We start from the raw sequence: 140,619 nt of genomic DNA on the forward strand, positions 1-140,619 counted from the left end.
CAATAAATTATAAAACACACTTAATGAATTCCTGAATTGTAGGGAGTACAGATAGTACAGGAGTGTAGTAGATTAGTAGTATTTATAGTTGGAAACTGGGTGCCTGAGGGTAAGGCGACCACTAGGTCTTGGAAGAGATGGGGAACATGGCAGCCTGGCAGTGGATGGGAGAGTCTTGTTGCGTTTTCCGGATTCCCAGAGTAGGAATGGGACTGGAAAAGGGACTTCCAGGAAAACGGAAGACTGACCATGCATGTGAGAGCATGGTTGAGTGTGCCAGGGGTTCCAGAGGAATCACATCACCTCAGGTGCAGTACAGTGTATGCCTGTTACATGTGAAAACTGAAAATGAAATGAAGCAGTTGACATGTTAAATCAACATCTTAAGTTTATGAGGAAAAGTTTGAGTAAACATTATAACTCACCGCAAGGAGATAAAAGCATTTTGTGCAAAAGCAGAATTTGGCTCCTGCTTATGCTTTCCATTTTTGACCTTGTGAAAACGAGCTTCAGCTCAGCTGTGTGGAGTGGCCTTGTGACATTATAGCCAGCCTAATCCGCCCACCACTTCGCTTTCTTGTCTCTCACTTGAAAGCAGCCTTTGGTGCCACAGGGTCAGAAATTAGCACTGAATACCTTTATAAAACCTAAGGCATGACATTGTCTGAAATCTTTTCTTCCTCAAAGTGTAATCTTTCAGATCTTATTTTTGTGCTAGCATTTATATTTTTCAAATGGTTTTATTTATGTACATTTAGTGACTGGAAATTAATTTGTGAATTTCACTTCCAACGGAAGTGATACAGTACAGTAATAATGCCAACAGCAGTCGACAGTACAGATTAAATTTTCAGATGGAAGTGAAGTGTATTTTACTTTTATAAGCAAGCACAGGTCAATGCCCTTTTAAAACACTTTAAATCTTGCATAGTTTTTCACATGCTGAGTGTATCACATGCATTAGCATTATTTGGACTGGCTCTCCTTTGAACCACATGGACATTGTATTTCCATGACAGGAGGAAAGGAATCTGTCACCTTTGATGATGTGTTACTGTGTTATATGGGAGATTGGGAAAGCTGTGTATAGTGGTACACAACAATACCATAAAATTACACAGCTTACCAAAGTGGATGGTGCATCTAGATTTGAAATCACCTCCCCTTCAATTTATAAGTAACCAGAGGTGTGCACAGAAATGTGAAATTAACTGATAATGTGGGTTTATACACACATAAATTGCAAAAGCATGAAACTGTCACTATTAAGTTCAGAATATTGCAATTATTTTTTAATTTCAATAGGCACAAGTTTAATTATAAAAATAATTTAGCTTGAAAACATTTGATATTTTTGAAGCTTCAATTCAGTTCAAATCTGAACGCCCCAGCTGAGGGGACAGAAGCACCTGTGTGAGGTTAGCAGGGACCAAAAATAACACAGAAAGGGTGAAAAATAAACAAAAAGACAAAAATGAAAGGTGTACCACAGTGACCTCCAAGCTGGGCTTACTCTATTTAGTGGGCTCCAGTCTGGTAGAACAGGGCGCGTAAGGCAAGAACAAAACAAAGACATAGTGCGTGAAAAAAAGTGTGTGTGTGCCTGCCCCGGTGAGAATACGTGATGGGACAGGCAAAATGAAAAAGAACACCTTACGCGGTGCAATCCCCCTCTGGGACTGTCGGTGTAAAACTCCCCCTTCCGGGGGTGTCACTGCTCGTCCCTTCGGGGGGTGTCCAGTGTGCCTTTATAGGACCTGCACAGCGGAAGCTCATCATCTAAAAGTCAGGACAGCTGGGCCTACACTGGGCACGCCCCCACGTAATATCACACAATCTTTCTGTATTTAAAACAGAATGTATCCTTGCCTCTGCCCTCTTTGTCTGCTTCTTCCTGAGGATTAACTTTCAAACAGAATTCACCTCTTATATGGGCTAACTTTATCAAAAAGGGTCTACCACCGTCATGAAGAAAATATAATTTCTTGGTCATCTTCATATCCTTAATTTTTTGTGTGCAGAGCTGGTAGCTATGCAACAGAACAAGAGCTGCACAGAGAGTGAAGGACAAGAGGGGAGAGGGGAAGTGCTCGGGATTCATTTCCTAATGTCTTGAGCACTGGGCAGCAGAAGAAGAGGGAGGTGTTTTAATGAAGAAAGCCTTTTACTAGCAGCTCAGCCCACCAGGGTAGATAAGGAAATATACTGTCTGCTCTTTTATTATTCACCTGCCAGAATGGCCATGGGATAACTATTCAAGCAGCCAAATTCAATGACTTCCTGACAATATTACAAGTGAAAATTGAAGCAAATTCCCCTTATTATTCTTAGGAACAAAACTGATCAAGTCTACATCTTGGGCTTTAGCGCTACAACCATTTCATTCAGTGTTCATTTTCCTGGTGGCCTCTTCCCTCATCTCACTGGGGGACTGCCATCCAGCATTTGGAATGTGTGCAATACTGCATTAATGTAGGGTTAAAGATTAGACTGAATTAGGCCCAAGTCTGAAAGGAGGGAGGACCTAGCAAGCAATGAACACAAGGATATGTTGTGCGTGAAAAAGAACATGAAGGTAAAGACCATAGCATGAGATGCAATTGTTTTTTTTATTCCTAAGAATTCCTATGTGTCTGTGATGGATGGAACTTCAGCTATACTTACATAACAGTTATATTATTATGCCTTGTATTATTAAAAAGCTTTGAGAATGCTCTGGATTAAGAAGGTGTTATATAAGAATAAAATTTGATTGATTGGTTATTACTATTATCAAGGATTCAGTATGTGGAGAACGTGCTTAAGAAATTCCTCTTTAGTTGGAGATGAACCAGCAACTTCATCTATTTTAACAACTAATGTTTGCCAGACAAATAGAGACACAATCAGTATCCTTGAACCACTAAATTATTAAGAACCACATGGACTAGATGGACTGAATGGCTGCCTGTTGTATTGCTTCAGGGGTATTAAGCAATTGTAATTCAATGCATTTCAATGGGAGGTCGAACAGAGGTGCAAGGATTATGTTGCAGTAACATGTTATTGAAAGCAAAACAGTTGAGACTGTGTTGTTTTCCTGTGAAAATTAAAAGTACAATGGCAATATCTGAATCAGCATATGGGTATACAAGAGTTAATTAAGAGGTGTCCCATGCCCCCCTAATTGAGTGAGACACTTTAAGAAGGGCTTTGAATACTGTAGTGTTTTAGGCCTTTTTAGAAGACCTGGAATTTTCAACTTTATCAACTTTGGATCAAGCTGAAACTTAGTCAAAACCTCTTCCTTCTCTGCAGTTAATTAGACACACCTGCCTTCATCGACTGATTGGACAGGAAAGGGATCAGTTGGTTGGCCCTGTGCTTAATTAGGACATTCCTCAGGAGTAGCAGCAGTCATTACAACAGCAGGTGCGTGCAGAGGGGCTGTGCTATGTCTAAGTGCCTATAGTTTAGGGTGAGAAGGTGTTAGAGGATACCTGGCTTGTAGAAAGTTATGATAGACGTTGAATAAACACTCCTGTAATGTGCTTTAACATCAGCAGTCCCCTATGTCCTGTTTAGGTTTGAGATGTTGAAAAGATATAATGAGGTGCAGGTTTCTCTGAAATGAGACTGGTGGTACATCCTAAGAGACTGGAGAGGTTCTATGCATCACAGAAGCCTATATTCTACATAAATGGAATCCCAGAATGCAAGTGCTGTAATCAGAAACATTTCGTAACAGCAACCCCACAAGGAAATTGCCCTGCATCCTAAATAAAAAATACAACAGAAACTAAACTTCCTTACAACACGGATGCCCAAAAGTGAATGGGAATGTAACCATTCCCATGTTCTTATTCAGAGTGTAGACTGGGACCTAAGAACCTGGAATGGTGGGTTCAAATATAAACTGTGACAGGGATTCCCCAATTGTCAGGACGTATTTAGCTCTGCACCTGTGCATCTCCATGGTTAGGTGTGTTTGAGTTGTGGCCTCCAGACGACTGTATAATATATAGTTCAGGTGGGGAGCTGTGTCAGCATGCGTAGGCTGTGAAGGAACAATTAAGGTTTATTCCTTGCTGAGAAGAGAAGAAAGAAAACACAACGTTTAGGCTTTTCTTACACCCGAAGAAGGCTCCACAGCCAAAACGTTGTGTTCTCTTTCTTCTCTTTTCAGCATGGAATAAACCTATCACTTGTTCCTATATAATATATATTGTTATTATTATGGAGACTAAGTATCTCTGATACCTTGCCTCTGTATTGAACATGAAAAAGGAAAAAGGTGTCCTGACTCCATGTTCAGAAGAAGACATAGACAGTACCTTGGTTGCATTTATTCAGTGCAGGTTGGACTGGTAAGCTAAGATGACTAAGAATTGCGATATTAAATAGAGGATTGTAAAGATTTTCTCTTTACCTTTTCACTGTTTTTTCTGATGGAAAATCAGGAACAGAAAATCAAGGAAACAAAATAGCTGCATAATATTACTGATTCACATAGGGAGAGAATCCTAATTAGACAATGGAAAAAGACTTCAGATGTTTACAGCTAATAAAGTGAAGTTCATCTATGCCTTTAACCAAATATCAATTTTGCAAGAGCAAAGGAAAATATTAAATATATATTTAAGGTGAATTAAAGAACTTCTCTAATGTGGCTAATTACTTTTCTCTCTGTGAAGTCTAGTGTAAATTACAGCCAAAGCAATAAGTAAGACGTTAATGAAATAACCATGGTTCACACATTACATTACTCACTTTAAAATGCAAAATATATTCTAGCACACAACACACAGAATTGCAGTGAAAATGGTATTAATATTACTTGTCACATGCAGAAAACATCAGATCTCATCTGCAGCTGACAACAGGATGTTTTCGCCCTGTTGTTAAATGTGAGGACATTCACAGCATGAATCTCAAAAGGAGAAAAACAAGAACTTGATTGCACAATGAATTCTAAAAACTTGATTTGAATCACTGAATATATGACTTTTAAAAGGTTTATGTAAAATGATTTACATCCACATGATGATATAATGTGATGTAGTTACTGTACATAATCCAGATTAAAATTAATTTTTTTTAAAAATGAGTTCTTATTTTTTCCTTTTAAATATGTTTTCCATGTGCTGCTCTCCAAAACAATTTTGTACCCAAAATAAGAAATTCAAATTGTAAAATATTTAAAAGCAATTTTTTGAACAAGTAAAATTGCAGCCTATATTAACACAAAAAAAAATCTCAAAATCCCCAGATATCATGGAAAATAACCACAGGATCCTCACAGGAATGATATTGCCATGAAACATAAAAAGGAGTATTTAAAGAGTCTTGGATTGTTTTGTCTGCCTCACATGGATTTACTCTGGGTAAATGATCATTCTCCATATGGCCACATGGGTTTCACAGGGTGCTGTTGTTTCCTCTGACAGCATGGAGTAAATAAAGTTTATTTAATATTGCTATTGATAATTTATTTGTGAAGCAGACAGCCTTGCTCAGGCACTTTCTAGGTCTTACAAATGTAGAATACAATGAGGAATTGATTCGGGAAAAAATGTACATCTCTCCAGTTTTGAATGACAGTCAGACTTTAAATAACTAGAATGCCCTTTTCTATATAAGAACTTAATATATGCACTCTATTTTGTCAAAAAAAGAAATATGTACAGTAGCAGTCATAATACATAGTTCAGATAATTATAGTGTATTTACAGGTATTACTCATAGTCTAACAGTCGTATTACAGTAGATACACAAAATGTGCTTTAGCTCATGTTCCACAAGGATGCTAATAAAACAAGGGATAAATGTCATTAATAACAGCAGCTATAGAATAATTGAAATATTTTCTCCACTTTTCAACTATTCCTTAAATTATTTTAATTTCAACACTTATCTACTAATACAGTATACTATTAATAGTGTTTGGTTACAGAATGTGATACAATATAGCAGACTGGGTCACAACATTAGAAGCATGACGTGTGGAGGCCCAAAGGCCATGCTCTAGATATCATGTTGCATCACCAGTCATCTGCACATTGAAAAATTGAACCTCTTTCTGTTTAAATGTGCATTTCAATGGTCTTGAGGTGTTTAAGTGCAACATGTATATAATCACTGTCTCCAATCCCTGAATAACGTGAAACTTTTCTGATCTGTCATTGCCAGTCATGATTGAATGGGATGCTGATATAAAGAATGTCAACAATCATTATTATAACAGCCACAACCTAATGAATGGTGGTTGATGTGGTGTATTGAATGAGCCACATCTAGTCACCTTTGACCCTGTGAAATAACAGCGAAGTTCAGAAAGCCAATGTTGCCAGCCAGTTCATATGAGGGGCTATGGCATAAAAGTGGATATGACCACCGGGGTCGACAGTAGCTTCCTGATATTGAATATTGATATTCCTGAAGTAAATAAAAATTGAGATGACTTTATTTTACATATAAACAACACAAATTATATCACATGAATAAAGTAATCCTCACCAGGACTTATATATGTTGCATATATTTAATATTCTCTACATTTTGCATTTGAACACAATTATGAGTGTAGTGGCTGGGGACGGAAATTGCTGTGTTTTAATGCCTGTTGAGGGCAGACGTAGGAACATTCTTCTTTTGATTTTTGTGAAAGCCAACATTAAAGAGAATAGGTTTGCTAAAATGTGACAAAGAACAGCTTTTAAGATGAATAGCCTTTCCCTCCCAGAGCCTTTCTTCAATCCCACTCAGAGTGAGAGAAACATGCACAGATCCCTGAACATGACTCCATCTGTAAGCAGAAATCGGCACTACAAACACGAAGGCCCTTCTGAAAGATAACTTCATTTTCATTTCTCTATATTTGATGTTACAAAGTAGCCATTGTGTACAAAGAAACACTCCAAAAATCAGGGACCTGTGCTTATGATATCCCTGTCGTGGAGAAGCAAGAGGAAAGATGCTATAGTTCATTATTAAATCAAATTATCATTCTCAAAAATAAAAGGACATTAATTGTCATAATACTGTACAAGTATGACCATCTTTGTGATAAAAATGCAAGGATTCCAGAGTAATTAAACTGGTAAAGTGTTTCTTATTTGCAATACACATTGAAACCAATCATCCACATGAACATTTTGAGCTAGATTGAGTAATTTTTTGACTGAGACTTGGGTTCTTCAAGCTAAGCCAACTGTGCATCACTGAACATGGACAAGCATGACTGAGTAGAGTATCTTAGAGCCTGTCAGCAAGAATCACACCACTCCTCCATTCATGCTACTGTAACTCTTGCACTGTGTGACTGCAGGATAGAGTTATAATAAGAAGCAGAAGATGCTGAACAGTGCATATTTGAAGAAGAGTCTGCATTGTTCTTAATTCCCTTGTGTCACGATCATAAACCCCTCTTCTTAAGGACGCTCCAGCCCTTCCCTTTTTTCTACTCATCTCCCGCACCTGCCTCCGGTTCCTGCCCCCCGTGCTATATAAACCAGACGTTCCTGCCTATTGGGGTTCAGCTTTGGAAGATGGACGCCCGGAAGCCCGCCTACCCGCGAATCCAGGAGCGACTCGACTGCATCGGCTTCACAACGGCGTTCTGACCATCTGGGTCCGGGATCAGGGAGCGTCTGGTCCTGTTACCCCCTTTTTATTCCCCCGACCCTCCTCCAGATCCCACTCCGGTTTTTAACTCCGTTTGTTTGTCAGGATGGATTACCCAGTCTTGGACATTTTCTACACATTCGGCTTTGCCTCGGATTTCCTCGGACTGTTTGCCTCGGACACACCCCCCTGAACACCAGCGCACCATGGACACGCCCCCTGTTTTCCTTCCAGCCCCTAGCATGTCTCTTTCCCCCTGTTTTCTTCAGTCCCCCCAGATCGTGTTGTCTGCATAGGGTCCTGAAAGAACGCTTCGTGACACCTTGAGCTTCTATCAGAGTCATAGTATTATGGGGTGATTTAGAAATTTAAGAGAAAAACAATGAGATTCACAATGTGAATGCAGCTGCGTCAACGGTGCTAAGATGAGCTCACACCTAATAAATAAGAGGTAGAGAATATTTTCATAGGGAGTCTGAGGTTCAGCATGCAGAGAACAAATTCTGTCTCAGCAGAGAATGTGTCTGCCTGGAGTTGTGTATATGCTATATATTGTATATTGTTGGGTTCGATGGGAATTTCAAAAGGTTAATACACCTCTCAGAATTTCTTATTTTTAGTAATTTTGTCCTGAGTGAAATCTTTTATTTGATAAAAAAACAGGTTCCCCCTTTACTCTATAGTATTTACACCACATTTTCAGAGATAAGATCTGCTTATTCGTTCTGCAAAAGGCAACGTCCAGGTACTAACCATTAACAGAAGCTCAGGTGGAGGTCAAATTCTAATCTTGCACTTCCATTCCCCTACACATACAGTTTACAATTCCTGGCTGAACACAGCACTGTGCGCATCTTTTCTAGCATTTGGTATTTCACTTTGTTGCAGATGGATCTGTTTGACACTTGGTGTTGCTGGGAACTTATCTTCATCACTTTCATTTCCTACAAGCCAGACTGGAGTCCACTTCTCACTTTCAACCTCAGCCTTCCACTGAAAACATCTCCTTCTACCATGCCATCTGTGCTTTCCTTTCAGTTCTCCTGATGTCATCAAGCCTTCCAGAAACTCCAAAAAAACTGCAGCATTTTTTTTCTCCCTTTTTTGCTTCCCTTCTCTCTGTTCCTGACCGTGCTTGCTCCATTCTCCTCCCTTTTCCCTTTTCCTCTCCATTCCTGGTGGAGTGTCCTCCCACCACGCCTACTGCCCAAGCTCAGATCTGTTGCATCATCTCTCCCCTCTCCCCAGTTGTCCCTGCAGGAGCCCCTGGTCACTGACGAAACACAAGAAGAACGTTCAACCTCCATTCAGATAGCAGCCCAGGGCTAGAATTAAACCCAGGGCTCCAGCACTGCAATACTAACCACTGTGTCACCCTCTTGTTAAACAGAACTGTTTAAATCAGTGTGGTTTAAATGAGTGCTTGAGATTTGATCCTGAATGAAATCTAAATGATTGTAGCTTTTCAGGACCAGTGAGACAGATTCTAAGCAAAACTAAAAGAATACGGTTCTGTATCACAAATCCTTTTTACCCCATTCAACTTGAAAATGAGTCTCCTATTGTGTAGTAAATCATTGGACACTTTGGTCATTCAAATTTTGATATTCACCTAACTGGATATTAAAGACAAACATTGTTCATCTGTAGCCCATGCAGTGAGCCTGTAGTTCAATCCCAGCTTGGAACAATACATAATCAACTGAATTACTCTGTACAACCTATGTGATTCCAAGTGGTTATTTTCATTTCTTCAATTTTTTCCATCTAAAAAGTAATTTTAATGTACAAAAAGCAAGCTTAAATTGAAGTGATTGAAAGATCAGTTATAAAGCAAATAAAATATTTAACTCTGATCAATATTAGATGAAACTAAGACAGTGGAGAGAAGAAGCACAATGAAGTGGGATAAATGTAGCAATTTCTTGAGAGTTATTAGGCGCACACCTTTTAAAAAACTGGAGAAAAATGAGCTTGAAATAGTAAATATCTGGGACAGCATAATATGAACAGTTTTGACCATGGAAGGCAGGGACAGTGTTCACATGTGAATGACCTTAACAAACATGTACTTGGTTTAAAAAGTTAATAAACAACATATCTAAAATGAAAAAATAATATCTTTCTTCCCTAGAAATACAATTGTTACAACATAGCAATATGTATTGTTTTTCATATTGTACTGCGTCTTCTTTGAAATATGATTAACATGCTCTTCTACATAAACAAACAATAGCCTGAATTGAGAATTGTTAATGAAAATAGGATTAAGTGTTTTGTAGCATGTACTGTATATTTCTTGGCCTTCTCAATTAAATGTCTTTATACATTGCTATGGAATGAAATACAAGATAGTGATTTGCAGAATGATTATACAAAAAGTGTTATTTCTATATTGATGCTACCCTGCTAAAATATTTTGCATATATTCTGAAAAACATGTTTTGAGTGTGATCAAATAAACTTCAATACACATTGATGTTAGAATGATGTTAGAATGCATTGGCCTGCACTGGCACTCACAACTGCCCTGTGTAAAGTTTGGGTTACACGTTTTCAATTGCTGTGAGTCTCCTTAATTTATTAATCCCAGCGTTTATTTTACTCTCAAATAATATTCAGTACAACCACTCATTCTAACATTTACAGAATCATTTTTACAAGCATGTAATTAGAAATCAGTTTATAAAACATTTGTTATGTTTTTACTGAAAGTAGTACTACAAACGTAGGTTTCTAGACAGCACTTAAAGCAACACGTCACACATTATTAATGTACAGTATGCACCAGGGGCAGTTTACCTACTGTGGAATAAAAAACATTATTATGGTTTTAAAAATAAAATAACAGAAATAATCACCCAACCTAGATTGTATTATATCGATTGAGAGATGGAGGAAAGATGGTATTCCACAGAAGTACTGCACTGTACAAAAAACTTGTTTTGGCTAAATTAATTTGGTCTTTGCGAAGATTCACAAAGCACTTGTTTGTTTCCCCTGCGTTTTAGTTCTGGAGTTCTTTTTTTATCGAAATGAACATCTAAATATAGCATATAAATGGGGCACAATCATTGGATGAAAAAGTTAGAAATGTACTCCTGCTTTCCTGTAAAGAACGCTATCATGCTGTTAGAATCTGAACTGTAGCCGTGCGCTACACAAACTGCACAGGTCCCAGTAATGTTAGGGGAAATTCGACCCTCGGTAGTACAGCAGCCGTTCTACCGTGTCTCTGCGCCTTAGACCGGCTTGGAAGGTAAAGCATGTAGCGAGCGTAGTGCAGCGAGCATCGCCGTGCAAGTGCAATGCTACCTCGTGCAGCTTTGGCAGGCTCGAAGTCAGGCACGAGTAGGATAACGTGGATTTCGCAAACAAAAAAGTCTGTAATCTTTTCTAGTTCATCGATCTGAGGAAACCAAAATATTTTCTAAGAATCGTCGTCTTCAAAAACATGAAATCATTTTCTCCAGATGTTTATTTACCGTGTATACAAGAAAAACTACCTACATAAATCAGTATTAATAACCCTACCTATTTCATTGAGGAAATTACAACATTTTTTTCTAAAAAAGAGCGCGCTGGAGGTGAAAATACATATAGTTATAAAACGAACTCTCGAATTATCCAAAAGAGGAGGTGTGTCTGAAGTCTTTGGGTTTTAAATTGGATATGAAGGGTCAGGGAAAAACATTAAGACAGAACATTACTCCATACCTCAACATCCCAATCTACTCAACTATACACAATCTAATGTTAAAAGAATATCGCAAATCTTTGACGAATATTACTTTATACTTAGTACTTTGTAGTACTTTTTAAGACGTCATGAAATAAAATTAAATCTTGTTTTCAATCAGAGACCACTGCCACGGTCCCTCTACAGTATATGGAAGTATATTTATTTGATGTGAATGCAGAGCAGAGGGTGCCTCGTGTTAACACTGGAAATCATTTAAAATTGACAGGTGTCACTATATAATAATAATAATAATAATAATAATAATAATAATAATAATAATAATAATTGCTTACACTTATATATCGCTTTTCTGGACTCTCCACTCAAAGCGCTTTACAGGTAGTGGGGATTCCCACCATCACCACCAGTGTGCAGCCCCACCTGGAGACAACCTAAAGGGTCTAAAGGACTGGAGACCAACAATACCGCAGTAAAGGAGATAAATCTTCTTTCACTTTTCAGTCTGTAAGTTTTTTTTTTCAGTTTTCTTGTGCCTTGTGAATTGTCCCATTTTATTAGTTTACATGCTGATTGCCTGCCCGTTTTCTATCAAATTATATGCGGTAACGTTGCGTGAAGTGAGTGTTTGTATTATACTGTAAAATAACTGGGGTACAGTAGAGTTCTGAAGTTTATGGATAGGCACAAAAACGAATCACTTGTCGGCTACCATAAGAAATAGGTGACAATGATTTTGGTTAAGAAATTCAGTAGATTTAAAGCTTCTGTATTGTGTAAGCAATTTCTTAAATTCGTGTGGTCTCATAAATTGGGTAGATAAACTGCAGGTCTCTCAAGAGCATTTTGCTTAACTAAAATTCGAAAACCAGGGACAACCCAATCGGACTCAAATGAATGAGGACTGGAAGGGAAATTAAAAAAGTAGATATTTCACATTTACTTCGAAAATGAATGACACAATATACTGTATGTAATTAGCCAGTTGAAATCAATTCGTACACTGAAACGATGGGTAATGTGGTGAATCTTATTTTCAATTAAAGCTTTAATGACAAGTCTTACCTCTCAATATGTACTATTAAGTCTAAAAATCGAGCTTTCTTTTGTGAGAAACATACGCTGACACTGAAAGCATTTACTGATTATGTTTTACTGAGTTCCAGGCCTTGCAGGATGAAGACGAAAACATGTTGCGCTGTCATTCCGCGGTATGGGAAGACACGAGGCGCAGCTTAGTTTTTTGTTTGTTGTCCGAAAAATTACATGATTTAGCTTTCACTGAAAACTCAAAGCGCATGTCCCTGGTATAATTATATTTTACGAAATGAACAAACCACAGATTAAAGCAAGGAGACTGAGCAATGTATTCATCCTCGGTCTCTCTGCGCGTCACTTGATGCTTTCAAAGTTGCTTTTGTAACTTTTATGCGTTTATTAGTACATTATACAGCATATTTGTGCAGCATGGTATGAAAGTTAGGGACATGTAGAGATCGATTGAGTTCTATGATACATTTTTATTTGGTTTTCCTTAAGCCTTTCCTTAGCTATAAAAAGTGAAGTACTTATTTTTAAAGAGTTTACAGAATAGTTTACTGCAGTATGCGATATATACAGTACGAGGTATAGGAATTTTTGTTCAAAGCTATTTTGGTAGATAAATTATATATATGTAAATTAGACATAACTGAATAAAGGTAAAATACAGGTACAAAAAGTAATCTTTAAATGTTGACCTGCTTTCCACGAAAGTTTGCTCGGTGTCCGGGACCAGCTGCTGATGCTGATGGAGCTGTCCGTAGCCAAGGTGCTGAAACAGATCACCGCTCTTCTCTCTAGTTGAATGTCGACTGACTGAAGATAGGAGTGATCTGGATGAGAACAAGTTATATTGTGTCAACAACAACCGCAGCAATAACAATACGATGAAGAATGTAAAGTCACACCGATGATACAGGAGAAATAACCGTAAAAATAAGCACATTGCACTTAATACAGAGCACTGCACGACTAGAGTGCAATGTTCTCTATATCGTGTTGTTAAATAAGGAAGTGACTGAAATAATCTGTTCTTCACACTACTTTGCTGACAGCTGGGATTGTCCACAAGCCGTCACCAAGCGTGTCACCGTTATTAAAGCAGCTCCACCGTACCATTCCAATTAAGACTTGTGACTTACCATCGCTACAGGTGGATTCCACAGCAATTCTTCTGTGTTTTTTATTTCTCCATCTTTTTATTTCTCTCAATCCCCACATACTGTATGGTGAATAAATTACTGCATAACGTGAAACCCCGGTGATGGTGGCTATTGGTTTCCTACTTTAATTTTGCTGGTGCTTCGGAGACAGAACTGTTTTTATATAAAATTCGAGGAGAGGGGGAAGGGAAGTCCTCAGGGAGGAGGGCTTTAAACTAACCAATTGGGCCTTCGATCTCATTACACATCTGTGGATGACATCATGGTTCGACTGCTTTCCCGGAACCAAGCCGATAACAGGAATGTGACAGAAGTCTTTTAACGTCGCAGCACAAAAAGTTAAAAAGCAAATAATAATAATAATAATAATAATAATAATAATACACCGGTTATATAAAACATTGAATAAACTAAAAACGATTTATAAAGCTGAACCAAAATAAGCAGTGAAGCGGGAAGGTCTGTGGATGATTTAAAATTTAGGTACAGCTGTGGCTGATTATATTCTGAATATTTAGCGTCCGTTAGCTTTTACTATCAGGTAAATTCATACAAACCCAAATTCACGCTTTGTTCAGGAAAAAAAAAAGAGGTAGCAGTGAAATAAAGTTTATAGTGAAATAAATATAGTAATTGATAAAATAGATAATATTCTTAAAAATTAACTTAGGTGCTGTTTAAAATAAACCAATAAAAAGCTAAAAAAAATCACAAAGCGCAAACATAGAGAAATCATAACTTCATATATGGGTTTATTCATGTATCAAAATAATGTACGTTAACGAACGCGACGAAAGTATTTTTAATCCTTCATATACGTAGTTAAGTCAATTGTGTAGGTTCTCATATAAAATGACGATCTGGAGAGCACCTATTTATACAAAGGGGCCTTTCTAGAGCAATCTTAGTGAAGTACCTTGTTTCAAGGGTGAAACAGCCCATCCCATCCAAGATTTGAAATAATGAACCTACACGATGTGGAGTCCGGAACTCTAACCACTGTGCTATATTACGGGGAAAAAATGAAAATAGCAGCAGAACTATTAAAACCCAATCTTTTAATTTAGTTAGATAAGATATTGGCAATTATATTTACAATATAAAGTACTTTGGATCGCATGATGCACATTCTACTTCTTGGACGTCTACGTCACTGTACTCAAATAGATAAGTAACTTTCTCCCCTATTGCTTTATCCCTGTTTTATCTTAAAGGAGTTCATGCCTGATTTATTGTATAATTGTATTTGTATTTGTAAAAACGTTTTCAAAACAATTTATATACTGTATGTACATATAAAAATGCAACAATTTTCAAGAATTCTATCTAAAGAATCAGGCTTATATGTTATAAATTTACAACACAAGGAGGTGTTGTCAAGAAAATGTAATGACAAAAAGCAGAAGAAGAAAAGGCAGATGGCAAACATGATGGAATCTCAGGAATAGTATCTGAAAATTACCAGTTTAAGAGACTGTAGTAAAACAAGCAAACTCTTTATGAAATTAAGTGAAATAATCATGTAGAACCATTGCATTTCCACTAACAGCTCCCCAGAGGTGGAAGGAAGCGGTATTGTCCTGTATTGTGTGATTAGTGCAGGAAAAAAACAAAATTTCTGAGTTCTGCAAATGTTTTGAATTTGCAAGGGAACATTCCCACTCAAACAAATTTGACTGGGAGGAAACCCTCTGGTCAGATGAGTCTAAATTCAACATTGTTGGCCATAGAAGAAGACCATATGTCCAATGACAAAAAGGTGGTCAAACAACACAAGTTTGGACAAAAGTGAAATATGATTATGGGTGTGTACATATTTGGGCTGCATATCTTTCAGAGGTGTCGGTAACTGAATTCAAATGGAAGATTCCCCCACCAAGGCAAATTCATTCGAATTCTAACTTCCATTAAAGGATTAATAGGCTGGGGCTTTGCTTTTTAGCATGACAATGGACTGAAAAAATGCCACGGTAAATGGTAAAGAGTAATTCAGTTGAAAATGAACAATCTGGAGATGTCTAGAGAGGCTTGAAATGACGTTCATCATTTGCTTATTGATGTGATTTACCTGGAAAAAGAAATGTTGTAGTTGCCATGACATTAAAACAATTTATTGTTGCTAATGTGTAAGAAAATCCTGTTTTGCTGCAGGTAATGTAGAGCTTTTGTACAATAAAACCCTTCTGATTTTTCTCTATTTGATTTTCATTAGAATTCTCTTTGGTATCCTGGTGTTTGCATTCAAAAGCACAACACAGCACAGCAGTAAACTGCATAACATTTTTATTGAATTCACTTTTAAATGGAATTTATATTTAAATAATAAAATTACCAGTAATTAATTCACCTAAAAGAAAGTCTTCCCTCTTAGAAACATAAAATATTTTACCATAATACCAGAGAACAATCTAGAAAATGAATGGTAAAACCATAAACTGATTGGGTAAATTTTAATAAGATACATTTTAATTGGGTGTACAATGTAGATGTTTCAATAAGTGGATCTTTGATAGTAGTAGAAAGATTACCTTTAAAGGACTACTTAAAAGCTTTCAGTGAATTATTCATTAACATTGTTTTCTTTGACAGTGCTAAATCCTTTGTGTGGATTTGTAATAATGTGGCAAGAGTAGTAAGTCAGGTTTTGGAACAGACTCTGGCAAAGGAGAGTACAGAAATAACCACTGAAAGATGCAGCTGGGGATCAAAACACCATTTGGATTGACTTCACTCAGTCCGACAGCATTCACAAACACAAAGTCACTGAGTCACAAACTCACCCTGAGTTTCTGCAGGAGCAGGGGGTAGCTCTGTTGTCCTTTTCTTGGACCAGTGTGTCTTCACCAAGAGCTCGCCCTTTTCTTCAGTTTCATACACTCTTTGTAATTGGTTCTGAAGTATCCTCCAGCATCCTGTTTTTTTTTTTCTTGGATTAACTGTTCCTGTGTGGTTTTTAGGTCAGCTAGTGTTTACTTCAATTGTGACTGTGTCTCACAGAACTTCATCTCTCTTTGAGTCCCAACTGCCTCTCTATTATTTAGTCCTTTGCTTGACTCAGCTGCTGCTGGACTACAGCAAATCAAGAAGGCTTCTGTACTGCTCACACTCTGCCTGTATTGTTTTCTCTGCCTCTTTTAGCTTCATTTTCAGATTTAGTACTTCAATGGCCTTCTGGCCGAGACATCTTGTGCTTTAAGTTTTAATGCAACCACTTTTTCTGCTCAGTGTCTAGGAGTATCTGTGGGAAAAAGACATGAAGTGTCTCCATCATCTGGGTTTGCCACTAGATCAGCTGACACTCTGCAACATCCTTTGTGATCTGAACAGCATTTAATTTCTGTTTGCACTCTTTAATTACTTCCCAATTTTTCTCTGTTTTCAATCTTTCATAAGGCCTATACCAAACAAATCCTCTCCTCTTTCCTCCAGTTTTCTTGTGTCGCTGGTCAGGTGCTACGATGGCAGCGGCTCATTCCCCACAGAATTCTGAAGAATGTGATAAGAATCTCTGTCTTGTCTGAACCTACTGCCCTCTAATAAACATCGTTCTGTGAAGTTAATGACAGTTTTTCATTCCAACTTCTAGTGATTTTGCAATGTCCCTATTTATTATGGACTTTGTGCACAGTTATAGTAGTTCAGCAGCACTTCATTTAGGTAAGTTCCACACTGAGCAGGGTTCACTTCATGAGGTTCTCTATGCTTGTTTGACCATTAAGAGCCACATCAATCTTCTTCCTGAGGTCCAAGCTCAGCTGTTTTTATTGTGCATTGTGAAAAGTGGAGAATTGTGGACAGTCCATGTTTTATAAACCCCTCACCAATTGTCTTCTATCTATTCTGCACTGTTATGATGGATATTGCAGTGGCTGTTGATGTTTCCAAATTAAGGACGCAACAAAAATCGATTCCATGTTTGAGAGAAGAAAAATAAAAATATTTTTCCTTGAGAAAGAATGCTGTTAACATGTGGATTGTGTTCGCATTGTTTCACTATGGATGAGTATGTACTGCAAATATGACCAAGAGCTGGGCAACTAATTTATGGCCCTTTCATTCTGCTCCATTGCAGTACTTTCATCCAATAATCTTCTTAATTGCTAAATTCATCCAGCTAATTAGAAATTCTATTATTAAGGAGTGGATTTCAGCAAAATTATGTAAGGGAGTAAATTGAAGGGTGCCCAGAAAGCATAGCCTTGTCAAATTAGAAACCAACAGTGAAAAAAAGTGGTGATGGTATGGTGTTTTGGGGCATGTTATAGGCAAGTGGTGTTGTGTCAGTTTGTTAGCTACCCACAAGGTTCAATGTCATCCAGTAATAATCTCACAGTGATAGATCTTCTGAACTTATTTTGACTATAGCAATGTTTTTAAAGTGAGTCCTTTTGGGCCGTGCTTCTGTATACCACAAGCACTAACATGAACTCTCAGCACTGTCACAGAGCTCTGAGCAGCACAGCCTTATGAATCCTTGTGGCATTACCTGCAAAGGACCACCTCCATACCCCAGTTGTGGACCCAATTAGCCCTTTCAGAAGCAGATGTGGGAGAGTAATAAGAACATTAAAGTGCAGTGATAATGTGAAGGTCATTGAAAGTTCCTTTTTCCTCAGTAGTGGCATGTGTTTTGATCTGAGCCTATTCTTTAGGACTGACAGCAGAATTGATTTATTAGTCATTGTTTTTATTTGGTAACTTAGTGTTGTAGAGTGGTAATTCAGTACATTACACTGTTGTAATCAGTTTGCAGTCTCAAGTAAGCTGTTGTTAATTTGATTTTCAATTAGAAACTGTGCTCATTTAGGAATGCATTTCAGTCTTAAAGAATTGTCATACACAGGAAGGTTGAAGGAAGCTACAGTAATCATTTCAATCTTGAGCAGATGAGATTTCAATTGATCCTGATACAAGTATTGACAATTCTGAAAGGTATACGCATATGAACCCAACAGACTACTTACGTGTATTTAGGAGTGAAAACAGGAGACTCTTTTTTTTTTTACCAGTTGTGGCACTGTAGCATGCTGTTAAGTCAAAGAGTTGATGTTGATTCCCTGGGATCTTTAAAGCATGGCTAGGTAAGATTATTGGGTAAGTATGAAATTAGGAACCAAATGAGCACTATGGGTCTAATAGATGAGTCAAGATCGGGTCATGCAAAAAGAAGTATAATTCAATAAATCTTTTTTATTAATTCATGAAAAACACAAAAAAATGAAGAATCTTCAAACCACTGGTTGTTCCTTAAGCATAGATACTTTGTCAGGCAAAAACTTTTAAAGGATATAAAACACAGCTCTACCTACTTATTCTCTAGTGTTTTACAACGTGCAAGCTCATTATAATCCTGCTAGTGATGGTAACTGTGTCCTGTCATGCAATTGCATTCAGGACATTTCAGTTAATACCAGTAGGTGCACAATTCCAGGTTGAAACACTGTACCTGGGATGTCGTTGGTTCGTGAAGCCACTTTTGCCATGTGAGTTTTGCTAACTAATGCTGAATTCTGTTGTTTGAAAACCACATTGATTACCTGATCCTCATATCCATGGTCAGTGTAATGAGATTTCTGATGATTTCAAAGTCCTGATGAAAGTATGCTAATCATAACTTCATGAATTAATATATACAGTAAATTTCACTAAACCAGTGAAAACCAGATGAGCAAAGTGTGTTATCTTTTGATATACTCTCAGAAGGTGAAAATGAAACTGCAAACAACTATGCAAACAATTATGAACTTGGTTCTGCAAGTAACTTATATATATGTGAAACATATACTGTATATAGATTGAATATATGTAAATAACATAAAATGATTATATATAAAAAGGCGTTTTAGTGCGGAAGTTCTTAGTGTTTAAAGATATACACTGTGTGAAGTGAAATTTGTCAACAGATGTAAATCAGTTTTTTTCTTAGTTAAATTGTGCACACTGTCTTATCCTGTACATTACAGAGAAGAAAACATTATTACTAAATAGATATTGAAATGTCATCTTTTCAGTTTCATCCTCTTTGAGCGTTAATAACTCTACAGCTACACAGAAGTAGCACTCTCAAAATAAACACCAATTTGCAAGTCAGCAACCATCATAAATGAACTATCAACACTTTTATGCTTTCATGGAAAATGCTGTGCTCCTTTTTCAGTCTATGTACAGTATAATGTTGTGATCTACACTAATTCAGGTGTTTCAGACTAATTGTTCTGATAATAAATAGAATCATATTGCTTTTTTGTGATGTAAAATGTCTGTTTTTGTATGCAAAACTAGCTTTATAATAGGCGTCCAAATAAAAATGAAGCCATAAAAACTGAATTTCAGAAATCCAAAAATATTTTTTATCACAAAAAAGTCTAAGTGTTCACCAGTTATTATGAGCTTTTATCCCTGTTCCATTGTGAACTACTACTGTTAATAAAAGAAATTATATGACTTTGTCTGGTGTGCATTTGATATGTATCAATTAACTTTACAACATTGAACATTTGCACCAAGACAAAACTTAACTTTGAAAACAACGTGATTTATTTTTTCTTTCTTTTGTGAGCCGGAAGCAGGGGCAAAAGAGGGCGTCGCCCCCTCAACTGAACTGTCCCGCCCCCTCAGTTTTGGACGAAAGGATTTTTGAACATTTTCGCTGACTTAACCTGCGTCCTAAAACATAGTTATACTTTGTCAATGATCGGATAACTATACTAACCCCGAATTCACACCAGAAGCGACAGCCTCGTTTCTGGTTGGATGGTGGGTGGACCACTTGATTAGAGCGCGGATTGTAATCCTAAACGTCACCCGTTAGCTAATGGTGCTGTCGAGATTGCTAGCGTTATAAACATGGGCATTAGAAAACGGGTGCATTCATAAATTGCGGCTCCTCCAAAATGAAAGCGACTAGCGTGCAAGTCCCTGAAGGAGCACATGATGGAGGGGACATTTGGTCAACACGAAGAGGACGTTAAGAGGAGTTTAAACGGCTATTTTTTAGCACTCTCGACTCTGTTGTTGGAGAGATGGCTGCATGTTTCGGCGAACGTAACAGCAAACTATTGGAGGCTTTGAGCGCCTAAGATCCGGGCAAGCAAAACTTTCTGGATGTTCGGAAAAGTTAAACCGAAGACGGATATGGTAGAGGCTCAGTTTGCTGTTGCTCACCAGTTTCTGACAACTCGGCTAACGGGCTCTAACGGCAAAAAACTGACCCTGGAAAAACTTATTCTAAGCTACTCCAGCGTTTCCGGACGATGCCCGCGTGCGAGAGCTCATTCTGGACTTTGAAGAAGAGTTTCTGAACACAGACGAAGCCTGATGCACAGACGGAAAGCCCAGCTGATTCAGTTGGTCTTCGAAATGGACCTATCCAGCAAATTTCGTTGAGAATGAAAGGGAAAAATTGCTCAGGAGGTTTAACTCGACGAAGAGAAGACTCCACTTTTATCGACTAAGGGTAAGCTACAATTAATTCTTTCATGAGTGGTTTTCTGACACGGCTAGTTTGGGATTATGCCGGTATTTTGTTTGATTAGTGTTCGCCTGTTTTGGTGTATTTTTACTTTAGTCGCTGCACTGATTTTGCAGGTGGGTTGAAATGGTGTGGAATTATTTTGGCTTGACAATTGTCTAGTGTGCTAAGGGTTATGTTGTGTGCATGAATCGTTTGTTTGTGTTTGTTACTATAAGCTATGGTGTAAAGTGAGTGTTGAGGTAGGCCACCTGTTCTACTGCAAGTCGTTACCTTCTATCACGAAGCACTAATCAGTCGCATGGTTGCGCGAATTCACTTGGGTGGCTGCAACGGCTCCGTTTCAACCGAAATAACACCGCCCCCCTCAGAATTTAAAACGGGCCCCCAACAGATTTTTCCCAGGCGCCGGTGGTCTAACATTTCAGCCCACCTATTGCGAAAATCCTACCAAGCGCTATTGCGTAAGCAGTTACGTAATTGCTCTCGTGTTTAGCGGCACGCCCATAAATTAACGCAACTTCTGCGTCTATATTTTGATCCAAGCTTAGTATTTTATGTTTTTCATCGTTAGTGTGGTTTTTCTTCAACTTTTATTCCATCTGTGATGTTAATTAAACTTTTCTTCAAGCGTATTATACGAAACCAGCTTGGCGATTTGGATAACAAACCAAAACAACATTTATTATAGTCTTAGACGAATGACTAGCTACAAGCACGCATTTTAACGCATTCATATTTCATTATTAATGTTCACACACACATGAAGAGGCTACTTAATCTCTACCATTGCGTGCAGAAGTTCTTACTTTTAGGAACTTATTTGCAGTAGATGGGCACATTCAAAATGTGCCCAATATTACAGTCAACCTATATATGTAACAATGTGTGGCAAACATAAACCTGCTTGTCTTGTTACTGTACCTCTGGACTTTGACTCGTGTTTTGTTCGTTACTTTCTCCAGAGTTCAGCCTTGTTTTTCTTATGGTTTTGACCAAAGCCTGGTTTTCGGCTTTGCTTCTGATTTAGTTTTTTTAGCTTGTTTACATTGGAGTGTTGCTGTCTCTCAGTGGCTAACTGAACCTACCTTAAAATCCCTTCACAGTCATGAGCACCGTAGACAAAGACCCTGTGCTGTCTCTCCACCATAGAAACTGGAGCACGGCATCCTGAATTACGCAACCTAGTGTCCTAGGCACAGAGATGTTCTCTTTTAAGTTTTGATTGAATTTCTCAACATTCCCGTTGGTATTGAGATGTGGTGTGAATGTCCTAATTCCCTTTAGTCAATGAGAAGGATGAAATTTGTTGACTAAATTCATTTTCTTCAGGAAATCGTTGTTTCTCAGGTATTCTTGAGCAGAATATAAATACTACCATGTCAAACTTCAGGAAAGTCTCCAAAAACTGTGCAGCATTAGTTTAAGAGACTGTGGGTTACTCAGAATTGTTTTCTTTCTATGTATATGCTTGTGGTGCAGCAGTGTTCTCAAGATTATCTATTATTTCGGCATCTGCCTTGGTACCCTGAGAGATTTTAATCCTCTCTTCCACTTCATTGTCTTTCAGTCTAGTATTTGGTTCTGGTGGTTTCTACTTTTCGTAAACAGCCTTCAGTTTTCATTGATTGAAGAAGCCTTCAAATTCTTCTTCTGAACCTCAACAAACATAAATCCATGCATGCATCCATCTATTTTCTTACCGCTTTATCCAATACTGTATTGCAGAGGAGCCGGAGCTGATCCCAGCAAGCACCAGGTGCAGTCCAAGTCAATTAATCAGACCAGGAGACAATCTGTTTTTATTAGGGGGCTCCCTGCTCCTTGGAGATTCCATGCTCTTCGATCTCGTCACCCGCCTCCTGTCGCTGAGACAGTGTATTCTTCTCACATGAGCCAGTGAAGAGTGTGTAGAGATGCAAAAAATGTTTTCAGAACCAGTATCTTGAATTAGTACTTGAACTTCTAATCTTATCTTCTAAATCTAGAAATAATGAATGTTCAAACAATATAGAAGGGAAACAGTTAATTGTATAGCTTAATGAACAATTAATTTGCTAAGTAAATTAGCGAACAGCAATTCTGTACTATTATCCGTGTCTGCGTGTTACGCCTTGCTCCGCTATACGCTATCCACAGTGGGCTGTCGCTGCTGCCGTGGCCGGTGGCCATGCCTCTGCTCTGGTCCGAGTGCCGTGGAGGCAGCTTATAGAGAGCACCTGCTGTCATCAGATCGGTCACTACTACAAACACTCCGAGTATTTAAACCCTGCGCAGTCTCTCCTCGGCAAACCAGCACTGACTCTTCACTTCACTCCTGAGCCTCCTCGGTGTCCCAGTGGAGCCCTTCCTGTTCCTGGGAACTTTGCCCATGGCTGATGGCTGTGCTATCCAGAGGATTCCGGTAGCTCGGAGTGGACCGGAGGTCAGTTGTTATGCGGGAACCTCATCTTGGCAGATGCCTCCCTCGCCTGTTCCGGACGTCACCTGGGAATCAGGTTCCTGAGGACAGAGAAATGGAAATGAATATAACATATTTAACACAACAGTGCAGGACATTTAAAGTTAAAGTAAGTGTGTGTGTGTGTGTGTGTGTGTGTGTGTGTGTGTGTGTGTGTGTGTGTGTGTGTGTGTGTGTGTGTGTGTGTGTGTGTGTGTGTGTGTGTGTGTGTGTGTGTGTGTGTGTGTTGTTTTGCTTACTGTTTAAACCTAACTAAAGCCTAGGGCAACTACTCTGGTGATGTCTGTGATGACACAAAACTTAGCAAGACCTCAGTTATGTCCATGTAGTTATTAAAATACTCTATTGCTATATAATACCTACAGAATTTGTCACTAAGACTACTATGGACATTTCTATAAGGCAATATGTAATCCAAAGTGCTCCACCTCATGCATGCACTGGAGCTGGGCAGAGTTAAGAGTCATGTGACATCACAATGGCTTGGGTTTGTTGCTGGGATTCTAAGGTTGCTACGGAAACAGTTACTATAAAGATTGAGAGAAATGGCAGAGAATGGATTTGTCCATGTATAACAGGTATAATTAAGAGACAATCTTAAATGAGTAGGTTTTGTCATCATCATTTTCTTGCTCTTCTATTTCTTTGTGTGTTTCTGCTACTGTATATTTGCTATTCTGTATATTCAGAATGATTCTCTGATGTTTGTACTCCTGTTACTATTTACTATTCTGGAAAATTCAGTATAAGAATTACTTTTTGAGTTGGATTAGAGAAGTGTTTGTTGAAGCTGTGTTCTGGTCAACGTGTTTGAGTATAAATGAGCAAATGAAAATGACCAAAAGCAGGAGTGAAGGAGCATATAAAGTGCTTCTTTATCTAGTATAGGATTCAGTCTTTGTATCTACGAACAAACAACCATACAGCAGCCACATTGCACCTTTATACATTGTATCGCAAAGACTGCTGAATTTACACGACCTATTACTAATGAAGCATCAGCAATTAAGTAATAAATCATAAGTAAGGACTGAGAAGTTTGTCATGATGGGAACATAGATTGAGCAAAGTAAGGGAAATCTTGGAGGAAAACTTTCACACCTAAAACGGAGACCTTTCAATTGGACACTGACCCAAAGTACAAGGCCAAAGCTATGCTGGAGTGGTTTAATAATAAGAAACTGATTGTCCTCAAGTGGCCCATCCAAAATCAAAGTGACTTGAATCCTGTTGTGAATCTGTGGAAAAACTTGAAAACTATAATCCATAAGCAATCGCTGAGCAACTTGAGAGAGCTTGAGAAAATCTGTCAAAAAGAATGGGGAAAACAACTACGCTGAGATGGTGTGAGAATCCAATAAGACTTTAATTGTTAGTCAATTGGCTTTAATTGTTAAGAAAGGTGCTTCCACAAAAATTTTAGCTTGTATTAGTTTTAAAAATGTATATGTGTCTTTGTGTGATTTCACAAAATGGGAGACCATAGGAAGGGTCTAATCATTCATATGGAACTTTTGCAAGGCACCGAACATATGTAGAAAGAAATTCAGGGGAACTTAAAACATTATTCATCTCTTCAAAACAAAACTTGTTTAACTGGCAATTTTTCAGCAGCTTTTTGTCTTTAGGACATCCTTTCTTGTCAGGCGTAACAGAAGCACATACAATACGCAAGTTGTGTGCATTTGGTCGCTTTTGCCATGTATTTTTCAACTTATATTTTATTTCCTGGTTTCACTAACTTTATTTTGAGTTTTAATAGTTATAGTCACTATATAACTGTACATGTTTAGTAAATACTAAGTTGAATGGCTAGCATGAAACCAACAGTATTAAGTTACTGAAACCTCGCCTAAACAAGAGGTTCAAGTAGGGAGAAGAAAAGAAACAACATCTGGAATAAACCTTTACCTCTGTTTTCCTGTGAATAGAAACATAAATGAAACCAGCTGCATCCGATCCCTGTGCTGCAAATGCCTGTACTTACTGTCTCTCTGCATTGCCCTTCAGCCACCCCTCAGCACTTTAAACTAAGAATGTCCCCTCCGAGAGACTATTGTTCTTTTACAGTTCTCTTTCCATGTTTGGCCACCACCTATAGGAGGTGCCGTCCTTCTGATGTGACATTAAACCAAGGCTCCAACTACTTGGTCATCAAAGATCCCATGACTGTAGGGGTGTTAACTCTGATTTCTTGGGAAAACTTCCTTTCCATTTTGCTTGACTCAGGCCTTAATTTGCCCTAATTGCACTGCTCCACCTGATGTGGATTACAAGGAGATGTAATGGATTCTGGAAAATTTTAAAACATGATTCATACAAGGTAAAGTACTCGGTAACCCTTTAATAGATTAATACATGATTACATGTTTTTTATTTGGATGTAATGAACTTATCATAAATTGCAATGTAAAGGTTTTGCCTCTTGAAAGAGGTTGAATGCAGGGAATCAATTATTATATAATTGTATATGTTTAATAATACATTATATTTTTTTTTTGACTGAAATATTTTGAAAATGTCATTACCCTTCATTACAATGAAATTGATTTGGATTGAATCTAGCAGTGTACCTAGGGTTATTGTCACAGAAAAACAAATCCCTCACACACAAGAGGTTGTCTTGAGTGTCTTGCATGTGCTGAAAACAGTATTTGTAACACTCGTAAACCCCTCCTCTTAAGGACGCTCCAGCCCTTCCTAGTTTTGTACTTATCTCCTGGACCTGCCTCCTTTTCCTGCCCCCAGTCCTATAAATGCCAGACGTTCCTGCCAATCTGGGCTCAGCTTTGGAAGATGGACGCCCGGAAGCCTGCCTACCTGCGAGTCCAGGTGCCACTCGACAGCATCACCTTCACAACGGCATCCTGACCATCTGGGTCCAGGACTGGGAGCGTCTGGTCCTGTTACCCCCCTTTTATTCCCCTGACCCTTTGCTGGATCCTGTTCTGGCTTTTAACTCTGTTTGTTTGTGTCTGGATGGATCTCCTGGTTTTGGACATTGGATCATTCTTGGATTTGCCTCAGACTCCCCTGGACTTGTTTGCCTCGGACACACCCCCCTGAACACCAGCGTACCTTGGACATGCCCCCTGTTTTCCTTCCAGCCCCCTTGCATGCTTTTTCCCCTGTGTTTTCCTCACTCCTCTCCGGATTGTGCTTTCTGCATAGGGTCCTGAAAGAACACTTCTTGATAGAATTAACCTGGTTCATGAGAGGAACAGCTCTTAACATTATGCCACAAGACTGTTTTACTTCATGCAGTGCACAGTCTTTTTGTTTCCACAGGGCTGATTGTTCTTCAAGCTGAAGTATGATCTTAACACTCTTCTTTATTTTTCTATATGTTCTTAAAGTAAAAATTAGTGAAAAATAAATTAATCCATTAACAGCCTTGTTTGTACTGTTTGTCTACTTCTTTAATTTCATTTGTAATTACCTAGGAGATGCATAATAACAACCAATAGCTCTTATATGGAATATGTCATCTTGTCCGCTCTGATCTTGTTTACCGAGTACAACAACCATGCTTTAGAAAATTACATGTTTTATGATCTCATATTTCAATTAAAGTTGAAATTACCTCTGGAATGCTACTTGTTCTGTATAGTAGGAGCACAGTAACATTTATTGTAAGTACTTTAAGTTCTTCCATTGGAAGGACATTGGATTTTTTTCTTTATCCCCTTAGGGACCCTATTATTTAGCAGAGATCAGAGAGCACTCTGGGCTCAAATGTGGTAGCAATCACAGCTTGGATATCATGATTAAAGTTGGAGTCCTCACATGAAAAGCCCAAGGCAAAAGGTCTAGTAATAAGAAAATGCAGTTTTGAGTAAATATATCCAGTTTTCCAGATTAAGGTAATCATCTGTATACAGTACATTATACTTTTCCATTTAAATAAGGAATGTTTTCTTTTCCTTAATTTATTTTACAAGCTTAGACTTTCATCTTTAACATGAGTATCCTTCTGTGCCTGTGCGGACTTCTCAACATTGGCAGACTGTATCTACCTGTATAAACTAGGACTAAACCAATTTTTCATTACAATGCACATATATCTGGCGCCTCTCAGATAGAATTTAGTTGACCACAGCCACTCAACACTTTGTTGTATTCACACAGCAGTGAAAGCTAACATTTATACAAATACAATTAATCTTTAATGCATATTTTTATGTCTTTAGTCATTGAAGAATTTAAGACAATTTTTTCTAGTTGTTGTATTATAAGAATAAGCATTTATATTAAAAAAAGAATATAACTTTTTTTCCCTATAATTCAATAGAGTTATCTAAGCACTCTATGGCAAACTGTTGCAAAGGCATATATTTGACTGCTTGTTAATAATACTTGCAGGCCTGTGATTGTCTTGGACCCGGAATGATAATCGCTGTTAAGCAATTTATTTCACCCTAACACACCCATGGGCACTATTAGACCTGTTGGATTTGATTTTTACATGTTTCGTTTACAACTCCAGCTCTGTTCTCTAACATCTTCAAGTGATTTTCAGTTATACCCAAGGCACTATTAATTACTGTTTTAGACCTTATGAAAGCATTGTGAAAACGGACCACACAGTCCATCAGAGCTCAGATTGTTATTGCTTTTTTTTTTTTACTTATTAGACAAAATATTGGATAAAACTGATATTGGGTATAGTAGTAGCACAAGTGGCAAGTTTTTTTCCATTTTTCTGATCATTTAGTCTAATTTCTTGGTTAGAGTAACATTTTCAAATCCAATGACTGGAGCACTTCATGGATAGTTGACTTAATTGCCAATTTGCATTCACTCACTACTTAGACATTGTTTGGGCCCTATGTGAACTTTAGAACAAAATTATTAGGCTACTTTACATGCTGCATGTATTCTAGGTACGAATTGTTGACAAAGCTTTTATTTCTTCACCCCATGTCGCCTGGTTAATATTCGTTTACTTGCAGTGTATTTTGTAAACTGCTTAGAAGTATTGCCAAACTTGCCTTATTTAGTTTACTTTGGCAACTTTGAATCAGTCCTGTTCAACATGAATGAACACGTTATGTTCCTCATATTGTCATTTTTTTACAAGGACAGACAAGATTAAATGTATTTAGTAGTACAAAGCTTTGAAAGAAACAGCAGTATTCCTTAGTTTACTTCACCCATTTTGAGTCAAGACTGCTCAACATGAATGAACATATTATCACTACTTTTGTGTAGGGGCAGATGAAATGAAATTCAATTCCATCAAACGGCGAGTGGAGAAAGAAAACTTAATTAAAAAATCTTTGCTGATGTGTAGTTAGCCACTGGAAAAGAAGCATCAACAACAGAAAGCATTTTGACTGCGAGCTGTGTAACCAGCGATTAATGTCATGCGAGAATTTCCCATTGCCCTGTTTATAGCAGTAGACTCTCAAATGCTCACACACTTGAAGTCCACACTTGCGCTACGACACAGAAGAGTGGACTTGGAGGAATAGCTTGGGGTTTAGTGTGGCATTTGGGACCAGGCCATACTTGGTCTTTACTTGAACATGCTTTAATGATATGCTAAGGATTTTTGAAATAAATATCTAATGTATATGTGTGTAAACGAGGAAAACCTGGTAGAGACACTAGTGATTATTAGTTATTGCATATTAACTAATAAGAATGCTCATGATTTGTGTTACTGAAATGACTTACAAAGGCTGCATTTGTTTCTTTTCTTAACTTGGGACAAATTACACAGAAAAGTACACTCATCTTTTGTACTCTAGCTTTTTAAAGAACAAATCATTCGATACAAAAATATAATTTGGAAAATAAAGAGAGCCCTAGACAACTTTAAATGAGAATGGATTTCTTTCTTTGATTAAAATGATCAGTGAACACTAGAAATGATCTCTCCGTGGAATAAATTGACCAGTTTTACATGGATTTGTAAATGTACATATTTAATATACAGTATGGAACTGAAATAATGGGAAAAACACTTTTTGAATCCTAAAAACTGAATGCATAAATAGTACAAAAACTACAGATGACAAAAATATTTGCATGGAAAAAGAAATTGTTTTAAAACGGGTCTTCTAAAATCACATTTTCTGAATCCCTTATTTGGTTAAAACCAAGCTCTCATTACTAATTTGAAACCTCAAATCAACCAATAAGTGTACTCAGAAGACAACATGATTGACAACATGAGAATATGGTTAATTGCATTTTTGTGATCGTCATTATCCTAATTCCCTTCTGGAATATATATTGACTGTACTTTAAGGGACATTTTTGCTTAAAAAAAAAAGTAGAACAGGTCATGAACTTTATTTTAAGGTACTGAAATTGACCTAATATAGTAAATTTCCATTTAGTTCATTTGGCTTGTTATTTTGCGTCAGTCTAATGTTTTTGGCCTCCAAGCCCTTATTTATCTCAGTGGCTCTTATTTATAAATAGACATCCTGGATCCTCCTTTCCAGGATATTTATTTGTTTAAATTGGTATGCATGCATTTAATTAAGTTTAAGTATTATTTCAAAAAAGCTTACCATTTATTTTCACATTAATGTCATGCTATTGTCAATTATTCTATTTGAAATGTTTTCATTTAACATTTTCTGCATGGGCTCATTTGCTCACAGCTCAGTCTTAATCATGATCCAGATCCTGTGGACTTCATCTTGGAGAATGATTCCGGCAGGATTAATTTATTTTTAGAACTGGCAATTTATTTCTCCAAATCACAGGTCAGGACTAGCTTAGTCATGTTGAGTTCTTGATGGGTCTTTCCAGCTTTAAATGCTACAAGAAAATTCAAAATATGATGCTTGTCACTTTATAGGAAATTGGCTTTAACATTTTGCCAATGTTATGTGGAAGCAATAAATTCACTACACACAGGCACAGCACAGACTCTCTAATATCACTCAAACTAATTTTATCACACTCCCATTTTCCTGTAAAACAAGGTGTTTTTCCAGACACGCAGACATCATTATTGATTATTAGTTTTGAAAACAGTATTAACCTATGGTGGAAGGTTTCAGGTTTCATCTTGTCGAAGTGTGAATTTGCAACCTTCTTACATGAACTACTTCAAATTCTATCAAGTATGAAGATTTCTAGTTAAATTTTTCAAAATCAGTGCTTCCTGCAAAAAGCAGTCCTACATCTCTCCATCACATTCCAAACAAAAATTTTCCATTTGTACCATATTTGCAAATCAGCTCAGGCTGGTAATTCAGACACATTTCCAGCTGCTGTACCGAAGAAACATGCTCTGCGCAGTACTTTGGTTATCCAGTGTCTCTCTGTCTTGATCAGTGTGTTCCATAAGACTTCTCCTGGCCCTTCTGTCTGCAACAAAGACAGGGCTGGGGAAGAAGAGACCCTGAACACGATACCTCTAGTGGCAAGGATTTTTATATGCTCTCCCTGGCTTATCATGGGGAGGAAAGCAGATATGAACGATTCTGAGGCTACTTGCAGACTGTCTGTGTGCAGATTGATAGATGTTGTGTTGTTTTGGCTTTCCTTCCTCTCTCCTGTTTCCTCTCTGTCCCTCTGTTTCAGGTCCAGTTGTCACCAGCTCAACATCTCCACACGTCTTCCATGTAATCTCTGACAGTGTGGCAGTTGGAGGGTGATTAGGCAGATAAAGTGCCGCTCAATCTGTGAAGAGTGTTGCCTGCTGTACAGTTTGTGTTAGGGTGGTAGAAAGACCTTAAAAGAAGAGAGAAATAGATGCAAAATAGAAAAAAAACCATTATATCCAACAAATGCACTATTATGTGCAGAACTGAACTAAACATAACGCCCAAGCCCCTGCCATAGTCCCATTTCCTTCACTCCATGAGACTTGCTGTACAATCGATCATTTTGTTGTCACTGAACTTCTGAACTTCAACATTAGTGAGAGGATTAGTGACTAGACCTGTTAAATGGTAATGTGTTTTTTGCTTCAAGAAATTGTCCAACTGTCTGATAGACCAAAATTGTCTTGGATCATTATAAAACCATTCTTGCAAATGTTTTTTTTCTTTCATTATCTCATTCTCTAAAAACAAGCTTAAAGTGGTTCACTGAGCTGTAGAGATAAAACTAAACACAATTCATATTTTTACATTGAACTCTGGAAAGACCAAGAGCTATGTTGTTCTGTGGTGAGCTATTGTAAGAGGACAGAAGCCTTGTCCATAGAAACCTCTGGGGGACTGACCTGCTGCCCCCAGTCACCTGACCAGTTGCCACCCTTGTGTTTTGCTCCTGGCTACATCGGAAATCTCTGTACAGACCTACATATCATTTGTGCTCTTTCAGTTCCCAATACATGGTCCTGTGCCCTGGTCCTGAGCAAGTCTGTCAGCACTTTCAAGCCATGGTTTAAAACTCATTTTTATACTTGAATCTTTGCCGTCTTCATTTGTGTACACACAAATACCTGTGTACAGTGCCTTGAGAAGATGCATCATTACAGGTCTTATATCAAATAATTTAAAAGTTATTATAAGGGTCTAGAATTGTAATTAAATCTTTGTGGGGGATATGATCCTGAACCAGCATTTTAAAGTTAGTTTATGACTCTTAACAGGGTGCTGCTGTTTTTGAGATCTTTATATTTACTCTAATTTGCATGTTTTGTAACTTTGAAGTAATGCCAGACTATATTTGCCTGAATGTTTCTGGGAGAACATTGAAACTATTTGTTTCACCTGTTCATCATTCTGTTTTTTACTTTGTTAAATATAAGAACATAAGAAAGGTTCCAAACAAGAGGAGGCCATTTCACCTTTCTAGCATGTGTGGTTGCTAGTAGCAGATTTGATCTCATCCATTCTCTTGCTGAAAGGAGCCTGAGTATCACCTTCAACAACATGACTGGCTAGCTAGCCAGAACCTCCTTGTGTGCGACATACCTTCCGTTCTGTAATCTAAACGCATTTCACAGCAGTTTGCATTTGTGCTCTGGTCCCTGTGTGCCTGTTGATTATGAAGAATTCCGTGGGGTTGACTTTGCCTTTGAAGATCTTGAATGACAGGTCCTTTTGCAGAGATATTTTGATTTTTTTAAGCACTAGAATGTTTGGCTTCTCTTCTCTGGTGGATTTAAGAGCCGCAATATCTTTTTTTATAAAGTTGAGAGGAAATCTGTACATGATTGTAAATTAGTCCTTACTACTGTATTGTGCAATTGTAACATTAAAACTTTAACTGTAAATCCTATAACTGTCATTTTAATTGTTCCCTCATATTGTGTAAAAATATGAGAAAGCAATTTGTTTTTGAATGTTGTAAAATAATAATTGAAATAAAAATTCAATTGAAAGTGTTAGTCATGAAACACTATCTATTGACATACTGTAGAAAACACTGAGAGCATATTTACTCTACATTGATAATTTGTATCTGTAGTCTACTATATAATTAATTCATGTGCTTAATTCATGACTCTAATAAATGCCACACATTCAATGAATGGCAAAAAAGGGATTTGCAGTTATCTCTAGCAGTCGTTTCTCCCCCAGCCTTCTCTTGCTTTCCTGACCTTATCCAGCAGGGGGCAGTGGCAGGCGGGGGCGCTCTGTCCAAGGGCAGCTGCAGCTCAAGCAAGCAGAGGTCTGAGGGCTGCTTGGAGGGCAGAGGCAGCTCAAACAATAAGAACAAAGGCCAGGGCCGCAGTAAGCATGTTGCCAGTTGATTGATGGGTCGAACACGAAGGCTCAAACCCACCACACTTAGGTTTTTCACTCTTACTTCTTCTCATACCTGTTCAGTTACGGGATATTAGGGTGTGAGTCACAAATGGATTTCCCAGGTTTCATTATTTAATATAATATTTCACATGGAAACTTAAATGTACAAGTATTGCAATAATAAAGCAGCTTATTATAAGTTGTTCTACATAGGAGACAAAATTAAAACCAGAAAAGACCTCACAGTTCTATTGTTCTGACATTATTAGATGTTTTTTTATTGAAGTAAACACATTAGTCTACCTCCATCACAGGAGGTAAATTACCACACATTCATAAAACAAAAGTGAAAGGGTTGAGAACAATTTCTGTTTTTTCAATTTCTTTATATTTTAAACAACCCTTGTTGTTTTCTCAAATACTTTAACAGTTAATCATAAAGTGACATAAATCAAAACAGAATTCAGATTTAGTTTTCTCAGAACAGATGAACTTTAGGAAAAGCATTAAATTTGAAATCCCTCTGACTTTTAGGTGGTTGTTCTTTTCTTCCTATTTATGTAACAAAAAATAACCTTTTGGAGGTACTTATTTGTGAACCCAGGGTTTCTAAGTTAAAAAAAATGCATGCAGTTCTAATGGTAAATTTGGAACAAGCTGCCAATCATCTTGGGGCTTAGAAATTTCTGCATGTTTAACCTGTTAGCTACTTGATTTTGCAGTATTTTTGAGAATTTAAAGCTTTTGTTTAAAAACTTAAGTAATTTGCAAAATGATTTTGGATTTCAAGCTTGGAGGAGAAGCATGTAGGATGAACCTGGAGATTATTTGGCCAAAAGACATTAAAAAACAGCAGAGGGAACACAATGGGAACAGGGGGTATTGTTTCAGTTTACAATTTTCTGAATTTATTGGTTTTGCCATTCCTTGGGATGCAATACTCAATATAGTACAGAGTCCACATTTCACACATGGCATTACACATATTTGTGATACATACACACGTGGTTATGTATGGTATCTATTAAGTATCAATTTTTTTATTGCATCTCCAAGAGGAATATGTTCTGAAAATTGAGTGAATCTCTTGCATGTACCTTTAGCAGAATCCCTGCTGTGCTTAGAGTTAATGAGCCCCTTGGAAAATGGTGCTCTCCATCTAAAAGGCTGCCTTGTAAAGCACAAAACTAGAAGTGTAGCTCTGACTAGACATAAACACCAGCCAGGCAGAGCGGTGTGCATCTTGGAGAAAAGGTTACCTATCGTTCTGCTAGAATCTAAATTTGGCTTTGACATTCATTTTACCAGAATGAACTTCAAAAAGCCACAGCTAATGTGCTTTGTTCCACATCACAGAAATCTAAACACCACTAAGGAAATATCAAAACGAGTCCAGAGTTTAGAAGAAAAAAAAAATCCCATTCCGCATCTTCCACTTTCTTACACAAATTCCTTACAAGAGCTTCCTGCAAAACCCGAAAGGCTGAGCCTCTACATATAGTTGCTGTGATTTTCACTTTTATTCCCACACATCCATGTTCCATTAGGCTCTGTTTGTCTAGGGAAGAAGTAATGAACTCATGCTCTGAGGCATGTCTACGAAACTCCCTTAGGATGCTCCAGGGGGGCAGGCAGCCCTACTACTCCTCACTGCGGCAGTTTGTCACTAATAAAGCCTGACTACAGAAAGAAAGGTAGGAAGTGAAGAAAAGCACAATCAGAGATTACTTTCATTAAGGGAATGATAGGTGAAGAACAGTCTCTGGACTGTGAGTGATGCAGGGTGTGGGGAGAGGAGATGGATGAGTATCAACAGTTTAGAAAGAGTAGAGAAGACTCATTCATTTTCACTTGCAAGAGCAAATTCAGCTGATCACAAAAAACTTTCTTCTAAGCATTTTCATATTGAAACAGTGATCCAGATATATGAAATAAGTAAGAAGCATTACATTTTTACTATGATTAATGGCATCTGCTGTAATTCTTTGAGCTGCAAGCATCTGACATGCATTGTTTTTACAACTTCTCTTTTATTATAAGATGTTTCCAGCAAAATGCATTTACATGTTTTTCTTGCGGACTGTGTTTTAAAATTTGGCTTTAGAAGTATTTCTCCCAAATCATGAACAAATAAAAACAAAACCTGTTTGGGTCTAGTGTTTTTAGTTCTGTGCATGTACAGTATGTCTGTGTTGGTCAGTGGTTGTTATAAAAGATAAATGAATTGCTACAGTATGTAGTGCTATTGAGCATTTTTTCGTAAAGAGGGAACTTAAAAACTATAAGGGAAACTTACACTGGTCTCTATTCTAAAGCAAAATAATAACCATCCTCTCCCAAGGAATTTAAAGATGCACTTGAGCAATACATCCATCTGCATCGGCATGAGATTCATCACATTGTCAATGGTTTGAAAATTTTAAGCTGTAAAGGGAAAGTGATTCATTGTAATCTGTGTCTTCTGCAAAATGTCGCTGTTGCTTGAATAGTTTTGATTAGAGCTCAATTATTTAATCATATCTGACAAAAAATGCTCACCAACAATGGCCTGTAATCAAATGTTCCAACAACTTGTCCACTGGTCTGCATGCAGAGCAGTAACAAAAATGAGATCTTAAGCTTTTAAAATGGACATAAGTCTGTGGACCAAAATCTGTACTGTATGTGAAAATCAGTATTGTATTAGTCTAACAATGTGGTGCATGTGTAGAATCGGTGAAGCACAGATTTATTTCATTTATTGACTGGGGAAAAGATAGTTTACATAAAGATATAAACAAGGGACCTTACTGTCCACTTATAACATATTTAGTTGCTGTCTTTTAAACTAATCATTATATAAAACCTACAGAAAGTCTACACCCTCCTTGGACTTTTTCACATTTTATTGTGAAATAAATATAACACAATAAAATGTGAAAAAGTCCAAGGGGCGTGTAGACTTTCTATAGGATATGTAGTTATCAAAGGCTTCTCTAAACTCCTAAGTAGTATTGATTAGTTATTGAATGATGGCAGTGACAAAGAACATTTTATATATTTTATATTAAATATTATAGTTGTAAAATACATTAAAAGTAAAAGGTCATTAAACAAAAATATTCTCTCAGAAGAGATGTTAATATGTTAGGATTAATTCATGCATTTGGTTGTTTCAGTATAAGGGCAAATTTAAAATTATTTACTGTCATAGTGAATATAGTGAGTCTCCTAGTGAATATAATGTTTTCACAGTGTTGGGAAACCAGTTCAGCTTCATACGGGTCAGTGCCAGGGCAGTGTACAGACATCAACAGTCACTCGTCTGTTTGCTTCTTGTCTTGCTATTTCTACTGGCTTCTATTTAACATCCTCTTCGAACCCTCCCCTATTAACTAATTAAAAGTGTATTGCATCTGCCTTTAGAATCACTCATCTATCATTTTCCTGGCAGTAAAACTAAAACTGTTACCATCATGTGCACACTAACAAGAGGTCAGCACTCTCCATCCTGTTAAGCACCTTCAGCACTGAAGAATCATTAGCATTTGAATAAGACTTGGGTCCCTGCGGCGAGCCCAGGCCCTCCCAAATCTCCACAATATCTCATTACTATACAGGGAAGAGGGTGCTTAGAATACAGAACTAGAGCCTCTCCATGCCAACTTATAAATAATCTAATTAAATGTCTTTTATTGTGAGGATGCTGTAAACCCATATGATGAGAAGGAAAAATGCTACTTTCCTGGTCCTTTTAACATTCATTCTAAAGCTTTGGAGAGTCCTCTTGTTTTTATATTGTTGTTCACCTTAATATTACTGCTACTGCTACCAAAGGGTCTTCTTTTTCTTGTGCACATTTCTGTGCAAAATAGCCATGTTTGGTTTTTACCCACTCAGGCCTATTTTTCTGTTCCATATACAACTCATTTCCTTTATACATTAAAAGCAATTAGCAAAAAGGATACATGCAGAGGAAAGCATCTCCAGTGGTCATAATCGTTAAGTGAGAAACGCACTTCAGATTGTAGCTTGCAGTCTTACTGCACCCAGCTGTATATTTCCTCATAAAACACAAAGACAGCATAGTCAATATATTTGACTGAATACAAATGGGAAAACATTAATAATGAACCTTATTTTGTATTAAAAATACAACAGTAACGATTGATACAACATTATAAAGTAAACTGGCCACACAAATTCACACAAGGTCACAGAATTATTGTAAGCAGCTACATATTTTGTTTATGAAGTTTTAGTAGACATAAAAAGACTACTTACTGAATTTTCAGACTGCACATCAGTAAAGATGAGAAGGGGTCATGTCACTCCAAAACCAGAAGAAGAACACAATGTTGCATCCAATGGAAATAATACTTTTCCTTCAAGTTGATTGAAATGTTTCAAACAAAACAAGTAACATTATTTTCTGAAAGTGTCCACTTACTAAAGCAAAAATATTTTCCATTACATTTTTCAGTCAGGGCAATTTGATGTAAAAATACAGAAAACCAACAATGTAACATCACATACAGGTACACTAGGGCTCTTGGTGAAAGCTGAATAAGTCTATTTAAAGCTATTTGCATTCCATCATTAAGTATTTTTATAAAATGTCAAGGTTCTCTAAATCAGGTAGCACAAGTTCCATACACAGAAACATTCAGAATAGCAGCAGAACAGAAGCATATATATGTACTGTTAATGTTATTTTTGCGCGGTTAATAGCACCTACTGTGGTAGAGTAAGGATCTGTTAAGAAAAGCAATTATTAATAATACTGAGAGAACAAATGTAAAATCTAAACATCATAGTTATAAAACTGAAGTTGTAAACAACTAGACATTCGATTAAACTGTTCAAATGTGCACTCATGAATGGAACTATATCACATTCACTGCATAATAATAGCTGCACTTGAGATCTACACAGCTAATTGGTAACTGAAAGCATATTAATCAAGCAGCATTGAAGAACATTTTAAATAATACAATATTCATAATAAAATCAGTATCATTAAGCATAAGCTGTCTTTTCTCTTTAAAATGAAAGAATTTTACAATGTAAAACAGAGCATGCACATAATTCAACCAAATTACACAATGAAATGCAACCAATTATTATTCTTTCAGTAGCATTGAGAATAAAGAGAATCTGGCTGTTCTCAAATGAAAAAAAATGTTTATTTGAAAAGTATAGTATTAACTGATTAAGGAAGTCCTTGCATTTGAACACTGGTTTTCACCTGGAAGGATCCCAAAATGCTTTACATACAGAAGGGGATTCACTTCATTTCCCACTGAAAGAAAGAACCAGCTTTGCAAATTACAAAAGTAACCCATTCATGTCATATATTAACAGTGGTGACTAATAAATAGGTAACCTGAAACAGGAGGTTTCATGAGTATTTCAGTACAGGGCCATGTGTTTGTTACTTACAATTTCAGGTGGAAGAACAGCCCTGGAACAGCTCATCTCATCTGAACACCATCTTGTTAGAAGCACCGTCTTCTTGGAGCAGGACAGTTTAAACATGCTTGATAGACATAGAGAGTGGTATATGTCTCGTCTTGCAGTGTTAGACTCATTAGATGTCAAAGAGTTCTAACAGACAGACGGGACTCCTAAGCAAGTATAGGTGAAGGAGGAGCTCATAAAGTCAGGTGCAAACAAGTGCTTTATAAGAAAAAATAAATGTACCTGTGTTGTATGAATTGAAGAGATGAGGTTTCTGTTATCACAATCAATCAAATGTTTGAGTCTCAATATGATCAGCCACAGTTTAGGTCAAAGAAACACCTGTGTAGTAGCACTACACAAGAACATTATAAGGATTTAGAATGAAAGAAATGCATTCCTTTCTATGTTTGCAGAAATGCAGGCACAGAAAGTAGAGCTCCTGACTGGCGAAGATGCTCGTATGCACCACCGGCTAAGCCCTGTGTTTGAGATGCTGCCGAGTTGGGTTGTAAGAAGGGTTATGTGACTGGAATTCCCCAGTTGGCAGCAGGCAGTTGGATAAGCGGAGATGGAGCTATGTTGGCTTTGTTTGAGTTGTCTAGGGATTGCCCAGCTTGGTTCCCAGCAGTGAGTCTTGCCAGGGTCCTGATCTTCTGTGGAATGTACGCTGTAGAAACCACTGCTCCTCTACTCAGAGCTAACTGTCCTTTAGGGCTCTGTCAAGCTGTGAATTTCACAGCATTGCAAATGACATAGAGAGAAGTAAGTGCAGAATTTTTTTATTAAGAGAAAAATAATTAAAAACATTTTAAATAAGTGACTTTCTCAGTCAGTGAATAACTGACAGTTCCAAATTTGGTGGGTCTAAAATAGAAAATAGTTTAAAAAGGACAATTGGTAATTGTTGTCATAACAGGAAAATAAGTTATTTCAGAGAATGAAAAACAGTTGCACACAAGACCAGCATGTTAGAATTGACAACCTCTTGAGGAAAAAAAAGAATCTCAAATAGTTCTCACCATGAAACAAAACACAGTTGAAATAAAGGAATTCTGTGCAATAAATTAATTGTTCTAATTTTGATCTTTATCTTGAAATGTACATAAAGCATTTAATATGAGCTGTGCGTATATTTACCTATAATCTATATTATAGGTGGGTAGCTGCGTCAGCATGCGTAGGCTGCAAAGGAACAAGTAATAGGTTTATTCCATGCTGAAAAGAGAAGAAAGAAAACACGTTTCGGCCGAAGGCTCCACGGCCAAAACGTTGTTTTCTTTCTTCTCTTTTCAGCATAGAATAAACCTATTACGTGTTCCCATATATGAAAGATATCTTTATACATTTTATTTAAAATTTACAAAATATATGTAATGGTACTGTAAGTTCAAGTTAAAGAAGGCAAAATATTAATCAAGAGATGGGATGAGAAGGACATTTTCGTAACAGAAAAATCACTGATGCTCAGACTTGACTTTGATCAAAGTAGTGATCTCTTCTAGTTTTTAGGACGTCAGATATGCTGGTAACAAGCTACGCAACTGTCATCCTTTTTTTTTCTTAAATTCAATTTACAGCAAGTCATTGTTCTGTCAACACAGAGGTACAAATTTTCCACAGTTTTTTATATAGTGGCATCTTTAACATCCATCCATCCATTTTCTGACTGCTGACTCCAGTTCACAGTCACGGGGAGCCGGAGCCTATCCCAGCAAGCAGTGGGTGTAAGAATACACCCTAGACAGGAAGCCAGTCCATCACAGGACACAGACATGCACACACTCATACCAAAGTATGAGTACACAAAACCAGTTCATCTACCAGTATGTTTTTGGACTGTGTGAAGAAGCCGGAGCATTTGGAGGAAATCTACGCAAACATAGGAAGAACAAACTCCACACACACCAATACTCCAGGTCCAGAATTTAACCCAGGGCCCCAGTGCTGAAAAAATCGTTATTTCAGACAAAAACTCCTCAACGGAAATGAGTGAAAAAAACTTTTCATACTTAATCTACGTGCTGAACGAATACCCCTTCCCATATGGCAACTGCTAAAAAGTCACTCGTCCAACATATGTGCTCATTTGGACAGCAGGCTGTACTCTGTAGCTCAGATACTCATATTGATTCTGGAATATTAGTTGATTAGACCAGGTTCCCCAAAGCAGCAGTGCACAAAAAGCAAAGCACTGCTGCAGCATACCAGGCAGTGATGTAGCCAGTCAGGATTTCAAGGTGGAAATATGGATGAAACATGGTTGAAGCAAGCCAGAGTGCAAGCCGAGATAAACACCATGGACGAGTGATCCTGGAACAAGGTTGAAACAGAGCAGAAGTCAAGAATCCAACAAAGCACAGACGAAAAGCAATCTAGGCACAGAATTCAATAACAAGAGCAGAGTCAGAGCAGCACTTTAATATCCCTGCACCACCTGAAGCAGGTGAGGTAGTAAACATGGTGATTCAGGTCTTATGTCAAATATGTGACGAGTGGGTTGAACGTGGCAGTACCACTCCCTTGAGTGGTGAACTTTGGGCAACATCAGACCCTTTGACTGCAGTATTGGAGACCAATGAAGCCCTCACAGCCTGCTCCAACCCCGACAGGACAGCACCAGAGACACAGGAGGGCAGGATAAGTGGCTCGGGATTATTTTTACAAGGAGCCGCACGATGGCACAATAATCTTCGTGTCGTCATGCTTGCCCCAGCTGCTGCTCTGTTGCTTTCTGCCCAGCCCCGTACCTGTATGCGCACAGCACTGCTGCTTCAGTCCCTTGCTGCTTGTAGGCTGTGCAGTTCTTGTCTCATCGGGTTCAGCTTTCGACTCTTGATCCACCGAGCAATGGTAGGATCGTTACAGTACAACAGGGCCAAAACTGCAGTACCCATCAGCATTGTGCATGCCAGCAACTATGATTATTGAAAAATAATGTAAATGAATGTGTGCTGTATCTCACATAAAGAGGCCAGGTAATGCAATAATTATTAGGTGCATACGTGCTGTGGACAGCTGTGTGTCTGGACAAACTGTATCATGGTATGCTTTCATTTCTTGTAGAGCTACAGATCTTAGCTGGAGTCCTGCTGGGCAAATCACTTTATCCTTTTTTTATTTGACAGTATAAATGCGATCAACATTACTGACAGGACTATGCACGAATGGGTGTATTTGAGCAACATGATTAAATTTTTCAAAAGCGTCATATAACTGCAGGCAAAATGAGAACAATGAAGTGAGCAACATGTTATGCCCTACAGTACTGGATATGGAAAAAAGGATAATGGAATACAAGAAAATAATTATAATTTTGGCAAAAGTAAAAGAGAACAAAGCATATAATTATTAATAGTCTGGGAGCAGCTTTAGTGTTTAGTTTTTATATAGAGAATACCTACAGAATGAAAGTATCCTACTTTTAAAATGTGTACAGTGCACAAAAAGAGCTGACAAGTTATATTTGTATGATCACGTACTTGACGTAAAAATACATTTCAATTCCTGGAGGGTGTATTCTTTCTGTTAATGGGAACCAAAGATCCATGGGCAGAAGACACAAAGGCACATTAATTTAAAATTCAAAGTTTTCTGCCTCCTGTATTGAACACTGTTGTTCAAACTATGTCCAGCCCCACCATGTTTCCTGTGCAGCTTGATGCTAAACCAGAGGGGGGTGGATTAATCAAATTGAATATTTTTCCCTTATCTTCTAAATATAAATGATTTTTTTTTTCAATGAGTGATGTACTAAGGCTGTGATAAAGTAGCATGATGCTTGGCAGTAAAGCAAGCACTAAGAAGAAATTTTAATTTCCTTGGAGAGCACTTCACTCTAGAGAAAGGTACCCCTGCTGGAGCTAATAAAGCTAGACCTTTCCAGCCCAGGCAGGACAATCGCAACCACACAGTCACCCAGCTGCTCAGAGAAAAATATGCTTTCAAAGTAATTAGCTTGTCTATTAGAAATGGTTATTGTCAGAGAATACTTTTTTCCCCTCTCTGTGCAGGGAAAAGTTTTACATAGTTACACTGGTAACATTTCAAATGTTAATATTTTACATTTGGGATTTTTTCAAGCCCAGGCTAATTTTTATTTCTGTGCTTTATATAGAAGTTTTATTTTTTATTTTATTGTGATGCTGCAGTGTCATGTAAATTGTAATAGGTTTACAAAAGACTTTGCAAATCATAATTATACCTATTGCTTTTACTGGCTTAGATATTGATGGAAATTGTCTGCAGTTGTGTTTAATTGAAAAAGTACCTTTTCTGTTACTTATTTGTCACTAATTTAAGAAAAGTGTTGCCACTATTATACTGTCCTAGAGCAGTGAAACTTAAAATTAGTTAGCACTCACTGCAGGTGCTTTGGGAATGAGACATAAAAAAAATACCTCTCTCTCCACCTCACTCTCTGCCACTCTGGCTGGACTTTGCTGAACCTACAGCTTTGACTAAAGATCAGAATTTAACAAATTGATATAGTGCTAAATGTTTCCTATCAACAGTACTAACACCAAAAGTGTCTTACAGTAGGCTCTTCTTTCTTTTAGGAGCTGTTTTGCCACTCAGGAATCCTTCTTATTTCATATAGCTGCCTGTTTTGATCAGGCATTTTCCTTTTTTTTGTTTCCCACAGCTGGGTTGTACCATTTTGTATTTTTTAGTTTATGGTATGTACTTTTTCTGTACGTTGCATCCTGGCCAAATTCCCCATTGGCCTTTAACAACCTGGGCCTCCTAATGATCCCCATATATTAACTGGCTTCATGCCTCTGCTCTCCTCCCCACTGATAGCTGATGTGTGGGGAGTATACTGGCGCACTATGGCTGCTGTCTCATCATCCAGGTGGGGCTGCACATTGGTGGTGGTGGAGGAGGTCCCCATTATCTGTAAAGCGCGTTGAGTGGAGTGCCCAGAAAAGCGCTATATAAGTGTAAGCTATTATTATTATAAATCTTTTTCAAAGACAGATGAATCTGAGTGAACAACAGCAGAACATTGCAAACGCCAAAGCTGACGACTCTGTGGATGTGCCTGTTAGAGTTCTATCATCTCTCCACCAGAGGGCACCTTAAGTACTGGGTGCTGGTCTGGCTTTGCAGCAGAGGCGCAGACCACACAGACAGTTGTAGCCCATCACAGAATGATGAGTGTACCTAGGGCTCCACCCCTCTCCTCCCCAACCTTATATAAACTGTGCTCTCAGTTCTCTGAGTGGTTACTATTGTTTACTTCTGCTCTGAGCTCAGGACCTCTAATTTACCTATTTATTTCCCTGTTTCTAGTATTCTGCTCCTTGACTTGCTTCCTTCTGTTCAGTTCAGCCCTTTTCATGTTTTTACCTCCAGGTTGTTCCTTGATTTCTGTCTCCTGCTTTGGTGTTTTATTTCTTCTAGGTTTAGCTACCTGGTTTTGGATTTTGGCCTGCTTTAGACCTCGGTTGAGGACTGTGAATTAAATATACGCTATTAGCCATCCCTTTCACCTTGAACCCATGCAGGTGCACTCCTAGCAGTACTCTCTGTTCTTATTAGTCTATCAAGTTCTTATTAAGACTACCCAAAGGATTTCCATGTCTGTCTAGCAGGAAATATAATGACACTGTTCCCATGGTATAATTTCAGAAGTGATTGCTAGTCCCTTATGGGAGATTTAAGTAAGTGTCAGCAGCACTAACATTAACATTCACTTTCCAATCATTTCTGTACAGCATCTATAAAATGCAGACTATTATGATGTTCAGCATCAAGCAAGTGAATTGACTCGTGAAGAAAAAAGAAAGGAAAGTACTCACATTTCATTTTATGTTCACAAATAATGATGTCTTTAAAATAGTTGCTTTCTCAAAATCAAACAAGTTCACTGTGCTTGCGAGGTTTAGAATCATGGTGTAGCATTTTAGCAGTGATATAGGATTAACGTTGATGTTTACTTTTGATATCCGTCATATGGCAAACAGTGAAAAGGCTAAAATAAATGTTTGAAACAATAATAACTGAAGAATGTTTGGGAATGACAGTACAGTATTTATTTGCAGCAACAGTAAGTGCAGTATCCAGTACTTATACTTTGTTTTTTCTTTGCTTTATAATAGAGAACAAGAAATTCACACAAATCATATAGAAAACTATAACTATAAGGTACTGTCACTCACAAAATAAGTTGCATCTCCAGTACTGCAAGTCTTTTTATTTTACTGTTGAAATATTGTGAAAAAATGCTGTTATCAGCCCAACAAATCTTTGTACTATTGCAGTTAAAGTGGACTTTTTACATAATTATAGTTTTGCAATCACAGTCCCCAATAGGGTTTTCAAAAACAGTTGACTCCTATTTTTGGAATTACTATATTTTACTTACGTAATTTTCTGTGTGTAGAAAATATAACAAATGTAAATCACAGTCACGTGATGATTGCCAGAGATTTTAGAGTTTCTAAATTACTTACTGTATAATCTACACGTTGTCCAAGTAGTACATGTCTGGGAATTACCTTCTCAGTATTTTGAGTAGACTGATGGCTCAGAGGAATCAAAGATAAAAAAAAACTCAAAATAAATTACATGCTGGGGCTGTTTTGAATTTTCTTAAAATAAACACATGATAAAATCCGGAACACATCATGAACCACTAACTGAAATGTGGCTCATCATGGCTTTACCTTTACCTAATCAACATCTAACTTCTAATTTTTTTGAATATTTTGCCCCATGGCAACAGTTCAGTATACTAGGACAGAGGGAGAGAGGGGGAAAAAAGGTTTCCATTAAAAAATGTAAAAAATTAACACAGAAAAATTATTTTTGCCATCGATTCTCCTGTTTTATTATGAACTGAGCTCCATCCACTTCTGAAACAAAGCCTTCGCTCCCAGCCGCGGTGAGTGCATTAGCGGTAATAACAGTAATTGGGGCTACGAACGGGAGCTGGAAACGGTCGCCATGGTTTCACTTTTGTTGCACAAACAAGTACCTGGGCTGTCTACAAAGAGTTTGTGGTGTCATCGAAGATCAATTTTCAGTACATTTCTTATGTACCACTGCTTTTCCCAAAATATATACAGTGAGGACAGTTTAAATTGTCATTCTTTGTCCATTACAAAAACTCCCATGCTTATAAATAGGAGATCCTGCACCAACCATAATGCATATAAAAAATGTGTCCTCCAGTCAAAATCCATATTTTTATTCACACATTATTATTAAAATAGAAAGAGGTTTCCTGCAGAATACAAAGAAAAAAAGACCTGTTATTTTCAGTGGTCATTAAATCACTGCCTTATTTGTGTTATATGTGCTACTGTTACCTAAAAAGGGTACTAATTGTTATAAATAAGAAGGAATAAAAGCTATGTAAGGTGTTTTTTTACAAAGAACGTTAATTAAATTAATAGAAATATCAGAAAGCCTCAGGATGGCCCTTTATGAAAACTATGACATACTTTAAGATACATACAGTAAATTGCTCTACCAACAAATAAGTGTTCAATCCACCCTGTCTAAAGTAGTTGTTTCAAACAATATTTTGAAGTAACTGTAAAGTAATAAGAGGAAACAAAAGACTTGTAAACAATTTGGTAAGTTAAGCTATGTGAAATGATGAGAGCAGATGCCATTGATGCTTTTCTGCAGACAAGAGCAGACCTGGCAAATGTGTCAATTCAGACAGTTTCAAAGTATTACAGGCATGTGGTTGGCATATATTAAAATACCTTTCTGAAAAATGATTCTGGCTCCATGAAGCTACTAAATTGTTACAGTATATACAGTACATTTCATGTAGAGCTGCATTAAATGTTTTTGGCTGATTGGTCCTAAATCTTACCAGACACCTATGAGAAATATAAGAAATAAGAAACATTTTTTGTATAATTGTAATAAAAAACAGAATTATTTTAAGACATCACACAACAACCTTTTTTAAAATAGGTTTGACAATGTGACAAGAGTTTTTTCTGTAGAACTTATGAAGCTGAAAAGGGAAAAATGTAAAAGTAGAAGGCTTGGCCCATGTATCTCTGACACATTTTGGAACATTTGAGACCGGTTTGCAATTCATTAGGTGAAAAAGAGTAGTACATCCAATGAAACTTAGGATTCTGTGGGTATTGTGGAATTCATAGGTGTGTATTTCAGTATCGGTCCTAATGTTCTGATTCAATGGAAAGAGAAATGTTATGAAAAGACTTACTTTATTTTTGTAGATGTAGATTGGATAATTCTACCCCACATCCTTTTCTTTCAATTTGAATGTTTTCTGCAGTGTTGTGGTCCCCCTCTCTTCTACTCTTCTATGATTTAGAAGGTCAAAAGCTTTTAGAATAGCCAGAAAACATTTACTGTACCCACAACCCTGTCTTTGTTGGGTTACTCAAGTGTAGCTCATAGCAAGCCTCGGACTCACTACTCTAAATAAAAAAAGGAATGCTTTAATGTGAATACTGTAATATTTCAAAGGCAGTAAATTTTTACAATAAATTTATGTTTAATTTCTTTAGAGATTTATTAGGATTTAATTAGATTTATTAGAAGAATATTTATATTTATTTAATTAGTTGTATTATTATACTCATTTTAGTCATTTCAACCGTTGTTGACTTTGTATTACTTAGTATACTTAGTATTGATGGAAGAATCATTTCTGCTTATCTGCTTATCTCCTTGTTGTTGATATATTTAGGAGCAGTTTGAGACACCAGCTCTAGGTGAGGACTGGGGCTATTTTAAATGTGAGCTCATTGTAATTTAAAGCGTAGGGCTCAAGCAAAGCTAGATTCCTCTGTGCAGCTGACGTTTTTACACCTTAGTTCAGAGACTGGACGTGCCCTTCACGCTGTATAACTAAAGTACCATTATAGAGCAGTGAACAATGACTGATTCCTAAATAACTGTTATCAAAATGTTAAGAAAAATACCCTTTGAGAATGAATGGTTACATCAGCAACTCCATAGGAATAGGTGAGCCATACTTCTTTCTGTTTTTTTTTAAACATTGAATAAGTGAACTGAAAAAGGTTTTTTTCAGTAAGAGAACACAAAGATGAGAGAGGTACAAAAAGGATAGAATTGTTCTGAAGGACGTGAGAGCTACCAATGACAGAGAGTGAGTGACATTTGTTGACCATACTGATTTGACCCCCACCCCCTCAGCACTGCGCTATCACTCTGATACATTTAACTTTCAGTGTTGTAACCCTGTGCTAGAGAGCCGTAGGCTTATTATTCTGTACAAATGTGCTACATTTGGTGTTCATTATTGAATCCACTTCTCTTTTTCTGTGCTTTCATTGCCCCTAATAGACCTGGAGACAAATGTGGTGTACTGTATGTGGGTGGATGTGTGTGTGTGTTTCTGGGCATGTGAGTTTAACACCTGGCAGGAAGAAAGAAACATCAGCCGCACAAATACTCTGCAACGCTGAAGGTACAGTGACCTTGGAAAAATAAAGATTCAGAATGATAAAATAAAATGTTTTAGAAACTAATGTTGGAAAAAGGCTTTTTAAAAGGCATTTTCAAATATGATGAATGTAAAGATTAGAAAAGATTCCAATTGTTATTCATCAGGGGACAATTTTAACACTCCATTTTTGGTTTTACATAAACTGTTTGTTGACTTTGAGCTGAAACAGTACAGTTCACAATGCAATTCATCATTTAATAACTCTCTTATTAATTGTAATTAATGTCTCAATTACAAATCGACCCATATGGTTTATTTTAGTACAGTTAATTTCTTACAAAAAGTTTGCATTGGGTTGAAGTTAATAATGTACTTTGTTCAGAGGTAATAACTACAGTAACTGTGGAGCTCACTACTGCTCTTCACTCTCTGTGCACATGATTGTGTTGCCAGTGGTCCAAACCAATTCTTCATCAGATTTTCTGATGATTCAAGTTTTCCCTGATGAATGATAAGGATGACCCTGACCTGTAACACTGTGTTTAGTTTAGTTGCACAGTATGACCAGAATGCTTTTACTAAAAACATGAAAAAAATAAACTTTAATCTTAAACAGGATAAATATACTTCCTCAGTCATAATTCATAATGAGTCCATTAAGCAAGTTACAGCCTATACTGTACATATCTGGGAATATACAGAGATGTTAATCTGTCTTGGAAGGCACATCCTGACTATTTGTAATAAAGTAAAACAGCGAATTTATATTTTTCTTGGCCCAACCATTCTGTTCCTGTACTTCCCTGTATTGATCCAGCCTGCTGGTGTGGCAGTGCAGCATGGGAATCCACTAGACACACTGTATGGTTGGGGTAAAAGAGCACTTCTTTTATTGAGAAAGAGAGTTTTAAAAGGAGAATACTCCCATGAATGAAATGCAAAAAATAACTATAGAAAATAATACCTCGAGATCTGGTATTCCATCTTTAGCATCTTGCTCTTTCTTGTTGCAGCAGAGCCCTCTCTCCTGTAGTGTGCTCTCCAGTTCAGTCATCCTCAGTCCTCTACTATCCCCTTATTTGGAGAGAAATAGGTCTGTGAACAGAAGTACCACAACTCAGGCTCATAAGATTTGAACTACTGTAACTGTGATCACTTGGAGGACATAATGTTCTGGCATCATGACATTAAACATGAACATTTCTCATATGAACATTTAGCAGATGTTGAGAGAGACACAGGGGTGTGTAACTGCTATCACTGCTCAAGCAGAAAGACAACGATGGATGCAACTTCATTTTGGCAGCACCCAGCTCAAACTATATACAGTAATTGCTTTGATCCCTTCTTGGATAAATTGATACTTAATACTACACTTGACAGCAAACCAAAAGAGCAGCATTATTTTCATAAGATAGCTTATTATGATAATACAACCAAATCATTACCATTTTCATTTCCATTGTAACCATTATCATTACCACTTATATACAAACACAGTGGTATGTAGATTAATCTCACAGTCATAGCTGATAACTTTAGTTATATATTTCTCCAGCTTCAGAACCAGCACAATAGACCCAAACTGCAGCAGTTCCAAAACAGCAGCACAGAGGCACATTCCACTGAGACTGAGCACCGCTAATGTGCATCACTGGCTGAAACATACAGTACAACACAGTAGCTCACCTCCAGAAGGAGGAGGATGTGGAGCTCTGATTACCTCTTTGATGGATCACAGCTTTGCAGATGGAATCAAGCAGTTCATTTGGCAGGATTGTTGTCAGGAAAGGCCAGACAGGCATTCATGGCACTACCAGTAACAGAAAGCCAGAAATCACCTGTTTGCCAAATATGAAGCCAGTGAAAAGATTTGCTTGGTACAACTCTTGTTACTGCAATAAAGAGAGATACACCAAAGGAATTGTGTAACTGCATGTAGGACCTGATTTTACTCAACTAATCCACAGGAGCAATGGGAGGATTTACCATTAGAGCTGGTCCGGGGCATCTGCAACCCCAGAGCATGTGCCTAGTTTAAAGTACGCAACACACCTACTGCAATGGAGGCTTATTGCTGGACTGAGACCTTTCTAGCAGCACATGAATAAGAGAAGAGCTCCAGCTTCAGGAGTTCAGCTGCTCACTACACTGCTGAGTGTGTGGGAGCAGGTGGTTTAAGAGAATAATCCTAATAATAGGGTTAAAGGTACTGGTAGGAATACAAGTATAAACTCTTACTGGACTGTGTATGCAACAGCACTAGAAATCGGGTTATTCTGGTTTTAAGTAATTCCAGAGGTTTTTGCATTGTGCAGCCTTAATACAAAATATCAGGAGATGTTCATCTGTAAATGAAGGGACCGGGTACCAATTACATGTCTATAATTCTGCAGAACACATATATTGCCTTAGTAATTAAAAACATTCAGAGTACAGCCAGGAAGTTTGATTTCTTATAGCGAATTGATTCATATTCAAACAATCATTCGTAATGTTACAAATTATAGGAAAAGCAGTTAAATTAAAATGAACCTGAGCTATAGGCAGAATCTTGTGTCCAAGGCAGGTCAGACCAAGGTTGAGAGTCTATCTTCTTCAGCATGGAAAGAAATGTAGCTTGAGAAACAAAATCAAATCTTTGTTAAAATCTTAGAGAAAATGTAATACAGTAACATCTTTAAATAGTATAAGTAATAAAATATAGTAAGTACAGTATAATACATTATATTGTCTGGGTTTGTTTTTCAGGGTTTTTGGAAAAAACAGCAATTCATAAATGAGAAGGAAAAATATTGCCAATTTACACTCATTTTGTTATACTGATTTAAACAACCCCCATTATTGTAGTAGTTGAGGCAGTAAAAAAGCAATGCAACAGTAAACGTAAAAAAAATAACTCCAAAAGGTGAATTTATTAATGGAGAACTAACAAAACTGCTACATTTTCTAAATTGTTATTTCTAAAATAGTTATTAGCTGAATTAACAGTGGGAACAAAAAACGAATAACACTGCATTATGTCATCACATTTTGTCATTTCTGTACTTTGTGGCATATGTTCATTCAACAGCTGAAACAGCAAGATAAAATTACAATCATCTGCAGTCAGTTCAATTCAAATGAGCTTACACACAAATACATTAAAGTAAAAGGCTTTTGTAATTTTAACACAAACAAAACACCTATAATTACTGATAGAAGCAGCTTGACATTTTTAAATAAATGCAGCCTTTGAAAATCAAAATTACATTTAAAGCTCAGTAACCTCAATAATTGTGCCAATCTATGTACATCTATAACAATACTATATGTAACATTGTTCAGGTAGGAAAATAAAAGTTTACTTATATTATTCCACTCAATATATAATATATAATATGACAAAAATGATATCTTGAGTCTCATGGCTTTTAGATTACTTATCTAAAATATAGAGAATATACATTACAAATATGAGCAAATTAAGATGCATAAATTGAGAACTATATATGCATTTTGCATTTTTCACCCCTTATATTCCTATGCAATTGCCTTCGATTACAAATGTGTTCTGCAATGCATGCCTGTTGCTTGAGGAGCTCCAACATGCTTTCAGAATTTGACAGAAGGAAGGCCCCAAGATTCTGGCTCTGATAAAGTGGTACTCCCCCAAGTTCTCCAATCACAGGTTTGAGCCTGGGTCATGTCACGAGTCACATACCGAGTTGTTTGTGACCTAAAAAAGTTAAAAGCTCAAAGGTGGGTTGATGGAGTCTGCCTATAACCTCTTCTTTTCTCTTGGGAATCGTGTTCCAAATGGGTTAGGGGGGCCAACAAAATAGTGATTCTAAAATTTGGAAAAATCAAAACTACAGAATATCTCCTGTTCTAAATAGAATCCCATCAGCACTGGACACTAACTGTTACAATGTGTAGAGAAAGTCTACAAGTCCTTTCAAAAGTTCCACCTTTTGTCATCTCATGACCTAGAATTAAAGTGCAAAAAAATAATTATTTTCAATAATTTACATACCCTGCCATACAACTTAAAAAATATCCTATATTGGTTTTCAATAAATCTAAAATAAAAGCTGAAATAGCTTGGATGAATAAGAGTCCAACCCCCAGAATAAACATTCTAAATTAGCTCAGGTGTATCCACTGACTTTCAAAATCAAACACCAAGTTAATTGGCCTCCACCTGTGTTAAATTGCAGTGATTCACATGATTTCAGAATGAATTCAGTAGTTCCTGTAGGTTCCCTCTGCTGGGAAGTGCATTTTAAAGCAAAGACTGTACTGTGAGCACCAAAGAGCTTTCAAAGGAACTCTTGGACAAAGTGATAGAAAGGTACTGATTAGAGGATAAGTATAAAAAAATTAAAAGACCTTGATGATTCTTTGGAGCATGAGGAACATGATTATTTAGAAGTAGCAGATGTATCACACCACCCAAACCCTGCCTGCTGTACATCAGACTGCCCCACCCAATTGGATGACCAAGCAAAAGGGGGACTGATCAAAGAGACTGCCAAACAGTCAATGGCAACTTTGAAAGAGCTGCAGGCAAGACTGGTCAAAGTGTGTATGTGGCAACTATATCCCAGATGTTCCACAAATCTGGTCTATATGGCAGGATGAAGACCAAGAAGTCATTATGGAAAAAAACCCAACATCAAAGCATTTAAGTTTTTCACCTTTCAAAAGGAAGACCGAAGTTCTCCTTTCAGTGTGATAATGACCCAAAACAAACAGCCAAAGATAGCAGCTCCAGTGGAAGGATTTAAAAAGGACTTGAGTGGCCCAATCAGAGCCCCAACCTTAATTGAGAAATTTAAGATTTGTGGCATGACTTGGAGATTGCTGTCCATCAATGTTCCATAAGAAAATTGGAAGAGGTGGAACAGTTTTGTAAAGAAGAATCATCAAATAATGTTCAGGTGATGAAAACTTACCCGATTATGATTTATGATTTTACAGTTTGTATTTTAATATGTAATACTTTCCCAATAGAATCATTTTCCCCTTAAATGTGTGGGGTATGGTGTGTAGAGAAAAAGACGCACACTGACGCAACAAAATATGAAACAACAATCAAGGGGACTAGACTTTCTATAGCCACTGTACAGCAGTACTGGATATGACACACACAGTAGCATCAAAAGCAAGAGTTTGCTCTAATTATTAGAGTGCTAAAAACTCAAATTATACTTTGCTTTTTGACATATTTAATACTTGGTCAGTAGATTAAGTAAATATGTCTAAATCTGAGCTGTTCCTCCTTAGTCCTGTTGCAGGCAGTTTCTATACTTTCCATAATTTCTATTAAAAATAATTCAGTTATTTTGGAATTGCCATCTGTTCATCTCTGCGCTCAATCATTAAGGAAAATCATTTGATATTGTTACAGAGAATTGAAGCAGGCGGGGGCAAAACCAAACACCAGAACACAGATGTTAGTGCATTTATTCCTGCAAGTAACTGAATCACTGATAAAGCTACTCAAAATATTTGATATTTACCATATATGATGACATTATAAAATCATACAGAACTTTTAGCTTATTAGTATGATCTATAATAAAAGGGACCATGATCTTGACATATGTAGTAATTAAATTTAATGGAACAATGTGGAGGAGATTTAAGTATTTTAAATTGTCGACAAATTCAATGCACCCTTGAATTTATCCAATCTCATGCAGAAGCGGGTAAGACTCAGTCTCAACACAATAAGTGCATTCTGTCTCCATGGAGCTCCAAGCACTTTTATACATACATTCCGAACGTGCCCTGGAGTTTTCCCTTTCCGGAAACAAGCTGCCTCCACACTTGAGCATATTCAACTCTTGAATTTTCCTTCGTTCTGACTGTACATTGTAGCTTTTTTCACAAAGGATTTTGTTAGTAGGTGTTACAGCCACAAGAAGCTCATTGCCCTGCACTGGTTTCCTACTCACTTGCCATCCTGGTGACAGTGGTACCCATTATTTCCCCAGACAAGCATGCTTCCTTTTCTTCAATGTGGAAGTTAATGTGTTGTTAAAATAAATTATTAATCACATTAAAAGCCTTTTGGGGTATGGCTGTACCTCATTTCAAATCTTATTATCAGACTTTTATAGTGGGAGTTTAAGACATGATTGGATTCCAGATCATCCTCAAGGTGCCCAATAGAGGACGCTTTAAGCCACTTAGATTCCAGTAATTTTTTATTTTTGGTCCTCAAGGCAAGAATCTTTTATTTTTGAATTAAATAACTATACATTTAGGTAAAAGTCAACCACTTTCTTGGCAGCATCTTAGCCTTTTACTTACTCACTCTGGTCTATAAGAAATATCCAGGCTCTTGACGGTGTCCTGGGAGACAAAGGCCTGTGCACACTACTCTTACTCACTTGTTACAAGGTTCCTATTCTACCAACTCAGACTCGGTTTTACCTATGTTTCTATATTTGCCTTTTCTTTACCTAAACTAAATCACTTTCTAATTACCTCTATATGGGTTAAGAGACTAGAAAAGCAGGATGATAGTCCTGAATTGGATGTGATTTAGAATAATAGGTTACTACAGGAACAAAGTATCACACCGTCCAATACACATCGCTATCAATCATCAGACACTATTTTTTCTTCTCAGGTCTATCCATCCATCAGTCCAGTTTCTAAACCCTTTCTCCAATTCTGAGTCACAGGGGAGCTGGAGCCAATTCTGGCAAACAATCGGAGTAAGGAAGGATTCAGCTTCTACAGGACGTCAGTCCTTCATAGGGCACACACAGATACAAACACACTCAAATCAGGACCAATATTCCAAGAAGCTAAGTAACCTACCAGTATGTCTTTGGACTGTGGGAAGAAACCAGAGCACCTGGGAAAACCCAAGCGAACATGGGGAGAACATGCAAACTCTACAGAGATAGTACCCAAGGTCCAGAATTGAGCACAGGTCCCCAGCACTGCAAGGGTTTATAAGGTTGTCTGGGTTAAGATACTCTTAAATTACTCTTGTTCGGTTGTAGAAATTATTCTTATTAAAATCAGTACAGGCTAGATACATTTTTCTAATTGGAAAAATAGCTCAACACTATCAAAACCTTTTTCTTCAGAAGAAGGTTAATTCACTACTTCCCAATTTTGTACAATTTTGTTTTCAAAATTAATACAAAAATGTAAAAATCAGACTTAGATCTGTTTTCTATTTATTTTACCTGAATAGAATGCAATTGTAACCTTTAAGAAGCTCATTGAAAGAAGTCTCATGGGATTAAGATGAGTGGTCATAGTAGTTTACATCTAATCCATGCACCACACTGGCAAAACCTGGTATGAAACATCCCCATTTCTGGTAACGTACCTCGAGCACCTTTGCATATGAAAACACTTCACTCATATGTGAAAGCACAGATGTAAAAAGGATCTGGCTTTATTCACACTTGTAGAACAGAAAAAAACAAAAGCCTATCTCATCTGCCAGGCTCTACCTGGACATCTTCAATCCTTGTATATGAAAACACTAGGGCTGCTGAGCTGATTACTGGCTCCAAAACTCAAGTCTCTCACTGAGATCAAAAGAGAATCGCTCACAGTTTCATGTCCCTAAGCTCTTTGATAGTTCTTTTCCTTATCTGTTCCATATTTCCACTGAAAAAAGATTGACATTTCCTGGTGATGAAGACTTGTGGGGAAATTATCCCTATAACAAGAACTGTTGACTGTTAAGTAGTATCAATTACAGCTCTTCGTAACAGACATACTCGCTAAGTTGACATGAGGAGTGTTTTGCACAAATGAAACAGCATGTACTGGAAAACCAGAAACCAAACACCTGAGATAGATATCTAGCTTTTTCTCTTGAAGTATCTATGTAATTACTGTTTACAACATGTAAGAGAACTGAGCCTGAAATTTATACTCCCATGAATATAAAAAAATATTTTCAAGATGGGCACATTCAAAACAAAAACACAAGTGAAAAATACAGGGAACTTCATTTGATAATGAGATAAGGAGGCACTTTTTTTACAATTAGGATCTTAGGAGTATGTTGTTGAAACTAAATCCCTGCCTTTTTTGCAAGAATACTCTAGATGAAATCCTCTTACCAGTTAGATACTAAATATCAAATGAGCTAGATGGCTGAATGGGCTTCTCTCATTTGTAAGCTTTATGTTCTTCTAAAAGATTGGGCACAAGCATCAGAGATTTGTAGAATGCATGTGAATTTTATACCCAGTGTAATAGGGTGGTTCAGACAAGATGGTAGTTCTTGAGGGATGATTGGTTGGGTTACATTTAAGACCAAGAACCTGAAGCAAACAACAGTTATTAACCTGTTATCTCAGGTGGCATCTCAGAGGTGGTTCCATCAACAGTTAATTGGCATTCATTAGCAATTAGCAATCTCTCCTGTGCTTCTCCCGAGGAAGGAGAGGGGGTGAGATGCGTCGTGAGACAACTGGGGAAACAAACAGTTTTGCGCCAGGTTGCTCCGTTCTCTCCTCCAGAACCAACAGAGGTTTCGAGCTCTGCTTAACCTGTTTAAATCACCTCCACACTATGTAGAAAACGCACTCTGAATTTCCCGGAAATTCCCAGAAAGGAAACAGACCGAACTAATGTCTGACATAAATGGAATGTCAGGCTCAGGCACTTAAGGAAAATTAATTTAGTTTTCTTAGAAGAGAGAAGAGTTCAGGGGGATCTGACCATGATATTGAAATCCTGAAAAGTACCAATGCAATCAATCCAAGGGGTACATTTGAGATCAAATAACATCAGTGCAGGGAGCTGGGGACACAAGTGTACAATAAGATAGGAATATTCAACGCAGAAAACAGAAGACACTTCTTTACACAAATGGCTGGAAAGCTGGAAAAGATCCTTTAAGAAATGGCTTGATAAGAATGTGGAATCATTACAGGCCAAGCATGTAAATGAGCAAGACAGGACAAATGGCCACCACTGTTATGTTCTGTTCTTGGCACAGTGTAAGCTTAGCACTATTTCTGTTTTTTTTCAGGTCTAATTGAAAGATCCTGAGAAGTGGAAATAGGGATCTCTTTGCTTCTTGCTGGTACTGTGGAATAGTCTGGCAACAGCTGATAGAATACAACCTTCTTTTCCATGGTCTCTGAAGAGTTAGAATTGGAACATTGGGAACAGGTGTGCATTAGCTGCTGGGCAAATGCTCCAGGCCAGCTGTTCTCACTCACTAAGTTCAAAACACTGTGCCTTGGTTGCTCAAAAAAGTCCCCTGCATCCTCATGGCTCAGTTTTTGTGCCACTGCCTATGCCTCCCAGATGAGAAAGGGACCTAGCCAATGTACCCAGGTGGACTTCCACCTCCTAAGAACTTGGGCTTTGTGCTCATATACATGTATTGTGACAAATACTTCTGGGTCTTGTTCCGGACTCTCCTTGAATTCATTTCACCTCAGGCAGGTTCTGCTTTGGCTTCTGATGGAGCTAATAAGCCTTCTGACACTCCCACAGACTCCAGTAGCCTTCTGTTTTGCACAACCACTTCTTTCTGCAAGACTTCTTTCCATCAGCTTTCACTCCAGACCTTGATTGTGTTGAAGATGGCTGAGCCCTGAATTGCAAAATGCTTAACATGGGAATTCACTGGACTCATCAAGATAGAAGAAGCACTTTTTATTGAGAGATTTTTACAGGGGAAAGTACTCCCATGAATGAAAAGGAAAGAAATTTATAATAAAGTTATTCTAGGAGAAGCCTATCTGGAATTGAAGCTCCTCCTCTTACTTCTCTCTTGTTTCAGCAGAGTTCTGTGTTGTGCAGGTGCTTATACCGTACCTATGACGATTGTAAAGTATCAGAACATTTATAATCGGCCAACAATGTCTGATGTTTGTCAGCCCTGTCTTATTGTTTTGTGAATGAGTAAATTTAATTTAATTTAATTAATTTTCTTGTTCTTGCCTTGCCGTGTGGGCGGGCATGCTTTGCTTGGAAGCCACCTTCCTTAGATTTGTTTTAGGTTTCATTCACACAGATTCAGTTAGCAGTAAGGCTGCTGTCTGAACCCAAGGATGATGTGGGAAGGGGTGTTTGTCATGATCTAGTTCCTTTATGTCTATCATAGGAGCTCTGTGTTTATTCTTATTTATGTTTAATCAATAACGTTTCTGGTATGTAGGAACTGGTTGGTTTGTTATTTCTGTTGTGAAGCCACTTAAACATTGTGATGACATGGATATATAGCCCCACCATGTGGGTTACATACTGTATGTATCTGCCATCCAGGAGATTAGGGGATTTAAATCCTTAGCTTTGGTTCTTTCTGGGGAACTTTATTTCAGTGAATTAACACTGTTTGTAGTGTCTCGGTAATGCCCTTACCAGGAAAGAGCTCAAGCATAGCCTTTTCTGGTACCTTTTGATCATATTTCTTTGTAGAAATTTAAATCACAGTTTCTACCATTTTCCCTTACAAATTAGGTATAGAAAATTAAGTATTAATTATTTTGTTTACTACCTTGTTTATTGAAGAGGGCAAAGCCTTTGCCCTTGCCTCTGTGTATAACAAAATGTGCCATTTTGTTGTAAGACATTGTTGTTCTCTTTTTATTTTGGGAAAATACACCTTCTTAGGAGCACAGTGTCATCCTTTGGATGACAGACCTTCAAAACCTTCACTTTGGAACAACATCACTACATCTTCTCTCTTGTTTCACTTTCTCTTGCTCTCATCCTCATCCCTTTAGTCCCCATACTTGGAGAGAAATAGATCTATGAACATAAAGAATTGAAGTAAACCTCATAAAGTCTTCATCTATAGCAGTTGTGATCACCCTGGGGGGTTACCTCTAGAATGGGCTCACGACTGCTATTGTAATATTGCTCCCTGGGGAGGTTAGTGATTTGCTGGAATTCTTTCATTAAAGTTCCTTACATAAAGTACAAATACAACTAACCGAATACTGTATTTAACCCAAACCCACACAGCCACCCAGCTAGCAAAGAGCTGGTGAGGCAATCTGAAATACCTCTCCCCGCTGCCTGTTGCGGAACAACAGCAGTATTCAAGCAGTGAACTAATGGCTGTGGGGGCCTTAGAAAAAGAATTAGGATTCTCTTTGTAGTATAATTTCATATTTTCTCCACATTGTAAGCAGGAAGTGGGATGGTGTGCAATTTTCTTTGATGTTTCTTTCAAATGTCCTTATTCGTGATGATGAGGTTGAACTAAGGAAGTTAAGCTTTACAGAGTTAACACATATTTAATGTATTATGTATCCTTTTGCTCTTTCGTCTAATCTGTTTAATCCCTTTTTATATTACAAATTTTCCTTTGTCTCTGCCTTAGTGTTGAAGTAGGGGGGTTTGTACTTCCATTAATTCCCTTCCATTAATTTTGCTGCAATAGCAAAATTTCTTATTGTGTTTCTTAGCCCTTAACATAGCTGTTTTGACTTGTACTTGCAGTTTATTTGGCCATGATCTCTTTCCTAACATGCTTTGTTTAATCTTATATTTTATTGTTCAGTTCATTTAACCATTTTCCCTGGCTTGGATCTTTTTCTTTAGGGATTAGTATGTTCTGGGCTATGGCAATCCCTGTGCCTGCTGGGTCAAACTCCAGCTCACTGTCACCTTGTGAGGATATAGCTGTTACTGAAAATGGACAGAGAGATGGATTTGTCTATTTTATTTTTGTGGCTTGTGTTAAGGTCAAACCTCTAATTCTTTTTCCATTCTAGACTGTTTGTTCTGAGAATATATGCTTTTGAAAAACCTCCAAGCAGACCCGGTATAACTAGGGCTCCCCTGAATGCCCCAGTACTGAGCTCCTGTCCTTTAGATGAGGCTTGAAGCTGACATCCTGACTACTTGGTGATTGAAGATCTCAGGCTGGTTTGTAAGACTAAGAGTAGTTTACCCTGTTTCAAGGTTTGCATAGTCCTACCTCCCTAATCCCTTTCCTCTTAAATCAAATGGTGAAGTTTGACATGTCTCTGCCTGTTTTTCTATCTTACTTGCCTTTAAGTTTGTCCCATATGTAAGGTGTTTTGGTATTCTTTGGGATGAGAACTAATGTTTCATTTCCAGAACCTTTATTCAAAATACTAGTCATCCTGACATTAAACATTTGCTGTTTATATTTGTTTAAAAAATTGTTGAACATTACAGTGCAATCTTGAATGCTGTATCAGGGTTAACTATTTTGTAAAATAATGATGCAAAATTTCTGTTTTTGTGGTCATAATTTCTAATGTTTTTAGATTTTCACCCAAACCAGCAAAGAGTTATATCTCTGATATCCAGCATCTTTTAATCAGGTGTAATACCCACTAACCCATTTGTTTTTACTTCTTGGTGTGGGGATTGGTACGAAAGTTGTTTTTCTTCTTGAAAGGTTATCGGGAAGAAAAGCAATCCTGCCCTCTAGCGTTTTATTTAAACTTGTTTTCTGTGGCTTAATGGTGTTCGGGTTTTATTTTGAAGCAGACTGAAGTCATTGACGCAAAATCTTTAACTGCCTTTCAAAATTCACAAATAAAAAGGATCATAGTAAAACGAGACAAAATGTGTTATCTTCTACAGAACTGTATGAAGCGAAAAAAGCAGCTGGCTCATGTCTTTGAAATAAACCTAATCAAACGTTATGATTTTTAGACATTATTTTACACATTATTTAGACATTATTTAAAATGATAAAAAATCCAAATCTATACTCTGATAATGATAAGTTATAAATGTAAAGAATTGGGGAAAAAGAAACACGTGCGTTGGCCGGGAATCGAACCCGGGTCAACTGCTTGGAAGGCAGCTATGCTCACCACTATACCACCAACGCCGGCCGTTTCTGATGGGAAATTTTCCTCCTAATATATATAACATAGATGACTAATCTGATCGTCACCCTGTTGAAACCGTGGTCCAGCAGGAAGGTCAGAAATGAACAAAATCAGCTGAGACCAAAGCATATACACTATGATAAAATCTGGTATGCTTTAACTATTATGGAGAAAGTACATGTAAAAAAAACATCCTGTTTCACGGTAACAAGTTCTGTGTGCACTCACCACAGGGAAATCCGTAAACAGCTTTTTCTGCCAAAATCAGGCTCTTTTCAGCTAATTTCTCCATTTCTTATTTTCGTGTATGCCACTATTAGTTAGAAATGCTTATATATATATAAAAAGATCACTGATGTAAAAAAAAGTGGATTGTATGACTTGGTGGAAAAAATAACTTCAGCTAATAACAAAAGTTATTAATAACTTCACCTAAATAACGTTTCTGTTTGCTGTTGGTACTGTATTGTACTGAAAAGATAACCCTTTACAAAATCTCGTGTGTAGGTAGTTTCCGTAGTGTAGCGGTTATCACGTTCGCCTCACACGCGAAAGGTCCCCGGTTCGATCCCGGGCGGGAACAATGCTTTTTATTTTAATTAAAAAATAATCACAATCACGAAAATCAAAAAAAAAAATCCACACGTCAGGTTTAGAGGCCTGAAGTATTAAAACCACTTTGTGCTTGGAAGATGGTTGTGATGAGATGAGGTCTGTTCTTCTATGCACTTACAGCCTGGACAATAGTTTGACTGTGTATGCTGTGGTATTTGCTTAATATTACTTTGGAATTTATTCTGGATTTCAGCTATTGATTTTTTGCAGGCATTAAAGGAAATTTTCCTGGATTTTCGTTGGTCACTGGGAGGTAGAGGCCATTTCAGTGAGGTCTAACAGAACACTGTTTGGAACTGAAGAGAGTGCTAAAGCCAACCAAAATGCTACTGTACTCAGGGATTCCATTAATTCTCTGGTGTGGCAGGAGGAGGAGGAGGTGTGCCTAGCTGTGGCAAAGATCTGATTCAGGAATGTATTGCTGCTGGGATTTTTAATGTGATGGAGACGGGACTGTGCAACATGTGAAGTAGGCTGCTTGGGATTGTTTTTTTATACTCTTCTGATTAATGAAGACTGATGTGTTCTTTTTTTATGTCCATTGTGGACATCCTTTTTCTTTGTTCCCTTTTTTTGGAAGATGAGAAAGAATTTACCTTTTTAAAGGCAGTATACAAAATAAGATAATAATTGTCCACTCTGCCACCTGCTGGTCTGTGGGTGGTTCCTTTTGAATGCTGGTAATTAGTTCAACTGGCCACAGGATCAGTGACAACACGATGATGCCAATTGCACTGAACAGCAGTGTTATAGACAGTCACCTTTTAAAACTGAAACTACATGAAAAAGTCTATGGGAAATTAGCTCACGTCATACTGGAAATTGTTTTCTTGTTTCCATACATGAGGGAGTTCATAGATGATGCAGGCAAAACATTGACACGGTGCATTGAGCTCCTGGAGAAATGGGATTACAAAATGTCTTTTAAACTGTTGTCAGTGCTCACTCTGGACATTGTGAAATGGACAGATTTGTAGGCCTTAGTGACAGCTCTTTACATTTGACATTGAAGTTTACAAACCTTATGAGGAATACCATGTTATACTTCAAATGCAATACAAGATTGTCTCAAGTGAGCAAAATGTAGATCTGGGGTGGGTGCCGGCATTCAGATTAATGGAGCAGTTGTAGACCAAAAAGAGAAATACACTGAGCAAGAATCTAGTCAAGGCTGAACTTCAGCTTGTGCTGAGTTCTACATGTTTCTGAATTAGAGTCTAGAATTATTTTAAATAGCAAGAGGCCAGGAGAAGTACAGACACCAGAGGAATAGAGGTAGAAGCAGGTGGACACTGAGTGTTAAGGTAAAAGTAAACATCATTTTGATTTTTAAGATAAGCCACAGGTAGTTACTGATGGCCCAAATATTAGATTTTACTGTCGGTTTCCTAGCTTGACATATAAATGATATGCCTAATATTTACATTAATAGCTATTTACCTTTGTTTATTGAGGAAATTGTCACACTGGTGCAATGCAATCTCCTAGAATGAACCTGGTCAGAGTTGGCAACTCTATGGTCAAATATTTTGTTACATCCATTATTTTAAACAATCTACAATATAATTGTTCACCATTCCATTATTTCAGTAAGAATATTTCAAACTGTAAGAAAGCCTGTAATATTATCAATTTTAAGGCATATATTTTTTAAAATAAACCTTTAATTGTACATGTTAATGTTTATCTTTAGTGCTTTCCCACTTTGTCTAAGAAATGCAGCTTTTCATAAACATTTACAAACTGTATGTCATTAGCTGACTGTGACCAAGACTGCCCACATGGAGGCGCTCCGCTGGTGATCTGATCCTCAGCTTTGTGATGTCACAGAACTAACAAGTATCAACAGGTAGTTCACATGTATGTCAAAAGACTTAGAAAAAAGGAAGGAGAAGTATTTTAAGAAGTTTACAACTAAGTTGTTTATTTGAGATAATTTCTACAGAATAAAGAAATGTATGCATGATTATTTTCAAACACTGAATATGTTGTTAATATTTAAAATGTCAATATCCTTCAATAAGGAGATTTAGATTAGACCATCTTTGAGATATAGCATGATTGGGACGCAACACAATGAGGTGCAAAAATGAATCCGCATGAAAGTTGTCATTTACAATACACAAAGCCAGTCTGTTGTAATATTACTTTTTGTAACAATAAAAAGTCTAAAATGAACAGGGAAGATAGCAGTAAACAGTGAGCTGCAAGCAAAGCAGCATGATAAGATTCATGTCATGTTCTTTTGTATATATATTTATAGAATTATGCTTGAATTCTTTATACTGTACAAAACAGACTTGGGTTGTACCCTTAATCTTACCATCTTTCCAGTATAAACATGTACAAATATAAACAAAATAGTCTTTTAAAGGCTAAAAACTACATTGGACTTAAAAAGTGTGGGGGAGACATTCTTTAAACTGACATGTTTTGCTCCGTTGGACCTCAAGAGATCAACAGTATTAAAACAATAGGCTCTTGTTTGGAGGAAGTTTTGGAGAACGCCCTTTGTGCCAAATTTGTCGGGAGTTAAGGGGATGCAGGTGCTTTGTTGTAGTGCACCTGGTATCTGTGTACAGGGAGGCCATTGACATATGTTGTCTCACATGTGGTCTTACAAGGGACCATCTCCTCATGCTCCTCCCCCATCAGCCAGCCTTGCACTGTGTTCTCCATGGCAGGTGCCATGTTCTGGGACAGCCATCCCTGGTGCCACTTCTCAAAGCGCTGATGCTGGGTCCTTGCCACTGTGTACTGAGTCTGAGATAGAAACAGAGCAAGGATGGGGAACAAACAATCAACCATCTTAAACTTTTAGAGACCTAGCTGGTTAATCTCAATGTATAGCTTCCATTAAAAGGAAAATAAATTAAAGGAGATCAAAAGCATACAAGCAGAAGCTAAAAGAGCTAATGAAAAAACACCCTATCATACTGGTATATGATACACAAACTGTAATCCAACCATTGTTTTTTACAGAAAACATTTTACTGACTTTGACAAAACACCTTTTATTGCAGTTAGACCCATCAACAAAAGTCACTGAATCTGAAAACAAATACTAATTTAAGTCTGGTTTGAATACTTTGAATGTACACTTAAGAAATGTTGAAACAAGATTTCTGAACTCCTGGCTCCACTATAATACTCTGAAATCCATCTCACAACCCACAAACACATGTTTTTGATAGTCAAGTCTAGTCTATTAATACTACACCACTATGAAACAAAACAAAAAGAGAAGTATAGCACGCCTTAGAATATCAGTACGGTCATACTATTTTCAAGGTATGTAAAAAAACGTACTTTTCTGGCCTTTACCAGGGCACCTCTCCGGTACATGTAGTCCTCAGAATTCATAACGAAGACCATTTTGTGAGTGTTGAGTTTAAAGCGGCAGTCCACATTGCTGGCACTCTCGACCCCCACCTCTCGATGCCATGCCCTTCTGTTCTTCATTGCCGCAATCTGTTTCATCTGCCACTTGCGGAACTTACGGAGGTTCCTTGGAAATTTGGGGAGAAGAAACAAAATTGCGAAGTAGCTTTAGAAAAGGTGACTCTCTCATTGAAAAGGTAATTACAATAATCCGCACAGCACGGGTTAGCAAGGCAATCAATGGATGTTGGCCTCCTGATGTGTGTCCCAACAATGACCTGCTTGACTATGAGGAGTGGAGTAATGCAATACATTTGGATAGGTTAAAAAAGCAATTTAATTTTGTGGAAAATGAGGAAAACAATGGATTCTTGATCTATCTATAATGAACCAAGAAATTTTGACTTGCCTGCAAGTTGATCGATTTGTCAGCATATAACAGAAATTCACCACAACCAGCAATCTAAATCCTTAATGCTCTACATATATATAAATAATAAAAATATTTAAATTTACCATAAAACAATCCATTAACACACTGAAGATACTCTTCTGTTAAGAGACGATCATTCAACTACAATTCAATCTAACTTGAAAAATATACAATATCAAAACTATTTGTTATTTATTAATAAATTATTAAAGTATTGTTTAAGCAGAAGATACTTCTGCAGAAAACAAGTAAAACATCATCTGTTTCACGATGTCGGAATTCTCATGCTCTGCTTTAACACATAGGTGTCTCACCGAGGTAAGAAGACGGGTTTGAAGTAGAAGCCCTCTGTCTGGCTGCAATGTGCTGCCTCTGCTCCAACAAATTGCTCCATATAGCTGGACAAACACTGAAAATCCCAGATCACAATTATGCTCCCGCTAAAGTATATGCTTTTTAAAAACATGTATGAATATTTATCAGAGAAATTAATATTCTGTATAATACACGTTTAGAACTAAATGTTATATTCCATAGGCCTGACTCTTAGAAGAGCTTTCCAAATGTACAAATTGGCAATGCGTTAATAATAATGAATAATTCCCGACACTTATATAGAACTTTTAAACTGGACACTCCACTCAAAGTGCTTTACAGGTAATGGGGACACCCTTCCACCACCAGGGTGCGGCCCCACCTGGATGATGCAACAGCAGCCAGCATGCACCAGTCCGCTCCCCACACACCAGCTCTCAGTGGGGAGGAGAGCAGAGCGATTAAGCCAGTTCAGAGACTGGGATTATTAGGAGGCCATGATTGGTAAAGACCAATGGGAAATTTGGCAAGGGTTCTACTCTTTTCGAGAAACAACCTGGGATTTTTCATGACCACAGAGAATCAGGACCTCGGTTTTATGTCTCATCTGAAGTATGGCGCCCTTTTCCAGTATAGTATCCCCATGACCATACTGGGGCATTAGGACCCACACAGACTGCAGATTGAGCACCCCTACTGGCCCCACTAACATCTCTTCCAGCCACAACCTTAGCTTTCCCAGGTGGTCTCCCATCCTGCTGAGCTTCAGTGGGCTCCCAGTTGTGAGTTGCAGGGTGATATGGCTGTTGGCATTATTACTTATTATTATTATTAAGATGCTAAACCTCCTTGTGTATTATCCTTCAGAAAAGATGTAATTCCAAGGTCAGGGGTGTTGTGTTTGGCAGATTTATATGCATGCATCATCCCCTAATCTCTGTTAATCGTTAAGGTTAAAAGTGTCTTCCTAACAATATATAAAAAAGATAAAATATTTTATATACAACTTTGTTTTACTTTTTGTACTGTAAGACATGTGTACTATGTTAACTTTAAGATTAATAAGGCATCTTACATGATATGTGCGATATCAAACCCTCCAAATCCATTTTTAGTGTCCAGTAGACAATTCCACAGATTCGCATATTCCTTCCTGCTTAACTCCAAGTCCCTGAACCTTCAAATGTTGATTCTCTAGACTGCAGTTAACTAATGCCAAACGTTAGATCTAGCTTCATGCTATGCAGCTCCCACACCCTAAGGGAATGAGCCACTCATGAGCTCACTACTTGCAGTAATGTGACTTGACATTGTACCTGGACATCAAGTGGGTCGTCAGTCTGTGCTTCCTCTGTGTCCAGGAGCTCAATAGTCATGGTGACATGGCCTTTGCTCTGAATAAACATCACCTAAAAAACCAAGACTAAGTCATCTTAATGGCAGAAGTCATATTAGAGCAAGGAAAATAAGTATCACTTGTGTATGTACATTTACAAAATGTACAGAAATACAGAAGTTTTATCAGAAAATTATATTACACAAAAGCCCATGTGCATTAAACCAGTTATCTGTATTTTAGGCAAATGCATTTTTTTAGAATACAAAATCCATGTATACTACAAGAGGGCACATTTAACGTACAATAGAGTACAATTGTTGTATTTTAATATTACAATGTAATTACTAGAGCTTCAAGTACGTGGGCAGCAGGTACACATGAAAACTATTTAAAAAAATTAACCTACAGAGAATATTTTTTCTTACTGCTACACCTGGTGAATATGCAGGTGAAATGCATAGCAACCCCCAATTCCATTTTCCTAAGAATGGACTTTCAAAATTGCTCTCTCGCTAAGAACTGAAGATTCACAACTGGTAGCCTGTTTTCCATTTTCAAGAGGGAAACTTAAAATTTGGTGTCTAATTCATATCTTAATGCAAACATCATATCGCATCACTTTTGTTAATTGCTTACCACTTAAAGGGGAAGTGCATTCCCCAATTTCTCAGACTGATTATTAAATCTAAGTAACAAAATAAATTAATTGACAGCATCGCAGGATTTGACAGATTCCAAATTAAGCACAAAATCATGAACTAATGTTATGCAGTGTACGAGCGAATAATTACAGGTTGTGCAGAAGACATTTTACCGCAGAAATGTTCCAGCGTGATCTGCAAGCAGAGCTAAGAAGTAACAAGTATTATTAACAAGAGCAAACAAGTATTTGTCACCTAAACCGTGTCAAAGTCGAGACAATATTTCTATTGGACAAAAACAGATGTATGCACAAGCCTGCTTGTTTACAATGTAAACCGGAAGATTTGTTGCCTCATCCTGAATCGCAGAATATGGCATTGCACATACCTAGATATTTTGTAATGTAAACTGGAGGTTTTATACATAAATGAATTTACCTTTGTGGTTTGAAATGCAGTCATCAATGCCTATTCTTTTGAACCCTGAATTATAAAATTAGCATTGGAGTTCTCCTTTAAGCCTGGAGCCTATCCCAGGCACAAGGCAGGGACCAGCCTAGGCAGGATTCCAGTCTATCATAGGACACGCACAAACACATACACTCACACTAGGGCCAATTTCAAAGAAGACAATTAATCTACCAGCTACCAGTCTTTAGACTGTGGGACGAAACTAGAGCACCCAGACGAAACCCATGTGAATATAGGGTGAACATTCAAAGTCCAGACAGCACAGCAGGAATTGAACCCAGGCACCAGCACTGCCACTGTGCCACAGTACCACCCTACTGGAAATGTCTTCTTAAAACAAGTATTACTGTTAGTGCTCTTAGGACATCTGCAAGCAGATAAACAGAAAACAGATACCATCACTTGACCAATTGTCTAAGTACATATTGGTATTAGAGATTATATAGGTATTACTGGATACTGTATACAAATCACAATTTCAAAAATATCCTGGAACAGGTGAGTGTATCTGTTTCTGTTGAGCAATCATTACAAAAAGGTTTCGTCTGTAAAAATGCACAGAGCATATTCAAGAATATGGGGCAGTATGTAGTGGACTTTAAACAGGGAGATCAAAGTTTTACCTATTTCTCATATCAATTAACTTTTTATACCACTCCGATGATGCTTGATTAGCACACTCGGTGATGTTATCACAGTGACGAAGTACAGTGTTCCAAGATTTATTGTATATTTCATAGATGTTTAGTTGCACAATACAGAATGTATTCTGGTGACAAACCAAGCATCTCAATTGCAGAATGCATCAAGAGACACTATCACACAGTAAAATTTCATTTCACAATTTCACTTAAAAGTTAAGAATTGTAAAGAACAAACAGCATTTAAATTAGTTATTAGATCAGTGGAAATATTATGTATCAAACACACAAATAAGACTGAATTAAAGTTTCAGGAGACACCTTTACATCTAAGAAATGGATTGCATTGGACAATGATGTGGTTAAGTGAAATTTTACATTAAAGTAAATGTAAAACAGGAAATGACTGACAAGTCTAAAAATGAAGACAAGTGAGGATGATTGACTTCTTTGATGATGTAACCACAGACTAAACCTTTTTAAAGTATCAAATGAAAGGTCACGTGGATCCTAAAGTAAGCCAAGCTTACCTTGAAGCAGTTTTCATCGGCCATAACTCGCTCCGCCTTCCACTGGTAGTTTGCTTCCCAGGCAGCACGCACACACTGCGACGACAGGTTTCCGCCTGCTGCCCCACGTTTGCGCTCGTTCAGGTAGAGTTCAGCTACCTGCAGGCACACGTCATCGCTCACCAGGTGGTGGAGCTGCAGCAGTGTAATGTGAAGAACCAAAATAGTTTTATTTCACTCACGTTCCCAATAATAATTAAACAGTAACAGTATGTCTTCGTCATAATTGATGTGAAATTTGTCATTTCCTACAGCTGAATAAGTCTAAATTAGTTCATGTAGTCCAGAAAAAAAAAGTTTCATTTTCATGGAAAACCACACTGTAGAACCTTACTGGCATAAAATGAACATATACTAAAGAACCCTTTAAAGCCATATGATTTTAACACATAATACAGAGAACATGGCTTATTTAGTTTTTGTTAGGGAAAAACTTTCACTATTAGTCCCCATACATCACTGATGATTCTGAAGCTTTTGAAACGGGTAGAACATTTAAAATCAGCAATATGATTTGTGGAAATAATTAAATTGTCCTTAGGAATAATTATCCTTGTGAATACAGACACAAACTTTATTTTCTGCAAGTGAAATGTACAGTTGTCCAACACAACAATAAAGCAAAAATATTGCCAAAGGCACACAATATTTCACTTCAGGAACATATACTATAAAATTATACTAAAAGACAATTCTTTTACATTACTTAAAAGAGAAACTACAGAGGGAATAACCAATGTTCTACATCTATTACCCTTACAACTTGTGGCTCAGGGGTAATTTTCCCCAACCTAGTATAATGTGAAGAGCTGAAGTTACTAAATCAACTGTTAAAACACTTTCAATAAAAATAACATTGACAAGTGTTAAATTAGTTCCATCCACCTTAAAGAAGATAGGCAGCATTAGAAAAAAAAGTCTAATTTTTTTTAAAAAATGGTCTCAACATTTGTCCCATCTTAAATTTGTATTTCCCAAATATTTTTATTCCTAAATATTTGTAATCATAGACACCCTCTACTATCTGGCCATTACCTACAGAGGAAAGTATGGAAATAACATTTTCATTCTTAGAATGAAAGTATTCTTTTGTGACCTATGACAATCTCTCCAAAAACAATAAAAAGGGAAATTCTTTGTCTCCCTGTATGCTTGGAGAATCAGCCTGTTTGAATACTGATTTGAGCAAAACTAGACCAAGAGTTGGCTTCTTGATTGCAAGCGTGATGTGGTAAAAGGAATACAAGTTTAATCTTGCAAAAAGTAACAGGTAATAGTGTACTGTAAAATTTCTAGGTTTAATGTTCAACAATTTTTTGTGGCATAGCTAACAAGTATTTGTATATTTATTATGGCACCCATTTGTTTCACTGTTTCACATTATAAAACCTAAAATAAAGCTTTGCAGAACTGCTCATTCATTCATACATATATGCACTGTCTTTCACAGGAGACAAAGTTTCAGAGAGCTGTCTTTAACATATTAAATCTAATAGCAGATTCTAACTTAACCCTCTCTGTTAAACAGGAAAGAAAGTTTTGCCAACAAAAAATAAACAATATCAGTAAACTGATTTGTGAGACAAACTTTTATAAAGTCATTTTTAAATTAACTTAAAAAGGCTGTTTTACCTGTCGTATTATATTCTGTATCAACTTGTCAATGGTGAACCCTATATAGGCATGAATAGTAAACATCTCCCGAAGGGTGTCCTCATACTGAGTGGAATCCAGGTTTCCATCCAACAGGCTTCTCACCATATCCAAGAATGCAGGGTAATATTCTTCCAGTTCTACTTCACCTGTGAGGATCCCCCCGAAAAGTGAAACAATTAGCATAGTAAAACACTGCAGGAATGAGTCTTGGCTCATTCTCAAAGCTTTAACACTACTTATGCAAACTGCACTGAATTTGTATACACAGTCTTCCATTCATCTGCACATAGGCTGCCATCACTAATCACAAGAAATCCTTTCTCTGTGCCTATGGTGCTGACAGAAAGATCGTCCATGTTCTTCATTTGTAGATGAGAAGAAAACATTTTGCTATCACACAATTCAAAATCTGCAAGTAGAGTTAATTCTACAGCTAAACTGGTTATCCTACCCCATGGTTATCTTCCAAGACATTCTTCTTCAAGTCTATAATAAAGCTGTATGTATCACACAGATTGCTATTAACCATATCCATTAATTAGATTAATTCTTGTTAACTAGTGTTATTACACAGGGTTTCACTAGAATAATAAACGTTTTCATTCTATGATTCTATGGATTTATAACAGCAAAACCAATAATTACATTTACATAAAAAGATCTGCCAGTTGTGTTAAAAATGTGTTAAAAATGTAACACATCCACTCAATGTTCAATAAAAAGTTTCACAGTAATATATTAAAAAAAGAACAGCAAATCTTACTTGGTTGTTTGAGGCGCAGTTCCATGGCAAGGTCATTCATCTTCTCTTTCCTTCCATCACAAAGTAGCTTCTCCCTCTCCTGCTCAGCTCGGTGCTCCAAGAGCTGTTTCTCAGCCTGTCGGTAAACTCTCAGGAGTCGGGAACAGAGGATCTGGTGGAGACGTAGGAAGAAGTACCAGTTGTTGTTCACAAAGATCAAATTGTAAACATCATCCAGATCCTTCTGGTGCTCCGCTTCAGAGTCTCGTAAGTCCAGCTTCTCCCCGACGACGCTGCTGTGTGGAGAGGTGCACCGCCGCCTTCTGGTCTCGCCATTGACCTGTGACCCCAGACCCGCTTCCTCGGGCTCTGGCTCCTCGTCTGTCCATTCCTCCGTCTCGCTCAGTTCACCACGCTTGGAGAAAAAGAGGTCAGGCACGAAGTGATGGATAATCCTTTTGATGTGGTCTTTGTCCTCCTTCTGGATGGTGGGCTGCCTCTTCACATGGTAGATGATGAGCGAGGCTGCATCTTCCAGGATCTGTTTGTCTTCATAGACAAATATCATGTGGGGTTCACTACTCCGTAGAGAGCCATCTTCTGTGCTCTGCTCCTGGCGCTAAGAAAACATACATGTAGAACAGTGGTTCTTAAACTTAGCCACTTGTTAGGATTTGCTAGGGTTTTTTGCACCCCATCTTAGATTTTAAAATAATACTACCAAAGGTGTACAATATAGAAGAAATACAACCAACAGAATGAAAAGTTTTTTTCAAATTGCTTATTGAATTATTGCCCCCAAATAGAAGTCTCAACCGCTTGTTATGGCTGACTTGATTAATGTCTGGTTATGGGTGAGAGTTTTATTTTCAAAACATTTCTAGAACTTTATTCTCTTCTGACCATACTGCTGAAATAATAATTCCTTAAGACTGCATGTGGTTGGAGAGGGAAAAGCAGCTATATGGAAACACCAAAACCTCACAAAGATTAAGAATGGCATAAAATACTAACAACTCTCATAGGATAGGTTCAAAAATCTATTTTACAACTGGAAGCTTAACTCTTTAGAGACAATAAATGGAGTTACACTCATTGGAAAAAAACATTTATTTACCATTTACCACTGGTCCAAGGTATTAAGTGACTAGTTCATAAAATCAAACAGAAAACATACCTCATCATACACACTTTCAATCTCATTCATTAAGCTTTTGGATCGCAGTGCTTTGATGTCATTTTGCTTAAAATTGACTCCTTGGTGATCCAGAGACTTCAAGTAAGCTTTCTCATACTGCTCTCTCCAGATCTTGTTAAACCCCTGCTGGGCTTCTCGCCATTCCTCCTCTTTTGCTTTCAGTCTTGAGAAGAAAATATCAACATTATGTTAAGAATAAATAAAAAATATTTAAAAGGAAGACTAATAAATAAGGCAATGACTCAATAGTATCTACAACATAGGTAAAATGCCTCTTTTCTAAACTGGTATGTTTTACATAAACAATATCCAATAAAAGGAATGTAACAAACTGTCGAAGAACACAATGAAAAAGAAAACATTCTCAATTAAAGTATACATGCATGAACCAAATGCTTTAAAGATGACAACTACAGAAATTCAAACCATATCACCGAAATGATTAAATGCTGGTAGCTTCAAACAAAAACTATGCTTTACTAGGCCTTACCTCTTCAATACGACTGGCACTGCTGTAGCTGGATTTTTCTTCAGCCCTTCAATAATCTCAGGGGCTTTGTCTCCATAAATCCTGTAGATTGCTCTGCGCTGAATGACTTCTGATGTGCCTCCTAAACAGTCGTCCAGGCGAAACTTCTCTTGGTCCTCTGGGGACAATCTAGACAGCTTTTTCTGAACGCTTTCCAAAACCCGGATAGTTGCCAGATTGGTCTCTAGTACAACATCAAGCTAAATAATGGTTCAAAAGAAAACAATTGTTACACAGTCGTTAGTTAAATTTTGTTACATTGTTACATTGTGCTGAATAAACTACATTTAAAATAATTGCTTGAGTCAGCCCAGTTTTAGGTTTTGAAAAATTTTAACCAATTTATCACTCAAATGTCATGCAATAAGGCTGTTCTTGGAAGCTTCCCAACTAGTAATTACTAAACTATTTTATTTAACCCATTACTGTGTCTCATCGGCAACTTAAGTAATGATGAATATTGTCTTTATTCATTAACTAAACTAAATAAGAATGATCCAGTTTAATACTTTTCTACTTTCTGATCATACATCATTAGAACACACAAAATGAGTACTTTAATGCATTAAGTTAGACCATAGCAAAGACATATAAAGTAATTTTCAATATAAGAAAGAATAACAGGATTATTGCAATAATCTAAACAAACTAGAACCTTTAACCCAGAACACAGTTTAACATCACCAGGACACTAACTGCCTTCGAAACAAGAACTTATGTGATCCTCACTCAACTGGAAATTAACCATCACCTACTGGGTAGGTAAGTTTAGAAAATTGATATTTCTTTGTAAAGAAGCTAAGAAGAGTTTTTACTGCTGTTACTGCTCCTACTAATGGTTCAAAAAAACGCAAAAAACATGTCATTTGCCCCTTAATGGAACAGTCTTCTGTCTCTTACTTCAAACCTCTCATCTTCACATCGATGAAGTTGTTCCTCGTAGGGGGTCTTCTTTGAGCTGACAAAGGTGGAGTCCTCTGACCACGAAGGGAATGAAACCCAGGTGTCATTTAATACCTGGGCAAAATTCAATTCTTTAGCCGAGCAAATAATACTTACATAACTAATTTTAAATGTTTTTTGTAAAGTACTTTAAGATGAAAGAGCTTCTAATCACCAGCAATACAATTTATTAAAATTCTATTTTATCCCATAAACACACAGGTTGATAGGGATGTTTTAACAATTTTGGTATGACATCACATTAGGCAAATTACAACAACAGAATGATTAACAAATACATTTTAGGGATATAAATGCAAGATACAAGTTTATTTCTTTGCATCCCCTAATTGAATATTTTGCCAGAAAAGTAGATTGTAAATTTGTAGATTTCTATGTAGTATATTTAACAATCACTTTAAAAAAATGCTGATGCATGTTGATAAAACATGCTGATAAAAGTTGATTTGCTGTTAAAGAAAGAAACCTCATGAAGGTCATTAGACATATCAACCATTAAGCAGTATACTGGAATAAATTTTTAAATGGGGCAGAAGCCAATTAATTTGTCTCATTTGTGTCATGAATACATTTATTACAGCAACACCAAAGGTGAGCTCTGTATTCTTAAATGTACAGACATGTCTGATGTTTTATTTTTCAAACTAGCACAATAGGCTGCAATTTTTTTTCATGCTTTAAGAAGGACTTCAAATTTTTCATATGTTTACAAATTGTTACAGAGACTTGCCATCTGCTGAAGCCTCAGACTGCATCACACTTCTTGCCAAACCATGGTTAGAAATAGTAAAACTTCCAGCCTTATCACCACAAAAATGACATACCTCCTTGCAAATTGCTGTTCTCCCACTGCATTTTGGCTGCTGGTAGGTTTTTGGCAAAGCTCTATAACTGGACCCTAGCCGTTTACAGGAGGCATAGTCAATCTCCCTTCCTCCTCCCTCAACAAATCTGTCAGAGAGCACTGAAGATGTATGTGAAAGTTCCTTATCTCCCAGAAAGGACTTAAATTGAGCATAAAGCTCAGGGAATTTCCTAGAATATAAGAAGTAAAGAAAAGAGAGAATAAGGTAAAGAGCTTTGATCATAGATTACTTTTCTTGTTTAGAAGTATTTTTGGCTTCAATATTATAGGAGGAATTGTGATCAGAAACAACATTTAGAAAATTATATTACAAAGGAACCTAAAGTACAAATTCTAGTGACTGACAACAGTCTAAAAAACACCTAAGATCAAACGTAGGTCACTGGAGTTGTACATATGCAGATATGTACAACTATGTTGCAGATATGAGAGTTCAATCAATGCATACAGTTACATGAATGTGGTTTTGAAGACTTTTTAAGATGCCCCTGAAACAGTTAAGTATTGTCTTTTCTGGTATTACCCAAGTTCTAATGAACTATTTTAAGAAACATGGTGGGAATTCTTTTTTCTGTAAAAATCTGCCTGCAAATGTATATTCCTGTTATTGTGACTGACTCACCCCAGAAACGGTGTTACAAGTTGCAGCAGCTCAGATCCAGACACAACTTCCTGATTGAAAAGGGCAATACATCGCAAAAAGTTCTCATACACTTCTTGGCTTTTGAATAAGCGTCTCACCTGGTTTAAAAAGAAAAAAAAAAGTCAGTATTTATTCTCTTTTCTTCGTAACTGGAATTTCCCTTTCAGTTTACTAAAAGTGAATTACACGAGAAAAACAACAATCACATCAAGCTACACCTTCAGTCATCCTCCCGACTCAAAACCTACAGTCTAAGAGCTACTCCTGCCAACAAACACAGTAATATGGTTTGGAATATATGGTTGCACACTTATAGTCCTTCATTCAATTCTCAAATTCAATACTTTATTGCCGTAACAACTAGTTGCATGGTATTTGGTTTGGTGAGCTCATAAAATTAAAATATATAATAGTAAATAATAACATAAAGCCAGTATTAGACAGTATCCTCCCAACACATCTTCATGCACTAGTTCCACTGTATGTTTTTGAACCTTTTTTTCCCATAAATGAAAAATAACTACATTCTGTTTGCTCATCATGTTTTATGTTGCCAGTCAGCAGGACTTTCTCAAGTAGAATAAGGGAGTCACTCAAGGCCATGTTCCACCACAGCCTGTTCAAAACTACTCCCATTTCCAGAACAGCTATTTAGAATCTGAGACTTGGTACCTTATCAAAGAAAGCAAATTCACGAAGGACACCATGCTTCCCAACAGCAGCGAAAGACTGATCTTTTGTACATGAAAACTTCATTTTTTTCTGAAAAGAAAAATAATAAAGTTCTTTTTACTTTAAATTAATGAAAGAATCTGTAACAAAGAAACTAATTGGGAAACTTAAAAGTTATCAATGTAGATAAAATGAAGATAGATCTGTCATGATTATGTTTCAGCTTTTCTTTTTATTTAATGTATGAGACAAATGCTAGATTAAAATGTTGCACTTCAACTTTTTTTATACAAAATAACAGCCACTTCTATTGACAATTTTGTCACCAGTTAGCATGTTGCAATGAAACCTATAAAAATAAAAACTGCATATAGGTACAGATGCAGCCATTCAAAGTTTGAGGTACAAACCCGTACCGCACGCAAATACGCACGAACCACCGCGACGTACCGTGGTACGTGATTGGCTGGCCAAAATGACGGACAGGGGCACTCGTGGTGCATTGGTTGGTAGTGAAAAGATTTAATCATTTAATCTGTTTACTGTGCACATTTAAATCTGCTTAGCATTGAATATTTATATGGTATTTTACAAATAAAGGGAATTTTTAGTAGCTGAGCATAAAAAGAAGAGGAGCATAATGCATCTGAAGGTCATAAACGATATTAATTTAGGAACATATTATGTAAACTGTATATGGCTGGTATTGGTAGTTTAAAGAAAAAATACACACCAGTATTCCATTTCTCCCTAAACATTTTAAGCATCAAAGTCTTACATGTGGTTATTTCGGAAACGTTTTTACATGCTCCTTCTAACCGTATTACTGTATGTTTATATACTTTGTGAAAATTGATCGTTTTAACCTTTTCTGCGAATGCGCTCATTATCGGAGTAAACAAAAGCATACTTTTAGAATTTGATTTATAGGGAATATAATATGGAATCACGTATCTAAAGAAATTAATAACGGTATAATTATATTCAGCTACTGTAGCACAAATAGTATAAAACTTTCCATTGATATGTGTATTGCTGTTTCAGTGCTTGTCACATGACTGGATCGGTGACGTGATTTCTTAAGTGACTGACTTATAAGCGTGAGGTCGGATGTTCAAATCCAGCAATCGCTATGAGTTTTCTTTTAAAACTCTTTTTTCTTTGAAAAACTAAAATAGCAAATATTATTTTATTACCTTCAGCAGAGGTGTCATGTGGGGCAGCAGCATAGGTCTTGATCGTTTTTTACTCTGTTTTGAAAAATCTTCCATTTTTTTTAGGTGATCTTTTCCTGTCAATGAACTCCCAGTAAACTGAAACAAAAATAAGACCAGCAATATGGCTGTGCTCAAACACAGTGCTCTCATTCTTTTGTTACAATTAAAAAAAGAGAAGGCATCAAGGGAAAGTAAAAAGGTGACAAGCTTTTGACTGACTCTGTGCTATGCGGATGTTCAGAAAGGAGAAGGGTTCCAGAGCTCAGCATCGCATCGCATTGTATTGACACGGGGTCGATGTACGGTAGATATCCTGTGTAAAATATCTTCAAATTCAAAGTCTGTGGAGTCGAATATTTCCTCAGTGTAGTCATGCTTTTCTACCAGCACAGGAACTTTGTTAAAGAAATCTGAACAGAAAGAATTTGCCGGTCTCCTGGGCTCCTGTCTTGTCTCCTTGCTCTATTTCTGACTCTTCCCCTCTTTTTTAGGTTCCAGCCTTCTCTTTAAAAAAAGTCAGGTTCCCTGCATCTCATCTGGGCTCAATAATTATTAATGCACTTCAGGTGCAATTAAAATGACCAGATTACCTTCCTTAATTTAAATACAATATATTATTGACACATGGAATAATATTAGAGGAGACTATTTAAACCCAATTAAACACTAGTTTAAGTGTCAAGATATTTTGTTTTCTTTTAAGTGAATAATACAGCTGTATACCAATACAGATGCCCCCCAAGACTGTTCTTTCACAGGTACTCTACATACTCTTTATAAATGACTGTTCATCAGCATCAGCAAGGTCACATCCTTATATTAAATATGCTGATGACACTGCACTTCAGGTAAGTGTAAAAAATACAGCAGTGCTTATTTTTATGAGAAAATGAATTACTACATGTTGATTACTCTGTTTTACAACAGTGTGATCCCATCCAGACTATTCTCTTTTGCTTTATTAGTGTATGTGGTAATATGCAAATTAAAGAGGGTTGGCAAGATATAGCAGAAGGGGGAGCAAACACCAACAGACTTAGAAGCTCTTTAATTCCTGCAGCCATAATACTGTACAATAACACTGCCAGATGTGCATTCCAGTTACATCTACAATTCCACAACAGTTCAAATGTACCGACTCATTGTACTGTTGTACTGTATCTTGTAGGATTTCAGATTGTATTTTTTCTGTACTTGTATGAATATCTTTTCTTTTTATTGGTGAAGGTTTTGAAGCAATATTTCCAAATGAATTTCCCAAGTCTTGCATAATAAAGGTCTTCTGATCTAATCTCCAAATAAATGATTTTCATTACATGAGAGGACAGGATTTAGTAGCACTACAGTACAAGATGGAACAGGAAGTTGTCTCACAGGATTGGACTTGAACATATTTACTCTTCATAGTCATAGTCTTGAACATAGTCACTCTCCAATGGTTGGCAGAAACTGGTTAAAATAAGAAAAACGTATTTACCAGCGATCGTTTTGCATCGGGAAGGAATTGTCCAAATTCAGAAAGCAAGTCCTCTTGCCCTTTAAAGAGGCTAGCAACTTTAGAAAAAACTTCATCTTCAGTCATCCCACTTCCAGGTCTTCCCCTAGACTCTTTAACATCCAACTGTTCCTTCTGAAAAAAAAAAATCACAAAAAAATTAAATGATAATTACATTAGCCTGTGTTCCAACCTTCAAAAGACCTGGAGAAGAGAATATATTTTAATGACAACCACTACAGACAGGAACTTTTGGGAAAGTTGGAGCAAGGCCAAAATTAGGAAAACAAAAGTGCACACTTTCAGTTGTTTCTCAGTACTTTGAAATCGGTTTAAAGCATGTACTTTCAGTCACAATTGTCAAACTGTAGTTTGATACTGCAGTTCAGAAGTGAAAAAGTGTAAAAAATAGTGCAATCCCGGCAAACAATGGGCACAAGGTAGAGATCATCTGAAATTCAGCACTGCCAAGAATGCATTCTATTTTTTGTGCCCATATTGTGTAAATGTTAGATAAAGGATTGAATGCATCTTAAAGACTTCAAATTTTACGATTGAAAATTCTTATAGGTCAAGACTTCCCAATCAGAGCTGGGCCAAATGCCATTCATTTGACTCGATTAAATTTACTAGCTTTACATCTTCCCACCTATTTCGGTACTGGGGAAGGTCAAAAGCAGGTTGAGCTTGAATATGTTAAATGCACATTACTGTGGGAGTGACTGGTGGGGGATCACGATTAAAAAGAGTGTGAGCAAATGCATTTTGAAGCAATCATGTTTTAGACAGTACTAAACAGCTAAAAGATTATTAACAACTCACAGAAAGCACCATTTACAAAAGCCTACCTGATACGTGTGCAATATTTCTAAAAACGATCTGTAAATCTCAGGATGGTCCAGAAATCTGTTCTTGATCTTGTTGACATAACTGATGGCACTGTCAAACTCAACAGGGCTGGGGTCTGAGGCTGGACATGTGGACTGAGCCTGGTTGTCTTTGCACACCAAAGGCAAACTCATCTTCACTGGATGGTCAATGGAGCTGTCCAGAGAATTATTACTTTCAGTTTGGCTGCTACCAGTGCTAACCAGAGAGGAGGTGACCACAGCAACAGATGCAACTGTGACAGGGGTCTTTGCATGACCTGGAGACACCTATTAAAAGTAAAAAAAATTATTGCCGAATGCAACCATATATAAAAGAAAAACATGTCATTAAATTATGAATTAAAAGTTAACAAAGAAATTTATCCAAAATAAACAATTATAAAAAGGTGATATAACTTTTTAAATGTTGGTTCAGACTTTGCTTCCCATTTTCTAATGGCTTTCAGAAGCTTCTGTACTCTGTACTGTGTCTGTGAACAGTGTTCCATTACGTGCTTCTTGTGTGTGGATTTCAGCTTCTGTGTTGTGAAGGAGACAATTAAATTGGTGATTAAGCTCCTACATACAAGACACAGTAACATCTCTTTAATATTGACAGATTTACTCAGAGGAGAGAGGGTAAATATGCTGGACATTGTCCAAGATCAGATGTAGTATATTTAGCAAATCAGTTCAGAAAAACAAATACATAAAGTACAAAATCATATCAACTTGGTAGGAAATCCTCAGTCAAATTTCCGTGTCTACATTGTAATTGTTTCAGTCACGTTCCTGTCCATATTACTACAAAATAGCTTTAAGACATCCTCTTACTACATTGCTTTCCAGTATGATTGGAAAAACTATAGAACAGCAGAGATATTTTAAACTTTTCTTAGATATTCTAGAAAATGTGAAGTCTACAGAATGATATCCTTTTATCCTATTTTGGTTGTGAAGTTTATTTAAGAAATTATTACATACAATATATATTGTTAAACTTTTTAAAAAATAAAAATAACAATACCCCACACTAATCTCATAACCAAGTCATTTGTACATTTTTTCCTGGGGTAACAATGTGTGGCCACCAATAGCTAAATTAAAAACATTCGTAGTCAAACATGATACACAGTAAAAATTATTTAGGATGTAAGCAGAGTAAGCAGTGTCAACCAAGGAAATATAACCCCACTCTGAATACATGTTGTGGAGGTATAATGTACTGCATGAATCAACTAGTTATCAGAACCAAAAACCAAAATATTTGAGAACTATCAAAAAGTAGTTGCATTCTAAACAAACAAAAGCAGTTTCTATATCTAAAAATATCACTGTGCAAGACTTTGGTCTATAACGTAAAGAAAGCACTGTACGTTAGTTATCAGAACCAAGCTGACCTTACATCATGATCAAACAGACTTCCTGTATTAGGAGGCACATTTGTACCTATTTGTTTGGAACAACCTTTGCAAAAAGCTTAATCACAATTTAGCAACAAAAGCAGCCTGAACACTGAACATTGATATTTTAACTTCTAAAAGCATCAATACCCAAAGACAAATTTACTGAATTGAATACTGCAGGGTCAGCCTAATCCCACACTCCCAGCAATAGCTCAGGCTGAATGCCATGAAGGCAAGACGATTCTTCCTTCATAGAGATTAAGATGCTGCCTTCAATCCAGAGTTATAGGAATTAATAAATGTCCCACCTGTTCTACAGTTAATTGAGATAAGTGCAACAGTTTTAAGAGTTCTGATGATCTAATCCTGTTCCAAAGAGGCTTCAGACATACTACGGAGATGTTAATGCAAGCATAGCAATATTATGTTCTATATTTGACTCAATAGAAGCCGGAGGCTCAATTTCTTTTAATCTAAGTACTTGGCTTGTTCATAACAGTGTCTTATACAAATATACTACAAATCTAGCTGTGGTCATAGGTTTTACCTTATTATGGTGAAAGTTCTTTTTCCAACAACTGAAGTACAGTTTCTGTTCTAAATTAGAACGAAAAAAATATGGAACAAGCCCTGTAATTAAGCATTAACTGACTTCACATAATAGTGTTAATTTCATGAGTGTTATGTCTGTAAAGGCTACATCTATGTTTCGTAACAGTTACATTTTGGAAATCTCTAATTTTAGAGTTGAAAAGAGTTAAAGCATCAACTGAATGCAGCACAAGTAATTATTTTCTAATTTGTTAGAAAGCCCAATAAAGATGGAAAAACAAATCTGCAAACATATATACAGTATATATTACATGTATTGGAAAAACTGGTAATCTGATATTACCAATATGTTGGTAATTCAACATTATTGTGTTATTTTTTTGAAGGAACGTTTTGGGACATTCGTACTAAACTTACACTATCTAGAAACAGCAAATCAAAAATATAAGTTGTATACACTAATGACAAAATTGTATACATTTAATTAGTATGATCACTAGATAAAAACAAATATAATTAATAGAACCATTGAAGGCATTATTTATATTCCTGTAAACTGTAATGAGAACCCCCTTCATTTTATTAATTGCACAAGAACAAGAACTACTCTGTAGGGTTCGGTTAGAAATTATGAACACCAGCAGATCTAAGATTGGTTTCTTAAAACAATTTGGATTTGTCACAACCTAAGCAGGCTCTTTTAAACTGGAAAATGCAAGTCATACACATTCCAAGGCATATCATTACCATCACAGAAATAGATATAATCGTGACAATGAAAAGCAATTTACTCTCTTGGAGCTGCACCTATACAACATAGAACAGATCAATAATCAGCAAAAGAATGAAACAGCTAAGTCACATCACAGTCATCCTTAAATATGAAGAGAATATATTTAAGTGCCCTCACAAGAAACCTCCACGCTCACACATACAGATTAAAAAAAAAGAGACAAAACTAATCTGACAACATAAAGGGATATACCAGTAGGTGTGACATGGTACGAGGATGCCACAGTTTTGAATGCCAGAACAAAAACAAACTTATTTCCACAGTTTGAACTAAGATGAGAGCTCAGCACTCACTGGCACAAAAAGGAAAAGAAAGAGACGATTAATAAGAGAAAAGAGGTACAAACTGTGATAAGACACAGAAACAGACTACAGAAAATTTATCTGCATTTTCAATTTTTTTCTTTAGTAGGACAATTAGATATTTAACAGCTTAGAATTTTTTTGTGGATAATTTTTTGTGGCTAGGAAAATCAGAAAAACTGTGATTTCCAGCTTGGAGCAAATGCTTCTGTAGAGAATCAACACATTTCCCAAATTATGCAGAAAAAATGAATAAAGAAAAAGGTCATATAAATGTTCAGTTCCCTGAATTTGCATATCACAGCAGTTTAACACGGTAGTCTAACTATGCAAATCTGAACTTTGCTTTTCCATGAATTAGAACCGTAAAAAAATACTGGTCTCTCAAGAGGCCAGAGAAAGAAGGAATCTATTCTAAAATGGCTTGATAAACTTGACAATGTCCTTTTCAACCCTGAGATTATGTAGATTTGAAATAAGAAGATGATAATCTTATCACTCATCTGCTTAAAACAAGACAGCATGCTTAAAGGAAAAAAGCAGTTATAACCTCAATAAAAAGATTTCTTGGTAAAGTTGGTTCAATACAGGGAATTTAAAAATATTTAAACGAGGAAAGGCGCATGTCAGAGCCAAAGCAGCCTGCCCAATGTCTCACCGAACAATGTCAAGGTGTCAGACACTTCTAAAGTCTCCGGAGTATCCATAGACATTTTGTGGAGAACAGAACTCCATTTAGCTTTCTTAGCTTCTTTTTATTTCTCATCACTGGAACTGGGGCTCACCAGTACCATGGCAGGAACATGATGTTTCTTCTCGGAATGTGATGTAGTAGGAGAGGAACTAAGATGGAATCGGTAGGATCATTGCTTCAATTTTGGAGAATGTGGATCAGACTCTTACCGTCTTCCTCCTTTTTCTTTCTGCTCTCCCTTAAAACTACGGTGTCACATCAGGACCTGTATGCAGTTTTAAATTTAACTGTATGGAAAACCTTATTCATAAGGTTTACTTAGCTCAATCAAACAACAGCCGACCAGTGTTACAAGATTACTACACACATTAACTGAGCTCAAAACTCACCTGAACAAAGAAATAATGCTTGATTTAGAAAATGTCTGTTTCAACCTTGTCTCAATCTGTCTCAGTAATCACGCTGTCATATGTTCAACCTAACTAAAAGACACCTGGTCTTCTTAAACATAAAATATCACACACTAGACCAATTCACTAGCTAAAGCATTCTGAGATTTATACAGACCTGGCCTGACAAAGACGACTGGAGAGCAACTACGCCATTCTTAGGTATTTCTATTCGATAGCCTGGTGGTAGAAAGGCATTGAATCCCAGTACAAGGTCAGGATGTCCATGGAAAAGCTGGGAAACACGGTTGATTACACCTGGTGTGTCAATGCTGAAAAAAAGAGAGAATTAATATATTTATGACACAAACAAAAGATTTAAGCTTATTTCTCATCTTTAAAAAACAATTCTGTAAAGAGGAATGGGCAAAATATCCCCAAACCAATGTGAAGCACTGACAGCAGCTGTAGGAAATATTAGGTTGTGAGGTCATTGCTGCTAAATGAGGTTCCACCAGTTACTAAAAGTTCACATACTTTTAGTAATTAAAAATTGTATGGAGAATGAACAAAATAACTTTGCGTAGTTAGGAAAGAAGAAAATATTGAAGTTATAAGGTAATGGAGCTTTATATGATGGTATCCCATCACAGACATCCACATAATACAAAGAAAATATTGTAATGGCTTGCTGTAAAAATAAACAACAAAACCTGACAAATAGAAGGCAACATTTTCGACAATAGCAGAAATGTGTCTTCATTGCACATTAATTTGCGATTCAGCAACAGCAAGGGTCATTCATAAAAGAGCTTGGAAAATGGAAACACGCTATATAGCCAAACAAAAGCCTTGGAGTACTGTAAGGAAACCATCCTTTTAACCAAACATTTGCATTGATTAGTGCATGGCTTCATTACACAATCATGTTTATTTTAATTATATAAATAAACTATATCCTTATTTTTTATAAATGTTAAGCAACCACATGCCTTGTGATGATGACGTGTTTATAGTAAAAGGAAGATAATACTACGTGTTTAGCATACTTTATGGGAGCATATCAAGTCTGCACATTTACCATCTTCCATATTCCAGTGGGGCACAATGAGCATAAAATAATTAAAAAGGGGTTCAGGGACATAAGAGACACTTCTTTATACAAAGAGTTGTAGGTATCTTGAACAAGGTAGGATTGAGGAGGATGATAAAAATGCCACCATAGCAGCTCACTGCTTGTAGGACATGATTGCTTTTGTAGATAATCAGAGCAAGGTGCCTAAACCACTTTGTCTACTGCTCATTCAAGAACTTCATGTCAAACGTTACGTGAATGCTTTAATATAACTCTTTTAACCAGTCTATGAATCAAATAGGTGACCCATCATGCCACAGATTTGCCCGACGATTTTTCTTATAATAGCTTTGAATATTTTTATTTTCCACACAATAAGGGAAAATGTACAAAGTACACAAGCTCAGGTGAACTAACTGGCACTTGCTTTTCCTGAGCATGATGGTTTTTTTTGCCAAAGTAAACAGCAGAAATATACAATTAACTAAGCAGCCAAGTCTACAGTGCCTCTTAACTAGGGCCTGACCAATAAAGAGAAATAAACACCTCTATTGCTCAAATTGATCTAAAGATCATATACTGCTATAGCAATGATGGAATCAAAAAACATTACTTTCTTACCTTTGTGATTTGAATTCTTTCATTATGTCCAGAAATTTGTTGTATATCCCAGGATCATTACCAAACCGAATTTTAACTTGGTCCAGATACGATAAGGCATCTTCAACCTAAAATTAGAAAGCAAAATCTCATTTCAACTTTCATTTTTTTCCCCAAAAGACCCATTGGGTTAAATTACTTAAGCTTTTCGACACCACTTCCAATTAATGCTGATGACAGTAGTTTTCAAAACAAATATTTAGATTTTTTTCAAAATGAACAATTTAGAAAAACATTTTTTAAATATGTCATGAGATACAGAAATGTGGAAACTAACACAGTAATTCTTATACACAAGGTTATAACAATTTAACCATTACCCTTTTAACAATAAGCACAGAAAATGCTGACAGAAGCAGCAAAAAAACAAAATATTGTAAACATCCTGCATTCAGGCAATACAGAAATGTTTAAGTTCACATTTAATCATTTGTCAAAATAATTTATTTTACACTATTTTTTTCTACTAAAAGATAAAAAGATTATTTTAATTATAAGTTTACAACATGATTTAACCTTATGTCAAATCCTTCAGAAATGTTTTTAAGAACAAAATAAAGTGCTCATCTTCCTACAAGCTCCATAACCCCTCCAAACATTGTGACAGGGTAAAATCTGAATAGAAACATATCCCCCCTGCACACAGTACACCAATGTCATCAGTCCTTGCAATAAAACAATGATGGAGCGAATCACTTCATAACTCAATTAAAAAATGTTGGTAGTGCAGGAAAATGTTTGTGAAAATGACAGATCTAGTTTTGAGATATACTGCACATTAATATGAATATTGTTCCATTTCTATAAGTACTCACAGGTCTGTATAATGTATATCATTCATATTTGTGTTATATAAATTAAAAATATGGTTAGAAATATACAGCTTGTAAAAAATGTAAAAATATACTGTATACATCATGTTTCAATGTGTGCTTTTACGCTTCATGTCATATTTACAATCTACTGCAAATGCAACACAGTATAAGATGCAGTCTTGAAAATATTAACAACAAACATAGAAACAGACCTGTGCTGATAAACACGAAGTGATTTTAGAAACTTCAGCAGAAAACACTAAATCCCTTCTGCACTGGTGGCCCTGTCCCATTGTTGCAGAAGCTGTAGGCTCACTGGCTGCACAGTTGCTCTTCTCATCATGACTAGCAATTCTGCTTTTTGAGCCTTCAAGCCTGGCACAGCGCTGGGTCAAAAAATACCTTTTTTTTTACCAGTCTCCAATACTGTGCGATAGGATAGCCGCTAGACCATTAGAATTGAGAATGACCTATATTGATGGGATTCACATGAAACTGCTCAAGTTGATGGCATTTTACACATAACCTGTTTATCTGATCAAAGATATACCTTTTATGGGCAAACTGGAAAATAACATCAGGCGAATAATATGCAACCGTAAAAAACAAAGTGAAAAGTTTTTTTTTTCCATCTGGGCTAAAACCCTAGCCCTCGTTGGCCCTTTTTTGTCAGTGCAGGAGATCCTAGAATCCAGTCCAGTCAGTTCTATGAACGTCTGACGATAAATGCAAGAGCAATTGAAAACCATCGGGATCTGATTTGAAATAAAAGAATTCCTTCAACACAGGTCATTCTCAATTCTTAAACTTTGTTTTTTAAATGCCTAGATATCCCCGAACATCCTTCCTTTAAAATACACGTCAATGCGGTAATTGTCTCCAGAGCGTGTTAGTAACCTTGTTCTTTTAATTTAAGAATTAAAAAAGAGAGAGCATGCTATACTGGCTATTACTGTGGGATTATATTTTCTCCATTACAAGAAAGATCAGAAAAGAAAATCGCAGTATAAACCTGAAAAAGATTTGAAGAAGATACATCTTAGCAAAAGTGAGTGTTATTACCCTAATGATTGGTATCCCAGTTATCGAGACAATACAGTAGAACAAAATATGACAAAACCACAGTTACAGAAAAGCTTGGCAAAATGTTCAACCCGAGCATTCCCTCTACATCATTTTCCTTCCAAAGTTTTTAACTGCAGTGCAATTGATTAAAAAAAAACAATGACAACCTATGTACATAAAGTGATACACAGTGGCGAAGAAACGTGACCGTTTTGAAGTGTGCTCACAAACCGTCTCCAGGTCGGCAGCAAAGCCTAGTGAGCAATCTGCATCTAAATCTGCACTGTGTATAAGATCTCCATTGCATTTCATTTAAACAGAAGCACCTTTTGTCTCGTCAGCTCGTAGGAATGAATATATAGAGAAAAGACACACAGCTCCGTAGGATTCATTTAACAAAGAAAGTACCATAAAAAGAATTGTAGAAGAAACGAAAATACAGTAAAAAAAGTCCCGTTTGATTTTTGACTAGTTTTTAATAATCCACTACACATATCACTATTGCTAGTTATATTAGTTATCTTTTGGGAAAGATCTCGCTCAGCTGCGTTTGCTCACCCGAATCGTGCATCTCGCAGGCTGACCACATCGCTGAACAAACAGCAAGAAGACATTTTCTGTTTTTCTTACCTTCAGTTTCTGAAAGTGTTGTTGCTGGACTTGTTTCTGCACTACATAGGCCTTGTCCTGGATGTGTTTGATTTGCGGCATGTTGTTATGAGCTCGAATTTTCGCCATTGTCCCCCAATTCCTCAGAAAATATCTTGGCCTGCGAGTGAGGAGAAGGAGGGGGGCGGAGGGTCCCAGCGATTTAAAACGCCATTGTTAATACACACTGACAGATATACAACTCACGTTTAAAATCGACTGATACATCGAAGAGTAAGACAACGAATACTCAGATAATCGCCCCAAAGCTAAAAGGGGATAATAAAAAAATAATTCTGTCTCTTTAAATTCGGCGGCGGGGTGCAGACTTGGCGTCCGGAAACAGAAAAAAAAAACCAGCGCGCCTGCGCAGAGCAAAAGCATTCCCGCGCTCGGCGCTTTCTGCGCATGTGTGAAGTTTTGCCACTTTCCTCTGGAACTTGTCAGCTGAGACGTTGGTGTCATATGTATTGTAAAAAAATATTACGATCCCCCGCTCCCTGGACGGTATAAGCAAAGAGGAGTAATTGCTTGAATAGGATGTGGCATAAATTCCATATATTTTGTAACACAATTTTATCCACTTTTAGTTACGTACAGCACACACCTTCACTTATAAACAGCCTTTAAAACATATTGGGACAGCAAGGTCAAAACTCATTTTTGCTTTAAGTTTAAGCAATTTGCTCTTGAGTTGATGAGATTAACATGAATTATAAAGCCAACAATCTAAGTTTATTGTTCTGGTACTTTCACACATGACTTTTTTATGTACTGTTCTGTTCTGGTTTGTTCTTTGTGTGTTCTGGACTGAGTAACTCTTCTTAGTGCACTTCTCACTGTACTGATTGTATTGTATGTATTGTATTATTATTATTGTATCATTCGTTACACTGTTGCTGTGTTGTCTGTGTTAAGCTGCTCCTCACGGGATCAATAAAGTATCTATCATGCATTTGCTCATCACATAAAAACACTTTGTATAACCCAGTGATTTCAAGAGACCAGAAGTATTAGAACACTTTCACATTAAATACATTTCAGAGTATAAACGTCAGTAATTGGTTTCATATTCCATTGAAACAGTAAATGCATTAATTTTGAAAGAAAGGGTAGGTTGGATATACTGTGAAAATTGTTTAGGTTGTCCAGAGCCATATTAGTTTCTTTAGGCACAGGGGTGACTACAGCACTTTTGAAGACCGTTGGTACCACACCAGTAGCAGTGTATGACTTAATTCTGGTTCTCTTTCTATACTTAATTTTCTTAACTTCAGTGCTGCCTTTGGTACTGTTAGTCACAATATCTTACTTTTCTGTCTTGAGATTGCATTTGGAGTATCAGACATTGCTCCTAAATGGTTCTAGTCTTACTTTACTGTTTGTTGTCACTTTGCCTCTCTTGGTGGTTTCAGTTCTGAAATTGGACTTGCTAAGTAGGGCTCGATACTGGGCCCCCTACTTTTCAGCATTTATATATTACTACTTGGTAAGCTATAAAGATTGCGTCGTCTAAATCATCATTTGTATGCCGATGATACTCAGATCTACAGACATAGATGGATGGACTTGGTTATGTGCGAATATGGCTGTTCTCAATGGTTCTCTGCACTGGTAGTACACTCATAAACTACAAGTATTAGTACATGGTACATGGTATGAAATTTGTCTGTGTGGATTATTTTACAGCTTGTGAATGTTCTAATCGCCACTCAGTTCAGTGACATGAGAAACCTAAAGAGGAGATGATACACAGTGGCACTGATACATAGGAGATAGAGTGGAGTTAGTATACATTTACACTGACATGCTTACAAAGAGTACATACACACAGATATTGATGGTCTGAGACAGAAATGAAGGTTAATATGCATAGTTAGATAAATTACAAGCCACTTGAAATTGCAGTGAGTTTTGACATTTTTGTGATATCCTTTGATTTTTGTTATTTCCTGCCACTTCACACTTCACATACTAGATAAGATAAATAGACTGGTTAGACAAACAAGATAAAGGTGTGAAGAGTGTCTAAATAAATATTTCTTCAAATGTGAGTGCCTGTACAGACTGGTTTTATAGTTTGTTGAAACAGTATTTAGAAAAAAAAAGGTTTGAAGAAATCAAATATTTTTCAAATGATAAAAAAGCCTTGGGACACATTTAAAAATGGTAATGTGTGTGACAGTTACCAGTGACTCTGATTATAACACGGCAGTGCATTGAACTCAGGTGCAAGGCGGAGCAAGCAACAATCACGCAGGTAGTTATAGGTAAAGCGCAATCCAAGTCATAGTCAGGAATCAGACAGGGTTTGTAGCCAATTGGAAAGCAAAAAGAAAACTAGCACTGAAAGCTGTGATAAAAGTGGCAGAGATCGGGGACCAAGGACAGATAGGAACAGGCAGAGGGTGAAGTTGTCTAGTTGGGATTATCTGGGCTCTGTAGCATGATGGCACACTAGACAAGCCTCCTGTGTCTGTTAAGTCATTTGGCTCCTTCTGTGTAGGCAAAGTAAAACCATGAAATGTTGAGTTGCCCATCCATCAAGTGTCTCCATTCATCTAGGACAGGCTTAACTGCCAAATGTTCTTGTCGCCAAGGTTATAATTTTGCTGACCCAAAGAAAACTTCCTGGAAAAGAAGGCATATGGGTGGATAGATTTGAGGACAATGATGGCAAGTAGGTTTGTCTGAAGTACAGTGGCCACATACCTGGATTGTTAAATTGGGGAATAAAATCAAGCCTTTTGTATCACCTTCCAGGTGTTATGGGACTATACATCTCATACATAACACGTGTAAAGCCATGCTAGAAGTTTGATTAATGAGGGACTGCTGGTAAATTATATGGTGTCAGAATCAAACACCTTTGTTGAGGCCAGAGGACAAAAAGGTTAGAAAATTAGCTTTGATAAGAATATAGCAAATGTGTCCAATACTGGTCTTTGAGGACCAGTATCTCTTGGTTTACAAGGTCGCCACAAAATTTGTGTTTATATAAAATAGTATGTACCTAAAGAGCTGGATGAAGCTTTTCAATTAGCAAGTAAGTGAATAAAATGAATAAATGACTGAATAAAATTACCTAAAATAAAATTTGGGGCATCGGCAGAGACAGAATTTATTATTAACACTGACAATATATTCAGCTGCCTTTTCTGCATTGACGCAAGGATGGATATACACTAACACAAAAATGTTGCAGGAATTCACAAGGTAAGTAGTTTGGGTGAAGAGCAACAACCAAAACCTCTTGATCTGATACGCAGAGCTCCTCTCGCACTACTGCAGTTTTACACCACTTCTAATTAATGTACAGACAAACACCATTCCCTTCTCTCCTCACTGGTACTGCCTTTATTTATATCAAGGTGGATTAGAGATTCAAAACCATCAATAAACAAGTCCTGGTTAGAGACTTGTTTTTTTAGCCACATCTCTGTAAAAGCTACAATAGATTCCTGTACCCTTGTTGATAATTGAATTGCAGTTCATCCAGTTTGTTCCACAATGAGCGTACATTAATCACAATAATTAGTGAACATGTACAGTAGACAATTTGTCATTGCATACTCAGTGTGAAGAGGCCAATGATGTGTTATATTACCAAACAGACAAAACTCACTAGCCGAATTTTTGAACAGGGTTAGAAACAGCAAAGATAAAAAGACCCTGACAAAGTACAGGCTCAATGACCACAATCTGGCCATAGAAACTGGGTGACAGGCAGACCTGGCTGCCCAGAGAGGACAGGCTGTGCTTCCACTGCCAGCAGGGAGAAACAGAGGCAGACATGCACATCCTACTGGACTGGGAGAAATATTTTGGGATTAGACAAACATTCTTCCCCAAAACAAATCTCAGAATTCTCACACCTGCCTGAATCAGAACAGCTCCCAATCCTATTGGGAGAGGGATGAGGGAACTCAACTGAGCTCGTAGCACAGTACAGTAGGTGATCTCCTGTCACAGCCTGAGGAGCAGTGAGCCTGTTTCCCTGTAATGTTCTAAGTGTTATATGTTGTATGTAAATCTCCTAGGATGTACAGTATTTGAATTGCTACTGGCTGTGGTAGATTACAATGGAGGTCTCTCTAAGAATCTTGACACAATGGGTAATAACTAGTGTCAATATTTCAATTTACTAGAGCTTCAAACTAAGGGATTTTTACTTAGTTGTTCTGGGTGTGAGAAACACTGATCAAAAGAATCTTCTGGTTTTAGTTAATTAAATTTTGGATTGTCAATCAACAGTCCAGAAAGACACCAAATAAGATCAGATCAAGACAGTGAAAAGAATAACAGAAAAGAAAAGACCATTTGTATTGTGTTGTATTTGCACTGCCTGCTGCTTACATTGCCCCTTTGGAATGAATAAAAGTTTGAATGGAATCAAATCAAGAAAATGAGAAAAAAAAATTCACAGACATCAATAGCCAATAAATATTTTCTATCAGTGTCCTCCTGTTGCACAGAAGCATTTTGGTGTAGTGCAAACACGTACCATGCAAAGCTTTCAGAAAGGAAATCATATAGTAAAAGTGTTAAAAGTAAAAAAGCGAGGTACTGTAGTGTACAATGCACTAGTAAAACTACATTTAGAATATTGTGTACAATTTTGGTCATGTCATGAAAGTAGTATTGCCGCTCTTAAATTAGTCCAGACAAGAGTAACCAAATGAATTATTGGAGCTTAAACTAAGGATGTATGGTGTGTGGGTTCACATGTTTTCATTTGATTTCAGCTCTAAATGACCCCAATTAAATCATTGTTGACTAAATCTGATCTATGTAAAAGCCTATTCTAGACTTTCAAGTGTTGCTATGTCAAAATTTCACATCCCTGACTTAAAAGAATGTTGTACATTGACATTTTATATGAAGAGAACAGTTTAATGTGAACTGGAACAGGGGTTCCCAGTCTTGGTCCTGGGGACTAATACACTTACTGGTTTTCATTTCAGTGGAGCTCCTTACTTAAATGAGGTCTTAATTGAAACAATGCATCATTGTCATCTCTATCCAATAGGGTCATGGTGGCCTGGAACCATTCCTGGAAAGCATTGGGTGCAAGGCGGGATACACCCTGGATGGGTCGCCAAATAATCGCAGGGCACACACAGACACAAACATGCACACACTCATACATGGGCCAATCTTTAGAGAAGCCAGCTAACGTACCAGCATGACTTTGGACTTTGGGAGGAAACCTATACAAACTTGTGAGAACATACAAACTCCTCACAGATTCAGCAGCAGACATTGAGCCTGGCCCAGCACCACTCTGAGGCAGCAGTGTTAAGTGCTGTGCCACCAAGCTGCTCATGTGAACCAACACGTTGTCTGAAGTTACTTAAGATAGCAGCTTTATATGTTTATTGTAAATAAATGTTTGGGCATTAATTTCTTAAAATGGTCTCCAACAAGTTTAAGAACTCAAAACAGTCAGTCAGGTCAAATTAATACTATTAGGTCAATTAAGATTTCATATTAATTAATTTTGTGTAACTGAGCACTTGGCTGTAACAAATGGCAATGTTACAAACGCGGTCCTCCAGGACCAGGATTAGGAACACCTAATATAATAAATGCAATAGTTAAAAGCAGCCTACTACATGTTTATGAACTGAGAGCAATAATGTTCAATTAAGGGTTAATGATTTAATTGAGTCTTCAGGTGGAACAAAACCAACAGGCGTATGGGTCCCCAACATCAGAATGAGCCTGAGAATGAAACCTTGAGCTAGAGAACACTATGAGGAAGCATTTTTAGAAGATAAATTCATTTTACCCAATGTGCTGTGGGTACTATATCTGGAACAAGGTATCCAGCTATACTCTTAAAGTTGATACAGTGGCTTCTTTCAAGAAAATCCTGGATAAGCTATTCAGATCATTTAGCAACTATCATCCTCATCAGATAAATAGCTTTATTTTACATTTTTTGTTTCTTACATTCATATTGAAACTTTTCTGATAAAATAGGATGCTTAAAATTAGTTTTTACAATTTTCCACTGAATCTTCACGGGTGTGAAGGTCAGGAGAATGGTTTAAAATGGTTTATATATTTTAAAAATACGGGGGAATAAAATCAACAACATGGCTGAAAAGCAAGAACAGTCAGCAATAAAACTTTATTCTCTACAATGGATGCAAATAAATTGCTATCTTGATGGGGGCGGGCAACATGCGTATAAGGAACTAAGTTCAGTAGCGAATACGGAAAACCTTCAGCCAGGTGTACTTTACTACTGTCTCCACGCGGAAGACGCTAGTCTCAACGGTATATGTTTAGACCAGGCAACTACTATGCGACTTATCTTTAACGATCAAGACTAATTTTTAAAGTCAAAGGTTTCTAGGTAAATCGCTGAAAAAACGGTCTTGAACTTCATTAGATCAAGTAAACTGACACCTGTACTTGTATTGAAGGCAGGAGTTCGATACAAAACGGGTTCGTTTACCAAATAGCCTGGCATCATTTTATTTTTTTAAAAATAATAGTTTGGGGTATTTTTCTTAAATCTACAATGTTTGACTCAAGTAATTTAAACAGAAGCTTTCTGCAAAAATTGAGCAAGCTGGTTGTGCTTCTGTGCGCCCTGTCTTTTTCGGTCTCGCTACTATTTTATTTCAGAACTTTCGATGTTCTCCGTAACTCAGTCCTCCCAAGTCAGCAACTAACTCGCAATAGATCAGCTATAAGCGAACCTGAAGCGATTGTCGGTTCATGGGACTTCACCTCTACTGTAACAAGCCCTTTTGGAACAGGATCGCCAACAGCGACTAGAAGACTTGAGAAATGTCCTGAAATCCCACCGCGTCTAGGTAAGTTCAATTCCTTGGGGGAAAAATACATTGTTCACTGATCATGTCTGTTGCATTTTGTTGTATCGTTGTATTATAAGCAATTTAAAATGGCAGTTTCCTTTTCTTTTGTTTTTCATATCTTTTTATTCTTAGTCACTCTAGGGTGTGAACACTGAGAGGGCAAATACCACTCCTTTTTCTTCAATTTGTTTCAGCCAGGGCAATTGTACTGCTTGGAGATTCTGCCTCCAAATGTAGCCTAGGCATCTAATGTATATAAATTCTTTGATTTAATTAACTAAGCTAAATAATATCTTGCATGTCCTGGTGAACACGTTTCAAAACAGCCAACATGCAAACTGAAATTTTGAAAATGAGTTTATTATATGTATACGTGTCAATCAGCCCAAGAAACACAGAATTTGCATTCTACAGTGTTAACGATTATTAATTAAAAATCAAAACAAGGCAAAATCCTCTTATATTTTTATAGACAATTAATGTTAACACTAATGTTTTCTAAACAATGTTAGTAGGAATGTTCTTCTCTAAAATAACTTTTCTAATCAAATGACAGCTTCATGAGGTCCTGGGACCAACCAGCAGCCATGGCAGCCATGCACCACCCAGTGAATATTACACTTTAGTGGTGGATGAGTGGCTCCTCTCATATATAGATCCTTTGAAATGAAAAGTTCTATAGAAGTTGGCCATGATTACAACATTATGGTTGCTTTGGTAGCTGATATATTTGATCTTTCAACAGCCTGTTAATTAAACACCAATTAGTTATGCATTTCAGAAGGATGAGGTTAGCTCAATAGTGTGCTAGAGTATGAGAGGTGTGTCTTCAACTTTTCTGAGTTAATTTAGTATTGTTTGTGGTTGATGCCACTTCTTCCTTTTTGTAAATATGCCTTAAGCAAACTATTTACACAACTTTTTTTAATTTTTATTTCCACTGCAGTGGGCCCTTTAAGAATAGAGTTTTCTGAGCCAGTAAGCTCGGAAGACATAAAGTCTCAAAATCCAGAGCTCAGAAAGGGAGGCCGGTACTCCCCAAAAGATTGCATAGCCCTGCAGAAGGTGGCCATCATCATTCCATTCCGCAAACGAGATGAACATCTCAAGTTTTGGTTATATTACCTACACCCCATTCTCCAGCGGCAGCAGCTAGACTACGGAGTGTATGTAATTAACCAGGTAAGAATTCATATTGAGATTGCTTTATTCACCTTCAAAAAATAAACTTATACTTAATTCTACTCTTAGGTTTTACTATTTATAATAATTATTTATAATAACACTTCTTTGTCAGATTATTCCCTATTATGGTCTTGAGCTTCCAGTCTTTGTTGATGCCAGTTTATCGTGCAAAAGAATTGAGTTCTGGCTGCAAGGTTTGAATTTTGCAGTTCCTGTCTGGAATGAAGATATGCATGCAACAAAACTTTAACAAACTGTGATAAGAATGAAGTTATACTCCTAGGCTCCCAACCTCAGCTTCATAGTGACTTCAGTGTTGTAGTGTGATGGTGCTGAAATCAAACCTTTGATCTACTGTAAGTTAGAAACCTCAATGTTACTTCTGACTCTGTAATCATGTTAAGAATGTCCCATCACTCTAAAAAGGACCCTTGCACTGTATATCTGACGCATAATCCTTGATGCATGCCTTTAATTAAGAAGAGTATGCTGTAGCATCTTACTGAGGTATCTACTACAGTAATACATATTATATAATAATAATAAACTTTATTTTATATTGCGGCATTAAAGGTGGCTTCTCAAAGCACATTACAGAATGACAACAACAATAAATAAAAAGAATACACAAGATAAAACACAACACAATATACAGAGGAGACTGTGGATGGTGGTACTAAGAAAAGCAGAGGGGTGAAGAATGAAACCAGTTAAGTAAAGGCTTTTCTGAAGAAGAAGGTTTTGAGTCTGGATTTGAAGGAGTTTAGAGAAGGTGACTCTCTGATATCCTTGGGCAGTGAGTTCCAGAACTTGGGGGCACAACAGGAGAAGGCCCTGTCACCCATACAATGTAGACGGCCTTGGGGGACAGTAAGGAGACCAGAATTAGAAGAGCGAAGGTTGCGAGGTGGGGAGTAGGGCGATAATAGTTCAGACAGGTACTGAGATGTCAAGCCATGCAGAGCCTTGTAGGTGAGCAGGAGGATTTTAAAGTCCACACAGAATTTGACAGGAAGCCAGTGCAAGGACTGTCAGGACCACCAGGCTGGTGGTCGTGACAAGGACTCCAGGATAGGAGTAATGTGATCATTTGCACTAGACCTGGTCAGGATTCTGGCTGCTGAATTTTGGACACACTGCAGTTTGTTCAAAGTAGATTTAGATACCCCAGCAAGTAGAGCATTACAGTAGTCAATTCGAGAGAACAGAAATGTGTTGATCAGCTTTTCAGCCACAGTTAGTGATAGCATAGGGTGTAGTCTAGCGATATTATATCGAATATAACCCCGAGGTTTTTTAATTTAGATTGAAGCTCAAGTACAGAACCATCTACATATAGGGTTACAGGATTGGCTTCACGAAGTTGATGGGGGGTGCCAATAAGCATGACTTCAGTCTTGTCGCAGTTAAGATGAAGGAAATTTTGAGTCATCCAAATTTCTATGTCAGAGATGCAAGTAGAATAGAGACAGCCACATCAGTGTCAGGTTTGGTATGGATGTATATTTGAGTATCGTCAGCGTAGAAATATTCTACAATATTTCTAGACAGATTTATAATCTGGAATTAAAATGCATTCAATTCATTTACATATCCTACTCCAGATCTTCCAAGTGAAAAAAAAAAATCCGAAAATTAATTAAAAATACAAACTGAAATAACTTGTTTCGATCAATGATCAATGTCCACTCCCCACCCTTGTAAAACTAATCTTAAATTAACCTGGGTATGACTAGTTGCCTTCAATATCACACATCAAGTTAATTAGCTTCCACCCATGTTAAATTGTGATTGACATGATTTTAGGATAAATTCATCAGTTCCTTCTGCTAGTTGGTGCATCTTAAAGGGAAGAAACACCCATAAGCACCAAGGGACTTTCAAAAGAACAGACCAGGGAATGGGTATACTTTGGAGCACAGTCAAGATGAAGGCTATGGCTGTCCCTTCAAACTGGATGACAAAGCAAGATGACTGATCAGAGAGATTATCAAGTGGCCAAACTGAAAGGAATGCAGGCTCTTATAGCCATGTCTGTTCAAAGTTTACATGTGACATTATTCCAAGGACTCCACAAACCTGATCTGTTTTGGCAAGATAGCAAAAAGGAAGACATGTGGCAAAACATTTTAGGGTCTGCTGAAACTGAAAAGAACCATCTTTAGCAAACCCAGTGTAAAACATTTCCCAAAGAACACCATCCCTGCTGTGAAGCATGGTGGTGACAGCATCATGTTATGGAGATGTTTACCATTGTTAGAGACCAGGACATTTGTCAGGATAGAAGGGAAAATCCTTGAAGAAAACCTGCTGCGGTCAGGAAGAAAACTGAAAATGGGACAGAAGTTCACCTTTTAACATGACAATGACCAGAAACATAAGGCCAAAGTTAGCTTGAAGTGGCTAAGGAATAAAAAGGTACATGTCCTTGAGTGACAGAGCCATAGCCTGACCTAAATCAAATCTGAAATTTCAGCCATGACACAAGGAAACACAAGAAATCGGACGCACTGACAGATCAATATATAAAAAAAAAAGTTCCTGGGAGGTGTACACTTTCTATAGGTGCTATAAATCCTTTGTTTTGGTAAACTATACTAAGTACAGTGAGGTAAAAGTTCTAAAACTTTTCCTGCTCATAATGAGGCACTGCATGGTCTAGCATGAGGTTATTTTAAGCATGTGCTGCAGAAATATAGTCCACTAGAAGGTCGCGGGGGAGCCAGAGTTAAAATTGACAAGCACAATGCAGGATCCATTCTGAACAGACACCAGTCCATCACAGGGCACACACACACGCCCAGACACATATCAGGGACAATTTACAGAAGCCAGTTGACCTACCAGTATATCTTTGGACAGGGGTAGAAAACCAACTAAACATGGGGAAAACATAAAAACTCCATGTAGATAGCGCCCCGGGTCCAGAATTGAGCCTGGGGCCCCACCACTGCAAAGCAGTAATAACAACTGTAAGGAGAAAGGAAATGGCTGATGTACTAAGTAAATATTGCATTCAGGCATTCATTAAAACTTAAAAAGTGTAAACCAACTGGCTCAGGTAGAATGAACAAAGTTATTCCCAGAACTGGTATTTGCATAAACATGTTTCAGGAAGTAGAATTGCAAAGAGGATTTGAATCCTGGCAAATGTTCAGCTCCATGGGGATAATTTGTCTTTCATAAAATTGAATTTGTATGCTACATTGACAATTTTATTAATTTAATGTATGACAACATGTTACTTTATTTTTTGACTAACTCCCCTCTGGTCAGTATTAATCCCTACTACCAGCCAGGCAAAGTAAACGTCTGTAGTAGCTACTGCCTGCTGTGGGGCAATATTAATGTTAAGTGTAAATAAAGGCAGTCCACAAGAATGACTATAATAGTTGATACAGTACATGAATACACGTGGATAATACTTCACAGACTGTAAACAGTAACTCATACTACAGCATGACCTGTCTCACTGAATCTTCTGTTGCTCCACAGATATAACATCTTTTATTTCAGAGTGTAACATCACCCTTTGATCATTGCGTTAAATTGATTGCTGAATCCGAGCTGAACAAAGATGCATGTTGAAAACGTTCTCTCAGGGCTGACATAATGATTTAATGGAAAGTTTGGTAAAGTGAGATTAATACATGGTAAACTAAAAAATCAAACTTTTACCAAACTGGACTTTTAACATTTTTCTTAGATCTCATGATTGCTGTGTTATTTATAATAAAATGATTTTTTTTAATTCAAACGTTACATTTTAAGTGCACATTACAAAGGAGCTATATACAGCATTTAGAAAAATAAAGACAAGCATTTCTCCGTCTACCCAAATTCCTTATAATATTAAGACCCATCAACCCTTGTTTTATTGCATTTGTAAGTAAATAAAACCACTTGTTTTATTTCATTTCAAAATTTATTTCATTCACGGTCACAGTTTAATCAGTGGAGCTTTCATTTGTAATTTGTAATTTGTAAGGATCTTGAGTGTTTTGGTCAGTAATCATTGCAACACCTAAGAAATCAAATCAAGTTTCACTTGTGTGTGTAATAATCATGACAATATTTCCAAAAATGAAGCTTATTCATTATTGAATAAGCTGCAATATTAAAATATTTTACTTCAGATTGAAAATTGCAGGACCTTCAATACATTCAACTGAAACCTTAAAGAGTGGCATCAAAGGTATAATATTGCATTCATAATATAATATAGCAATGTCATTGAGCGATGTTACACTCAGAGAAGAAGATTCTACAGTGCTGTATATCTATATTGAAGACTGATTTAATTTTACTTTTTACTAACACACATATGAGAAAATGGCATGTCTTTCAACACCAGGAAGTGTCCATTAGAAACATCTGTTTGCTACTTTAGTTTCATTAGTTTATTTGGAACTGCTCTGCACATTGTGCAAACAAAAAGAAAACATTTCACGCCAAACTTAAACACTGTTTTATTTAAACTGGAGTCAATTAAATGTTTTTTCTCCATGCAACAGGTGGTAAATGGATATTTCCTTATTTTCTTTGGATAACAAGACACCCCTTTATAAAAGAGGATGTATTTCTACATTTACGTGTAGAATTGTGTTACAGCTCAATGTATACAGTGCATCTGATTTTTTTTTAACCATGTTAGTCTAAGTATAAAGTTAAAAATATATTTGTATATATTTATATCCCAGGTTTTTCTGAGGACAGAAACTTACAAATACTAGCATTTTAAGAAATCAAAGCCTTGACCAGGTAAACCAAGAGAGCAGATGTATGTCCAGGTGAAACAGAAAAATACTTGTATAAATGGAAACTATGTGTAATTTGGTCTAAAAGTAATCCCAAAACAAGTCAAACCATTTTAAGGGAATGAATTACAACAGAAGAAATAATACTTGTGTCAAAAACAGAAAAAAATATGATCATAAAAACACATCTAAAAAATAGTTCTTTCAAAGTTCAGGTGCAGGATGGTTTTTGTTTGATCTCTCTGCCCTAAAAAAAAAAAAACGAACAGGTAGCCTGATCAGTCAGGAATAGAGGTACTGGGCTATATTTCAGTAGAGCAAAGTTCTGATGTGAGAGAGTAATCAGGGTTTGCCTGAAGTAGTTATAATTAATCTTTTTTTGAGTGACTGCACATTAATAAAGAAGATAATTCTTTCTCCCCTTTAAAACTTGAATATTTTAATACAGATGTTAAGAAAAGAATCAAGAAAGTTTTAGAGATGGCATTAAAGGGTCAAAGATTGAAAAAGTGAATCTTTTAAGTTGCTACTTGCACTCAAAAGAGATGTACCTTTTTATTTCAAGAAACTTGTTTTGATTTTTTCTCCTGACTTTTCGATTCAGTTTGGTAATGAGACTTTCAACCGAGCTAAGCTCCTGAACATAGGCTTTGCAGAGTCTCTGAAAGACTACGACTATGACTGCTTTGTGTTCAGTGATGTGGATTTGATTCCTATGGATGACCGGAACATATTCAAGTGCTACAACCAGCCGAGACATCTGTCTGTGTCAGTGGATAAATTTGGCTTCAGGTATGTACCGCATATTAGAGCTTTTTTCAAAACAGAGTACATAAATGCTTTTTTCTTTCTGTTTTTTGAGTCATCTTTTGTGAAAACTAAACTCAAACTATTTTGTTTAACTGAATTATTGAGGGATTCCTTTCCAACCTAAAGATATAAGTAAGAAAATATTAAGGAGGGTGGCACCACTATGGTTAATGTCTTAAATGACACGGGGGATGAGGGAACTTTGACCTAATCATCAGTCTAGTTTGTCTAAAACGTTTCTGATGTGCAGCATAGTAGAAATCGAGGAACTAGAATAGGTGCTACTGCAGGAATCCTTAACTTTAAAGAGGAATGATAAACAATACTTTTTTCTATAAAGACAAATAATTCATCGCTGTGTAAATACTGACTCCCTTTCCCCATTAAAACTTTTCCCAGATATCTTTTATGTCATATTTTACACTTGTTTCTCTGTACTTACTGAACGTGAGTCTGTCTACTTCTGAAGAGGATGGAAACGCAAAACCTTAATACGGATTATTTTACAGTGACTATCAAAAGTGGCCTTGGCCTTTTTTTCACATTTTAGTGTTACCTTTTGAAATCATAGTGCATCTCATTGTTTTTGTTTTGCTACTTGACACAAAAAACTCTTATGATGTTTATATGTTACAGGTCATCCCAAATTAGTGTTTTGTGTCAATCACTGCCACAAAGCACAAAACCATGTGAAAAAATCCAAGGGGGTAAATACTTTTGATAGCTTTTGTATGCAGTAATAGCCACGTAAATCTGTAGCATTCTACATATCACCTTTGTTAAGACGTTCTTGCCTGATCTGGACAGATGTCAGAAGCTAAGCAGGACAGGGTCTGTCCACTACACCGTCCAGATCCTTCCAGTTTTCACATTTTATTGCTTTAAAGCTTGGAGTTATAAAACATTTAAGTAATGTATATTATGTAATTATAAATACAATCTACTCCTCTAAATCCAAAGAAAAACACATAAGCAAAAATAGAAAAAAATAATGACTACATAAGTATTCAGACCCTTTGTTGTTGCAAACAAATTAATTTAGCTTTGCAATATTAGATTAATGACCTGAACAATTGAGGTTGAGTGGCCTATGTCTGTGTACAGCAATGGTTTACATTTACATTTACATATTTGTCTGTAAGATCCCTCAATCAAGTAATGAATTTCAAATAAGGATTCTACCAAAATCAAAAAGTTTCAAGACAGCTTTCAGTTAAAGCAGAAAACATAATTAAAAGATGGAACACATTATACTTCAAAGACACTGTCTGGATCTGGCTGTCCCTCTTGACTAAGCAGCTAGGCAAGGAAGAAACCTGTTTGGTAAGGCCAACTGTGACTTTGAAATCCGCAGAGTGTAATAGCTGAGATAGTTGAAAATATGCAAAAGTCACAATTTCCCAATAACTCCACAAAGCAAGCATGTATGGTAGAGTGGAAAACCCATTTCAGATCCTATATGGAGTTTGTCGCAAATCATTTCAGTGAAACTGCAAAAAAAGTTTTTGTTCAGACATTAAAAAATTAAAACCTTTTATGTAAATGTAACTTTTTAGTGTAAATGCAAAGCATAACATCTGACATAAATCCATGTAGTGCCTCATTCAACAGCACCATTCCTACTGCCAAGCATGGAGGTAGCAGAATTATATAATTTTGCTTCCACAGGGATTGGGGAGCTTTTCTAAGACTGAATATATCATGGACTGGGCAAAGTATCCCTGAAAGTAGTAAACTAATGCAGAGTTAGACTATTTAAAAAAAAAAGTATGGATCATGGGATATTGAGCCTGAAAATACGATAATTTGGTGGTGGTGGTGGGATTGGACCTTCACTTGGTGGTACAGAAAACCACACAAACAAGCAATATATGAAAGTGTCTGCAGTTAAGGCTTGGAAAAGCATCTCAAATGAACCTTTTAAGAATCTGGTGATGTTAATAGGTCACAGACATGAAGAAGTCCACTACCCATTTCCTAAAGCAACTATCCGGGGTCACAGGGGGGCCATAGACTATCCTGGCAAGCAACTGGGGTGCAAGGTGAGATACACCCTGGACAGGCTACCAGTTCTTAATAGACATATACATGCACACATTCACACCAGGACCAACTTTCCCAGAAGCCAATTAACTTACCAGTATGTCTTTGGACTGTGACAAGAAACAAGAGCACCCGAAGGGAAACAACTTGAACATAAGGACAACATACATATGTAGATAGCACCCTAGAGAAATTTAACCCACAGCTTCAGCGCTATGAGACAGCAATATTAAGCACTGCATCACTGTGCTGTCCACATGGTACATTTTGGATATAGAAGAATACTTTTCTGTATTGCACTCTCATGTAGTCTCTCTTTGTGTCCTGTAGTTTGGGTTATATTGCTCAATTAAGGTGCAATTTCCTCTTATACTGTATATCTGTACAGTATATAGCTCCAAGCCCTGGTGTGATTTGTTCATTCAGATTCCATTTATATCACTGGGTGTCGCATTAAGCTCTGACAACATTCAGTGGCCACAAAATCAGAAAATCTGAAAGGGGGGCAAATACTCTTTCATGGAACTGTACTCCCTTCAGAGAGTTACCATGCATTTTCCACTGATTTCATATATATATATCCCATTTTACTCTCTTAATCTGTCTTAATCTGTTTTATTAATATCTGATTTCCTGTATTTTTAAAATATCTATGCAAGCTTTATTCTTGTAAGTGCATTAACAAACTATGTATGAAAGCAATCATTCATTTCTTTCACTTCAATTTCTGATGCCAATATTCCTTTACAGCTTTCCCAGTCTGGGTTGGGAATGTTGAACTGTCCCTTAACTTTTTTTTTATTTTTAGCATACACTGTTATACAGTAATTCATTTTAATCAGCTTCTCTCATTTATTTCTGATACTCCTAGCATTTAGGTACAAGCACTTACAATCAATACCTCATCAGTGTTTTTGTTTTTCCCTTTGATTCTCCATTGGTCTTTGTCTCCATGTAACTTCCTTTTCTTCAGTTTCTTGCCTTGTAATTTGTCTGCATTGAATGTTAGCTAATAATCCAGTGTTGTAAGCACAATGCTACTTTAAATGACACAAACTGGCACAAATGTAGCACTAATGAATTAGGTGGTTTTCATTGTTTGTGGTGTCTGTAGGGGGGCGAACTTCATGGAGCTATAAAAATACTTTAATGTTATAGTTATAGGGGGTTTACATGCACATTAAAATCTTTGTCTTCATGCTAATTTAAAACAAAAGTAATTAGGAAACAGATCATTTTACTTTAGCTTTTGATTATAAAAAATGAGTGATCCAGAGTCCTGTGCTGTACTTTTCGTCCTTCTGCAGTGCTTGGTATGCTTGATGCAATGCTCTGCTCTGCAGTGCTTGATGGTATTTTCATCTACCAAAATTTCCATTTAGCTACCTAATTCCTTTTTAATATTTCATATTATGTTTGTTTAAATAAGTACTACAACAGATTAAATGAAGCAAATGTTTTCACTAACATCTGTTTCAGTATTTCATTTAATCTATTTCACTAACATCAATTTTAGTTTAAAAGTAACACTTTTAAAGTGCCACATATTGATCTTCTTTAGCCAATGGAGATTCTTTGGGCAGTTTACGATAACCAAAGTAATCTTGAAGCGGTAATGTGTTTTGATACACAATCTGAATGGCTGCACCTGTATTTTTGTTACTCACCACTAAACAAAGAAATGTTAAATTGAAGTCTAAACAGGTGAATTAAATAAAGTAGATTTGTTTTAGAAAACAATGAGCACATCTGTGTTCCTCTGGCTTCCACTTGGCTTCCTTGGGTTTTCTTTATTCTGCCAGAACCTCTGCTAATTAGACATTTGCAAACATTTTATAATTACCTACATAATAATCTCCATTTGAACCAATAGCTCTCAATTTAGAGATCTAGAATTAAGGTGTGCCATCTGCATTCTGAAAGCTGAGTTATGTTTCACATATATTCATTAATATTTTCTAGTGGCATTAAGTCTAACTTTTTATTGACACCAACACTGATTAGTAGCCTCTGAAACCTAATAAGGGAAATTATATAATTTATATTCTAATATTATATTTTTTATATGTTCTAATATTATATAAAAAAATCTCAAAATGATCTGTGTACACTAGTAAACAAACTAGAAGGTCATTGATGCAAAACTTAAGCCTTTCCTTTTTATGATCTTTTAAAAGTATAAAAACAAACGATGCTAAATAGCCTCATTTATGTTCAAATGCCGTATTTTAGTCAGTAAAAGTAGTGTCCATTGTAAGGAAATTGTTAATGCATTCTGCTAGAGAGAATTGTACAGTAAATTTAGTTACACAAAATAAAAAGAACAAGTTGTCATTATACATGATATTGTGTTCACTGTAGTGGGATTGTATCTTGATCTGGTATTTCTTTAACTCAATTGTCTGCTCAATATGGTTTTCAATGCTTCCTGATGGCAAAATCTGGTCAAGCTTAAATTGATGAGTTATTAGTAAGCCCTGGTTTAATGTAGGACTCCTTTACATGCACTTAAATGATGCACAGCCCCTGTATAAAGACTAGCTAGTTATTTATTACCTATTTAGCAACTAAAGGTGTTTTAGTAATAAAGTACTAAAACAGGGACTATTAGAGACCACTAAGTTAAAATATCCACAATTCTGTTTTTTCATCATCTCAGATCAGATACTTTTTTTTCTTCAGGTTGCCCTATGCAGAGTGTTTTGGAGGCGTTTCAGCTTTGAGCAAGGAGCAGTTCCTGAAAATGAATGGCTTTCCCAACAATTACTGGGGCTGGGGTGGAGAAGATGACGATATTTACAAGAGGTATTTTTCTTTGTTCGTGTAGTTAATGTTGTGTTCTGACACATTCATATTCACATGCATATGGGAATACTGACTGATCAGACTATCATGTACTGTACATTGCTCCAAGTACTGCATGTACTGTAGTTACTTGTAGTATGCAGGTTACAGCGTGGATGGGACACCAGTCACAGGGCACACACAAATACACACACATTCACACCAGGGCCAATTTTTCCAGAAGTCAGTTGACCTACAAGTATGTCTTTGGAGTGTGGGAGGACTCCCAGAGCACCCGGAAATAGGAAAAACATGCAATGTCTATGCAGATGGTGCTGCAAAGCGGCAAAGCTAACCTTACAGGGTGAATGAGGCCGCATCATACCACATGTCCTCCGAGTGGAGGAAAAGCATACTTTTATATGCAAACATGATTGGATTCTAATTCATCGATGTAAATTAGGAGGAGCAGTAGGTCACTAACTGCCATTCACTGTTGCTTTAGATCACAAAAATTTGAGTACTCCTCATCTTTGTTTCCAACACAATAAATAGATCTCAATCAAAATAGTTACTTAAATTAATACGGCCTGCTATCTGAGATACTCATTATGAAGACCAATAAAAGCTATTTGAAAATGGTGAATATACCATATGCTGTGTGCTGCTCATATCTGTTATTGTTGTTACCTGATTATAGAACTTGAGAAATTCACTTGTCTAGAAACAGTCATTTTAACTGTCACTATTACTTATCCTGTTCTCATACAGATGATACTTTAGTTTTAATTATCATTCTCATAAACTTTGCATGTAATAGCAGTAAGACTTAATCAGTCTATTTCTTAATTCACTTTATGCATCTTTGTGTGGTTAAACTATGTAAACCAACATGGTGATACCTGCAACATTTGCAGTAGTATCTTTTGAGATTAGACTGTAAAATGGTAATGCTACTATTACATGCGATGCAAAGATGCTCATTATGTATTTCCAACAAATGATAAATCATTTTATCTTTGGTACAAATCAATTACCATAAGCTTTATTGAATCATTTTGTTCTAAGTTTTTAATATTTGTTTTATTTCTAAAGGGTAATATTTCATGGCATGTCTATAACTCGACCTGATGGTATCATTGGAAAATACCGAATGATCCAGCACAACAGAGACCACAAGAATGAACCCAATCCACAGAGGTATCCATTTATGTCATTTTACTACAGGTGCCTTTTCAGAATGGTCCATTATATTGTCCAGTTTAAAAAGACTTCAATTTTTGTTTTTGTCTGAATTTATAAAAAGTAAATTAATACAATTTAAGAACTTCTTTCATGTTCTAAAGAGACGTTTACCATATATTATGGCACATTCCATTTCCAGTTTTCTATTTTTGAATGAAGTTCCAAAACATATTAGACAAGAGTATTTTGTTTTTTAGTATGTCTTTATTATTATGTCTTTAATATATATCTATAAGTATTTGTATTTATTATATTAAGTAATATTTTTGTATAAATTAGAGTATATTAGAGTATCAGAGTATATTCCCCAAGCAGCCACTTACAATTAGCTGTTCACTGACAGAATAGTTGGGAATAGGCATTTTTCGTCATGATAGCTGTGGAGTACAATACAGTACAATCTCTGAATTGTTTACAGGAATTGTGGCTGAGTAATCAGTCACCTCCAGATTCAATGCAAATCATCCTTGACCACAAAGAATGACAATGAATTTTAAATTACCATTTATAAATGTAATGTCTGTGGTAGTTTTTGGTGAAGGAATGGCATCTTCATGCCAGGATGTACAAACAGCTTCTTTCTCACAGTAGTAAGAAACATTGTCTTTCATGATATGATTAGAGCACAGTAGAACCCATATCCAACTGCAACAAATGTTGTAACTACCCTATCAAATAGACACTTAAGCAAGGGATATTTTATTCCTATGTACAGTAAAATGCATACAGATAGTGTGAGCAGTCTAACAGTTGGTAACAGGCAAGAGCATATAGCTAGCAAGTTATTGGTTTACCTGTTGCTTTGCCTTAACTTTGAGCAAAAGCCCTACAAAACGTTGTCATTAGTGGGATGTGCAAAACTGGTTCTGCAGTTACTCCTCTAATATAATGCTCCTCTAATTTTTGTATGGTTACTTTGAACAGGCTCTTATTTTACAAATATTATGTACTCCTGACCCCTACACATGGTAATGGGATTTGCATGCAGTGCTATATACTGTATATTATTGACAGTTTTCCTTGTTATTTGGTAATACTTGCAAAAGAGGTTTCCCACCTTCTTTTGCAAGTATTAAAAGAAGTATATGAAAATCAGTTTTCAGTCTAAAGTGCACATGTCAGGTGCACTTTGTTTTTTACTATAATATCCATCCATTTTATAACCACCTCTACCCAGCAAGCAAATGGCCCAAAGCAGGAAATGTGCTGGAGGGGATGCCACACTCACACTAGGGCAAAATTGTCTGAAGCCATTTAACTTGCCAGTACGTTTTTGGAATTGTGGGAGGAAACCAGAGCATCCAGTGGAAACCCACGTGAACAAGAGGCGACCATACAAACTCCATGCTCCCAGATCCATAATTGCACCCAGGGCCCCAGTGCTACAAGGCAGCATTTGCTAACTATTATACCACTGTGCTGCCCCATACCCCAGAGGTACCAACGGAGCTACTGAATTAACCCTAACCCTTTGATTGGCCTGGTTGGGACTGGATCCATGATATTATCCTGACAAATCTACAATATCTGCATGTGTATACTGTACATATACCATATCTCCAAACTTCTGGTAATAACTGTTTTATGTGTTTTATTAAAATATGCAAACATCTCTGCCAAATGCAGAGTGCCATAGCTAAATCTGATGGTTTATAATTTCTGTTTACAGGTTTAACAAGATTGCACACACTAGAGAATCAATGGACACAGATGGCATCAATTCACTCACTTACAAAACAGTTGAAATAGAAAAGAATGAATTATTTACAAAAATAACAGTTAATGTTGGAAAGCCAGCATAGGAACTTTTCTGAACTTGTATATTTTTTTAAACACAGATATAATGGATGCACTTACCAATTTTACACAGAGATGCACAGTAGATACATATGATTTTGCTTTGTTTTGAATGTCCAAAGTGCAGACATTATTTAAGTATGCTGACAAATCTGTACATCTCCAAGTTCTTTCTAGGCATTTTTATTAGTACACTCAATGCATTGTACAGTATATGCATTGTTTTCTGGAAACAGATCCAGATGTGTAGCACTGTATATAAATCAGCTTTGGGTGCTGTGTATTTGATGTCTTAAAAGTAAATTCAGTATATTCTCACTCGATTCAAATTGTCTTGCTTTCTAACAGTGACTTGTTAGTTCAGTTAGGATTCATTTAAGCAAAGACCTCACAAGCAACATCAAACAACCTGTGTAGGTTCTCAGGATGATGAAAAGAAACCCCTGATGTAAAAAATATAAAGATGTGCCTAAATACATTTACTTTCACTTAATGAAACCCCCTAATGGTATAATTGATTATCGTTAATACTTTAGGGGTTGCAAATGCTATTTAGAAGTATTTTAGATATGAAAAATGTTAAATATATTAAAGATTTAATAAAGTAACATACAGTAAATGTGATATTAACAAGCCACTATTACTTTAAATGCATGTTGGTAAAGTGGCTGACCATAGCCTAAGCTACATTATTAACTAGTTGAAAGTGTTGTAACAAACAAATAAGTTCTGGACTCCAAGGTGAACAAGTGAGTTTTATTGCGTGCAAGGAACAATACAATCCGAATTGGTAAAAGATTATAGTTGCAGAGCATCAGTTTATATAACAAACTTCAGCCGTTTCTGACAACCCAGTTATAATTGGTGATGGGGGTGGGGGGGGGGAGACTACCTGTGTTTGGACATTCTCAAGATCTTGAGCACTTTGAATGACTGGTCTCATCCTCCCTTACTTAAGTGATTCCAGTTTCTCTTATCAGTCAACTCCCGTCCCTGCTGTAACTTGAAAAGTGCTGAAGCATGGAATATTTTGTACCAAAAGAAGTCTTTTGTAGCTAGAAATGCACGTTTTAGCCTAGTAAATGTTTGAGGGAGCTGTTCACATTTTTTGGGAAAAACCTAGAATAGTACACTCGCTGATGGAAAAAAGAAAGAGACAAGAATAACAGATTATGAACTACACCAATAATGAATCAATTACTTAAAATGCCAATATAGTTCAAAACTTAGCCTAAACTAGTACACATCATAATTAGTATTACATAGTTATATCCTGTGCAGTTGAATTTGTGATTAAGGGAAACTAGTACATACAGTATACTATCACCTTTTCCATGCTCTACACGAGAAGCATTTCATGCAAGTGTTTACTTAAGAACAATGTGCACCAGAAAGAAAGCTCTGTATCATGTTTTGCATAGATAAAGCAGATGTTACAAGTAAAAGCACTTAAGATGAACCAACTCACAGGGCTTAATGCTGTACATGAGGTAAGGAAAATTGATACTATTGATAGGCCATTTGAAGTTTAGTAGTCAAAGTCATGGAGAGTCTATCATTCTCAAGGGTAGAGGTACAACAATATCTATAATTTTCAGTTTACACAATTTAATTAAGGAAAATTACAAATCAGTTATTTTGGTTATATAGCCTTTTGAGCTGTAAATATATAATGACATAAGCATATTACTCAGCCCTTTATTGAAAGAACCCAGGGCGTCTGCCTTCGTGACGTGGATAAGCAATGTTCCAGACTCCCACAACAGCAGGAGTACAGCGCCTCCTGTTTTCAGGATCACGCTTCACAGTGGTCCAGGGTCCTCCTTCCCAAACCCAGGTTCATTTCAGCTGGGAAATGAAGGACGATGGTTTTAAACAGGTCCAGTTAACACTGTTTTTTAGGTGCCAATTCTTTAAAAACATGGAAAACCTGAAGAGTAAGTCTGCCGGGTCAGGATTGGGTGTCTATGCTCTAGAGCAGCAGTTTCTAGTCCCGGTAAATTGCCCAAATAACTTCATAAAACTACTACAATACAAAGGAACACCACTACAGTGTACCTACCCAGTTCACAGGCAGTATCCTGACCTCTCCAACAGGAACAGGCACTCCAGTTAATTTGCTACTACCAGCAAAATTAACTAATATAAGAGCCCCCACTCACAAAAACTTCAGTCAACTAGAGTCTGGAAAAAATCAGAGGCTTGTCCTAAAACCACATAACAGCCAGATGTCACCATTTTGGAACTTCTGAATGAACACAGGAGCAGTGACCCTTTTATACACCAAGCTGGGCTGGCACCTCCACAAGGACACTACAAAATGTTAGTCTATCAGAAGCAGATTCATGCAGCTAAGCTGCTTTTCACCAGGTAATAAGGAAAATATACTTCTTGATTATACTAACATTATGGGAAAGCAGGTTGTCTTCCTCCTCAATCCCAGAGAAAGAGCCAACAGATTCAGCCCTGTAAAATTACAGCACACCATGAACATATTCTATCCAATACATAGCAACCAGTACCCACCCCTGTTTCGAACCACTGAATAGAAACAAAAGCAAAGGGAGTCACTTGTTTTATACCCTGAGCTGGGCTGGCACCTCCCCCTTGAAATATACAAAAAACAGAGAAGAGTAAAGCGTCCACATGTTACAGCTATAGTAGCTGTGAAACAGGTTTAACCCACAGTTAAAAGGGGCGACTTAGTACAGTACTTAACTCAAATTGCTTAACACTCATACCACATTTATTAACAATGAAGTTTATTAATACGTGTGTATTAAAAGTGAAGCTTACTAATTACATTTAATGTCAATCATTATTACTAGCTGTGAATTTTAGGATCCTAGGGAGTGAAGAGAACAGAACTTAAGCAAATAGTTATATACTGTAAATGGAGCATGAGCCTTTAATGTGTTCATTAAAATATGGGAGTCAACTGAATAGATGTGTTAAATTATTTTATTGTGGTAATCAGAGGAAAGCAGGAATAATGAGGAAATGGATGGTACAGAGAGTAATATCTGTATGCAAATGCAAGCATATCTTAAGGAAAAAACCTTGTCAACTTAAAAGTGATTATTTATGATAGTTCTTCGGAACACTGTCCCTTTTCTGTACATATTGCAACATCATTCACTGTCTATAACGTACTGTAGAACACATTTCAGATATAACATCCCAACAAAAAGGACATTGCAGCCACAAGACGAGACTGACTGACAGTAAAGGCCCCTCTGGCCTGGACACTCATGTAAGCTGGTGGGGTGGAGAGTGCTGATGTGGAGGAGTGTGGTGCAGAAGATCCCAATAACCAGGGAGAAGGAGATGATCGGCCAACACGATTTAGCAGAGCAACACGCGAGCATGCACTTCCCCATTTCCCCCCCACAAAGGAAGATGTTGGAACTGACTACAAAAGAACTTAATTTGAAACGTACTGTAAGCTCCTACTGACACAGGAGGAGAGAGAGAAAAGTTTATTTTAATTAAAGTTCTCAAAATTAAAGTTCTCAAAAGTAAGCAAAAAAGGCACACCGTGGTAAAGAAATGTATTAAGTTAAAAAATAGAAATGTTTATAAGGTCAGGGGAACAATAAACGTTTCTTTTTTTTGCTCAAGTAATCTTATAAGTTTAATTTCCAGTTCTGTTAAAAATAAAACTTAATTTTACTGGTCATTAGTTGGTGTCTTTTGTAACGATTTAGCAATAGCGATGTGTTCGCTTGTTCGTCCGGAGTTTCTTGTTAAAGGAAATTAAAGCCGCAATAGTACAGTAGCGTTCTGTTTCAAATGCGCAGCTGCGATTCTCATTTTTCCCTGACTAATAGCAAATGCGTATCTCATTAATAATTACGTACCCTCATCCGATAAATTGTAGCCTAAATGCAGTTCTCAAGTTAAAAACTACCATTATTTGTCAGGAAATTTAGTTTGAATATAAACAAGAAACAGGCAAGGTAATAATTGTATATTAACGTGGCCTACGTATTAGGCCACTAATCAAATTAATTGAAATGTTCTGATGCACAGTCCCCTGCAGTTCGGGCTAATTAGTACAACAACAACGCCGACCAATGGGATCCGGATTAAGCACAAGTTCAGCTGAGCTCCAACTTTGTTTCGGACGTTTTTTCGCTGCAATTGAACTTAGAGCTGGAGATGATCTCCAGAAAGTACAGTACTAACTAAACCGCAACTTAGTACGCAGCTGCGCAATAACTCGGGAACTTCGTTGCAATTGACACAATAAGGTCGAATTAATCAACAACATGAGCTGATCCAACAGTAAACAAACTCTCCAGCGATGCCTGGAGTATAATAACTCTCTGCCCTGAAATACGGCTTTCCAGGAGTCCGCGTTGCTTGACAAGCAGAGAGCGGAACCACAGTTCCTGGGCCGCAGCTCCACACCGAGTTCAGCGACGGACCGGCTGTGCGCTGTCGCACCAGTCATGAGTCAGATCCGTCGCACATATGTGACGCACAATAAAGGCGTGCGCGAACGGGCTTTTATCCGATCAATGGAGGAGCCTAAAAAAAATTAAAAAACAAAAAAATCAATGGAGGAGCCTCGGTGTTTATGTTTTGGCCGCGGCTTTCGCCCAGTGAGCTCGGAGATCCAAGAACTCAAGAGAGTAACACAGCTGCTGTCCAATCACCGCCGGTGGCTGGGAGTAGGCGTGACTTCCTTTAACATTGAGAGAGTGATGGGGCTTCTGTCTAATCACCGTGGACTTCCTGCTACTGCACGGAGGTAACGCCCTAACGTGAGTGACATGGGTCTAAACCAATCACCGAGGACTTCCGTGTACTTCCACGGAAATACTACCCTCAACATGAGTGACACGGCTCTGAACCAATCATCACGGACTTCCGTGTTTTTCCACGGAAATGCCGCCCTCCACGTGTGTGACGCGTCTGTGGACCAATCACCGAGGATTTCCGTGTACCTCAGCGAAGTTACCGCCCTCACCGTGAATGACGAGGCACTCCACCAATCACCACAGATTTTCCAGTCTCAGGCTGAGGGACAAAGCCTTTGTCCAATAAGCGCAGAGAATTCAGCAGGAGGCAGGAGGGATACGGCTCTCGTCCAATCACAGTTTCAATTCCAGGACTTGACTGAATTACGGAGGGAGGTGACACTTCCGAGAAATGTCCACTGGGCGGCGACAGAGATACACGAGTCTATGGCGGTGAGTCTCAAAGCGCCTCTGTAGAGACTCTTGTTATGCGGTGATTGAAAATCAATATAGATAACTGTAACTTTTCTGAAAGCAGCCCTGAAACTTAACATGTATTGTGGTTATGTTGTGTTGCAAAAACATTCTGGACTGATTTGCAAATTTAAATAAAGAAAGAAGCTAAAATTAACCTTACTTTAATGAAATATGGTATGTTAATTTTTAATCCCATTGAAATTAACTTGAAAATATATTTTTAATTGACTTAATTATTATACATGCACGTTATTATATATATGAAGTGAAATGATCTGGGAAGAGTCCTGTTAGAACATTTTAAACAGATGTAAAAGTGTGTTTACAGACTATATCAGCCCTTATCTTTATTTTAATCTTTAATCTTTTTTTCAGAAGTGTAAATATATTATACTATGTACCATGATGACATTATTGATTCCCTATATATACTCTTGTTTGTATTGTATCTATTTTTATTGCTACAATAAAAAAGTTAAAAAAAGAACTGCACTTCCGAGAAATGTCCACTGGGCGGCGACAGAGATACACGAATCTATGGCGGCGAGTCTTAAAGCGCCTCCGTACAGACGCTCGTTGTGCAGAGATTGAAAGTCAATACAGATGATACTGTAACTGTGACGTTTGTGACAGCAACCGAAAGCTTATGTAAAGAAGGAAACTAATATTGACATTACTTTTAAAGAAGTAAAATAATGCTACATTTAAACCCATTGAAAGTAATATGAAAATATCGTTTGTGTTAAAAAAAAATATTATACTTTCACGATATAAAAATTAACGAAATGGTGTTGGAGGAGACCCATGTCTGAACAGTTTAAAACAGATGTAAATGCGTCTGTACAGTTTGAAACATGTACGGACCTTATCTGCTTTTGTTTACTATTAAACAAGATTACTTGTTTAATCTTTTTGCATAAAATATACATGTATTATCGTATGTACCCCTGACAATACTCTGCGCTATATGTATACTTGTTTTTATTGCATGTACTGTTGCTATAATTAAAAATAAAAAAGACGCGAATCGATTACGTCAAAAGGAAGTCGCCCACAGGGCTTATGGGAAATGTAGTTTCTATAGTTCTTTGGACTGCGCAGCCTACGTGTTTTGCAGATTTGATAAACAATTTCGAAGACCTGTGAATCTCTCCGGTCGGAGCGGCTGCGGTTCGCGGAGGACCTGAGGGCACTGGACGCGGCGGCGCGCAGGCTGCTGTGGCCCCGGGTGAGAGACGCCAGGGAGAGAGGGCGCAGAGCCTACTTCGTGGGTGGAAAGGCTTTCATTGATAGTGTGGAAGTGAAGCTGGAATAAAAGGGGAATAAAGAAATGACTGTTTATATGGGACTTACTCTGATGGTTAGGTATTGTTTGTTATAAAGTTCTTTTATAATGGATTGAATATTATCTATATGATTGTTGAATTATAACAACTATATATATATATTTGTTCTTATCGGCATAGTTGTTAAAGTATACTTGTTTTTTTTCTCTCCTGTGCTATTTGTGTATTTTATAAAGAATAAGGACCCCTCGAGTTACATATATTTCAGTTTTTCATTCAAAAAGTTTTTTCTTGTTAAAGGTTATATATGTCGTTATCGCTTTGTTCTATTAATGTCAGGGGTATTCGTGATTTGACAAAATGAAAGGCTATTGTTTTGTACTGCAAGAGGTTTAATGCAGATTTTTATTTTTTACAAGAGATGCACGCCTGTTCTTTGGATTTGAATTTTTGGAAGAGTCAATGGGGGAGTGATGTTTGGTTATCATTTGGTAGTAATCATTCTGTGGAAAAAAAAATTCTGCGAGAGTTGCAATATTAAAGGGTAAATTTAAAGGTAAAATTATTATTAGTAGAGTTCGTAATTTAGGCAGATGGATAATTCTTAATGGGAAAATGTTTTTGCTGGGGAATATATATGCTTTTAATAATAATATAGCAGAGATTTGTTTCTTGAAGTTGAAGAAGAAGTGAATAAGGTGAAGGACAAGTTCCAGGATATTGAAATTATTTTAGGGGGTGATTTTAACACAGTCTTTGATGTCAAGTTGGATAGATTCCCTGTACCTGCTAGATCTCCACCTCCTGATATGGAGTTGCACATGTCAAGCCTTAGGAATTAGTGATATATGGAGATGTAAACATCCAGGACTAAAGGAGTTCACATGGTGTAATAAGGACAGATCTAAACAATCGAGAATAGATTTTTGGTTAAGTTCAAATGCATTAGAATAACAGATTAATAAGGTTTCTATTGAACCATCAGTATATCTGACCATAAAGCAATTCATCTTTCTGTTAACTTAAGTAAAAATGAGGATTCTAAAGTATTCTAAAGAATAACAGATTAATAAGGTTTCTATTGAACCATCAGTATATCTGACCATAAAGCAATTCATCTTTCTGTTAACTTAAGTAAAAATGAGGATTCTAAAGTCCCTAAGACTTATTGGAAACTCAAAAATAGGATTTTGGAAAATGACAGCTTTAAAATGGAAATTAAGGAAATAATACAAACATATTGGAGGTGAGCTCAATTAACAAATTCATATAGCCAAAACTGGGAATTTATGAAGTATACGATGAGATTAATTGCTATAAAAAGAAGTAAAGAAGGTGCACGCTTTAATAAAATAAAGGAAGAGGAAATTATTAAGGCAATTTGTGATCTTACTGATGACAGCAATACTAATCAAACAGATGCTTGTAAATTAGTTGGACTGCAAGCTGAACTGGATGAACTATACATAGAAAAAGCAAAAGGAGCTTTTGTTAGATCCAGAAGACAATGGTTGGAGTAAGGTGAAAAAAACTCAAAATACTTCTTTAATTTGGAAAAAAAGAATGGAGATTATACATCTCTTAGTAAACTTAATATAGATGGCTGTGAAACTCAAAATCCTGTAGAAATTTCAAGATACGTATCAGATTTTTATGGTAAGTTATATATTAGTAAGGCATGTTCTACAGATAAAATGTGTGATTTTCTGAATTCATTAAAAGAAGACTTTAAAACTATAGACAAAGGGTTTAAAGCCTTTAAAGCCTATTTTTTATTTCTCAAGATGGACCCAGGCAGCAGCTGGTTTATCAACCCGGTACATAAAGAAAACCCACTGTCGTCGTTCTGTGGGTTTCTTAGCTCCCCTGATTTGTTTGAAAACTTTGCTCCTTTTTATTTTACTTTGTTAAATAAAACGTGGATGCCGGGGATCTGACCTCCAGCTGGTAAACAGCTGGCTTTTTTAATCTAATCGGCGAGGAAAACAGGAGCTGTAGTTCAAAACTCGTTGTCAGGACCATCTTTGTGAATATTACATGAGTGAGGAAGAACCGTTGAAAAGCAGAGCGGGTCGTGTGTTGCAGGCAGTAGGACAAGACTGTCAGGGAAACGCGCAGCTGGTGGAGAAATATCAGCACTGGACACCAGACTCACCGCTCGGCTCACTGCACCATGAGCGAGTCCGTCAGCGCCTCCTCCTGCTGGGGTGTGTTACTGCAGGAGTGAGGAGTCTCCGGTCACGTCATGATCTGCAAGTGGAGGTGAAAACGTAAGAGACGGTGGCGCAGTGGGTGGCAGCACTGGTGCCCTGGGTTCGGTTTCGTGGGGTGCTGTCTGTGTGGAGTTTGCATGCTCTGCCCCTGTTCTCATTGGTCCGATTCCTGGGGTGCTGTCTGTGTGGAGTTTGCACGCTCTGCCCCTGTTCTCATGGGTCCTGTTCCTGGGGTGCTGTCTGTGTGGAGTTTGCATGCTCTGCCCGTGTTCTCATGTTTCTGGTTTCCTGGGGAGCTGTCTGTGTTTAGTTTGCATGCTCTGCCCTGTTCTCATGCGTCAGGTTTCCTGGGGTGCTGTCTGTGTGGAGTTTGCATGCTCTGCCTGTGTTCTCATGGGTCTGGTTTCCTGGGGTGCTGTATGTGTGGAGTTTGCATGCTCTGCCTGTGTTCTCAATGGTCTAGTTTCCTGGGGTGCTCTCTGTGTGGAGTTTGCACGCTCTGTCCTGTTCTCATGTTTCTGGTTCCTGGGGTGCTGTCGGTGTGGAGCAGACTAAAGCAGTGACCTCCTTTCCTCTACAGAATTTTTTTTATTCGGGTGGGAACATCTGGAATCTTGATTCCTTTCACAGAGTCAGCAGTTGATACACAGTTGTTAGCATAGGGGGAGTACAGAAGAGGTGACAGCAGTGCTGGGGACCCCGGTATCTCTTCCACTGAGGACCCCCTGGCACAACCAGAGATGTGAAATTACCTCCATTCTTTGTAAAATTACAGGTTTCTCTGGACTGCAGTCCCCTTGCTCTTTGCTTTGGATGTGCGGTGCTGTTCTCTACAACAGAAGACCCTTTGTTTAAAACAACTAAAAAAAATGTCATCAAATACAAATGAATTTGCAACTCAAGCTGCACCACTAAAACCCCCAGAAAACAAATCCCCACCTGATTGTATCAGAGTTGAGGAGAAAGCCAGGGCCCAGGTGATGCGAGGCTGCAATGTCAACCAGTCCATCACTCCAGGTGTCACTGCATACGAGTAAAAACTTTTCCTGTTCATCACCTGTCAGGTTTCAAGTCATCGGAGAAGGACGGGCGTCTCCAGGCCGGTCTCTGCAGCTGAGGCTCTGAGGAGCTCCTGACAGACACGAGTGGAGTTTCGCTTTCGACACCATTGTGGTCAGTAAAGGTTTAATATTCTGAAACACTGAGAGCTGGAGTTTCTCTGAATCTTATCTGCATCACAGTAGCTATGTTTCATTCACACCGGATCTCACACCACACAGAAACAGTGCAAGTTAACATGACCTTAAAAATACGTATCATATTGCATAGTATATTTGTAAAGCAACCCGAAGGCACTGATTTTACACGTGTCGCCGTGATGTGCTGTAGAGTGGGACTGCTGGAAAACAGATGGACGAGTCGCCCCTTCCTGCAGATGCAGTACTTTGACAACAGAGGGTGAAAACATTTGGAGAAAAGTCATTTTCAGATGCGTTGTGTTTTCTTGAGAGAGGGAGTCTTGATTATCTCCAAGGTGGATGTGTTTCACGGCAGCAGGCAATATGTAGAAAAGCACAGAAACTGACAATACACAGGTACATGCCCAAGACAGTCTTCTGTTGAGACAGGGTTATGGCTGCAGGTCTAAATGAGAACTTGACCCTGTTTGTTTTCAGAGGGGGAAAGCAATTTCTGTGTTCGGAAGTCAGGGATTGGAAATCATTAAAGGGTGCAGATTGTCCTCTGGGATGGAACAGGATTTGCTCAAACATGTGACGATAAGATGTGGGGAAGGGTTGGAAGAATAGCACCAGTGACCTTCTGACACTCTCTGGCAGCACACCCTAACTCCTTCCCTCCTCCAATTCAGAGTCACACACCGGCAGAGCTGTGCACAAGTTGCAACAGTGATAATAAGACTGATCAAACAGGATTCACAAAGGACATTTACATCCACTATCCAACTCATAGAACATTATTGAGAGACAGGCTCACTGTTCCTCAGGGTGGGACAGGAGATCACACACTTTGCTGCAGCTTTATTGAGTTTCCTCTCCCAGTAGGACTAGACATTGTTCTGATTCTGGTAGGTGTGGGATACATTTGGGTCTTTGTCATCTAGTTGCTATGGCCTGATTGTGGTCTCTGAACCTGTGCTTATCAGAGTCTGTATCTCTTAGCCTGGTCAAATATCCAGCTAGATAAGATAAGATTTCATTGTCCCCTGAGATAATTTTTTTACGGACACCCAGCAGTCCTGTACATTTAAATAGAATGCAAACAAAAAAAAGAAGAAAAGAAAAACACTGCACAATATTCTATTACAAAAAATAAGATAAACATTGCACATCACTCTCTTGCACTTGTATGGCAACATGTAACTTTTATAGTACATCAGAAAACATATCGCACTCAAGTGGGTTGTAACAGTCAAAAGTGTGTTGGATAGTGGAACAAAGAAATGTTTGTATCTGTTTGACTTACATTTGGGAACCCTAAAACGTTAACAGAAGGAAGAAGTTGATATTCAGAGTTGAGAATGTGTGAGGGATCTGATATAATGTTTCCTGCCTGTTTGATGAGGGATCTTTCCAAGATTGTCTGCAGGGAGGGATGGCGTTTCATGACATTCAAAGCTGTCTGGAAGAGGCAGGTTATTTGCGATTTTAAATGAACTGATAGATGACCAAACCACACTGTAATCCCACATCTGATAATGTTCTCAATTACAGCATGGTAAAAGAGTTTCATTAATTCCTGTCAAACTTCAAGTACTCTTAATCTTTGCAGGAAATATAAGCGCTGCTGAACTTTGGAGCAGACACTCTCAACATGAGTAGTCCAGCACAGGTTACTGCCTATGTGTACACCTAAGTGCTTATATGAATTCACCTGAGTGATAAATTTGTTGTGGATTACTACATGCTAGTGATCACCAACTGCTCTGGGATTAAAAATTATTTATTTTGTTTTTTTAACTTCGAGAATTAGGCTATTGTTGTCATACCATTGCACAAACCTTTGGATTTCTGACATGTATACAGTTGAGCTGCTACCTCTTTGCATTAAGCCAAGAACAGCTGTATCATCTGAGAATTTGAAAATGAAGTTGCTTTGACTACTGCCTGTACAATCATTTGTATAAAGTGTGAACAGAACTGGAGAGCTCACACAGCCCTGAGGGGGCACCTGTGCTAATAGATCGTGACTTGGAAAGAGTTTTGTTGAGCTTGACATACAGTGTACGATTTATTAAAAATGAATGGTACCATCTTATAATGTTATGATTAACAGAGTTAGTGTGTATTGTGTGTATTGCCTGTTTAGGATTCTGTAGCATTCCAGTTGGGAGGATGTTTTTACAGAGTTCTGTGCATGGAGTATCTACAGGCTGTTTGTCCCATTTAGTGTAATCTTGCTAAGTGAAGGGATCCCACACTTCACTGCCGTATAGGGCAAAGGGTTCGATTGCACTTTTAAATATTTAGAGCCAATTTTATTGGGGGATTGATGTTGTAGAGCCTCCTTTTACTGGCATGGAAAGCCCTGTGTGCCTTCTCTTTCAGTGACTTCACTGCAAGAAAAACTCCCAGATGAACTGATTGTCAGTCAGAGGTATGTGTACAGATGCAGCCATTCAAAGTGTGCGTCACAGACACGTACCGCAGGTGACGTCGCTCAGTATGACGCAAGATGACGCGTGGCACCGCAGTAAGTGATTGGTTGACCGACAGGGGCACTCGTGGTCCGTTGGTCTGTCGTAGAAAGACTTACAGTAAAAACGTCTTTGCTGTGCCCGTTGTAGATATTGAATTTACCAATGAAGGGAAATCTTAGTAGCTGAGCATAAAAAGAATAGGAGCATACTGTAACGCGTGTGAAGGCCATAAACGATATTAATTTTGGAACATAAACATACAGTATATAGCTGGTCTTGGTACTTTAAAGAAAAAAATACACACCAGTATTCCATTTCTCCCTAAACATTTTAAGCTTTGAAGTCTTTAACTAACGTGATACCGGAGTCAACAAGCATACTTTTAGAATTTGATTAAAAGGGAATATAATATGGAATCGCGTATCTAAGGAATTTAATAATGGTATTCGTGTGCTGCGACAGGGCTGTGTAGGGCTGTTTCGCCTGCCTGTTCATGCGAGCTGTGTTGTAGCCGACTGGTCTAGGTGCGTGCCTAGCAACTGGTAGGTTGTGTGTTCAAATCCAGCTGGTACCGGACTTTTCTTTTAACAAACATTTCTTCGAAAAAATAGAATAGCGATATTATGGACAATCAATTGACTTTTATATTTCAAAATATCGCAACATGATCGATATTTGCGATATTTTGAACATATCTTCCCTTCTGACAGCGGTTCCTCCTTCTATTGTGTGTGTGTGTGTGCAACAGAGTAAATTTTTATAGAGAAATGGAGGCTGGACAGTATGCGTTACAATATAAACATTTATATTGATTTAAATCGTGTTCTGATTTAAATCGCAAACGCGTGTTTAATTATGTGTTTTTTAATCATAATCAGGCTAATGCATTTCTACATTTTCTGTATGAACCAGCTTAGAGGTTCATACAGAAAGACAGCTTGTGTTTAAATTGAGTGTAAGGTAATTTATGCTTCTAAAGTCATGGTCAGCATTTATTATCGTACTGTGCTGTAAACTTTTTCTGTGCCTAGTCACATTATTTTATAGCGTTTTTATTGCGTTATTAAATCTGGTGGCGCTGTGTGTTACAGTAGTTTCGTGACTCCCATGTCACATGGTCTGTGATTGAATCCCATAGAACTATGACTTTATTTTTTAACAAACATTTCTTTGAAAAAAATGAAACGTTTCCCTTAGTCAGAGATTAAATAAAACCTCACTCGCACCAAACAAATTTATATTTCTAAATATCACAAAATACGTTCATTGTCTTCCAATCGAGTCGAGTTGACATTGGAAGCCTGCCACACCCGGACTCTTAAACCAACGCATTAGCACGTCAAAGCCCATCGAGGGTATTGAGCCAGTATTGGCTTTAGTATTCCCCCCCTCTCCCCTCAATTCAATTCAATTCAAGGTGTTTTATTTGCATGACAGATGGGTACAAGCAGTGTTGGGTATGTATATTGTAACGCTTACGGCAGACAGGCACTGTGTAAGAGCCGGCGCACCAGAGCAGCGCACCGAGGGAGCGTCTGCATTTCTAACTTAGTTTTTAAAATTAGTCAAGCAATATGAAGCATCCCCTTTTACTTTGTGCCTGAGCATAAAAAGAATAGGAGCATACTGCAACGCGTGTGAAGTCCATAAACGATATTAATTTTGGAACTTAAACATACAGTATATGGCTGGTATCGGTACTTTAAAGAAAACATACACACCAGTATTCCATTTCTCCCTAAACATTTTAAGCATCGAAGTCTTTAACTACCGCGATACCGGAGTCAACAAGCATACTTTTAGAATTTGATTAAAAGGGAATATAATATGGAATCGCGTATCTCAAGAAATTAATAACGATATAATTATATTCATGTTGCAAAAGAACTGCAACGGACATAAAAACTCCCTTGCTTTTAATAGAGCGTTCCATAATTTCTAACTACGAAAATGGCAGGTGAAAGGATTTGTAAACATATTTTGTTAAAGCAAGTCAGTTTTTTCCGCAACACATAAAAGACATTTTTCCAAGAAAGTTTAGCCTTTGTCACTAATGAAATCACTAAATAAAGACATAAATATAGAAATCTTAAGATTTGTTTTATTTAATGTTGGTAGCAGGATGAACTGTCAGAGTGTATATTTTGTCGCAGAGTTGCTGCAAGATGTTAACAGTGAAAAAGGTATTTAGAAATGAGTTATTTCAAGATGAAAATTTTCAGAATAATTGCAAATCTAGCAGGATAGAGAAAGCACAGAAAACTGGCAGTTAGATTGATCAGATTAGTATGAAAAGTCATTTAGCAAAGGGAATTAGAAGAGTGACAAACTAGTATACTTTAGATCTTTTTTTTTCTGAACCAGGGACAATCTGATCATGTTTCCCTATAACAATAATAAAAAACTTTATTTGATATATCACCATTAAAGGTGGCATCTCAAAGCAATACAGTAGATGTAAAAACAGATAAAAGGACCACAGATTACAAAGTAAATGCATATAAGAAAGACAAGCAGGTAGAGGTGCTACCAAAATTAGAAAATGAAGCAGATACAGACACTAAGTCTTCTGAAAAGAAAGGTTCTAAGGTTAGATTTAAACTGGCCCTGGTGTGTGTGTGTGTTTGTGTCTGTCCTGTGATGGACTGGCGCTATGTCCAGGGTGTATTCTGCCTTGTGTCCGTCGCTTCATTCATGTGCATCCAACACACAGTTCAACGCTAGCAACTACACAAAATCTAAAATATGAGCTCTACTTGCCACTTACAGTACCAACAGTACCAGGTAACTTTAGTAGTGACATTTTCATGGATCTTTTTAACAATAAAATTTACAACATCAGACTTCAGACACAATTAAACAGGCCTCAAAAAAGTCTGGTACAAACATTTTCAGCATGGAATAAACCGTTACTTTAATGGTATAAACCTTAAATGGATTCATATTCTCAATAAGATTTGGTGCTCAGTAACATGACTTAGAAAATGACAGAAGACATACGTATCATGCTTATCCTTCTATTTTTCATAATCGTAAACTCCTTAAGGCAGTTACATTTTCTCTGTTCTGACCTGGAGTTACAGAGAAATTTAAATTCTAATAAGAGATTTGTAATGAGGAAAGTCATACCAATCACTCATACAGTACCAGGATTTGCAATTACAATACAAATACTTTCTTTCTGTATGTGTTTATTTTGCAGTTTGAGTCTATGGCATTCCTTTGGGGGTCTATACTCCAAGGCATGACTTTTTTATGTATAAACATCAGTATTTACTGCTATTAATTACTGTACGATTTATAGTTGAAATCTGAGCCTAGATATAAAGTTAGATATAAAGTTAAAATCTCGACAAAGCAATGTAGGAAATACAGAGAAAATAAATCCTTTCTGACATCTAAAATCAGTTTCGATCAAGGTCTCTAAAACGAACAAGAAAAAGAAGATTTTCGGAGGGCAATTACGCTGTGTTTATATAGAATAGGTGATTTATGAGCAATCTAATTTCTTGTTCGTTTAAAACAGTGAAATGTCAGCTGTAAAAGATCGCACCAGAAACAGCACTCTCTCTGCCTGTCATAGACGTTCAGGAAAGGCTGAATGAAGTCATGTCAAGTACAATAATTCGGAGATCAATAATACCAGTTGTAGGACAGTATATAAGGAGGATAAGGATTTTGAAGTTGACTCGAAATCTGATAGGTAACCAGTGCAAGGACTTGAAAACAGGTGTAATGCATCCCTGATAGGATTCTTGCTGTCATATTCTGAACATATTGAAGATTGCTCAGTGTGGATTTAATTTCCCCAGTGAACAGGATGTGCATTTATTAATTCTAGAAAAAAAGCCTTTCTTGATTTCTCTAGTTCTTAGTTTCTCTAGTTCCCTTTAAAATAAACTATTATTCCACAATGCAGAGTATTACATGGCCAGTATTTACACATGATATTTGTGATTTAAAGAAATTAACACAAGCAGCTTTTGGAGATTTAAGTGTTGGCTGAGTTATTGCAGGATAAAAGACTAGAGATGTTGGCAAGAAGAAGATAGTTTGGGGAAAGCTGAGGAATACACTTATAACAAGAACACTTCCTAATGGGGTTAGGCATACTTTTGATGAAGATGATGAAGTTAACAGACTATATGTTTACATAGATACTGAAATAAGGATTGTATTTTAGATTATGTGTAGTTGCTGGCATTGAACTGTGTGTTGGATGCACATGAATTGAAGGAATGGGCAAACATAGCTGATGCGGATCCACAGAGCCAGCATATTAAGATGTTTATAATTAGAGGCAATTTGTTTAAATAACTAGGTATGGATACTGATGTGCAAGAGAGGTGGAAAGGCTGTTTCCTTAAGCCAGCAGTATAAAATATTTTATTCTCAGTGAGATGCTGCCATTTCATAGTGGGTTTCTAACACTGTGTATAGTTCCATCCACACAGTGCCTTTACTTCCATTTCTAATCTCTTTATCCAGTACAGAGGATTTGGAGCCTATCCCAGTAAGCAACGGACACAAGGCAGAATACACCCTGGACATAGTGCCAGTCCATCACAGGACAGACAGACACAAACACACACAGACCAGGGCCAGGTTTCCCATAAACTAATTAACTTACCAGTATGTTTTGGAGTGCGAGAGGGAGTCATATCACACATATGGAGAAAAACCATGTAACCCAGAGAGAACATGTAAACCCCACACACACAGGATGGCAGGAATTGAACCTAGGACCCCAGTGCTGCAAGATAGCAATGCTAACCACTTTGCCACCATTATAAATGGATGAATATCTTAGTTATCTTTCTAGTTCACAGGTTTGCATGCATAATTTAATTTTGAAAGCCACTGAGACATCAGGTATTACTGTTGTATTTATGAAAAAGAAACAAAACAAAAAACATACTAACAACTGTGCCATCCTACTCCTTAGCTAATACATTTTATTATTCATAAACAGTTAACATTGTTAGCAAAATATTTTGAATTATATTTAACCCTATTTTTTCTTTAGTTTTGTATTTAACTTATTATATGATAGTCAGACTTAATGTATATTTGAACAATGAAAATATATTTTTACAAGATTTTACATTAAGCACTTAAAATTAATATGGTTAATAATAGTAAACTGTAACATGCTGTAACAAGATCGGTTAAACAGCGAAGAAAATGCTTTCAGAGAAAATGTTTCAGGTGTGAAGAACATAGATCTCCAATGCAATTTCAACCAAACCTGTTCCCACACACCCTGCCCCCACTACCATTAGAATATACACAAAGCACTCAAATCTTTCGAGCTAATGATCAGGTGACCCGAGAGAGAGCGAGAGAAACACCAAGGGGTGCGGAACCAGGGAACTATTTACATGGAAAACGGGCGATCTCCCCAGACTGTCCGCCCGTTTCACTGTTACCTGGATACCTCTTTATTTAGAACTCACTAACACTGATTTTTAGTTTAGAAGGATTCAAGTAGGGTTTTAGATGAAAGGCAGCGACCTTAATCAAGCCCAAATCACAATTGAACCCATTCAGAGCTTACATTACATTTTAGCGTTTCATTCTGAGCAGAAGACCCTCACACCTGAAGAAGGGGGAGGTGTTTTTCGCTGGAAATCTCGCCTGCTTCTACTTTACAACCGGAGTGCTGGCTGTGACGAATTAAACCGGTATTACAGGTTTCAATCACAGACCATGTGACATGGGAGTCAGGAAACTAACACCGCGCCACCGGATTTGATAACGCTATAAAAACGCTATAAAATAATGTGACTTGGCACAGAACAAGTTTACAGCACAGTACAAAAATGCTGACCATGACTTTAGAAGCATAAATTGCCTTACACTCAATTTAAACACAAGCTGTCTTTAGCCCTCTAAGCTGGTTCATACACAAATGTAGAGATCCAGGCTCAGAACACACAGCTTCATTAGCGAATACATATGCAGGACAACTAGAGAAGACGTTTTACAGAGGATGGATTTTTAGAAACATCCCATCAGTGACATCACTGAAGTCAACTCCTAGGTACTGTAACTGTCGTGTGGATAGTTTCACAAGAATCAGACAAAGGTTTAAGCATCGCTTGTTCTAGATAAAACTGCAAAAAAAAAACAACCACCCATAATGTACTTCTTTGCGGCTGTTTGCCCAAATCATATATTCACAACGTGAAATCTAGAACATAATATTACGTAACCAAAATCCGCAATATGGAAACAGAACCTGTGTAATTGTTGATAGATGATGTACTCGTAACATTTTTTCAAGACGAACTACAACATTTAAAAAATGACTTGTATGTACTTGATATCTCTAATCAATCCACGGGTCCCAGCACGAAACGAAACTAAAACGCATACCGTTTCGCGCTTCTTATTAGTTGCTCAAAAGTAATTTGACCGTATGAAATGCATAATATAAACCTAGAAACATATACGTGAGTAGTACTTAAGCACTGTAGTATCTGTGTTAAGACATCAGGATGTCTTCTATCTTCTTCAGGATGAATAAAGTGGGCCTATTTATCTATCAATCATATTTAAATAACTAGTGTTCTGTACCGTGGTACCCCTAAAAGTACCACACTTGTACCATACAACAGTAGTACCTGATGTCTCAGTGGCTTTCAAAATTAAATTATGCAATAAATAACCACATGTAAGACTCTGATGCTTAAAATGTTTAGGGAGAAAGTGGAATACTGGTGTGTATTTTTTCTTTAAACTACCAATACCAGCCATATACAGTCTGTAACGTAGGGATTTCTATACGTCTTTATTTAGTGTTTACATTAGTGACAAAGGCTAAACGTTTAGCTTCAGTAACGTGTACATATCTCCCCTTTTTATAAAACGACATGGTTGAAAACTGTTCCAGAGCCACTGTTGTTTCATCAGTGAAAAGTACATCATGAAATGCCTCTCCCTGTTCAATCCACTGGAAAAAAGAAAAGGAGCATAAAGCTTCTGATGGTCATAAACGATATTCATTTAGGAGCAGCATCAGAGGTATGTTTTTAACTGCACTGCATTGGAGAGAATACCATAGTGTGTTTTTTTTTACTCCCTGGCGGAAACTGGCTTCCAGAAGAATCAGTATGGCTCAGAGATTAAATAAAACTTCACTCGCACCAAACAAATGTATATTTCTAAATATCACAACATGATCGAATTTAAGTCATTTTAATAACAATGAATAGTCACCTATGCGTTACAATATAAACATTTATATTGATTTAAATCGCGTTTAAATCACCTTTATTTAAAACCCATAAATAAAGCTGATACTGTTTAGACTTCCAATTATTTAAAACTGTATTAAAGCAGCACGATACACAATGCAACGTAAATCGCTATCTTTGTCTTCTGTGTGATAATGTTCACCTCTCTGTCCAGCAAATTTACAGGTTAAAAACAATACTGTTAGGCTGGGAAAACGATTTTTCTCCCCCCCCCCTCAAAAACCCAGTAAGTACAGTACTTACTAGTTAAAGGCTAGGCTCCCGACTACGGCGAAAGGAACCCTTCTTTCATTAGAATACAATGAACATATTTTAGCCCTGAATGAATAAATAGCAAACATGGTTTACATAAAAGACATTTTTCCAAGAAAGTTTAGCCTTTGTCACTAATGAAACCACTAAATAAAGACATAAATATAAAAATCTTAAGATTTTTAAAATGCATGACTTTGCTAAAATTTATTTGAAAATAAAAACAATTACAACCGCCAGGGGAGAGAGAGAACAGGGGAGGGATGTTGGTTTTGCATAAGGGGCGGGGCTATGGAAATTAGGTCTGTTTGGGAATGTGTAGTTACATGTTCTGGCTGTTTGTGAATTATCGTTGTTGAGTATGGAGTGTTGAGGTATTGATTTTGTGTAATGCTTTATGTTGAAAATTGAGGTGGATTTTGTTTATGATAAACAGGATAAACTGGGATGGGAGGAAGGTTTGGTTTTGCATAAGGGGCGGGATTATGATAATTGGAGGACTTTGCGAGAGTAAAATGGTTTGATATATTTGATTTTGTATTGTGGTTGTTATCTATGTTTTTGGTTGGTATTATGTTTATATGGTTGTTTTTGTTGGTTGGTTGTTATTATGGTTATTAATAATACGATCTATAGTTGAAATCTGAGCCTAAATAAAAAGAAAAAGCAAGTGATTAGGTTTATGAGCAATCTAATTACTTATTCGTTTAAAACGCTATATAAAATAAAGTTTATTATTAATTTGCTGCACAGAGCGGTGAATATTATTATGCATAAGACAAAGATAACGATCCTGATCAGTTTAGAAATCTGTGTACGCTGTAAGGTTTTTACTTCTTAAACTTTTAAAATACACGTTTTGAATAGAAAGAAATCCTCTTCCTGTTACAGTATGTATAGCAAACTAGCACGTCTTTTTTCTCCAATCAGAGGGGTGTCAGATGGTGTCAGCCAATCACCATTCTGCGTTGGGTAGCAACGGGTGACTGTTCTCAGGCGGAAGATGTAAACAGCTTAATGTTCGTGTTAAATAATTTTTTAAAATTCAATTAAACGGGCACAGTTAAGACATTAAATATACATATACATACTGTATACAGTACAGTTTGCATACGGTAATATGTTACGCGATTAAAAAATAAATAAATGAAACTGGAAGGTTCAGCACCAGCTGGATTCGAGCACACAACCTGCCCGTTGGCAGGCACGCACCTAGACCAGTCGGCTACAGTCAGCTCGCATGAGCAGGCAGGCGAAACAGCCCTACACAGCCCTGCCGCAGTACACGGATATAATCATACCGTTATTAAATTCTTGAGATACGCGATTCCATATTATATTCCCTTTTAATCAAATTCTAAAAGTATGCTTGTTGACTCCGGTATCACGTTAGTTAAAGACTTCGAAGCTTACAATGTTTAGGGAGAAATGGAATACCGGTGTGTATTTTTCCTTGTGATATTTTAAGCTCTAGTTGAATGATAGGTGTCGCATTTTAAATCATTTTCGTAGTTAGAAATTATGAAACGCCCTGTTAAAAGCAAGGAAGTTTTTATGCCCGTTGAAGTAAAACAAAATGCCTGACAAAGTATGGTTTGGACAGATTCCAAGTGCTTGTACAAATGTGCTAAAGAAATTATACTTTGAGTATACAGCTTGTCCAAAGTCATCCATTATTAATACTATTAGTAATATCTTCGGTAAAGGCTTTGATGCATAAATATTTCTGATAAAGGTAGGTTGTGTACTTTTGTCCAACTGAGCAATCTTGCTTTCATAAAATATACCAACATTTTAATGACTGAAGATTAACATGCTGTAATACACTGTTCAAAATTAAAGGCTCAAATGCTGTACATGAGAGGTTAAGCTCCCCCTGGCGGTTTTACAAGGTGACGCCGGATAGTTTCCGGCAGAGCGTCAAATGACGCGCGATTAACCACGTCACACTGCGTGACACTGCGTGATGCCGCGACACGCCCACCGGGGTATGCCGCAAAATAACGCACGCATTTTGAATGGCTGCATCTGTAGTTGGTTGTGTTCCAAATTGTTGTTGTTCAGTGTGAAGTTGTAACTGTTTTCCTGAGATCTAGATCTTGGAAAACCAAGACTCTGGAGTCTCCGGTCGCGTCATTATCTGCAGGTCTGACAGTCCTGCTCCAGCAGTGCCAGGTTCTGCTGTTCTTGGTCCAGATGGGCTGGCAGTGCCCAGGTCTGACAGTCCAGGCTCTGCTGCAGCCCCAGTTCAGGGTTCATATGGGCTGTCAGTGCACAGGTATAAATGTGATGGGATGTGTGGTGGTTTGGTAGGAAGCCAGTCTGACTCTTATTCAGGACAATGTGCTCAGTAAGGAGAGCCGGTAATCAGATATTCAAGATACGACAGAGTTCCTTTCCCAGGGTACTGTTGACACTGAAGCCCCGGTAGCTGTTAGGGTGTGATCAGTCTTTGATTCCAGGCCCCAGGGAAACAGCGAGCTGTCAGGACAAGGTTGAGGAGTTTGAGCAGGCTTTGCTGTAAGTCTGAGCTGCAGCTGAGTCAAGCGTTGTTGACTGTGTCTTGGCCACAGACCTTATGTGGTCTGACAGTTGTCTGTTTTTGTATGTATTTTGTAACCTTCTGCTGAAATAGCCCATGATACGCGCTTGTTTTGTGCCGTGAACACTCTAGGATTCTAAATAACACTGAAGTTTAGCTCAACGTATCATTTTGTCTGTTTAAAACGTAAAATAGTAACAAAAGAGATGGTTTAGCATGCTGAAAGTGTGTTTTGAAAATTTAGGTTTTTGACCATTTTTCGACAGGCGCACGGCTTATCAAAAAAAGCAAAATTGGGCCAAATTTCGTTTGCCAGGAAACGGGCACAGAACACTTTTTCTGCATTTCACATGCATCCTAGAGCACAGCAAATGTATCACAAATGGTCTAGGTGTTGTTAAAACTAAAACTGAACTTTTCATAACAAAATCCAAAGAAATGAAAAAAAAATAGAAATTCTCCTTTCTTTGCGTCGGCAGCAGGCAATATATAGAAAAACACAGAAACTGACAATACACAGGCACATGTCCAAGAGAGTCATCTTTTTAGCAGGGTTATGGCCGCAGGTCTACATGAGAACTTGACCCTGTTTGTTTTCAGAGGAGGAAAACGGTATCTGTTTTCAGAGGGCAGGGATTGGAACTCATTAAAAAAAGGGTGCGGAGAGTCCTCTAGGATGGAACAGGCTTTGCGCAAACATGTGATGGATAAGATGTGGGGAAGGGCTGGAAGATCAACAGCAGTGACACTCTGACAGCACTCCTTCCCTCCTCCAATTCAGATTCACACACCAGCAGAGCTGTGCGCAAGTTACAGCACTTTCAATAAGACTGATCAAACAGGATTCACACAGGACATTTACACCTAACATCCAACACATAAAACATTATTGAGAGACAGGCTCACTGTTCCTCAGGCTGGGACAGGAGATCACACACTGCATTATTCCTTTCCCAGTAGGACTCGACATTGTTCTGATTCTGACAGGATTGGGATACAATCTGTTTTATTGGTGAAGAATGTTTGTCTTGTCCAAGAATATTTATCACCGTGTGGCAGAAAGTGTATCTCTCTTTGCTTTTGTCTTCAGGCAATGGGAGCAAGCCGATCCTCTCTGGACATTTGGGTCTTTGTCAGCCAGTTGCTATGACTTGATTGTGGTCTCTGAACCTGTACTTTATCAGATACTGTATCTCTTTGCTGTTTCTCAGCCTGGTCAAATATCCAGCTAGTGTATAGTGTCTGCATTGTCTGTTTAGGATTTTGTAGCATTCCAGTTTGGAGGATGTTTTTAAAAATGTTTTTACTCTTTTTCATAGAGTATCGATGGGCTGTTTGTCCAATTTGGTATAATCCGGCTCTGTGAGGGGATCCCACTTTTAACTGCTTTATAGGGCAATGGGTCTGATTGCACTTTTGAATATGTGTAGTTGGTTGTGTTCCAAAGTGTTGTTCTTCAGTGTGTAGTTGTAACTGTTTTCCTGAGATCTAGATTTCTAGAAAACCGTGACTCTGGTCTCCCGCGGATGGGCTGTAAGTGCTCACGTCTGACAGTCCTGCTCCAGCAGTGCCAGGCTCTGCTGTTCTGGGTCCAGATGGGCTGTCAGCGTCCAGGTCTGACAGTCCCGCTCCAGCAGTGCCAGGCTCTGCTGTTCTGGGTCCAGATGGGCTGTCAGTGCCCAGGTGTAAATGTGATGGAATGCATGGCTGTTTGGTAGGAAGCTAGTCTGACTCTTATGGAGGACATTGTGCTCAGTAAGGAGGGCTGGTAATCAGATATTCAAGATACGACAGAGTTCCGGGCGTGATCAGTCCTTGATTCCAGGCCTCAGGGAAACGGCCAGCTGTCAGGACGAGGTTGAGCAGGCTTTGTTGCAGGTCTGAGTTTCAGTTGAGTCAAGCATTGTTGACTGTCTTGGCCACAGGCCTTTCGTGATCTGAGGGCCTGGAGTTTGTGTTCTGGTCTAATGCTTCTGTGTCTGGGATTTGTTGGTAGAGATTTTCACAGTATGTTTTCCAGACTTATCCATTTTGAAGGCGTGAACTGCACACCTTTGGGACCTTATTTCACTTACAAAATATAACTTTAAATCTCAATGAAGGGTTTGATTGTATAACTAAGGGCCGAGCTGAAACAAGGTCACCAGGAACAGGATTGGGAACCACTGCTCTAAAGAGCAACTGGAATTGTTTCCCCAAGATTCATAAAAAGTTATTTTCAATAAACTGGGAAACCCTCACTTTGGTGGGCAGGTGGAAAGTGTTGTAGCTTAACAGAAGGATTCCACACAAAGGAAAATGGACACTGCTACAGTGTACCTACCCAGCTCACAGTATCCTGACCTTTCCATCAGGAACAGGCACTCCAGTCGGTTTACTACAACCAGCAGAGTGAAGTAACTTAAGAGCCCCCACTCAAAGTCAACTAGAGAAATACAGCACTTGACAAAAAGAGGCTTTTCCCAAAAACAGATAACAGCCTGATTTCACCACTTTATAAATGCTGAATGAACACAGGAGCAGTGACCTCTTTTACACCTTAAGCTGGGCTGGCACTTCCACAAGAAGCCTGAGCAAAACCAGTTTTTTCAAGCAAACAAAAACCAAGCAAAAATCAATTGGAAACAAGTAAGAAGGCTTCACAGCTGAAATGTGTTTTTTTCTTTTTTCAGCATGGAATATGCTTATTACTTGTTCCTTTGCAGACTATGCATGCTGATGCAGATATCCACCCAAAATATCAATTAGTCCACCAAAAATGGCTTCATGCAGCTCAGCTGCTTTCTACTAGTTATATACTATATACTAGTTATATTTTTACCTATGAAATATCTTTATTATACTATTGTGGGAAAGCAAACTAAATGTTCATAATCAAGGGTTTGATAAAACACCCTTGTAAAAACTCATTTAAATCAATATTTAGCAACAATACAAACAGTTGCTGCTCCAGTCCAGGAGTGGTTTTCCCCTTTAACCCCAGAGAGTAAAAAGCCAACTGGTTCAGACCCGTAAAATTACAGCAAACCTCAAGAACATATTCTACCCAACAGAGCAGCCAGTACTCACCTCTGTTTTGAACCATTGAATGAAAACAGGAACAAACGGAGTCATCTGTTTTATACCCTGAGCCGGGCTGGCACCTCCCCCGTGGAATGTAGCAAAAACAGAGAGGAGCAAAGCATCCACGGGTGACAGCCATAGTGGCTGTGAAACAGGTTTAACCCACAGTTAAAAGGGGTGTTCCTTAATGTCTTTGTATAGGAGCGTACATGGGAATAAGGATTTCATTGCAATTGTGTATATAACAAATAAACTGAACTAAATAAAAAAACAGCCTTGTAAACAGAAACATATGTAGGAGAGATGAGTTTCTAGTCATCTGCAGATATAAATGTGACATTTAAGAGCCCACCCATTACTTATTGTACTCCCACCATGTCCATTTGTCATATAAATTAACTGTTTTTATTTTTTTCAGGAGTGTAGAAGTGTTATTTTTTCTTGTGTTTTTTTTTCGTGTGATTAGTGATTGTTTTGACCAAATAAAATTTTATGTCAAGTTAATATCAAGGTTTATGTTTTGTTACACAACCAAACGTGTTGTGTTTATATATGTGATATACAGTATGGATATATATACTCTTTGAACATTTGGAATTATGTTAAGGACACTTTAAAGATATTGAATAATTTGAAGTTTGGCTTCAAGTCACTTTTCACCATTTATGAGTTCAATTGAAGGGCTAAAAAGGTGGTTTAATCACTAAGAAACTTCAACTAATTGAATAACAGGAGCAGGATGCTATTTAACGAGTGTTCTTGGTAGTAATTTGGAAATTAACTTGGCTTTTGAATGGAGAGATCTATAGGTTAGCTGGCTAATGCTCGTTTGGTCATTGGAAGCAGGTGTGTGTTGTATTAGAAGCGGTGGGGGTTTGGTAGTGGCCCTTTGAGGAGACGCTGGGATTGGCTCCTGGTGAATTAGCCACAGCTGTGAGGTCATCAGGAGGCTTATACAAGGCAGCCCAGGAGGCTGGAAGAGTGTTTGAGGCTTTGTGTAGTTAGACTGGTGGGTGTTAGTTTTTAGTGTCATTACTGTTTAAGGTAAGTCATTTTGCTTTTTTTTTTTAAGCCAAGAATTGTTGAGGAATTGTAAAGCTTTTCATAGATGTGTTTTTAAGAACTTTAAGAAATGTCCATGCTTGAGAGTATGGAGTAAAGTTAAGGTTAGTGTGAAGTCCCCGTTTGCTTTTGATTTAGACAATTTTTAGTTTTCCCAGTACTTTTAAATTTTGTTTTAGTGTATGAAATGCTTGTTGGTAAACACTAATCTCTTCTTTAGAGCTCAAACCAGCAACAAGAAAGGCTTTATATCCTGACTTGGCAGTTTCACTGGGACATCAGGGAAGATCCTTCTTTATCCAACATGCTAGTGCTTCTGTCTCTGCTGGTCTATAGAAAACTGTGCTGCTGCTTGTGGTCTTGGGCTTCCCTCAGTGAACAAGGTGAGCTGAAGGTAAGTAGAGAAGAGATGCAGGTCAGTGTGAGGTGAGCTTTTAAGGCTGGGAGAAGTCTGCATGGCACTTGTTCTGGTCCCCTCTCTGTGGGAGTCGGGTGGTTATCACTGTTTTGCTGCCCTTGTCTCCTTCAGGTGCTGTTCTGAGAGGCAGATGGTGACAACGAGCACATTCACATGAGAGAGGATGCTGGTGGAGTTTCCATTCCAGATTTTGTTGGAACAGTGTGTGGAAACTTTAGGCTTCTGTGCGAAGAACAGCTTTTTATTAGGCTGGTCAACAGTGGTGCTGATTGTGTCTGTGAGTTAAACTGCAATGATCAGAGCTCCCCAGTCCCTGGCCATCTGAATGCACAGTGTGGAGTGATAGGCTTGAAGAATTGTTCAGAGGAAGCTCACTGGCTGGCTGAAAGGATACTGACTGTGTGACCTGTTGATGCCCACCTGTAAGTATTGAAGTCTTGTGGTTTTCACAGTGGAAAGTGAACTTTCCAGATGCCCATGGATCTTGAGCAGTTGCAAAGGTAGTGTCTAGGAGGATACTTCCTGGGGCAGAGTTGAGTTTCACTCTTGTATTCCGTCTTTCATGTGGAGTAGGTTAAAGATTAATTTTCCATGTACATGTTGCTTTTTATTACCAGTATGTGAGCATCAATGAAGTTTTTTTTTTTTACCCTTAAGAATAGGTCTTGGGTTAGTTTTTGAAGCCTTCTGATGAATTTCTATCATGTTTGAGTGTTGGTTTAATTTGAGGTGTAGGTCTTCTGTTTTTCCTCTTGAATTCTGGGTGCTGCATTTCTATACTGACATGTATAGTACAAAACTGGAGCTGGGAGTAAAAATTCTTACTGCTTCCAAGTGCAGAGGATCGAATTGAAATCTCTACTTCAGGTTCTCTCCTGTTGGAAGGGTTGACCAGGCCTTTGCTCCCAAAGGGATGACCTGTATTTGCCAGGAATAACATGCAGATGTGGTACACTGTGGACTGGGTGCTTTCTCTTCAGTGAAGATGTGCTTGAGGAGTTATTGGTTTTTAAAACAATACAACAGCCGTGTCGGGGGACCCTGTCAGAGCTGCTCAGTGAGTTCTCTACCACCCAGGAGTAGAGACCAGAGGAGATTGTGTGGGGCAGATCTGGGCTTGACATTGCTAGATCCTCCTTCAAAGGTAGGAGTGGCTTTCTGTTCTGACTGCCACTCTGCACACCAGCCTTGGAATGGCTGTTTCTAGGAGCACCTGAGCCACCTGGCTGGTTGAGCCATAAGTGACTGTTCCAGGCAGGAGGGGTCCCTGATTTTAAAGCCTTTGTTTAGTTGTAGTTGCTGGGGTTCTTTGTTTTCTAGCTTAAATGGTGAAGTGGTAAATTAGGAATGGAAGTCCAATACTGAAAGTGTTGTGCAACCACAGGGAAAGATCTGGCTAAATTATTTTGCTAAGGGTACCAGTGGAAAATGGAGAATTGTCAGTATGTGAGATTTATTTCATGGGTGCACACATGTAACTAAATCTTACATTGACTGAAATTCTGAACTGAATTAAATTAAAAAATGGGGAATCCTATGCTCCAGTCTAGTGTAAGGTGGACTTCCTGATTTAGCCCAGTGAGGCTGTATTTTTCCCCATTATCTGCACTAAAAGCCGTGCTGTCAGAGGTTTAGTGCAGAAAAGGGAGGGATGAGTTTCTAGGTGACTGAAGTGGTATGTATTCTCTTGTGAGAAGGGAGAGAGAGCAGTATGGAAACTTTCTTGTGCTGGAGGACTTCATTGTTTGTGCTCCTGTTTAAACTAGTTTAGTACTGCATATTTTTCCCTTGGCTCCTGTGTATTGACCTGTGACCATACAGGATACTGTGGTAGTAAACTATTTCTATTTTTACACCTTTTGTAGTAGATTTTAATGACATGTTTAGGGAACGTGAAGCTTAGTTTTACCAATGGCTTGTTCTGCATATGTACAAGCTGTAATCTCCCTAATGGTAGAGAGCATGCTGTGGCTGGAAGGCTGAAATCAATTTTAAATGTTAAAGCTCAAACCTTTCCCCTCTTACGGAGCTCTAGTCAAGGCTGCTGCTGTTGGTACTGAAGATGGTTAGTGTTTTTGGTTTTGTACTGCTGTGGAACCTAATTATTTTTTTGGAGGTGCGGGGGGGGGGGACTTTCTGCTCTTTTTGTAACGAATGCAAACTTACTGCACCTCTTAAGTTGTGTTTTGAGGCATTTTCTTAAAGCATTGTCCACCACTATTTGATGGGGTATACAACTTTGCAACGTCTGTCCATTCTCTGTACTGTAAACTTGTTACTGTTTTTATGTAGTAGTGCTGGTAGTTTTATTTAGGTATACATTAGATGTACTTGTATGTACCTATGTCCAGATGGGGAAAAATAGTTAATGGAAGAGATCTTTTTCCTTTACTTTAGGAATGTTAAACTTCTGTAAATTGAGCTAAAGATCTGAGTATTTGTGTGGCAGGGGGAAGCAAGTTGAAGAATTCTAATCTCTTGCCTCAGAAGCTTGCAAGCTAATGTCAAGGAAGAGAAGCAAGGGCATCTATGTCCTGGGTGAGCAGGACAAGGATTTTTTTTTTCTTTCAGCCAGTAAGGATCCAGCATTGAAGGTTAGGATCAGTGATCCATCAGGATTGGGGTGGAGTTGAGTTGGATGCACTGAATTTGAAACTGGACTTTTTGGATTCATTGTTTTTTTTTTGTTGTTGTTGTTTGGTGCTACATGTTTATTCTAGTGAGCTGTTGACAACCATTAATAAATTTTGCAAAAGGATCCAGTTTCCCTGGACGTCTGTCGTGTCAAAGGAAGAATGTTGGAATGTTGAGGAAGCGGAAGGCTGTGCCCATTTCAGCTGATTGCCTGAATCCCTGACCTTGGCTGCTCTGTGATGGGCGGTTTGCAGGAAATACTGGTCAGTAATCCAGTCAGCCAGAGTCTTCAATGCTGATCCAATTATTGCTCTTAACTCAAGTGCACTCTTGTGGCCAAGGTAAAGGTGAGTTTGAAGGTACGTAGAGGGGAGGTGCAGGTCAATTTCTTTGTGAGGTTGGTCAGCATTGGTGTGGATTGTTAATTGATTTTAGTACAATGATCAGTGTTCCCCAATCCCTGGCAAGATGAATCCACAGTGTGGAGAAACAAGGTTGGTGAATCCTGTTCGGAGGGAGCTCACTGGCTGGCTAAAAGGATACCAGCTTTGTGACCCGTTGTCCATTTGTGAGTATGGAAGTCCTGTGCTTTGAACAGTGGGGAAAGTGAAGAGGTGTAAGCTGTCCTCAAGTTTCCTGGATGCCCATGGATCTTGGAGGAGATGGAAGGGTAGTGTCTAGAAGGACACTGTGCCTGGAGACGAGGTGGGTTTCACTCACCCCCCCCCCCACCCCCCCACCTTGGATATCTTCTGGTGGCAAATGACATGGTTTTTAATGTGTTAAACCTTTTTGGCTTTCTTTCTCGGTTTATTCCCTGCTTGGTTGAAGCTCTCCTACACTCTCGTGCACTGGACTGGCTGCCATTCTGACTCAAAGACTGAATTACTGCATGTAAGTAAATCACATTGGATACACTGCGGTACAACCGTGACTTGGCACACTGCAGACTCCTTACTGGTTGAGGCTCTGAGGAGATGGCATGTCAGCCAGGTTCTCTTGATGGGTGTCGGCACAGGAACTGCTCTCTTCACGGGAGAGGAACTGCACTGGATCTTTTCCCTGTGGAAAGAGCCCTGGACTGGGGGGTTTTCTCTGCTCTCCATGTTTCCCTGTTGGTTTGTCCTGGGCAGGTGCTAT

General features: G+C 37.5%; 2 protein-coding genes and 2 non-coding genes across 4 annotated transcripts; 2 read left to right on the forward strand and 2 right to left on the reverse strand.

The window, feature by feature from the left end:
* Positions 1-60,690: 60,690 nt before the first annotated feature.
* On the reverse strand, positions 60,691-60,762 carry trnag-ucc (transfer RNA glycine (anticodon UCC)). Its single transcript has one exon. It is a non-coding gene; the product is annotated as a tRNA-Gly (tRNA).
* Positions 60,763-61,273: 511 nt separating this feature from the next.
* On the forward strand, positions 61,274-61,346 carry trnav-cac (transfer RNA valine (anticodon CAC)). The gene has a single exon. It is a non-coding gene; the product is annotated as a tRNA-Val (tRNA).
* A 1,929-nt stretch (positions 61,347-63,275) lies between these two features.
* On the reverse strand, positions 63,276-88,772 carry sin3b (SIN3 transcription regulator family member B). Its single transcript, XM_088907694.1, has 19 exons — positions 88,399-88,772; positions 85,850-85,956; positions 84,332-84,485; positions 79,997-80,305; positions 79,131-79,283; positions 77,633-77,749; positions 76,437-76,526; positions 75,744-75,862; positions 75,081-75,291; positions 74,194-74,310; positions 73,255-73,493; positions 72,744-72,927; positions 71,588-72,185; positions 70,801-70,970; positions 69,130-69,303; positions 66,824-66,916; positions 65,507-65,601; positions 64,688-64,886; positions 63,276-64,141 (listed from the first exon to the last, which is right to left on the reverse strand). Exons 1-19 carry the CDS (start codon positions 88,504-88,506, stop codon positions 63,911-63,913), a joined length of 3,468 nt encoding a protein of 1,155 aa, XP_088763820.1. The 5' UTR covers positions 88,507-88,772; the 3' UTR covers positions 63,276-63,910.
* Positions 88,773-94,626: 5,854 nt separating this feature from the next.
* On the forward strand, positions 94,627-110,193 carry LOC148814055 (beta-1,4-galactosyltransferase 1-like). Its single transcript, XM_088907904.1, has 6 exons — positions 94,627-95,246; positions 96,196-96,431; positions 101,796-101,983; positions 106,727-106,849; positions 107,924-108,028; positions 109,743-110,193. The coding sequence occupies exons 1-6, from the start codon at positions 94,949-94,951 to the stop codon at positions 109,873-109,875; spliced, it is 1,083 nt and encodes a 360-aa protein (XP_088764030.1). The 5' UTR covers positions 94,627-94,948; the 3' UTR covers positions 109,876-110,193.
* The last annotated feature ends 30,426 nt before the right edge of the window (positions 110,194-140,619 follow it).

This window comes from Atractosteus spatula, chromosome 28 (assembly GCF_055471065.1).
Source record: "Atractosteus spatula isolate fAtrSpa1 chromosome 28, fAtrSpa1.hap1, whole genome shotgun sequence".
NCBI lineage: Eukaryota > Metazoa > Chordata > Actinopteri > Semionotiformes > Lepisosteidae > Atractosteus > Atractosteus spatula.

Coding starts and splice junctions, on each gene's coding strand:
- sin3b (XM_088907694.1), bottom strand. CDS start 88,506: ATGGCGAAAATTCGAGCTCATAACAACATGCCGCAAATCAAACACATC. Junction 84,486..85,849: donor AAAGAATTCAAATCACAAAG/GTAAGAAAGTAA, acceptor TCTTTTTTTCAG/CATTGACACACCAGGTGTAA. Junction 70,971..71,587: donor ACTGCGCCTCAAACAACCAA/GTAAGATTTGCT, acceptor GGATCCTCACAG/GTGAAGTAGAACTGGAAGAA.
- LOC148814055 (XM_088907904.1), top strand. CDS start 94,949: ATGTTTGACTCAAGTAATTTAAACAGAAGCTTTCTGCAAAAATTGAGC. Junction 95,247..96,195: donor TGAAATCCCACCGCGTCTAG/GTAAGTTCAATT, acceptor TTTCCACTGCAG/TGGGCCCTTTAAGAATAGAG. Junction 106,850..107,923: donor GATGACGATATTTACAAGAG/GTATTTTTCTTT, acceptor TTATTTCTAAAG/GGTAATATTTCATGGCATGT.